General features: G+C 50.5%; 2 protein-coding genes across 3 annotated transcripts; one reads left to right on the forward strand and one right to left on the reverse strand.

The window, feature by feature from the left end:
* Positions 1–3364: 3364 nt before the first annotated feature.
* LOC138671421 (sodium-dependent proline transporter-like) lies at positions 3365–77924 on the reverse strand. The gene is made up of 15 exons (XM_069759588.1): positions 77734–77924; positions 58425–58638; positions 24954–25085; positions 24733–24881; positions 24604–24653; positions 19787–19925; positions 19578–19712; positions 11776–11879; positions 11406–11530; positions 11171–11283; positions 8831–8965; positions 8276–8375; positions 6520–6638; positions 5539–5712; positions 3365–4290 (listed from the first exon to the last, which is right to left on the reverse strand). The coding sequence occupies exons 1-15, from the start codon at positions 77839–77841 to the stop codon at positions 4132–4134; spliced, it is 1956 nt and encodes a 651-aa protein (XP_069615689.1). The 5' UTR covers positions 77842–77924; the 3' UTR covers positions 3365–4131.
* A 5456-nt stretch (positions 77925–83380) lies between these two features.
* On the forward strand, positions 83381–92659 carry LOC138672391 (protein ZAR1-like 1.S). 2 transcript variants are annotated; one of them, XM_069760328.1, is made up of 4 exons: positions 83381–83950; positions 88268–88360; positions 88806–88880; positions 92211–92659. In XM_069760328.1, exons 1-4 carry the CDS (start codon positions 83426–83428, stop codon positions 92349–92351), a joined length of 834 nt encoding a protein of 277 aa, XP_069616429.1. In that variant the 5' UTR covers positions 83381–83425; the 3' UTR covers positions 92352–92659. The 2 variants fall into 2 exon arrangements, with proteins under 2 accessions (XP_069616429.1, XP_069616430.1); XM_069760329.1 differs by having other exon boundaries at positions 88268–88338; positions 92211–92353.
* Positions 92660–107055: the final 14396 nt, after the last annotated feature.

Genomic DNA, 107055 nt, shown 5'->3' on the forward strand with positions numbered 1-107055 from the left:
CCACGAAAACCAAGGAGATCTCCAAACAGCACCATGAAGACCAAGGAGATCTCCAAACGGCACCATGAAGACCAAGGAGATTTCCAAACGGCACCACGAAAACCAAGGAGATCTCCAAATGCTCCATGAAGACCAAGGAGATCTCCAAACGGCACCATGAAGACCAAGGAGATCTCCAAACGGCACCATGAAGACCAAGGAGATTTCCAAACAGCACCACGAAGACCAAGGAGATCTGCAAACACCTCCATGAAGAACAAGGAGATCTCCAAATGCTCCATGAAGACCAAGGAGATCTCCAAACAGCACCACGAAGACCAAGGAGATCTCCAAACAGCACCACGAAGACCAAGGAGATCTCCAACCAGCACCACGAAGACCAAGGAGATCTCCAAATGCTCCATGAAGACCAAGGAGATTTCCAAACGGCACCACGAAAACCAAGGAGATCTCCAAACAGCACCATGAAGAACAAGGAGATCTTCAAATGCTCCACGAAGACCAAGGAGGTCTCCAACCACGTCAGGGACAAAAAGTTATTGAGAAGAACAAGTCCGGATTGGGTTGTAAAAAAATCTCCCAATCTCTGATGATCCCTGGAGTACCATCAAATGGAAAAAACATGATCCCACAACAAACCGGCCAAGAGAGGGTCACCCGCCAAAACGGTCATCCTGGGCAAGGAGGGCATTAATCAGAGAGGCAGCACAGAGACCACAGGTAACCCTGACGGAGCTGAAGAGGTCCCAAGTAGAGACTGGAGCATCTGTCCATACGGCCACAATAAGCCGTACGCTCCATAGAGGGGGCTTTTATGAAACAGTGGGCAGAAAAAGCCTTTACGTACACACAAATGTAAGGCTCGATTTTGAGTTTGCCAAAAGACGTGGGAGACTCCCAAAATGTATGGAGGGAAGGTGCTGTGGTCAGAGGAGACCAAAATTTAACTTTTGGTCACCAAGGTAAATGCTATGTCTGGCACAAAACAAATTCAGCTCAATACACCAAGAACAGCATCCCCAGTGTGAAACATGGTGACGGCATCATGCTTTGGGGATGCTTTTCGGCATCGGGGATAAGGAAATGGTCCGAGTCGAGGGGAATATGGATGGTGCGAAATACAGAATTATTCTGGAGCAAAACTTATTTCCATCTGTCAGTGATCTGAGACTGCGACGGAGGTTCACCTTCCAACAAGACAAAGACCCAAAGAATACTGCTAAAGCAACACTCGAGTGATGGAAGGGGAAATGTTCTGGAGCGGCCGAGTCACAGCCCAGACCTTCATCCACTGGAGATTGTGATTGCTGATCACCAGAGGAAACATCTAACCAGAAGGAGCTGGAGCAGATTTGCCTTGAGGAATGGCCAAAAATCCCAGTGACAAGATGTGAAAACTCAGAGACTCATCCAAAGCGACTGCAGCTGTGATTGCTGCAAAAAGGAGGCTCTACAAAGTACTGACTTTAGGGCGTGAAGAGTTACGCACACTGAAGTTTTCAGTTATTTTGTCTTATTTGTTGTTTGCTTCACAATAATAAGAAAAGCAAATGTTCACTTGTGTCCTTTACATGAACTGATGCAAACCCTCAGGTTGGGAGGAAGCAAAACCCAAAAAATGCTGGGGGAGGGGAATTTCCTTCACAAGCCACTGTATCTGTGCAGACAATGTCTTCCTCGCAGCTGATGCCTTGTTGCAATGGATCAGTATAGAGAAATATGACGATGGGGTTTGTGTCTATGATACAGGAATGACAGAAAGCAGAGATCTTAAACAACACTGGATTTCCAGTCTCCAACTTTAACCCCTTACTGACCTATGATGTACCGTTATGGTCTCTGTCGGCCCCCTGACTTTAGTGCGGCCTCAGACTCTACATCTTTCCCAGCAGATGATGGCTGCGATAGTCATCTGTCATTGGGTGCTGGTCTGGGGGACGTCATTCCATGCATCCACCATGTGATTGCAGGGTGCCGATGTGTTATGACTCCCCTGGGGGGCTGCCGACTGACCTTGTGCCTGTCATGGCGGGTCTCATGTGAGCGCCAGTTTCTGGCTGCTGTTCAGAGGAGACCATGAAATATAAGAAAAATGTAAAATATAACAGGTAAATTGCCCCCCTTATTACACCATTAAACATAAAGAACTATCGATAAATGTGCACATTTTTATCTCCGTAAAAGTCCGATCCATCAAAATATAAACTTAATTATCCTGATTTATCAAGAATTAGTTTATCAAAAGATGCAATAAAAAGCCTAAATGGTATAAAAAAAAAAAAAAACAATCCATGAGCTCAGGGCCAGAAACAGCAAAACATGAGCCCCGGCACACTCAAGTCCCAACACATACATGAGCCCCAATGCACACGAGCCCCCGACACACACACTAGTCCCGACGCACACGAGCCCCAGCACACACGAGTCTCAACACATGAGCCCCGACGCACACTAGCCCCAGCAGATACACTAGCCCCAATGCACACGAGCCCCAGCACACGCGAGCCTCAACACATGAGCCCCGACGCACGCGAGCCTCAACACATGAGCCCCGACGCACACGAGCCCCAGCACACGCGAGCCTCAACACATGAGCCCCGACGCACGCGAGCCTCAACACATGAGCGGCGATGCACATGAGCCCGCCACGCACGAGTCTGAACACACACACGAGCCCCAGCACACACAAGTCTCAACACATGAGCCCCGACGCACACGAGCCCCAGCACGCACGAGTCTGAACACATGAGCCCCGACACACACGAGTCTCAACACATGAGCCCCAGCACACACGAGCCCCAGCACACACGAGTCATCACATTAGCCCCGACACACACGAGCCCCAGCTCGTACGAGTCTGAACACATGAGCCCCAGCTCGTACGAGTCTGAACACATGAGCCCCAGCGCTCACAAGCCCCGACCCACACGAGCCCCAGCACGCACGAGTCTGAACACATGAGCTCCGACGCACACGAGCCCCAGCACATGAGCCCTGACACACACGAGCCCCAGCACGCACGAGTCTCAACACACATGAGCCCTGACACACACGAGTCTCCGGACATGTGCCCCGACACGCACATGGCCTCCTCCACCAAACATTGAAAAGGTAATAACATCTTGGGTCTCGGTGACTAGAATTTTTTTTCCTCTTTTCATATTAAAAAAACAATGTAGTTGAGAGGACGGACGATGGCGTTACCGGGAATTGTCTGTGTGGACAGCAGCACTGAATATTGGCAGCAAAAGTCATTGAAAACCCCCCCAGGGAGATGGTGTATGTGGTCTCATGATCACATTCCACAGCTGGCGGCCCGGGGGTGGCTGTACGGTATGTTGCCCCCTGCTGCTTCCAAAATCACTTATTTTAATACAAATCGTTTAATTCCTGTTTACAAATAATCAGAACAGTCAAAACCATCACAAATGTTGAGTGACTCCCAAATCTACGAGTCCTTGTGGTCCCTGCAGAGCCCCCCAGTCTGCAGTCCGACACCGCGCTGATTCTGACCTCAGGTCTATCTAGTGCAATTCCCAGGAAGATGCTGCGGTGCCGGATCATGGAGAAGTCCGATGTTCTCTGGTTCATAGGCCTCCCCTGCCGCTGCTGACTCCTCTCCCACAGCACGGTCACTAGATCCGAGTGGATGATCGATAAACACATGGCCACTGAGGGCAGCAAATATCGGGAGTATTCCTCAGGTGAGCACCCCCATCCTCCAGCTGCGCCTCATCAATACAATATCCGACCCTTCCTGCTAGGACTGATGGCTGATTTTGTGTGGGGCCCGGGGTTCCTGATTTATAACTATAGCCAATAATTGCTATATTCTTGCTCCAGGAGGACGCTGTAGAGTCCGGCCGCCATACTTAGCCCCCCAGATGGCTTTGGCCAGATGTGACCCTATAACCAGTGTCTTGAGTAGAGAAGTCCCTTGTATGACAAGGACTGCGGAGGATGGTTCCCGCTGAGGGATCGTTATCCAGAGCTGACAGGACCGGCCGACATACAGAGGATATAAACATAACACCTCCTGCTGCAGAATGGACGGCTCGTACCCAGCGAGCATCCATCCCAAGATGGCAGCATGATGATTGAGAAGCCAGATGTTTATAGTCCCTGGACACCTCAGTCCTCGCTGCTGCCCCCATCCTGCCACGCAAGGTCACTGAAGTCCTGGTTGGTCAAATTCACGGTGTAGGGAACATCAATGATTTCATGAGTCTGATCCCGCTGCTCGCTGGAGGTGCGCCAAGAGTTCAGCGGCCGAAGGGAATTCTTGAATCTCTGGAAAGAGAAAAATATCGAATGACTTAACTATGGAACGGTGACGGGATGAGCACATGGGAGGACAAGGACATGACCACGCGGGTCGAGAGGAGGCAGGACGAGGACATGACCACATGGGTCGAGAGGAGGCAGGACGAGGACATGACCACATGGGTCGAGAGGAGGCAGGATGAGAACACAACAACGCGGGTCGAGAGGAGGCAGGACGAGGACACGACCACACGGGTCGAGAGCAGGCAGGACAAGGACACGACCACACGGGTCGAGAGGAAACAGGACGAGGACACGACAACGCGGGTCGAGAGCAGGCATGACAAGGACACGACCACACGGGTCGAGAGGAAATAGGATGAGGACACGAACACACGGGTCGTGAGGAAATAGGATGAGGAAACGACCACGCAGGTCGAGAGGAGGAAGGATGAAGACACAACCTCGCGAGTCAAGAGGAGGCAGGACCAAGACACGACCACGTGGGTCGAGAGGAGGCAGGACGAGGACACAACCATGCGGGTTGAGAGAAGGCAGGACGAGGACACGGCCATGCGGGTCGAGAGGAGGCAGGACGAGGACACAACCATGCGGGTTGAGAGAAGGCAGGACGAGGACACGGCCACGCGGGTCGAGAGGAGGAAGGATGAGGACACGACCTCGCGAGTCAAGAAGAGGCAGGACCAAGACACGACCACGTGGGTTGAGAGGATGCAGGACAAGGACACGACCACGCTGGTCGAGAGGATGCAGGATGAGGACACGACCACACGGGTCGAAAGGAGGCCGGACGACATAACCACTCTGGTTGGGAGGATTCAGATGAGGACACGACCACGCTGGTCGGGAGGATGCAGGATGAGGACACGACCACGCTTGTTGGGAGGAGGCAGGATGAGGACATGACCACTGTGGTCAGGAGGAGGCAGGATAAAGACATGACCACGCTGGTCAGGAGGAGGCAGGATGAGGACACGACCACGTGGGTGGAGTGGAGGAAATACGAGGACACGACTACGAGAGTGGGCAGGACAAGACGACGAGTGGGAGAGTGAGCAGGACGAGGATACGGTGGAGTGGTCGTGAGATGAGGACGTGGCAACACGGGGAGGAGAAAAGGACAAGCAGGACAGCCTTGCACTTGAGAGGCAATGGGACATTGACATTTGTGGTCGGTGTAGGACCAGGACACACTGACAATCGGGGAGGGGTGCGGAATAGGACATTTTCTGCACATCACCATTAATTACTCACATCAACAAGCGTTCCCGACTGCTGGAACATGGCGACTCCGGCCCAGATTGGAATCTGGATACAGCACAAGGTCCCCATGCAGACCCCCAGAGCCTTGCCCCAGCGGGGGTACTCATAGTGGCCGTAGTGGAGGGGGGTGTTGTACATTTCCATGAAGATGTAGAAAAGAATAAACTGCAAAGAAGAAAAACAAGTAACAGAAAAGTGCAGGCAGTGTTCACTGTGACCACTAGAGGGCAGACATTGTGTCGCCTGTATTCCACATCACCAGCAGAGGGCAGCATAAGGCGCAGAGCCACGTGCAGAGGACACTGTATACAGGGCGCAGAGCCATGTGCAGAGGACACTGTATACAGGGCGCAGAGCCACGTGCAGAAGATGCCATATCCAGGGCACAGAGCCACGTGCAGAAGACGCCATATACAGGGTGCAGAGCCATGTGCAGAGGACACCGTATACAGGGCGCAGAGCCACGTGGAGAGGACACCGTATACAGGGCGCAGAGCCACGTAGAGAGGACACAGTATGCAGGGCGCAGAGCCACGTGCAGAAGACGCCATATACAGGGCGCAGAGCCACGTGCGGAGGACACCGTATACAGGGCGCAGAGCCATGTGGAGAGGACACCATATACAGGGCGCAGAGCCATGTGCAGAGGGCACCGTATACAGAGCACAGAGCCACATGCAGAAGACGCCATATACAGGGCGCAGAGTCACGTGCAGAGGACACCGTATACAGGGCGCAGAGCCACGTAGAGAGGACACAGTATGCAGGGCGCAGAGCCACGTGCAGAAGACGCCATATACAGGGCGCAGAGCCACGTGCAGAAGACGCCATATACAAGGCGCAGAGCCACGTGCAGAAGACACCATATACAGGGCGCAGAGCCACGGGCAGAGGACACTGTATATAGGGCGCAGAGCCACGGGCAGAGAACACTGTATACAGGGCGCAGAGCCACAAATAGAGACCACTCACCAGCAGCAGGACGGGGGTGCAGAAGACCCAGCATGCCTTGAAGTACAGGAGGAGCTTGGTGCACCATGGGGGGCATCTGCAGCTCATGTCTATAATATCCTGGCAGAACTGGTTCACACCTGAAAAAATGTAAAAGAACATTTCAGTAAATGTCCATCAGCGGCCGAGCGCAGAGTATTCACAGCCCTCCTCTCCTAAAACACTCAGTGCTGCGGGAGGCCCAGCTCCCTCCACTATGTAAAGAGCGACGCCGCAGGGATGGAGGCCGCAGGGGCGGAGGCCGCAGAGCACAGCCTTGGATTGTGGAGCATTTCCCAGAATGAGCTCAATGTTTCGGCTCAGACACGTCTGTACTTTATTTCGTAGACTCAGGTGGTGACATGAAACCCGAACTCTGATTCTGAATTCTGTCAACTGCACAGATGGCACAAGTAAAGTTTCAGGGAAAACAGGATCAGACATGTCCAATGTCAACATGTCCGATATTTTGTTTTGTTTTGAATAGCGATAAGTTGCTACCAGGAAGAGGAGAAGAAGGAGGAGGAGAAGTGAAGAGGGAGGAGGAGGAGGAAGAGAAGTGAAGAGGGAGGAGGAGGAGGAGAAGAAGAAGATGAAGTGAAGAGTGAGGAGAAGAAGAAGAAGTAGTAGTAAAGAGTCAGGAGGAGGAGTGAAAAGTGAGGAGGAGAAGAAGTGAAGAGTCAGGATGAGGAGGTGGAGAAGTGAAGGGTCAGGAGGTGGAAAAGTGAAGGGTCAGGAGGAGGAGAAGAGTCAAAAGGAGAAGGGGAAGAGGAGGAGGAGGAGGAGGAGGAGGAGGAGGAGAAGTGAAGATTCCGTAGGAGGAGGAGGAGAACAAAGAGAATAGTCAGGAGGAGAAGTGAAGAGTCAGAAGGAGGAGGAGAAGAGTCAGCAGGAGGAGAAGTGAAGGGTCAGGAGTAGGAGAAGTGAAGTGAGGAGTCAAGAGGAGTAGAAGTTAAGAGGTAAAGGAAAAGTGAGGAGTCAGGAAGAGGAAAAGTGGAAACATGAGGAGTCTGGAGGAGGAAAAGAAGGATATGTGATGAGGAGATGGCGAAGTGAGAAGTTGTTGTCGTCGTCAGGAGTGGTCACTATGGGGATTTGTTGTCGAGAGTAGTAGTCAGGAGGAGGAGTTGTCAGAAGTGGTAGGAGTTATCAGAGGAGGAGTAATTGGGAGTTGAGAACAGTCATCAGGAGGAGGAATTGTCATGGTGATCAGTTGTTCAGAGTCATCAGGAGTCGGAAGGAGCAGGACAACAAGCGGAGGATGACATACTGGACTAGAGGAGAAAGTAGACAGAGGACAGTCTGGATAGGGGGAGGAGGAGAAGGACACTGGCCAGGCTGGAGGACACTGCGAGCAGCGATTTCCCCATTATTACCACTTTCTCGGCTCTGTATTTGTGGACCAGCAATGTAACCCTCAGTCTGTGACCTTTCATAATACCTTGCCATGTCAGTCTCCATAAGGAGGATCCTGGTCAGACGCCTCTGCCCCAGCCCAACCAGATCTCACACTTTGCACTGATGAGAGGGAGAACCCCGAAACACCGTGTCTGGCTTTTATCCTAAGTCATGTGACCAGGCTCGTTAGAGGGTCGATATTGACTTGTAGGATCTCTACTTCCAGTAGGTGGACCTGGATTTGTAGTCTTCTTCCTCTCTGAAGAGACAGCTTGCTTCCATAATCGCAGCACGCTTACTCTTCAGCACTCTGTGCTTTGTGTGGCCCCGGGACACTTACCGTAGAAGAAGGCGATCCCGAGACACATGAAAAGGGTGATGATGATGAGGCCGAAGCTTGTGCTGTAGGAGTCTATGAGGGTGAACCAGTAAATGCCGCCCTGTGGAGAGATGACACCTCAGTATGGTGCGCTGCCCCCCGATTCTCTCCGCAGGAGACCACCACACTCATCCATATCTCATCCATGTAGGTTTTGAGGCGTCACCATTATACACCTTCCCACCACTTCTTCCAGATCTCACAGGTGTTACTATTGGGGGGTGTTGATTTTGGGGTCGTCTCCCCATCATGTCACTCATGTTTTGGGGTGTCACTATTGTAGGGGTCTTAGACGTGGATTAGGGTAATTTTGGAAAGCGGCTCTCTTGGGGGTGTTCCGTATTGGAAGGCGGTAATATTTGGGAGTACTTAGTATCGGGGGTGGAGAGTCTTAGTTTTGGAGGGGTCTCACTAGTTGGGATCTGATGTCAGACAGTCTCAGTAGGTCGATCATTAAATACTATTCATGTTTTGGGTTGCTGATATTGTGGGGGTGTCAGTCCTGAGGGGTCTTACATCAGTAACGAGCAGGAGCCCCATCAGATAGAAGAAGAAGCAGAGTCCGGCCAGGAACAGAATCTTGCGCTTCCACTCGCGCAGAGACGGGAACTCGTCCAGGACGGCGGTCGTGATCCCCTCCATGTTTCCAAACTGATGAGAAGAACAAAAGATAATGAGCTCCTGGATCCCCCCAAATGCATCGTCTCCCTGAGACACCGGGCTGGAGATGCCACTCATCTCGGGGGGGTCAGGAGTACATATCAGGGGTTGGGTGTACGTCTCAGGGAGTAGTGGGGAGTACATTTTTGGGGTCAGTGTACATCTCGGGGTGAGGGGTGGGGACTACATATCAGGGGTTGGGTGAACATCTCGAGGGTAGTGAGGTGTACATCTTGAGGGGGATCGGGTGTACATCTCTGAGTACATCTCGGGGGGTCCGATATACACTTGGAGGGGTTGGGTGTACATCTGAGTACATCTCGGGGGGGGGGGGTCGGGATTGCATCTCGGGGGTGTAGTGGGAAGTGTATCTCGGGGGGGGTCAGGATTACATCTCTGAGTACATCTCGGGGGGGTCGGGTGTACATCTCTGAGTACATCTCGGGGGGTCGGATATACACTTGGAGGGGTCGGGTGTACATCTGAGTACATCTCGGGGGGGGGGGTCGGGATTGGATCTCGGGGGTGTAGTGGGAAGTGTATCTCGGGGGGGGTCAGGATTACATCTCTGAGTACATCTCGGGGGGGTCGGGTGTACATCTCTGAGTACATCTCGGGGGGGTCGGGTGTACATCTCTGAGTACATCTCGGGGGGGGGGGGTCGGGTGTACATCTCGGGGGGTTCGGGATTGCATCTCGGGGGTGTAGTGGGAAGTGTATCTCGGGGGGGTCAGGATTACATCTCTGAGTACATCTCGGGGGGGTCGGGATTACATCTCTGAGTACATCTCGGGGGGGTCGGGTGTACATCTAGGGGGGGGGGTCGGGATTACATCTCTGAGTACATCTCGGGGGGGTCGGGATTACATCTCTGAGTACATCTCGGGGGGGGTCGGGTGTACATCTCTGAGTACATCTCGGGGGGGGGGTCGGGTGTACATCTCGGGGGGTTCAGGATTGCATCTCGGGGGTGTAGTGGGAAGTGTATCTCGGGGGGGTCAGGATTACATCTCTGAGTACATCTCGGGGGGGTCGGGATTACATCTCTGAGTACATCTCGGGGGGGTCGGGTGTACATCTAGGGGGGGGGTCGGGATTACATCTCTGAGTACATCTCGGGGGGGTCGGGATTACATCTCTGAGTACATCTCGGGGGGGGTCGGGATTACATCTCTGAGTACATCTCGGGGGGGTCGGGATTACATCTCGGGGGTGTAGTGGAAAGAACATCTCGGGAGGTCAGGATTACATCTCAGGGGGCGTAGTGGGGTGTACATCTCAGGGGTGGTCGGGTGAACATCTCGGGGGGGTCAGGATTACATCTCTGAGTACATCTCGGGGGGGTCGGGATTACATCTCTGAGTACATCTCGGGGGGGTCGGGTGTACATCTAGGGGGGGGGTCGGGATTACATCTCTGAGTACATCTCGGGGGGGTCGGGATTACATCTCTGAGTACATCTCGGGGGGGGTCGGGATTACATCTCTGAGTACATCTCGGGGGGGTCGGGATTACATCTCGGGGGTGTAGTGGAAAGAACATCTCGGGAGGTCAGGATTACATCTCAGGGGGCGTAGTGGGGTGTACATCTCAGGGGTGGTCGGGTGAACATCTCGGGGGGGTCAGGATTACATCTCTGAGTACATCTCGGGGGGGTCGGGATTACATCTCTGAGTACATCTCGGGGGGGTCGGGTGTACATCTAGGGGGGGGGTCGGGATTACATCTCTGAGTACATCTTGGGGGGGTCGGGATTACATCTCAGGGGGCGTAGTGGGGTGTACATCTCAGGGGTGGTCGGGTGAACATTTCGGGGGGGTCGGGATTACATCTCAGGGGGCGTAGTGGGGTGTACATCTCAGGGGTGGTCGGGTGAACATCTCAGGGGGGTCAGGATTACATCTCGGGGTGCAGTGGGGTGTACATCTCAGGGGTGGTCGGGATTACATCTCTGAGTACATCTGGGGGGGGGGTCGGGATTACATCTCGGGGGGTCAGGATTACATCTCAGGGGTGGTCGGGTGTACATCTCGGGGGGTCAGGATTACATCTCGGGGTGCAGTGGGGTGTACATCTCAGGTGTGGTCGGGATTACATCTCTGAGTACATCTGGGGGGGGGGGGGTGGGATTACATCTCGGGGGGTCAGGATTACATCTCAAGGGTGGTCGGGTGTACATCTCGGGGGGTCACTTACCAAAGTGTCCACTCCCAGAGTGAAGAGCATCAGGAAAAACAGGATGGACCAGAAGATGGAGCCCGGCAGCAGAGCGAGGGCTTCTGGGTAAGCGACAAATGCCAGGCCCGGACCTGGTGGAGAAAAATGGAGGATTATGTGGCCTGTTAGATGGAGGACTATGTGGTGGTTAAGTGGACCGTTATATGGATGAAGTCACCAGTTGCTAAATACCGAGGACCCACTGATTACTGACCCGAGTCCGCCACTTCCCCCACCGGAACCTTCTTCTTCCAGGCCATGTGACCCAGCACCGAAAAAATGGCGAATCCTGCAAAGAAGCTGGTGCAGCAGTTCCCGATGGCGATGACCAGCGTGTCCCTGCGCGACATAACAGCCCAATGTGAATGGAGCCGAGGACACACACAGGCAAACAGCGCTATATACCGTATACAGGGCCGATATACCGCACACAACACAGGTCCGGACCTATCTGTAATGTGGTCGGTCGCCATGTTTAACCCAACACCCATCATCAGCACTTTCTACATAAGCTGGGCAGAGTACTACAGAGGGTTGGAGTTCCACCATCGCCCCCCACGGCCGGGATAGGAGCGCAACCTCACCTGATCACATTGTTATCAAACTGGTTGTACGAGGCCATGGAGAGCAGCCCCCCGAAACCGATGCCCAGAGAGTAGAAGATCTGAGACGCCGCGTCATTCCACACCTGAGGCACAAACATGGCGTGAGCGAGAGTTTACTAAACATAAGAGCACGGGAACACACAAAATGTGGAGGTCTAAAGCGTGGTGGTGGTACCGAGCGCTCTATGTGGCCAAAAGTGTTCCGGAACATGAAGCATTTCTCCCAGAACATTACTACACGTCCCCACGTTTTGTTATACTCAGGTTTATTTCTTTTGTGTGTTTTGGAACAACACAAAAAAAACAGAGAAAAAAAAAGACAAATTGGACAAAGTTTCACACAAAACCCCCATAATGGGCTGAACACAACTGTTGGCACCCTCCACTTACTATTTGGTCACCCCCTGTGGAATAAATAACTGATCAGTCGCTTCCTATAACCATCACAAGCTGCTTCCTCCTCTCAGCCGGGATCTTGGACTCTTCTCACAATCTGCTCCCGTCTAAGATTTCACCTTCTCCCAACAGCGATTGTGAGATCTCTCCTCAGGGGATCAATGGGGTTTAGATCCGGACTCATTGCTGCCACGTCAGAACTCTCCAGCGCTTTGTTTCCATCCATTTCTGGGGGCTTCTTGAAGTATGTTTGGGGTCATTGTCCTGCTGGAAGACCCGTGACCTAGAACACAATCCCAGCTTTCTGACACTGGGCACTACATTGTGACCCAAAACCGTTTGGCAATCTTCAGGTTTCGTGATTCCTTGTACACAGTCAGGGCACAGAGTGTCAGAGGCAAAAAACAAACAAACCCAAAACATCTTGGACCCTCCACCATATCTGACTGTAGGTGCTGTGTTCTTTTCTTTGTAGAACTCATTCCATGTTCAGTAAACAGTGGAATGATGTGCTTTACCAAAAGCTCTATATTGTCCTGCCCATTTTTGGGATTTTGCGTGATATGATGTCCAACTTGCCTTTTTATCTCAGTTTTTTTTGTGTGTTCCAACAGAAACAAAGGAACTAAATATGTATTAAAATGTGTGTAATTACAATCATTTTCTGGGGGAAATACTTCATGTTCTTACACAATTTCAAGGGTGCCAACACTTTAAGCCACGACTAATGTAAAGTTGGTACCTGAGCTCTCTATGTGCTGTATATAATGTAGAGGTGGTACCTGAGCGCTCTATGTGCTGTATATAATGTAGAGGTGGTACCTGAGCGCTCTATGTGCAGTATAGAATGTAGAGGCGGTACCTGAGCGCTCTATGTGCTGTATATAATGTAGAGGTGGTACCTGAGCGCTCTATGTGCTGTATATAATGTAGATTCGATACCTGAGTGCTCTATGTGCTGTATATAACGTAGTGGTGGTACCTGAGCGCTCTATGTACTGTATATAATGTAATGGTGGTACCTGAGCGCTCTATGTGCTGTATATAATGTAGAGGTGGTACCTGAGCGCTCTATGTGCTATATATAATGTAGTGGTGGTACCTGAGTGCTCTATGTGCAGTATATAATGTAGATTCGATACCTGAGTGCTCTATGTGCTGTATATAATGTAGAGGTGGTACCTGAGCGCTCTATGTGCAGTATATAATGTAGTGGTGGTACCTGAGCGCTCTATGTACTGTATATAATGTTGTGGTGGTACCTGAGCGCTCTATGTACTGTATATAATGTAGAGGTGGTACCTGAGCGCTCTATGTGCTGTATATAATGTAGAGGTGGTACCTGAGCGCTCTATGTACTGTATATAATGTAGAGGTGGTACCTGAGTGCTCTATGTGCAGTATATAATGTAGAGGTGGTACCTGAGCGCTCTATGTGCTGTATATAATGTAGAGGTGGTACCTGAGTGCTCTATGTGCAGTATATAATGTAGAGGTGGTACCTGAGCGCTCTATGTGCTGTATATAATGTAGAGGTGGTACCTGAGCGCTCTATGTGCTGTATATAATGTAGAGGCGGTACCTGAGCGCTCTATGTGCTGTATATAATGTAGAGGTGGTACCTGAGCGCTCTATGTGCTGTATATAATGCAGATTCGATACCTGAGTGCTCTATGTGCTGTATATAATGTAGTGGTGGTACCTGAGCGCTCTATGTACTGTATATAATGTAGAGGTGGTACCTGAGCGCTCTATGTGCTGTATATAATGTAGAGGTGGTACCTGAGCGCTCTATGTACTGTATATAATGTAGTGGTGGTACCTGAGTGCTCTATGTACTGTATATAATGTAGAGGTGGTACCTGAGCGCTCTATGTGCTGTATATAATGTAGTGGTGGTACCTGAGCGCTCTATGTGCTGTATATAATGTAGAGGTGGTACCTGAGTGCTCTATGTACTGTATATAATGTAGAGGTGGTACCTGAGCGCTCTATGTGCTATATATAATGTAGTGGTGGTACCTGAGCGCTCTATGTACTGTATATAATGTAGTGGTGGTACCTGAGCGCTCTATGTACTGAATATAATGTAGTGGTGGTACCTGAGCGCTCTATGTGCTATATATAATGTAGTGGTGGTACCTGAGCGCTCTATGTACTGTATATAATGTAGTGGTGGTACCTGAGCGCTCTATGTACTGTATATAATGTAGTGGTGGTACCTGAGCGCTCTATGTGCTGTATATAATGTAGAGGTGGTACCTGAGCGCTCTATGTGCTGTATATAATGTAGATTCGATACCTGAGTGCTCTATGTGCTATATATAATGTAGTGGTGGTACTTGAGCGCTCTATGTACTGTATATAATGTAGATTCGATACCTGAGTGCTCTATGTGCTGTGTATAATGTAGATTCGATACCTGAGTGCTCTATGTGCTGTATATAATGTAGAGGTGGTACCTGAGCGCTCTATGTACTGTATATAATGTAGAGGTGGTACCTGAGCGCTCTATGTACTGTATATAATGTAGAGGTGGTACCTGAGCGCTCTATGTACTGTATATAATGTAGAGGTGGTACCTGAGCGCTCTATGTGCTGTATATAATGTAGAGGTGGTACCTGAGCGCTCTATGTGCTGTATATAATGTAGAGGTGGTACCTGAGCGCTCTATGTGCTGTATATAATGTAGAGGTGGTACCTGAGCGCTCTATGTGCTGTATATAATGTAGAGGTGGTACCTGAGCGCTCTATGTGCTGTATATAATGTAGAGGTGGTACCTGAGCGCTCTATGTGCTGTATATAATGTAGTGGTGGTACCTGAGCGCTCTATGTGCTGTATATAATGTAGATTCGATACCTGAGTGCTCTATGTGCTATATATAATGTAGTGGTGGTACCTGAGCGCTCTATGTACTGTATATAATGTAGTGGTGGTACCTGAGCGCTCTATGTACTGTATATAATGTAGTGGTGGTACCTGAGCGCTCTATGTGCTGTATATAATGTAGAGGTGGTACCTGAGCGCTCTATGTGCTGTATATAATGTAGATTCGATACCTGAGTGCTCTATGTGCTATATATAATGTAGTGGTGGTACCTGAGCGCTCTATGTACTGTATATAATGTAGATTCGATACCTGAGTGCTCTATGTGCTGTATATAATGTAGAGGTGGTACCTGAGCGCTCTATGTGCTGTATATAATGTAGTGGTGGTACCTGAGCGCTCTATGTACTGTATATAATGTAGTGGTGGTACCTGAGCGCTCTATGTGCTGTGTATAATGTAGAGGTGGTACCTGAGCGCTCTATGTACTGTGTATAATGTAGATTCGATACCTGAGTGCTCTATGTGCTGTGTATAATGTAGAGGTGGTACCTGAGCGCTCTATGTACTGTGTATAATGTAGATTCGATACCTGAGTGCTCTATGTGCTGTGTATAATGTAGAGGTGGTACCTGAGCGCTCTATGTGCTGTATATAATGTAGAGGTGGTACCTGAGCGCTCTATGTGCTGTATATAATGTAGAGGTGGTACCTGAGCGCTCTATGTGCTGTATGTAATGTAGAGGTGGTACCTGAGCGCTCTATGTGCTGTATATAATGTAGAGGTGGTACCTGAGCGCTCTATGTGCTGTATATAATGTAGTAGTCGTACCTGAGCGCTCTATGTGCTGTAAATAATGTAAAGTTGGTACCTGAGCGCTCTATGTGCTGTATATAATGTAAAGTTGGTACCTGGGTGCTCTATGTGCTGTATATAATGTAGAGGTGGTACATGATCGCTCTATGTACTGTATATAATGTAGAGTCAGTACCTGAGCGCTCTATGTGCTGTATATAATGTAGATTCGATACCTGAGTGCTCTATGTGCTGTATATAATGTAGAAGTGGTACCTGAGTGCTCTATGTGCTGTATACTATGTGCAGTATATAATGTAGAGGTGGTACCTGAGCGCTCTATGTGCTGTATATAATGTAGAAGTGGTACCTGAGTGCTCTATGTGCTGTATACTATGTGCAGTATATAATGTAGAGGTGGTACCTGAGCGCTCTATGTGCTGTATATAATGTAGAAGTGGTACCTGAGCGCTCTATGTGCTGTATATAATGTAGAAGTGGTACCTGAGCGTTCTATGTGCTGTATATAATGTTGAGGTGGTACATGATCGCTCTATGTACTGTATATAATGTAGAGTCAGTACCTGAGCGCTCTATGTGCTGTATATAATGTAGAGGTGGTACCTGAGCGCTCTATGTGCAGTATATAATGTAGAGGTGGTACCTGAGCGCTCTATGTGCAGTATATAATGTAATGGTTGTACCTGAGCGCTCTATGTGCTGTATATAATGTAGAAGTGGTACCTGAGCGCTCTATTTGCTGTATATAATGTAGATTCGATACCTGAGTGCTCTATGTGCTGTATATAATGTAGAGGTGGTACCTGAGCGCTCTATGTGCTGTATATAATGTAGAAGTGGTACCTGAGCGCTCTATGTGCTGTATATAATGTAGAAGTGGTACCTGAGCGTTCTATGTGCTGTATATAATGTTGAGGTGGTACATGATCGCTCTATGTACTGTATATATTGTAGAGTCAGTACCTGAGCGCTCTATGTGCTGTATATAATGTAGAGGTGGTACCTGAGCGCTCTATGTGCAGTATATAATGTAGAGGTGGTACCTGAGCGCTCTATGTGCAGTATATAATGTAGAGGTGGTACCTGAGCGCTCTATGTGCTGTATATAATGTAGAGATGGTACCTGAGCGCTCTATGTGCTGTATATAATGTAGAGGCGGTACCTGAGCGCTCTATGTGCTGTATACAATGTAGAGGCGGTACCTGAGCGCTCTATGTGCTGTATATAATGTAGAGGTGGTACCTGAGCGCTCTATGTGCTGTATATAATGTAGAGGTGGTACCTGAGCGCTCTATGTGCTGTATATAATGTAGAGGTGGTACCTGAGCGCTCTATGTGCTGTATATAATGTAGAGGTGGTACCTGAGCGCTCTATGTACAGTATATAATGTAGAGGTGGTACCTGAGTGCTCTATGTGCTGTATATAATGTAGAGGTGGTACATGATCGCTCTATGTACAGTATATAATGTAGAGGTGGTACCTGAGCGCTCTATGTACAGTATATAATGTAGAGGTGGTACCTGAGCGTTCTATGTGCTGTATATAATGTAGAGGTGGTACATGATCGCTCTATGTACAGTATATAATGTAGAGGTGGTACCTGAGTGCTCTATGTGCTGTATACTATGTGCAGTATATAATGTAGAAGTGGTACCTAAGCGCTCTATGTGCTGTATATAATGTAGAAGTGGTACCTGAGCGTTCTATGTGCTGTATATAATGTAGAGGTGGTACATGATCGCTCTATGTACTGTATATATTGTAGAGTCAGTACCTGAGCGCTCTATGTGCTGTATATAATGTAGAGGTGGTACCTGAGCGCTCTATGTGCAGTATATAATGTAGAGGTGGTACCTGAGCGCTCTATGTGCTGTGTATAATGTAGAGGTGGTACCTGAGCGCTCTATGTGCTGTATATAATGTAGAGGTGGTACCTGAGCGCTCTATGTGCTATATATAATGTAGTGGTGGTACCTGAGCGCTCTATGTGCTGTATATAATGTAGAGGTGGTACCTGAGCGCTCTATGTGCTGTATATAATGTAGAGGTGGTACCTGAGCGCTCTATGTGCTGTATATAATGTAGAGGTGGTACCTGAGCGCTCCATGTGCTGTATATAATGTAGAGGTGGTACCTGAGCGCTCTATGTACTGTATATAATGTAGAGGTGGTACCTGAGCGCTCTATGTGCTGTATATAATGTAGAGGTGGTACCTGAGCGCTCTATGTACAGTATATAATGTAGAGGTGGTACCTGAGTGCTCTATGTGCTGTATATAATGTAGAGGTGGTACCTGAGCGCTCTATGTGCTGTATATAATGTAGTGGTGGTACCTGAGCACTCTATGTACTGTATATAATGTAGTGGTGGTACCTGAGCGCTCTATGTGCTGTATATAATGTAGATTCGATACCCGAGTGCTCTATGTGCTGTATATAATGTAGTGGTGGTACCTGAGCTCTCTATGTGCTGTATATAATGTAGATTCGATACCCGAGTGCTCTATGTGCTGTATATAATGTAGTGGTGGTACCTGAGCGCTCTATGTGCTGTATATAATGTAGAGGTGGTACCTGAGCTCTCTATGTGCTGTATATAATGTAGATTCGATACCCGAGTGCTCTATGTGCTGTATATAATGTAGTGGTGGTACCTGAGCTCTCTATGTGCTGTATATAATGTAGTGGTGGTACCTGAGCGCTCTATGTGCTGTATATAATGTAGATTCGATACCTGAGTGCTCTATGTGCTGTATATAATGTAGAGGTGGTACCTGAGCGCTCTATGTGCTGTATATAATGTAGAGGTGGTACCTGAGTGCTCTATGTGCTGTATATAATGTAGAGGTGGTACCTGAGCGCTCTATGTGCAGTATATAATGTAGAGGTGGTACCTGACCATTCTATGTGCTGTATATAATGTAGATTCGATACCTGAGCGCTCTATGTACTGTATATAATGTAGAGGTGGTACCTGAGCGCTCTATGTGCTGTATATAATGTAGATTCGATACCTGAGCGCTCTATGTGCTGTATATAATATAGAGGTTGTACCTGAGCGCTCTATGTGCTGTATATAATGTAGAGGTGGTACCTGAGTGCTCTATGTGCTGTATATAATGTAGAGGTGGTACCTGAGCGCTCTATGTGCTGTATTTAATGTAGAGGTGGTACCTGAGCGCTCTATGTGCTGTATATAATGTAGAGGTGGTACCTGAGCGCTCTATGTACTGTATATAATGTAGAGGCGGTACCTGAGCGCTCTATGTGCTGTATATAATGTAGAGGTTGTACCTGAGCGCTCTATGTGCAGTATATAATGTAGAGGTCGTACCTGAGCGCTCTATTTGCTGTATATAATGTAGAGGTGGTACCTGAGCGCTCTATGTACTGTATATAATGTAGAGGTGGTACCTGAGCGCTCTATGTGCTGTATAGAATGTAGTAGTCGTACCTGAGTGCTCTATGTGCTGTATATAATGTAATGGTCGTACCTGAGTGCTCTATGTGCTGTATATAATGTAATGGTCGTACCTGAGTGCTCTATGTGCAGTATATAATGTAGAGGTGGTACCTGAGCGTTCTATGTGCTGTATATAATGTAATGGTTGTACCCGAGTGCTCTATGTGCTGTATATAATGTAATGGTTGTACCTGAGTGCTCTATGTGCAGTATATAATGTAATGGTCGTACCTGAGTGCTTTATCTGACTGTATACAATATAATGGTCGTACCTGAGCGCTCTGCAATCTCTTCCAGTCAGCGGACAGGTAGAATCGGACGCCGTCTATAGACCCCTCCAGTGTTGCTCCCCGGATGATGAGAACGACCATGACGAAGTACGGAAATGTGGCTGTAAAATACACAATCTGTACATAGCCGAGTGGTGAGAATGGCGCAGAAGCACGGGGGGTGAGGGACGGATAGCGGGGCGACTTCTCACCTTTCCAGAGCTGCGGATTCCCTTTATCATACAGAGGAAGATGATGATCCAGGCCGCCAGCAAGCACAGAGCGAGCTCCCAGCGCACAGGGCCAGGATTACTGAGGCCTGAACTGTGCACAACGCCCAGCACCTTCTCACTGCAACCACAGGGGGCGCAACGCGTTATTACACATTTACTGTTACATACAAAGCAAGCAGAGGGAGACGCAGTGCACAGCTCTCGACGGAGACAGGAGCCCTGAAGGGAAAGCAGCATACATGGCACTCTGCAGATGCAGACGACCGCTGCGCTCTAGAGGCGGCCATACATGGCACTCTGCAGATGCAGACGACCGCTGCGCTCTAGAGGCGGCCATACATGGCACTATGCAGATGACCGCTGCGCTCTAGAGGTGGCCATACATGGAACTCTGCAGATGCAGACGACCGCTGCGCTCTAGAGGCGGCCATACATGGCACTCTGCAGATGCAGACGACCGCTGCGCTCTAGAGGCACTCTACAGATGTGGACCACTACTGCGCTCTAGAGGCGGCCATACATGGTACTCTGCAGATGCAGACGACCGCTGCGCTCTAGAGGTGGCCATACATGGCACTATGCAGATGCAGACGACCGCTGCGCTCTAGAGGCGGCCATACGTGGCACTCTGCAGATGCAGACGACCGCTGCGCTCTAGAGGCACTCTACAGATGTGGACCACTACTGCGCTCTAGAGGCGGCCATACATGGTACTCTGCAGATGCAGACGACCGCTGCGCTCTAGAGGTGGCCATACATGGCACTCTGCAGATGACCTCTGCGCTCTAGAGGTGGCCATACATGGCACTCTACAGATGTGGACGACTGCTGCGCTCTAGAGGCGGCCATACATGGCACTCTGCAGATGCAGACGACTGCTGCGCTCTAGAGGCGGCCATACATGGCACTCTGCAGATGCAGACGACCGCTGCGCTCTAGAGGCGACCATACATGGCACTCTGCAGATGCAGACGACCGCTGCGCTCTAGAGGCGGCCATACATGGCACTCTGCAGACGACCGCTGCGCTCTAGAGGTGGCCATACGTGGCACTCTGTAGATGCAGACGACCGCTGCGCTCTAGAGGTGGCCATACATGGCACTCTGCAGATGCAGACGACCGCTGTGCTCTAGAGGCGGCCATACATGGCACTCTGCAGATGCAGACGACCGCTGCGCTCTAGAGGCACTCTACAGATGTGGACCACTACTGCGCTCTAGAGGCGGCCATACATGGTACTCTGCAGATGCAGACGACCGCTGCGCTCTAGAGGTGGCCATACATGGCACTATGCAGATGCAGACGACCGCTGCGCTCTAGAGGCGGCCATACATGGCACTCTGCAGATGACCGCTGCGCTCTAGAGGTGGCCATACATGGCACTCTACAGATGTGGACCACTGCTGCGCTCTAGAGGCGGCCATACATGGCACTCTGCAGATGCAGACGACTGCTGCGCTCTAGAGGCGGCCATACATGGCACTCTGCAGATGCAGACGACCGCTGCGCTCTAGAGGCGACCATACATGGCACTCTGCAGATGCAGACGACCGCTGCGCTCTAGAGGCGGCCATACATGGCACTCTGCAGATGCAGACGACCGCTGCGCTCTAGAGGCGGCCATACATGGCACTATGCAGATGCAGACGACCGCTGCGCTCTAGAGGCGGCCATACATGGCACTATGCAGATGCAGACGACCGCTGCGCTCTAGAGGCGGCCATACATGGCACTCTGCAGATGCAGACGACCGCTGCGCTCTAGAGGCGGCCATACATGGCACTCTGCAGATGCAGACGACCGCTGCGCTCTAGAGGCGGCCATACGTGGCACTCTGCAGATGCAGACGACCGCTGCGCTCTAGAGGCGGCCATACATGGCACTCTGCAGATGCAGACGACCGCTGCGCTCTAGAGGCGGCCATACATGGCACTCTGCAGATGACCGCTGCGCTCTAGAGGTGGCCATACATGGCACTCTACAGATGTGGACCACTGCTGCGCTCTAGAGGCGGCCATTCATGGCACTATGCAGATGCAGACGACCGCTGCGCTCTAGAGGCGGCCATACATGGCACTCTGCAGATGCAGACGACCGCTGCGCTCTAGAGGCGGCCATACATGGCACTCTGCAGATGCAGACGACCGCTGCGCTCTAGAGGCGGCCATACGTGGCACTCTGCAGATGCAGACGACCGCTGCGCTCTAGAGGCGGCCATACGTGGCACTCTGCAGATGCAGACGACCGCTGCGCTCTAGAGGCGGCCATACGTGGCACTCTGAAGATGCAGACGACCGCTGCGCTCTAGAGGCGGCCATACATGGCACTCTGCAGATGACCGCTGCGCTCTAGAGGCGGCCATACATGGCACTCTGCAGATGCAGACGACCGCTGCGCTCTAGAGGCGGCCATACATGGCACTATGCAGATGTGGACGACCGCTGCGCTCTAGAGGCGGCCATACATGGCACTCTGCAGATGCAGACGACCGCTGCGCTCTAGAGGCGGCCATACATGGCACTCTGCAGATGACCGCTGCGCTCTAGAGGCGGCCATACATGGCACTCTGCAGATGCAGACGACTGCTGCGCTCTAGAGGCGGCCATACATGGCACTATGCAGATGCAGACGACCGCTGCGCTCTAGAGGCGGCCATACATGGCACTCTGCAGATGCAGACGACCGCTGCGCTCTAGAGGCGGCCATACGTGGCACTCTGCAGATGCAGACGACCGCTGCGCTCTAGAGGCGGCCATACATGGCACTCTGCAGATGCAGACGACCGCTGCGCTCTAGAGGCGGCCATACATGGCACTCTGCAGATGCAGACGACCGCTGCACTCTAGAGGCGGCCATACATGGCACTCTGCAGATGTGGACGACCGCTGCGCTCTAGAGGCGGCCATACATGGCACTCTGCAGATGTGGACGACCGCTGCACTCTAGAGGCGGCCATACATGGCACTATGCAGATGACCGCTGCGCTCTAGAGGCGGCCATACATGGCACTCTGCAGATGCAGACGACCGCTGCGCTCTAGAGGCGGCCATACATGGCACTATGCAGATGTGGACGACCGCTGCGCTCTAGAGGCGGCCATACATGGCACTCTGCAGATGCAGACGACCGCTGCGCTCTAGAGGCGGCCATACATGGCACTCTGCAGATGCAGACGACCGCTGTGCTCTAGAGGCGGCCATACATGGCACTCTGCAGATGCAGACGACCGCTGCGCTCTAGAGGCGGCCATACATGGCACTATGCAGATGTGGACGACCGCTGCGCTCTAGAGGCGGCCATACATGGCACTCTGCAGATGCAGACGACCGCTGCGCTCTAGAGGCGGCCATACATGGCACTCTGCAGATGCAGACGACCGCTGCGCTCTAGAGGCGGCCATACATGGCACTCTGCAGATGCAGACGACCGCTGCACTCTAGAGGCGGCCATACATGGCACTCTGCAGATGTGGACGACCGCTGCGCTCTAGAGGCGGCCATACATGGCACTCTGCAGATGTGGACGACCGCTGCACTCTAGAGGCGGCCATACATGGCACTATGCAGATGACCGCTGCGCTCTAGAGGCGGCCATACATGGCACTCTGCAGATGCAGACGACCGCTGCGCTCTAGAGGCGGCCATACATGGCACTATGCAGATGTGGACGACCGCTGCGCTCTAGAGGCGGCCATACATGGCACTCTGCAGATGCAGACGACCGCTGCGCTCTAGAGGCGGCCATACATGGCACTCTGCAGATGCAGACGACCGCTGTGCTCTAGAGGCGGCCATACATGGCACTCTGCAGATGCAGACGACCGCTGCGCTCTAGAGGCGGCCATACATGGCACTCTACAGATGTGGACCACTACTTCGCTCTAGAGGCGGCCATACATGGTACTCTGCAGATGCAGACGACCGCTGCGCTCTAGAGGTGGCCATACATGGCACTCTGCAGATGCAGACGACCGCTGCGCTCTAGAGGCGGCCATACATGGCACTCTGCAGATGACCGCTGCGCTCTAGAGGTGGCCATACATGGCACTCTACAGATGTGGACCACTGCTGCGCTCTAGAGGCGGCCATACATGGCACTCTGCAGATGCAGACGACCGGTGCGCTCTAGAGGTGGCCATACATGGCACTCTGCAGATGCAGACGACCGCTGCGCTCTAGAGGGGGCCATACATGGCACTCTGCAGACGACCGCTGCGCTCTAGAGGTGGCCATACGTGGCACTCTGCAGATGCAGACTACCGCTGCGCTCTAGAGGTGGCCATACATGGCACTCTGCAGATGCAGACGACCGCTGCGCTCTAGAGGGGGCCATACATGGCACTCTGCAGATGCAGACGACCGCTGCGCTCTAGAGGTGGCCATACGTGGCACTCTGCAGATGACCGCTGCGCTCTAGAGGCGGCCATACATGGCACTCTGCAGATGACCGCTGCGCTCTAGAGGCGGCCATACACGGCACTCTGCAGACATGGACGACCACTTCGCTCTACAGAGGCGGCCATACATGGCACTCTGCAGACATGGACAACCACTTCGCTCTACATAGGCGGCCATGCATGGCACTTTGCAGATGCAGATGACCGCTGCGCTCTACAGAGGCGGCCATACATGGCACTCTGCAGACATGGACAACCACTTCGCTCTACAGAGGCGGCCATGCATGGCACTTTGCAGATGCAGATGACCGCTGCGCTCTACAGAGACGGCCATACACGGCATTCTATAGAGACAGCCACGTGGCCCTCTACACGTAACAGTTTGGGATTTCTCACTTACTTCCAGAAAGCTTCACTGGCGCTGAATTTGGATCCATTTCCAGAGACGTTCTGTGGGGGGAAACATATGACATGTGTGATACATCGGACCCTCGCAGGTAATTACCCCTCCCCCAGGACCCCTTCTTACCTGGCACAATGGGGCATAGTCGGGGGCATCGCAGGACCAGGGCAGGGGGCTCTGGAAGGATTTACCCAGGTAATAGAAGGTCCAGGCGATTATAACATTATAATATAAGGACACCAGGGCAGAGACCAGGAGCATGCCAATGCCGATACCTATGGAGGGGGAGACACGTCAAATCGGGGAGCTGCCGTCCACCCAGGGGGCCACTCACAACCTCCACTCACCTTTAAGGATGGGGCAGCACTTCCACACAGTGATGGGTCCGGCCGCACCATACTGACCCAAGCTCAGCTCCATGAGGAAGAGCGGCAGGCCAGTGAAGAAGAGCATGATGGAGTACGGGATGAGGAAGGCTCCTAGGGGGAGGAGAACAAAGGGGATGAGGGAGGGGCCAATACTAAACCAATCAGATGCCAGCTATCATGTAGAGAAAAGGAAAGCCGGGATCTGATTGGTTGTTATGGGCAACTCCTTCAGTATGCCAGAACTGCCCATAACAACCAATCAGCTTCTAATTGTGATGTAGAGAAAAGGAAAGATGGGCTCCAATTAATGCAAAGAACTACCCGTGGCAACCAATCAGATCCCGGTTTTCAAATATTTATACGTGAAAGCTAGAAGCTGATTGATCTGGCAGTAACGGCACAGTGGAGTTACCCATAGAAACCAACCAATCACATGCTGGCTTTCCATTTCTCTACAAGAGCTAGAATGTGATTGGTTGGTATGTGCAGTAACGGAACAGTGGCGTTACCCAAAGACACCAATCAGATCCTGGCTTTCATTTTCTTTACATGAGAGCTAGAAGGTGATTGCCATAGCAACCATTAGCAATTTAACCCCTTAACGACTGTCGATGAGCATAAAAACATCAGCGGCCCTGTGGCCAAAATTCCCAAGGGTGATAGCTGTACATGACAGCTGGCACCCTGCGGTATCAATCCCAGATGGCTTTGCAGCCGGTCGGGGCATATTAACCACTTAAATACTTAAGTGGTTGAAAGGGGGTTAAAAGACCCCCCATGGCAGGATCGACCCCCTGGAATCATAATTGCGGTTTGAGATGGTTACCATGGTACCCTGAAGTCATCTGATGGCCCAAAGGTACGGTGGCCTGTGAGATCCAGCTATAAGCCGTGACTGGCAGGTTTCGGGCTGCTGTACACGAGTATCACTCTGCATGAGACCAACGATCAGAGCAAAAAGTATACATGTCCCATAGTGGGACTCAGTGAAAAAAAAGACTAAAATAAAATGTGAAAAAACAGCACAAAAAGCCATTTCGCTACAAAAAACAAACAACATTTTTGCATATTTATTAAAAAAGAAAAACTGAAATATCACATGGTCCTAAGTCTTCAGACCCTTTGCTTAGACACTCCTATATAAGTCCCATGCTGTCCATTTCCTTGTGATCCTCCTTGAGGTGGTTCTTCTCCTTCATTGGAGGCCAGCTGTGTGTAATTACACTGATAGGACGTGATTTGGAGCGGCGCACACCGGTCTATATAAGACCTCACAGCTCACAGTGCATGTCAGACCAAATGAGAATCATGAGGCCAAAGGAACTGGCCAAGGAGCTCAGAGACAGAATTGTGGCAAGGCGCAGATCTGGCCAAGGTTACAACAGAATTTCTGCAGTACTCAAGGTTCCTAAGAGCACAGTGGCCTCCATAATCCTTAAATGGAAGAAGTTTGGGACCACCAGAAGTCTTCCTAGACCTGGCCGTCCAGCCAAACTGAGCAATCATGGGAGGAGAGCATTGGTGAGAGGTAAAGAAGAACCCCAAGATCACTGTGGCTGAGCTCCAGAGATGCAGTAGGGAGATGGGAGAAAGTTCCACAAAGTCAACTATCACTGCAGCCCTCCACCAGTCGGGCCTTTATGGCAGAGTGGCCCGACGGAAGCCTCTCCTCAGTGCAAGACATGTGAAAGTCCACATAGAGTTTGCTAAAAACTACATGAAGGACTCCCAGACTATGAGAAATAAGATTCTCCGGTCTGATGAGACGAAGATAGAACTTTTTGGTGATAATTCTAAGCGGTATGTGTGGGGAAAACCAGGCACTGCTCATCACCTGCCCAATACAATCCCTACAGTGAAGCATGGTGGAGGCAGCATCATGCTATGGGGGTGTTTTTCAGCTGCAGGGACAGGACGAGTGGTTGTCATTGATGGAAACATGAATGCGGCCAAGTACAGAGATATCCTGGATGAAAACCTCTTCCAGAAGTGCTCTGGACCTCAGACTTGGCCGAAGATTCACCTTCCAACAAGACAATAACCCTAAGCACACAGCTAAAATAACAAAGGAGCGGCTTCAGAACAACTCTGTGACCATTCCTGACCGGCCCAGCCAGAGCCCTGACCTAAACCCAATGGAGCATCTCTGGAGAGACCTGAAAATGGCGTCCACCAACGGTTTTCTTTTTTATTAAATTTGCAAAAATTTCTACATTTCTGTTTTTTCAGTGAAGAGGGGGCAGAGTGAACATTAATGAGGAAAAATGAACTTTACTTAATTTACCAAATGGCCGCAATGAAACGGAGTGAAAAATGTAAGGGGTCTGAATACTTTCTGTACCCTCTATATATCAGCCAAATTTGTGTTCTACAATTCTCCTGGTGCTCCGTCCCCTCCGAGCCCGGCCGTGCGTCCAAACCTCGCTTTCTGGCCACATGTGGGCTCTCAGCGCGCTCAAAAGAAAGTGGGTAACACATTGTGGGGTCCATTTTCTTGTGATTTTCCTTGTAAAAGTGAAAAAATCTGGGGCTATAGCAACATTATAGAGGAAAGATTTAAAATTTTTTTTTTTATTTGACTTTGCATGAATTCCTCTGAAGCACCTCAAGGGTTAAAAAGTTTATCGACTGCAGTTCTGAAGTATTTGAGGGGTGCGATTTCTAAAATGGGGTCACATTTGGGGCGTTTCCTATATATCGGCCCCTCAAAGTCCATATAAATCTGAACAGGTCCCTAAAGAAACAGGTTTTGTAAATGTCTTGGGAAAAAAAATGAGAAATTTCTACTAAACTTTTTACCCTTCTAAAATCCTAACAAAATAACGTAATAAGAAAAATGATGCAGAAGTGAAGTGAAATGTGGGAAATGTGAGATATTAGTGATTCTGTACAGCAACACTGACCGCTCCAAGGATAGAAAGACAAACCTTGAAAAGTGATAATTTTTCTAAATTTGAGTAAAACTTCAGATATTTTCACAAATAAATGCAAAAAAGATCAACAAACATTTTCTAATAACATAAAATACAATGTGTCACGAGAAAAACAGTCTCAGAATCTCCGGGACACACGGTAGCTCCAGAGTTATTACCACACGAAGGGACGCTGGTCAGGAAGGTGAAAATGGGCTCCGTCACTAAGGGGTTAACAAAGCAAGTACCCCAGAAATGGTGCAAATACCCCAGAAATGGAGCAAATACCCCAGAAATGGTACAAATACCCCAGAAATGGTGCAAATACCCCAGAAATGGAGCAAATACCCCAGAAATGGTGCAAATACCCCAGAAATGGAGCAAATACCCCAAAAATGGTGCAAATACCCCAGAAATGGAGCAAATACCCCAAAAATGGTACAAATACCCCAAAAATGGTACAAATACCCCAGAAATGGAGCAAATACCCCAAAAATGGTACAAATACCCCAGAAATGGTACAAATACCCCAGAAATGGTACAAATACCCCAGAAATGGTGCAAATACCCCAGAAATGGTGCAAATACCCCAGAAATGGTGCAAACATCCCAGAAATGGAGCAAATACCCCAGAAATGGTGCAAATACCCCAGAAATGGTACAAATACCCCATAAATGGTACAAATACCCCATAAATGGTACAAATACCCCAGAAATGGTACAAATACCCCAGAAATGGTACAAATACCCCAGAAATGGTACAAATACCCCAGAAATGGTACAAATACCCCATAATTGGTGCAAATACCCCATAAATGGTACAAATACACCAGAAATGGTACAAATACCCCAGAAATGGTACAAATACCCCAGAAATGGTGCAAATACCCCAGAAATGGAGCAAATACCCCAGAAATGGTGCAAATACCCCAGAAATGGAGCAAATACCCCAAAAATGGTGCAAATACCCCAGAAATGGAGCAAATACCCCAAAAATGGTACAAATACCCCAAAAATGGTGCAAATACCCCAGAAATGGAGCAAATACCCCAAAAATGGTACAAATACCCCAGAAATGGTACAAATACACCAGAAATGGTACAAATACCCCAGAAATGGAGCAAATACCCCAAAAATGGTGCAAATACCCCAGAAATGGTACAAATACCCCAGAAATGGTACAAATACCCCAGAAATGGTACAAATACCCCAGAAATGGTGCAAATATCCCATAAATGGTACAAATACACCAGAAATGGTGCAAATACCCCATAAATGGTACAAATACCCCATAAATGGTGCAAATACCCCATAAATGGTGCAAATACACCAGAAATGGAGCAAATACCCCATAAATGGTACAAATACACCAGAAATGGTGCAAATACCCCAGAAATGGTACAAATACCCCTGAGTCACCGGCCCTGATATCACAACTAGTAGGACCACCGCCCCTAAACCAATCAGGAATCCGCTCTCATTGTTGAGAGCAGTGTACGAAATGAGAGCTGGGCTGTGATTGGTTGCTAGAAGTGACAGAGGATTCGGCCATTCATTTTTCCATTGCTGAAGTTTGTAGAAAGTTTTGTAGACGGCGCTGAGGTAAAGGCCGTGTGAAACTGCCGTCACCCCGCACCAAGATGGCATCTGTTGCAGCACATTACGCCACGTTCTTATCTACCTCACGTCAAGATTCAATAGCCGCCAATAATAGGCAGAAAATTATGGCCACGGGCCATAATAGCAGCGGTGACTGTCAGCCATTATTGTGTGGCTCCGGTGACGACATGACGCCGGCCTCCGGTTACTGCTCCCCTCAGTGATGGCCGCACGGTGCACTATTCCCTATGGTGAGCCCTCAGTGACAGACAGTAAATAACGGCCACGAGCCATAATAGCAGCGGTGACTGTCAGCCATTATTGTGTGGCTCCGGTGACGACATGACGCCGGCCTCCTGTTACTGCTCCCCTCAGTGATGGCCGCACGGTGCACTATTCCCTATGGTGAGCCCTCAGTGACAGACAGTAAATAATGACCACGGGCCATAATAGCAGCGGTGACTGTCAGCCATTACTGTGTGGCTCCGGTGACGACATGACGCCGGCCTCCGGTTACTGCTCCCCTCAGTGATGGCCGCACGGTGCACTATTCCCTATGGTGAGCCCTCAGTGACAGACAGTAAATAATGACCACGAGCCATAATAGCAGCGGTGACTGTCAGCCATTACTGTGTGGCTCCGGTGACCACTGACGACATGACGCCGGCCTCCGGTTACTGCTCCCCTCAGTGATGGCCGCACGGTGCACTATTCCCTATGGTGAGCCCTCAGTGACAGACAGTAAATAATGACCACGGGCCATAATAGCAGCGGTGACTGTCAGCCATTACTGTGTGGCTCCGGTGACGACATGACGCCGGCCTCCGGTTACTGCTCCCCTCAGTGATGGCCGCACGGTGCACTATTCCCTATGGTGAGCCCTCAGTGACAGGCAGTAAATAACGGCCACGAGCCATAATAGCAGCGGTGACTGTCAGCCATTACTGTGTGGCTCCGGTGATGACTGACGACATGACGCCGGCCTCCGGTTACTGCTCCCCTCAGTGATGGCCGCACGGTGCACTATTCCCTATGGTGAGCCCTCAGTGACAGATAGTAAATAACGGCCACGGGCCATAATAGCAGCGGTGACTGTCAGCCATTACTGTGTGGCTCCGGTGACGACATGACGCCGGCCTCCTGTTACTGCTCCCCTCAGTGATGGCCGCACAGTGCACTATTCCCTACGGTGAGCCCTCAGTGACAGGCAGTAAATAATGACCATGAGCCATAATAGCAGCGGTGACTGTCAGCCATTACTGTGTGGCTCCGGTGACGACATGACGCCGGCCTCCGGTTACTGCTCCCCTCAGTGATGGCCGCACGGTGCACTATTCCTATGGTGAGCCCTCAGTGACAGACAGTAAATAACGGCCACGAGCCATAATAGCAGCGGTGACTGTCAGCCATTATTGTGTGGCTCCGGTGACGACATGACGCCGGCCTCCTGTTACTGCTCCCCTCATTGATGGCCGCACGGTGCACTATTCCTATGGTGAGCCCTCAGTGACAGGCAGTAAATAACGGCCACGGGCCATAATAGCAGTGGTGACTGTCAGCCATTACTGTGTGGCTCCGGTGACCACTGACGACATGACGCCGGCCTCCGGTTACTGCTCCCCTCAGTGATGGCCGCACGGTGCACTATTCCCTATGGTGAGCCCTCAGTGACAGACAGTAAATAATGACCACGGGCCATAATAGCAGCGGTGACTGTCAGCCATTACTGTGTGGCTCCGGTGACGACATGACGCCGGCCTCCGGTTACTGCTCCCCTCAGTGATGGCCGCACGGTGCACTATTCCCTATGGTGAGCCCTCAGTGACAGGCAGTAAATAACGGCCACGAGCCATAATAGCAGCGGTGACTGTCAGCCATTACTGTGTGGCTCCGGTGATGACTGACGACATGACGCCGGCCTCCGGGTTACTGCTCCCCTCAGTGATGGCCGCACGGTGCACTATTCCCTATGGTGAGCCCTCAGTGACAGACAGTAAATAACGGCCACGGGCCATAATAGCAGCGGTGACTGTCAGCCATTACTGTGTGGCTCCGGTGACGACATGACGCCGGCCTCCGGTTACTGCTCCCCTCAGTGATGGCCGCACGGTGCACTATTCCCTATGGTGAGCCCTCAGTGACAGACAGTAAATAACGGCCACGGGCCATAATAGCAGCGGTGACTGTCAGCCATTACTGTGTGGCTCCGGTGACCGCTGACGACATGACGCCGGCCTCCTGTTACTGCTCCCCTCAGTGATGGCCGCACGGTGCACTATTCCCTACGGTGAGCCCTCAGTGACAGGCAGTAAATAACGGCCACGGGCCATAATAGCAGCGGTGACTGTCAGCCATTACTGTGTGGCTCCGGTGACGACATGACGCCGGCCTCCTGTTACTGCTCCCCTCAGTGATGGCCGCACGGTGCACTATTCCCTATGGTGAGCCCTCAGTGACAGGCAGTAAATAACGGCCACGAGCCATAATAGCAGCGGTGACTGTCAGCCATTACTGTGTGGCTCCGGTGATGACTGACGACATGACGCCGGCCTCCGGTTACTGCTCCCCTCAGTGATGGCCGCACGGTGCACTATTCCCTATGGTGAGCCCTCAGTGACAGACAGTAAATAATGACCACGGGCCATAATAGCAGCGGTGACTGTCAGCCATTACTGTGTGGCTCCGGTGACGACATGACGCCGGCCTCCTGTTACTGCTCCCCTCAGTGATGGCCGCACGGTGCACTATTCCCTATGGTGAGCCCTCAGTGACAGACAGTAAATAACGGCCACGGGCCATAATAGCAGCGGTGACTGTCAGCCATTACTGTGTGGCTCCGGTGACGACATGACGCCGGCCTCCGGTTACTGCTCCCCTCAGTGATGGCCGCACGGTGCACTATTCCCTATGGTGAGCCCTCAGTGACAGACAGTAAATAATGACCACGGGCCATAATAGCAGCGGTGACTGTCAGCCATTATTGTGTGGCTCCGGTGACGACATGACGCCGGCCTCCTGTTACTGCTCCCCTCAGTGATGGCCGCACGGTGCACTATTCCTATGGTGAGCCCTCAGTGACAGGCAGTAAATAACGGCCACGGGCCATAATAGCAGCGGTGACTGTCAGCCATTACTGTGTGGCTCCGGTGACCACTGAGGACATGACGCCGGCCTCCTGTTACTGCTCCCCTCAGTGATGGCCGCACGGTGCACTATTCCCTATGGTGAGCCCTCAGTGACAGGCAGTAAATAACGGCCATGGGCCATAATAGCAGCGGTGACTGTCAGCCATTACTGTGTGGCTCCGGTGACGACATGACGCCGGCCTCCTGTTACTGCTCCCCTCAGTGATGGCCGCACGGTGCACTATTCCCTACGGTGAGCCCTCAGTGACAGACAGTAAATAACGGCCACGAGCCATAATAGCAGCGGTGACTGTCAGCCATTACTGTGTGGCTCCGGTGACCGCTGACGACATGACGCCGGCCTCCTGTTACTGCTCCCCTCAGTGATGGCCGCACGGTGCACTATTCCTATGGTGAGCCCTCAGTGACAGGCAGGAAATAACGGCCACGGGCCATAATAGCAGCGGTGACTGTCAGCCATTACTGTGTGGCTCCGGTGACGACATGACGCCGGCCTCCGGTTACTGCTCCCCTCAGTGATGGCCGCACGGTGCACTATTCCCTACGGTGAGCCCTCAGTGACAGACAGTAAATAACGGCCACGGGCCATAATAGCAGCGGTGACTGTCAGCCATTACTGTGTGGCTCCGGTGATGACTGACGACATGACGCCGGCCTCCGGTTACTGCTCCCCTCAGTGATGGCCGCACGGTGCACTATTCCCTATGGTGAGCCCTCAGTGACAGGCAGTAAATAACGGCCACGGGCCATAATAGCAGCGGTGACTGTCAGCCATTACTGTGTGGCTCCGGTGACGACATGACGCCGGCCTCCTGTTTCTGCTCCCCTCAGTGATGGCCGCACGGTGCACTATTCCCTATGGTGAGCCCTCAGTGACAGGCAGTAAATAACGGCCACGGGCCATAATAGCAGCGGTGACTGTCAGCCATTACTGTGTGGTTCCGGTGACGACATGACGACATGACGCCGGCCTCCGGTTACTGCTCCCCTCAGTGATGGCCGCACAGTGCACTATTCCCTATGGTGAGCTCTCAGTGACAGACAGTAACATAGTTAGTAAGGCCGAAAAAAGACATTTGTCCATCCAGTTCAGCCTATATTCCATCATAATAAATACCCAGATCTACGTCCTTCTACAGAACCTAATAATTGTATGATACAATATTGTTCTGCTCCAGGAAGACATCCAGGCCTCTCTTGAACCCCTCGACTGAGTTCGCCATCACCACCTCCTCAGGCAAGCAATTCCAGATTCTCACTGCCCTAACAGTAAAGAATCCTCTTCTATGTTGGTGGAAAAACCTTCTCTCCTCCAGACGCAAAGAATGCCCTCTTGTGCCCGTCACCTTCCTTGGTATAAACAGATCCTCAGCGAGATATTTGTATTGTCCCCTTATATACTTATACATGGTTATTAGATCGCCCCTCAGTCGTCTTTTTTCTAGACTAAATAATCCTAATTTCGCTAATCTATCTGGGTATTGTAGTTCTCCCATCCCCTTTATTAATTTTGTTGCCCTCCTTTGTACTCTCTCTAGTTCCATTATATCCTTCCTGAGCACCGGTGCCCAAAACTGGACACAGTACTCCATGTGCGGTCTAACTAGGGATTTGTACAGAGGCAGTATAATGCTCTCATCATGTGTATCCAGACCTCTTTTAATGCACCACATGATCCTGTTTGCCTTGGCAGCTGCTGCCTGGCACTGGCTGCTCCAGGTAAGTTTATCATTAACTAGGATCCCCAAGTCCTTCTCCCTGTCAGATTTACCCAGTGGTTTCCCGTTCAGTGTGTAATGGTGATATTGATTCCCTCTTCCCATGTGTATAACCTTACATTTATCATTGTTAAACCTCATCTGTCACCTTTCAGCCCAAGTTTCCAACTTATCCAGATCCATCTGGATAAAAGTTAACCTGGAAATTATAGGCCAGTAAGTCTAACCTCTATTGTTGGTAAAATATTTGAAGGGTTTCTGAGGGATGTTATTCTGGATTATCTCAATGAGAATAACTGTTTAACTCCATATCAGCATGGGTTTATGAGAAATCGCTCCTGTCAAACCAATCTAATCAGTTTTTATGAAAAGGTAAGCTATAGACTGGACCACGGTGAGTCATTGGACGTGGTATATCTCGATTTTTCCAAAGCGTTTGATACCGTGCCGCACAAGAGGTTGGTACACAAAATGAGAATGCTTGGTCTGGGGGAAATTGTGTGTAAATGGGTTAGTAACTGGCTTAGTGATAGAAAGCAGAGGGTGGTTATAAATGGTATAGTCTCTAACTGGGTCGCTGTGACCAGTGGGGTACCGCAGGGGTCAGTATTGGGACCTGTTCTCTTCAACATATTCATTAATGATCTGGTAGAAGGTTTACACAGTAAAATATCGATATTTGCAGATGATACAAAACTATGTAAAGCAGTTAATACAAGAGAAGATAGTATTCTGCTACAGATGGATCTGGATAAGTTGGAAACTTGGGCTGGAAGGTGGCAGATGAGGTTTAACAATGATAAATGTAAGGTTATACACATGGGAAGAGGGAATCAATATCACCATTACACACTGAACGGGAAACCACTGGGTAAATCTGACAGGGAGAAGGACTTGGGGATCCTAGTTAATGATAAACTTACCTGGAGCAGCCAGTGCCAGGCAGCAGCTGCCAAGGCAAACAGGATCATGGGGTGCATTAAAAGAGGTCTGGATACACATGATGAGAGCATTATACTGCCTCTGTACAAATCCCTAGTTAGACCGCACATGGAGTACTGTGTCCAGTTTTGGGCACCGGTGCTCAGGAAGGATATAATGGAACTAGAGAGAGTACAAAGGAGGGCAACAAAATTAATAAAGGGGATGGGAGAACTACAATACCCAGATAGATTAGCGAAATTAGGATTATTTAGTCTAGAAAAAAGACGACTGAGGGGCGATCTAATAACCATGTATAAGTATATAAGGGGACAATACAAATATCTCGCTGAGGATCTGTTTATACCAAGGAAGGTGACGGGCACAAGGGGGCATTCTTTGCGTCTGGAGGAGAGAAGGTTTTTCCACCAACATAGAAGAGGATTCTTTACTGTTAGGGCAGTGAGAATCTGGAATTGCTTGCCTGAGGAGGTGGTGATGGCGAACTCAGTCGAGGGGTTCAAGAGAGGCCTGGATGTCTTCCTGGAGCAGAACAATATTGTATCATACAATTATTAGGTTCTGTAAAAGGACGTAGATCTGGGGATTTATTATGACGGAATATAGGCTGAACTGGATGGACAAATGTCTTTTTTCGGCCTTACTAACTATGTTACTATGTTACTATGTTACTATCTGTAGCAGAATACTATCTTCTCTTGTATTAACTGCTTTACATAGTTTTGTATCATCTGCAAATATCGATATTTTACTGTGTAAACCTTCTACCAGATCATTAATGAATATGTTGAAGAGAATAGGTCCCAATACCGACCCCTGCGGTACCCCACTGGTCACAGCGACCCAGTTAGAGACTATACCATTTATAACCACCCTCTGCTTTCTATCACTAAGCCAGTTACTAACCCATTTACACACATTTTCCCCCAGACCAAGCATTCTCATTTTGTGTACCAACCTCTTGTGTGGCACGGTATCAAACGCTTTGGAAAAATCGAGATATACCACGTCCAATGACTCACCGTGGTCCAGTCTATAGCTTACCTCTTCATAAAAACTGATTAGATTGGTTTGACAGGAGCGATTTCTCATAAACCCATGCTGATATGGAGTTAAACAGTTATTCTCATTGAGATAATCCAGAATAACATCCCTCAGAAACCCTTCAAATATTTTACCAACAATAGAGGTTAGACTTACTGGCCTATAATTTCCAGGTTCACTTTTAGAGCCCTTTTTGAATATTGGCACCACATTTGCTATGCGCCAGTCCTGCGGAACAGACCCTGTCGCTATAGAGTCACTAAAAATAAGAAATAATGGTTTATCTATTACATTACTTAGTTCTCTTAGTACTCGTGGGTGTATGCCATCCGGACCCGGAGATTTATCTATTTTAATCTTATTTAGCCGGTTTCGCACCTCTTCTTGGGTTAGATTGGTGACTCTTAATATAGGGTTTTCATTGTTTCTTGGGATTTCACCTAGCATTTCATTTTCCACCGTGAATACCGTGGAGAAGAAGGTGTTTAATATGTTAGCTTTTTCCTCGTCATCTACAACCATTCTTTCCTCACTATTTTTTAAGGGGCCTACATTTTCAGTTTTTATTCTTTTACTATTGATATAGTAAATAACGGCCACGGGCCATAATAGCAGCGGTGACTGTCAGCCATTACTGTGTGGCTCCGGTGACGACATGACGCCGGCCTCCGGTTACTGCTCCCCTCAGTGATGGCCGCACGGTGCACTATTCCTATGGTGAGCCCTCAGTGACAGGCAGTAAATAACGGTCACAGGCCATAATAGCAGCGGTGACTGTCAGCCATTACTGTGTGGCTCCGGTGACGACATGACGCCGGCCTCCTGTTACTGCTCACCTCAGTGATGGCCGCACGGTGCACTATTCCCTACGGTGAGCTCTCAGTGACAGGCAGTAAATAACGGCCACGGGCCATAATAGCAGCGGTGACTGTCAGCCATTACTGTGTGGCTCCGGTGACCACTGAGGACATGACGCCGGCCTCCGGTTACTGCTCCCCTCAGTGATGGCCGCACAGTGCACTATTCCCTATGGTGAGCCCTCAGTGACAGGCAGTAAATAACGGCCACGGGCCATAATAGCAGCGGTGACTGTCAGCCATTACTGTGTGGCTCCGGTGACGACATGACGCCGGCCTCCTGTTACTGCTCCCCTCAGTGATGGCCGCACGGTGCACTATTCCCTATGGTGAGCCCTCAGTGACAGGCAGTAAATAACGGCCACGGGCCATAATAGCAGCGGTGACTGTCAGCCATTACTGTGTGGCTCCGGTGACCACTGACGACATGACGCCGGCCTCCTGTTACTGCTCCCCTCAGTGATGGCCGCACGATGCACTATTCCCTACGGTGAGCCCTCAGTGACAGGCAGCGCGGGACGTGGCGGTGACCTCACACATTCCTGGTGTCATGGCCGTGTCCGGACCTGTCCGCTCTCCACCTGTCACATTCCTCATTACATTACACAGCAAGCGCCATATTGTTAATCATATAAATCAGGAGCCGGATCGGGAGGAACTACTACTCTCATCAAGGAGGGAACCTGACGGAGCAGAGTCATCACCTGTGCACAGAAACCAGTGCGACCGGCCCGACAGGAGCCACCAGAAAACCATTTACTAAAAATAAGGACACCTCAACTGGTAATTACCAGAACCGCGCCCGCCCGTATATAATGTACACCCCGGGGGCCAAAACACAAGCAGCCAAAGCCACATCTTATTACAGTACAGGGTGATATAAGAGGATCGGTGATATCACATCTTATTACAGTACAGGGTGATATAAGAGGATCGGTGATATCACATCTTATTACAGTACAGGGGATATAAGAGGAGCGGTGATATCACATTGTTACAGTACGGGGGGATATAAGAGGAGCGGTGATATCACATCTTATTACAGTACAGGGAGATATAAGAGGATCGGTGATATCACATCTTATTACAGTACAGGGGGATATAAGAGGAGCGGTGATATCACATCTTATTACAGTACAGGGGGATATAAGAGGAGCGGTGATATCACATCTTATTACAGTACAGGAGGATATAAGAGGAGCGGTGATATCACATCTTATTACAGTACAGGGGATATAAGAGGAGCGGTGATATCACACCTTATTACAGTACAGGGGGATATAAGAGGAGCGGTGATATCACATCTTATTACAGTACAGGGGATATAAGAGGAGCGGTGATATCACATCTTATTACAGTACAGGGGATATAAGAGGAGCGGTGATATCACATCTTATTACAGTACAGGGGATATAAGAGGAGCGGTGATATCACATCTTATTACAGTACAGGATGATATAAGAGGAGCGGTGATATCACATCTTATTACAGTACAGGGGGATATAAGAGGAGCGGTGATAGCACATCTTATTACAGTACAGGGGGATATAAGAGGAGCGGTGATATCACATCTTATTACAGTACAGGGGGATATAAGAGGAGCGGTGATAGCACATCTTATTACAGTACAGGGGGATATAAGAGGAGCGGTGATATCACATCTTATTACAGTACAGGGTGATATAAGAGGAGCTGTGATATCACATCTTATTACAGTACGGGGGAATATAAGAGGAGCGGTGATATCACATCTTATTACAGTACAGGAGGATATAAGAGGAGCGGTGATATCACATCTTATTACAGTACAGGGTGATATAAGAGGAGCGGTGATATCTCATCTTATTACAGTACGGGGGGATATAAGAGGAGCGGTGATATCACATCTTATTACAGTACGGGCGGATATAAGAGGGGCGGTGATATCACATCTTATTACAGTACAGGGTGATATAAGAGGAGTGGTGATATCACATCTTATTACAGTACGGGGGGATATAAGAGGAGCGGTGATATCACATCTTATTACAACACAGGGGGATATAAGAGGAGCGGTGATATCACATCTTATTACAGTACAGGGTGATATAATAGGAGCGGTGATATCACATCTTATTACAGTACAGGAGGATATAAGAGGAGCGGTGATATCACATCTTATTACAGTACGGGGGGATATAAAAGGAGCGGTGATATCACATCTTATTACAGTACAGCGGGATATAAGAGGAGCGGTGATATCACATCTTATTACAGTACAGGGGGATATAAGAGGAGCGGTGATATCACATCTTATTACAGTACAGCGGGATATAAGAGGAGCGGTGATATCACACCTTATTACAGTACAGGGGGATATAAGAGGAGCGGTGATATCACATCTTATTACAGTACAGGGTGATATAAGAGGAGCGGTGATATCACATCTTATTACAGTACAGGGGATATAAGAGGAGCGGTGATATCACATCTTATTACAGTACAGGAGGATATAAGAGGAGCGGTGATATCACATCTTATTACAGTACAGGAGGATATAAGAGGAGCGGTGATATCACATCTTATTACAGTACAGGGAGATATAAGAGGAGCGGTGATATCACATCTTATTACAGTACAGCGGGATATAAGAGGAGCGGTGATATCACATCTTATTACAGTACAGGGGGATATAAGAGGAGCGGTGATATCACATCTTATTACAGTACAGCGGGATATAAGAGGAGCGGTGATATCACACCTTATTACAGTACAGGGGGATATAAGAGGAGCGGTGATATCACATCTTATTACAGTACAGGGGGATATAAGAGGAGCGGTGATATCACATCTTATTACAGTACAGGGGGATATCTCTTATAGTGGAATATATATTTCCTGGCAGCTCCTCAGTACTGAACATAGTATATGTAATAAGATTTGTGTGAGAAATGTTTTGGCTGATAACAGAGAGCCGTTTTGTACTGTACAATCGGTGGAGCAGATAAAGGAATGAGGACGTGATGAGAGGTCGGCGGTGCAGAGCTCCCGGCAGAGACGTCATCACTCGGGTCCGGAGGTTACACTGGATGTATGAGATCTGCCCGCACCCCGGGCCGTCACCGATGTCCTGTGCATTATACCGCGGCTGTGGTCATACAGTCAAGGCTGAAAGTGTTGGCGCCCCTGAGATTGTTCCACAACATGGAATATTTCTCCAAGACCATTATTACAATTACACACGTTTTGTTATACTCGGGTTTAGAGTTGAGCGACTTTTACTTTTTTAGGGTCGAGCCGGGTTTCGCGAAAAGCGACTTTCTCAAATGTCGGGTTGGGTGAAATCGGCCGATTATCGCGAAAAGTCGGGGATCGACCGAAACACGAAACCCAATGCAAGTCAATGGGGGAGCATAGTCGGCAGTGAGTGGAGGCCAGGAAAACACCTACACTGCCCATTTTAATGTCAAAACCATCTATTCTTGTTACAGAAGCTTGTCAATCTTAATTTACCTTATAATTGGAAGGCATTGGAAATTGGGGGTCATTTGGCTAAAGTTGTGGGGGGTAGGGCTGGTTCAAGTAATTAGTGGGCCCAGGAAATCTGGACCACGTCACGGCAGTGGAGCAGGGAGAGGTAAGTATTTCAACTTTGCAAGTGCTGTGATCCTGAGCAAGCAGGGGGGGCCCACTCGTTGGCATTGGCACTGGCACAGGGCCCCTCATAGTACAGCGGTGTGTTTGATGGCGGGCGGCGCCTCCCACCGGCAGCAACACTTTTGCGTACCACGAGAGGCCCTGTGCCAGTGACGTCACCAACTAGTATTCCTCCCCCCACCTGATGAAGGAACCTGCACCTTCATCTGCACCTTCCTCTTTGTCCCCGTGTAAGGTGGTATGGTATGCGGGAAGAGGAACCTGACTTTCAGCAGGGTCACAATGTTGCAGTGTAGCGTGCACGGGGAATGTTGCGTTATGGGTCAATGTACCAGCAGACTCATCTATCACTGGCTGGGCAATGGGCAGGATGAGGAGGAAACACAGATATAGGCCCAAAGAATAAAGTGGGCTAAATGCAGTTCAAAATTGGTAACACAGGACTAACCAGGGGGAATTGCAGTGGAGGACAACTGGAATGAGAGGCTGACACAGAGAGTAGGCCCAAATAAGAAAGTGTGCTAACTGTCTGCCAAAAAATTGTTCATAAATAAACAGGTGGCATAGCGAGGTATTGGGGTGGGCTCCTATGCTGAGTAGCAGACAGTGGTAGTTGGCGCAAAGTATTAACTGGTCTAAATTGAGGCCAGGGCCCCTGTATATTTTAACTATCATCTATCATTTCAACAAATTTGCATTGGCAGTGCCATTGAAGGATTTAACAGCACAGACTACACAGTGGTGGAGCAGGGAGAGGTAAGTATTGCCAGTGGTAGAGCACTGTTCGAGCTGGGGGGGAACACTCTCTCATAGTTAGTAAGGCCGAAAAAAGACATTTGTCCATCCAGTTCAGCCTATATTCCATCATAATAAATACCCAGATCTACGTCCTTCTACAGAACCTAATAATTGTATGATACAATATTGTTCTGCTCCAGGAAGACATCCAGGCCTCTCTTGAACCCCTCGACTGAGTTCGCCATCACCACCTCCTCAGGCAAGCAATTCCAGATTCTCACTGCCCTAACAGTAAAGAATCCTCTTCTATGTTGGTGGAAAAACCTTCTCTCCTCCAGACGCAAAGAATGCCCCCTTGTGCCCGTCACCTTCCTTGGTATAAACAGATCCTCAGCGAGATATTTGTATTGTCCCCTTATATACTTATACATGGTTATTAGATCGCCCCTCAGTCGTCTTTTTTCTAGACTAAATAATCCTAATTTCGCTAATCTATCTGGGTATTGTAGTTCTCCCATCCCCTTTATTAATTTTGTTGCCCTCCTTTGTACTCTCTCTAGTTCCATTATATCCTTCCTGAGCACCGGTGCCCAAAACTGGACACAGTACTCCATGTGCGGTCTAACTAGGGATTTGTACAGAGGCAGTATAATGCTCTCATCATGTGTATCCAGACCTCTTTTAATGCACCCCATGATCCTGTTTGCCTTGGCAGCTGCTGCCTGGCACTGGCTGCTCCAGGTAAGTTTATCATTAACTAGGATCCCCAAGTCCTTCTCCCTGTCAGATTTACCCAGTGGTTTCCCATTCAGTGTGTAATGGTGATATTGATTCCCTCTTCCCATGTGTATAACCTTACATTTATCATTGTTAAACCTCATCTGCCACCTTTCAGCCCAAGTTTCCAACTTATCCAGATCCATCTGTAGCAGAATACTATCTTCTCTTGTATTAACTGCTTTACATAGTTTTGTATCATCTGCAAATATCGATATTTTACTGTGTAGACCTTCTACCAGATCATTAATGAATATGTTGAAGAGAACAGGTCCCAATACTGACCCCTGCGGTACCCCACTGGTCACAGCGACCCAGTTAGAGACTTTACCATTTATAACCACCCTCTGCTTTCTATCACTAAGCCAGTTACTAACCCATTTACACACATTTTCCCCCAGACCAAGCATTCTCATTTTGTGTACCAACCTCTTGTGCGGCACGGTATCAAACGCTTTGGAAAAATCGAGATATACCACGTCCAATGACTCACCGTGGTCCAGTCTATAGCTTACCTCTTCATAAAAACTGATTAGATTGGTTTGACAGGAGCGATTTCTCATAAACCCATGCTGATATGGAGTTAAACAGTTATTCTCATTGAGATAATCCAGAATAACATCCCTCAGAAACCCTTCAAATATTTTACCAACAATAGAGGTTAGACTTACTGGCCTATAATTTCCAGGGTCACTTTTAGAGCCCTTTTTGAATATTGGCACCACATTTGCTATGCGCCAGTCCTGCGGAACAGACCCTGTCGCTATAGAGTCCCTAAAAATAAGAAATAATGGTTTATCTATTACATTACTTAGTTCTCTTAGTACTCGTGGGTGTATGCCATCCGGACCCGGAGATTTATCTATTTTAATCTTATTTAGCCGGTTTCGCACCTCTTCTTGGGTTAGATTGGTGACCCTTAATATGCCAGTACCGCTCTCGTGGGCGGCGGTACTGGCACAGGGCCCCTCATATTACGACGGTGTGTCTGACGTTGGTTGTGCACCACCACCGTCAGAGACACTTCATTGTACTATGAGGGACCCTGTGCCAGTGCCGTCGCCCAAGAGTGGGCACACCCACCTGTCCAGGCAAACGGCACTCACACGGGTGCTTGCGCCAGGTGGTGACCACGGCCCTGTCGGGGGGAGTCAGCCCATTTAGGGAGGTATAAAAATGGCCTATGGTGGACATTCGGCAGCTGCAAATGGAGGAATTGGAGAAGTCAGTAAGAGGAGGCCAAAAGCAAGACATTTTTCAGGCAAGCTACGTGTCAGCAGGGGAAGGTGGGGCAAAATAATTTGAAATCCATGCTTGGTTCATTTTAATGAAGTTTAGATCATCCACATTTTGGGTAGCCAGACGTGTCCTTTTTTCGGTCAATATCGAACCAGCAGCACTGAAGACTCTTTCTGATAGCACACTAGCTGATGGGCAAGCGAGCTCCTGTAATGCAACACAATGTAAGTGGCAGAAAGTGGCTGGCTGATATACACTAAACTAGCAGGACTGAAATATATCCACTTTGTGAGAATTTGTCTCACTTTTTTGGGGGGAGACTGAACCAAAACTCAGGCCCAGTGTATTACACTACACAATGTCAGTGGCAGAACATGGCTGGAAGATATATGAAAAAATACAAGGGCTGTAGTACAATTTCAATCTCCCTACAATGATCTCAGGACAAGTATGGCAGCAATAAAAAGGACTGCTGCACACAAAAGTGTGGACAGATAAACAAGAGAACTGTGCAGAAAGGAGCAACAGGTTTTTTGCTTTTAAAAAAGCAGTTGGTTTGCACAGCGGCGTACAAACAGCAATGCAGCTATCAGGGAGCATTATAAAGCAGCCTAATAAGCTACAGAGCTGAGGAAAAAAAATATAAACTCCACTGTCCCTGCAAAGAAAAGGTGGTGTTGGACAGTGGAAATCGCTACAGCACAAGCAGTTTCGGGGTTAATCTTCCCTCCCTAACTATATCCCTTCTTCTGATGAAGCTGCAGCAACCTCTCCCTATGCTCAGATCAGCAGAAGTAAGATGGCGGTCGGCGATTGTCATGATATGTACTTTTGCCCTGTCCTGTGTTTGAATAATATGCCATGTGATGTATGTAACTGTTCTCTGGTTTCTATTAGCTGTAATTTATGTATTTTCTTGGCTGGGAGTTCACCTGTAACAATATAGCCAACATAGAAGAGGATTCTTTACTGTTAGGGCAGTGAGAATCTGGAATTGCTTGCCTGAGGAGGTGGTGATGGCGAACTCAGTCGAGGGGTTCAAGAGAGGCCTGGATGTCTTCCTGGAGCAGAACAATATTGTATCATACAATTATTAGGTTCTGTAGAAGGACGTAGATCTGGGTATTTATTATAATGGAATATAGGCTGAACTGGATGGACAAATGTCTTTTTTCGACCTTACTAACTATGTTACTATGTTACTGTGTAATATGTCTCCTTCACCCAATACTTGGAGCCCTAAGCTATAATGTAATTAAGCTTTGTCAACACCACTAGTGGAGGAATAGCCATTCTTCCTCACAGCAGGTGGCTAGTCAAATGTACATATTACATAGAATACCTGGAGCCCACCAGTCTAGAATCTTCTGGTGGACCCAACCATTGAATAGAAGGTGTAACCCCTACCCCCCTTCATAGGCGGATCCCAGGAGCTCAGACAATCCATTCTTATTTTGAGATCAGATGTGAGTTGATCCTGGAAGGAGAAGGAGTGGGGATTCTTAGCTGAGGCAAGACCCCATGTCCATCTGTAACTGCAGAAGCGAATGGGGCGAGACTTGAGCTGAGGACATATCTCGTTCGTGAGATTGTTTTGGGATCCATTGGACTAATTGTGGACTATTGCTTTGTTACCTGGCACAAGGATTATCGGGAGGTGCCCCGAACCTGTTCCGTTGGACTAATTGTGGACTCTGTAGATCTACCTGCATGTGTTGTTCCAGCGTTCTTGATAATAAACCTGTTGAATCAACCCTCGGCCTGTTGTCCCTTCTTGCTCTGCCGTACACCCCGTCACAAACTGGTGGCAGCAGAGGGATGAGAGCAGAAGGAATGGAGGACAAAGGCCCATCAACATCGGGAACCAACACCGCAGAGTACAAGAACTGGACTTTGGGGAGCCTACAATCAAAGGCCCGGGAAGTAGGAGTCCGTTTTAAGGGACTCTCCAAGGAGCAGCTTATTGAGGCTTTGGAAGGAGTTCGCCTGCAAGATGACGCTGAGGAAGGATCCTCACAGCAAATGGAGGAAAGACTGCAGCCAGAGGTAAATACCCAAAAAAGTCAGTGGGTTGTGTGGTACGAGGAGGAGTTGGCATTGCTGGGAGAAGAGGCCACCATAGACTATAAGAAAGAGGCCATTCACCGAGCTCAAGAGAGGGAGAGGGAGGCCATTCACAGAGCCGAGGAGAGAGAGAGGGAGGCCATTCACAGAGCCGAGGAGAGGGAGGCCATTCACAGAGCCGAGAACAGAGCTCAGGAGATGGCATTGCTGGAGAGGCAGATCGCTTTGGAAGCAGCTAGAAGCTCCAGACAGACTCTAACCCCAGCACCCACCATGAGGGAACTCCCCAGAGTGTCCCGCAAAGACTTGAAGCCCTTTAATGAGGCTGCAGGCGACATTGAGGGCTTCTTCCAGGACTTTGAGAATCAGTGTCGATTAATGGAAGTCCCGGAAAGGGACCGAGTCCGACATCTGGTGGGGCTCTTAGAGGGTGGAGCTGCCGCAGCCTATAGAGCTATGGACCCTCAGGGGAACTGTGAGTATGCGGAGATTAAACTGACTATTCTAGAACATTATGCTGTTACCCCAGACACTTACAGGACTCAGTTCCGTACTTTAGCCTGTGATGAGGAAGTGTCTTTCAAGATGTATGCCCACAGACTAAAACAAATATGTCATCGCTGGCTGGAGGCAGAGGAGGCCTTAACCTGGGAGACCTTCCTCCAGGTTATCCTAAAAGAGCAGTTTTACTTCAAGTGCCCTGCTGAGATCCGGGAATGGGTGCGTGAGAGGAGTCCAGCCACTGTGGAGGAAGCTGCAGCTCTACCTGATGAGGCTCTCACCATCAAGCCTCAGTGGAGGGTTCTGTTGGAGGATGGAGAGAGGCCTACCAGCTCCACAACACCGGTGGCCCCCTGTTCTTCTGTCCCCATTGTTCCCCGTTCCTCTAAGCCACCACCTCATGCTGATACCCGTGTAAATGTGCCTCCAGTTGCTTCTACTGCGTTTTCTGGAATACGACGAGGAGAGGAAGTAGCAGAGCGCAGGTGTTATGGTTGTGGGCATCCGGGGCATCTGCAGGCCTCATGCCCAGCCAGCCCATGGAGGAGTCGTCCTCAAAACCCTACAGCACCTTCAGGTGGGGGCCAGCCTCCAGGTTCCCTTACCCCTCGCCCAAGAGGACGCCTTGGATGGAGTGAGACCCAGCACAGATGCTATCGATATGGACAGCCGGGGCATCTGCAAGCCTCCTGCCCAGCTGTTCAAATGAGGATTAATCCTGTACCCAGTCGTATTATTATGTACAGCCAAGTGCCATGGAGGACGACGTGTCACCACTACGTGAGGACTGGCCTTGTGCCTCACCCACCCATGTTGCACCACTAGGAGTTTATGGTGTGCGACCCGCAGCTATGACGACTTCTGCTCATCGAGGTAAGCACTTGCAGGAGGTCGTGCTGGATGGACAGAGACTTATTGGATTTTGTGACTCAGGGGCTTTCCTCACACTGGCTGATTCCCAAGTGGCTCGGCCTGAGGCAATCCATCGAGGACCTGGGATTGTCATTGAACTGGCTGGTGGACAAAGGAGGACTATTCCCACAGCCACTGTGGATCTGAACTTTGGTTTTGGGGTCAGGCGATGTGTGGTCGGGGTGATGGGTGGTCTGCCTGCAGATGTTCTCCTGGGCAATGATGTGGGAGAGCTACGATGCCAATTTGTGGCTGCATGAAGCCACATGTAAGTTACGCTCTGCCTGTGTGTTCTTAACCAGCGACCTGTTGAGGTCCCTGGTACGTACACAAATTGGGAGGGGAAGGGATTGTCATGATATGTACTTTTGCCCTGTCCTGTATTTGAATAATATGCCATTTGATGTATGTAACTGTTCTTTGGTTTCTATTAGCTGTAATTTATGTATTTTCTTGTGCTGGGAGTTCACCTGTAACAATGTCTCCTTCCCCCAATACTTGCAGCCCTAAGCTCTAATGTAATTAAGCTTTGTCAACACCACTAGTGGAGGAATAGCCATTCTTCCTCACAGCAGGTGGCTAGTCAAATGTACATACTACATAGATTAAGCGGAGCCCACCAGTCTAGAATCTTCTGGTGGACCCAACCATTAAATAGAAGGTGTGACCCCTACCCCCCTTCATGGGCGGATCCCAGGAGCTCAGACAATCCATTCTTATTTTGAGATCAGATGTGAGTTGATCCTGGAAGGAGAAGGAGTGGGGATTCTTAGCTGAGGCAAGACCCCACGTCCAGCTGTGACTGCGGAAGCGAACGGGGCGAGACTTGAGCTGAGGACATATCTCGTTGTTCGTGAGGTTGTTTTGGGATCCATTGGACTAATTGTGGACTATCGGGAGGTGCCCCGAACCTGTTCCGTTGGACTAATTGTGGACTCTGTAGATCTACCTGCATGTGTTGTTCCAGCGTTCTTGATAATAAATCTGTGGAATCATCCCTTGACCTGTTGTCCCTTCTTGCTCTGCCGTACACCCCGTCACAGCGTGCATGCCCCTTTATAGCCCCTGTGACGCCGCAAAAAGCAAGCCAATCACTGTCATGCCCTTCTCTAAGATGGTGGGGACCGAGACCTATGTCATCACGCTGTCCACACTCTGTGTCCATCTTCATTGGCTGAGAAATGGCGCTGAAAGAGTCATACAAAACACGACTTTGGTGCGAAGATCGCCGACCTCATGGCCGATCCCGCACTAGGATCGGGTCGGGTTTCATGAAACCCGACTTTGCCGAAAGTCGGCGATTTTTTAATTTGTCCGATCCGTTTCGCTCAACCCTACTCGGGTTTATTTCCTTTCTGAGTTTTGGAACAATACAAAAATAACAAGCAAATTGGACAGAAGTTCACACAAAATCCCCAAGATGGTCCGGACACAATTGTTGGCACCCTCAGGTTAATAATTGGTCACCCCCTGTGGAATAAATAACTGATCAGTCGCTTCCTATAACCATCACAAGCTGCTTCCTTCTCTCAGCCGGGATCTTGGACTCTTCTTACAATCTGCTCCGGATCTCTCCAATTTCGCCTTCTCCCAACATCGATTGTAAGATCTCTCCACAGGGAATCAATGGGGTTTAGATCCGGACTCATTGCTGACACTTCAGCTTTTGTTTGGGGTCATTGTGCTGCTGGAAGACCCGTGACGCAAACTCAGCTTTCTGACACTGGACACTACATTGTGACCCAAAATAATAGTAATATTCGGATTTCATGATGCCTTGCACAGTCACGGCACTCAGTCACATAGGTAGAAAAACAACCCCAAGACATCTTGAATCTCCACCATATTTGACTGTAGGTACTGTGTTCTTTTCTTTATGGGCCTCATTCTTTTTCAGTAAACAGTAGAATGATGTGCTTTACCAAAAAGATTTATCTTGATCTCATCTGTCCACAACATGTTTTCCCAGAAAGATTTTTGGCTTAGTCACGTACATTGCGGAAATCTGCAGTCTAGCTTTTTTATGTCTCTGTGTCAGTAGTGGGGTCCTCCTGGGTCTCCTGCCATAGCGTTTCATTTCATTCACATGTGGACAGATAGCCTCATGGTGCATCAGTGTTAGCATGAACTATGTGCGCACGTTGGGTATTTGCTTGCAGAAATTTCTGCAAGGTTTCTGCATTTCTTGACAGGAATAACGCACATTTTTGGTGCATTTTTGTACAGCAATGAAGGCTTTTTTGAGCTAACTAAAGATATTTAAAAAAAATGTTTTGATGTAATTTCTTGGTTCAACACCACCATTTTCATGCTGATGCAGTAGTAGGGCTTGGTGTCAGCCGCTGTCATTGACACCTAGCTCGAGGCTTAGTAATGAAAAGGTCTCAGCCCGACACCCTCATTACTAAACCAATAACACACACGCTGTCACCAGCCTATGTAGGAGCGTTAACAGAACAAACATACATAGGCTGTAACCAGACAGCAACTGTTAATTTTAAAAGGAAAAAAAATTTGCCCGGGCTCCCACGTAATTTTAATAACCAGCAGAGGGAAAGCTGACGGCTGATGTTAATATTCTGGCCAATAGCTAAGAAGGTTTCCAGGTTATTAATATCAGCTCACAGCTCTTTGCTTAGACTTTACTGGCTAGTTTACAGGGGATCCCCAGAAAAAGAATGGACATAGGGTACCCCTATAAAGCAGCAAAGGCTATGCAGACAGGTGCAGGCTGATATTAATGCCTAGGAAGGGGCCATGGATATTGGCCCCTCCCAAACTAAAAACATCAGCTCTCAGCCACCCCAGAAAAGGCACCTCTATAAGATGAGCCAAATCTGGTGCTTAGCCTCGCTCTTCCCACTTGCCCTGTAGTGGTGGCAAGTGGGGTGATGGTTGGGGGGATTGATGTCACCTTTGTATTGTCAGGTGACATCAAGCCCACAGCTTAGTAATGGAGAGGAGTCTATAAGACACCTATCCATTATTAACCCCATAGTGATATTGTATAAAAGCACAGACTCCGGTGACCTCTCACAGTAGCTCAGTGACACACTGCGGGAGCGATCACCACCTGACACTGTATCGCCGGCGGCCGGGTAGAGTGGTCACATATCCCGAAGTGACTGTTCTACATGCGAGATCATTGTGGGATGATCTTGATTACCTGGATGATATGTTGGTTTATTATTTTACATTATTTCTAGGAGATGAGGGCGTTGGGTATTGGGCGTTAAGGTGAGCATGATGTGTTTTTTTTTTATTTGAATATTTGTGTTTTTTAACTGTGAGCACAGACGCCGGCAGATGAGACTACGTCTCTCAATAGTCGCAGCTGCCATCACTGTTATCAGTGACAGCAGACGTAGGCTGATGGGAGCAGTAGTCTCATCAGCCCACGCCTGCGGGTCACAGTCACGTTGACATATGCCAGCATGATCCCACAGCGCTCTGACCAACTTTAAAAAACAATAAACCTTTATTAACTCATCTACCAATGTCCTTATTTTGGGACGCCTAATCTTTAGCTTCTAGCAACTAAGATTTTATCATTTTTATAATTAGGTCCAATTTTTTGTGTTGTGTTTGTAAAATGAATGTTTTCAAAATAGGAGATCATGTCATTGTCATTTTTAAATGAATATTGGGACGCCCTTTTCGGAAAAATCCGTACTTGTAAAAATTTTAATTTGGCAAGTAATGGGTTATTAACAGTTCATCTTATGACAGTGTGTATATAGATAATAAAAATTAAAAATTGTTGCCAAAAAAACGCGCTCCCAGTTTTTCGTATAAATAATTGAAAGATAGAAATAAAGAAATGCTACCAAAAAAGATTAGAAATTATACAAATAATTATACATCCATGTTTTAATAATCTTTAACCCCTCTGTGACCTTAGACGTACTATCCCGTCGAGGTGCCCTGGGCTTATCTGACCCTGGACGGGATAGTACGTCATAGCCGATCGGCCGCGCTCACGGGGGGAGCGCGGCCGATCGCGGCCGGGTGTCAGCTGCTTATCGCAGCTGACATCCGGCACTATGTGCCAGGAGCGGTCACGGACCGCCCCCGGCACATTAACCCCTGGCACACCGCGATCAAAGATGATCGCGATGTGCCGGCGGTACAGGGAAGCACCGCGCAGGGAGGGGGCTCCCTGCGGGCTTCCCTGAGCCCCCCGCAGCAACGCGATGTGATCGCGTTGCTGCGAGGGTCTCCTCACCTCCCTCCCTGCTCGAGCCCCGGATCCAAGATGGCCGCGGATCCGGGTCCTGCAGGGAGGGAGGTGGCTTCACAGAGCCTGCTCAGAGCAGGCACTGTGAAGCAGCCTGCACTCCTATCAGATCAGTGATCTGACAGAGTGCTGTGCACACTGTCAGATCACTGATCTGTGATGTCCCCCCCTGGGACAAAGTAAAAAAGTAAAAAAAAAAATTTCCAAATGTGTAAAAAAAATAAAAAAAAATATTCCAAAATAATGAAAAAAAAAAAAAATATTATTCCCATAAATACATTTCTTCATCTAAATAAAAAAAAAAAACCAATAAAAGTACACATATTTAGTATCGCCGCGTCCGTAACGGCCCGACCTATAAAACTGGCCCACTAGTTAACCCCTTCAGTAAACACCGTAAGAAAAAAAAAAAAAAAACGAGGCAAAAAACAACGCTTTATTATCATACCGCCGAACAAAAAGTGGAATAACACGCGATCAAAAGGACAGATATAAATAACCATGGTACCGCTGAAAGCGTCATATTGTCCCGCAAAAAAAGAGCCGCCATACAGCATCATCAGCAAAAAAATAAAAAAGTTATAGTCCTGAGAATAAAGCGATGCAAAAATAATTATTTTTTCTGTAAAATAGTTTTTATCGTATAAAAGCACCAAACCATAAAAAAATGATATAAATGAGGTATCGCTGTAATCGTACTGACCCGAAGAATAAAACTGATTTATCAATTTTACCAAACGCGGAACGGTATAAACGCCTCCCCCAATAGAAATTCATGAATAGCTGGCTTTTGGTCATTCTTCCTCACAAAAATCGGAATAAAAAGCGATAAAAAAATGTCACGTGCCCAAAAATGTTTTCAATAAAAACGTCAACTCGTCCCGCAAAAAACAAGACCTCACATGACTCTGTGGACCAAAATATGGAAAAATTATAGCTCTCAAAATGTGGTATTGCAAAAAATATTTTTTGCAATAAAAAGGGTCTTTCAGTGTGTGACGGCTGCCAATCATAAAAATCCGCTAAAAAACTCGCTATAAAAGTAAATCAAACCCCCCTTCATCACCCCCTTAGTTAGGGAAAAATAAAAAAAAATGTATTTATTTCCATTTTCCCATTAGGGTTAGGGCTAGGGTTAGGGCTAGGGCTAGGGTTAGGGCTAGGGTTAGGGCTAGGGTTAGGGTTAGGGTTAGGGCTAGGGTTAGGGCTAGGGTTAGGGCTAGGGTTAGGGCTAGGGTTAGGGCTAGGGTTAGGGCTAGGGTTAGGGCTAGGGTTAGGGCTAGGGTTAGGGCTAGGGTTAGGGTTGGGGCTACAGTTAGGGTTGGGGCTAAAGTTAGGGTTAGGGTTTAGATTACATTTACAGTTGGGAATAGGGTTGGGATTAGGGTTAGGGGTGTGTCAGGGTTAGAGGTGTGGTTAGGGTTACCGTTGGAATTAGGGTTAGGGGTGTGTTTAGATTAGGGTTTCAGTTATAATTGGGGGGTTTCCACTGTTTCGGCACATCAGGGGCTCTCCAAACACGACATGGCGTCCGATCTCAATTCCAGCCAATTCTGCGTTGAAAAAGTAAAACAGTGCTCCTTCCCTTCCGAGCTCTCCTGTGTGCCCAAACAGGGGTTTACCCCAACATATGGGGTATCAGCGTACTCAGGACAAATTGGACAACAACTTTTGTGGACCAATTTCTCCTGTTACCCTTGGGAAAATACAAAACTGGGGGCTAAAAAATAATTTTTGTGGGAAAACAAAAAGATTTTTTATTTTCACGGCTCTGCGTTATAAACTGTAGTGAAACACTTGGGGGTTCAAAGTTCTCACAACACATCTAGATAAGTTCATTGAGGGGTCTAGTTTCCAATATGGGGTCACTTGTGGGGGGTTTCTACTGTTTAGGTACATTAGGGGCTCTGCAAACGCAATGTGACGCCTGCAGACCAATCCATCTAAGTCTGCATTCCAAATGATGCTCCTTCCCTTCCGAGCCCTCCCATGCGCCCAAACGGTGGTTCCCCCCCACATATCGGGTATCAGCGTACTCAGGACAAATTGGACAACAACTTTTGTGGACCAATTTCTCCTGTTACCCTTGGGAAAATACAAAACTGGGGGCTAAAAAATAATTTTTGTGGGAAAACAAAAAGATTTTTTATTTTCACGGCTCTGCGTTATAAACTGTAGTGAAACACTTGGGGGTTCAAAGTTCTCACAACACATCTAGATAAGTTCATTGAGGGGTCTAGTTTCCAATATGGGGTCACTTGTGGGGGGTTTCTACTGTTTAGGTACATTAGGGGCTCTGCAAACGCAATGTGACGCCTGCAGACCAATCCATCTAAGTCTGCATTCCAAATGATGCTCCTTCCCTTCCGAGCCCTCCCATGCGCCCAAACGGTGGTTCCCCCCCACATATCGGGTATCAGCGTACTCAGGACAAATTGGACAACAACATTTAGGGTCCAATTTCTCCTGCTAACCTTGGAAAAATACAAAACTGGGGGCTAAAATATAATTTTTGTGGAAAAAAAAATATTTTTTATTTGCATGGCTCTGCGTTATAAACTGTAGTGAAATACTTGGGGGTTCAAAGCTCTCACAACACATCAAGATGAGTTCCTTAGGGGGTCTACTTTCCAAAATGGTGTCACTTGTGGGGGGTTTCTACTGTTTAGGTACATTAGGGGCTCTGCAAACGCAATGTGACGCCTGCAGACCATTCCATCTAAGTCTGCATTCCAAATGGCGCTCCTTCCCTTCCGAACCCTCCCATGCGCCCAAACGGTGGTTCCCCCCCACATATGGGGTATCAGCGTACTCAGGACAAATTGGACAACAACTTTTGTGGTCCAATTTCTCCTCTTACCCTAGGGAAAATACAAAACTGGGGGCTAAAAAATAATTTTTGTGGGAAAAAAATTTTGTTTTATTTTTATGGCTCTGCATTATAAACTTCTGTGAAGCCCTTGGTGGGTCAAAGTGCTCACCACACATCCAGATAAGTTCCTTAGGGGGTCTACTTTCCAAAATGGTGTCACTTGTGGGGGGTTTCAATGTTTAGGCACATCAGTGGCTCTCCAAACGCAACATGGCGTCCCATCTCAATTCCTGTCAATTTTGCATTGAAAAGTCAAACGGCGCTCCTTCCCTTCCGAGCTCTCCCATGCGCCCAAACAGTGGTTTACTGCCACATATGGGGTATCAGCGTACTCGGGACAAATTGGACAACAACTTTTGAGGTCCAATTTCTTCTCTTACCCTTGGAAAAATAAAAAATTGGGGGCAAAAATATAATTTTTGTGAAAAAATATGATTTTTTATTTTTACGGTTCTGCATTATAAACTTCTGTGAAGCACTTGGTGGGTCAAAGTGCTCACCACACCTCTAGATAAGTTCCTTAGGGGGTCTACTTTCCAAAATGGTGTCACTTGTGGGGGGTTTCAATGTTTAGGCACATCAGTGGCTCTCCAAACGCAACATGGCGTCCCATCTCAATTCCTGTCAATTTTGCATTGAAAAGTCAAACGGCGCTCCTTCCCTTCCGAGCTCTCCCATGCGCCCAAACAGTGGTTTACTGCCACATATGGGGTATCAGCGTACTCGGGACAAATTGGACAACAACTTTTGAGGTCCAATTTCTTCTCTTACCCTTGGAAAAATAAAAAATTGGGGGCAAAAATATAATTTTTGTGAAAAAATATGATTTTTTATTTTTACGGTTCTGCATTATAAACTTCTGTGAAGCACTTGGTGGGTCAAAGTGCTCACCACACCTCTAGATAAGTTCCTTAGGGGGTCTACTTTCCAAAATGGTGTCACTTGTGGGGGGTTTCAATGTTTAGGCACATCAGTGGCTCTCCAAACGCAACATGGCGTCCCATCTCAATTCCTGTCAATTTTGCATTGAAAAGTCAAACGGCGCTCCTTCCCTTCCGAGCTCTCCCATGCGCCCAAACAGTGGTTTACTGCCACATATGGGGTATCAGCGTACTCGGGACAAATTGGACAACAACTTTTGAGGTCCAATTTCTTCTCTTACCCTTGGAAAAATAAAAAATTGGGGGCAAAAATATAATTTTTGTGAAAAAATATGATTTTTTATTTTTACGGTTCTGCATTATAAACTTCTGTGAAGCACTTGGTGGGTCAAAGTGCTCACCACACCTCTAGATAAGTTCCTTAGGGGGTCTACTTTCCAAAATGGTGTCACTTGTGGGGGGTTTCAATGTTTAGGCACATCAGTGGCTCTCCAAACGCAACATGGCGTCCCATCTCAATTTCTGTCAATTTTGCATTGAAAAGTCAAACTGCGCTCCTTCCCTTCCGAGCTCTCCCATGCGCCCAAACAGTGGTTTACTGCCACATATGGGGTATCAGCGTACTCAGGACAAATTGGACAACAACTTTTGAGGTCCAATTTCTTCTCTTACCCTTGGAAAAATAAAAAATTGGGGGCAAAAATATAATTTTTGTGAAAAAATATGATTTTTTATTTTTACGGTTCTGCATTATAAACTTCTGTGAAGCACTTGGTGGGTCAAAGTGCTCACCACACATCCAGATAAGTTCCTTAGGGGGTCTACTTTCCAAAATGGTGTCACTTGTGGGGGGTTTCAATGTTTAGGCACATCAGTGGCTCTCCAAACGCAACATGGCGTCCCATCTCAATTCCTGTCAAGTTTGCATTGAAAAGTCAAATAGCGCTCCTTCCCTTCCGAGCTCTCCCATGCGCCCAAACAGTGGTTTACTGCCACATATGGGGTATCAGCGTACTCAGGACAAATTGGACAACAACTTTTTGGGTCCAATTTCTCCTGTTACCCTTGGTAAAATAAAACAAATTGGAGCTGAAGTAAATTTTTTGTGTAAAAAAGTTAAATGTTCATTTTTATTTAAACATTCCAAAAATTCCTATTAAACACCTGAAGGGTTAATAAACTTCTTGAATGTGGTTTTGAGCACCTTGAGGGGTGCAGTTTTTAGAATGGTGTCACACTTGGGCATTTTCTATCATATAGACCCCTCAAAATGACTTCAAATGAGACGTGGTCCCTAAAAAAAAATGGTGTTGTAAAAATGAGAAATTGCTGGTCAACTTTTAACCCTTATAACTCCCTAACAAAAAAAAAAATTGGTTCCAAAATTATGCTGATGTAAAGGAGACATGTGGGAAATGTTACTTATTAAGTATTTTGTGTGACATATCTCTGTGATTTAATTGCATAAAAATTCAAAGTTTGAAAATTGCGAAATTTTCAAAATTTTCGCCAAATTTCCGTTTTTTTCACAAATAAACGCAGGTACTATCAAAGAAATTTTACCACTATCATGAAGTACAATATGTCACGAGAAAACAATGTCAGAATCACCAGGATCCGTTGAAGCGTTTCGGAGTTATAACCTCATAAAGGGACAGTGGTCAGAATTGTAAAAATTGGCCTGGTCATTAACGTGCAAACCACCCTTGGGGGTAAAGGGGTTAAAAGATACATTCTAATCTTTTTTGGTAACATTTCTTTTTTTCTATCTTTCAATTATTTATATGAAAAACTGGGAGCGCATTTTTTTGGCAACAATTTTTTATAATTTTTATTATCTATATACACTTTCATAAGATGAACTATTAATAAAAGGTTTATTGTTTTTGTTTCGTGGTATTTCAACAAAATAATTTATTTCTCCGGATTTATTCGTTCTAGATTCCTTTACGAGTTTCACTGACTGTTCCGGAGGCTCGGCTGCAGCGTGGCCAAATGTGGGGTGCAGATGTCTCTACTTGCGGGTTCTCCCCGGATTCTCATCCTTTTCGTTTGGGAACCTCCTCGGGGGAGCGCTTGTAGTTTATACGATCGATAGTAATACGTTTTCTATTTATTAATTTTCTGTTTGATTTCCTGTAGCAGATATGAATTCATCAGTAAGAAGTTGAAACTTCCTTTATTTTGCGCTGACAAACACAGATTTGTGTCTGTTAATATTGGACTTTGACGTCACATGTCATGAGCGTTTGGCGCCGTTTTTTGAATCTTGCGTGTTCTTGAGGTGTGTCGGTGTATTGCTTCTTTGTGCTTTGTGTGGCATTTCCTGAAGAAGGGGTCATTGAGACCTTGAAACGCGTTGATAAACCACCATTACTACTTCATTAACTCTGGAACTGTATTATTGCGGCAGCGCAGAAGTAATCCACACTCTTTGTGTACAATGTTCTATTTGGTCGGTAGCCGTCCAGTGGATCTGCAGCAGCCGACATTTTGAGCCTTTACTTAGCACCACCAGGTGACCAGTTTTCTTGGGACATTATTGCATCAAATCTGTGGGATAAGACCCTATTTGCGCTTTTTCCATCCCTCGCTCTCAAAAACCCATGCTTAGTGTGGCACACACAGACACACAATGCAAAGACTGAATCAACGTTTCCCCTTTTTATCTGGTTTCAGGAGTGATTTTCATATTGCCTACACGTGTTACTCGCCACGGGTGAGTGTGAACGAGCATCGCATGCTTAGAATCATAAAATCATAGAATGTTAGAGTTGGGAGGGACCTCCAGGGTCCTCGTGCCCAACATCTTGCTCAATGCAGGAGTCACTTAACCATCCCAGACAGATGTCTGTATAGCCTCTGAAGACTTCCATTGAAGGAGAACTCACCACCTCTCATGGCCGCCTGTTCCACGCATTCCACTGTCAGCCTTCTAATATCTAATCTGTATCTTCTACCTTTAAGTTTCACTCCATTGCTTCTAGTCTTTCCTCGTGCAAATGAGAATAAAGATGATCCTTCTACACTGTGACAGCCCTTCAGATATTCGTAGGCAGACGTTAAGTCTCCTTAATAGCCATCTTGAAACAAAGTTGTTTACCCACGATTTTGGAAAGGTGTCAACAATTTTGTCCGGCTCATTTTTTGGATTGGGTGTGAAATTATGTCCAATTTGACTTTTTTCAGTTTTTTTTTTTTTTGTGTCGTTCCAATACACACAAAGGGAATAAACATTTTTTGGAACAATTTCAAGGTTGCCGTTGCCAACACTTTTGGCCATGACTGAATGTCAACAGAGGGGAAAGGGGCAGCCCAACGGCACATACTAGGAACTATTGACCACCAGACAGGACTTCCCCTCCGTTCACTCACCTCCTCCATTTCGGTAACACAGATATGGAAACCTCCAGACATTGCCCAGGCCGACAGAGTAGCCAATACACGAGAGCAGGAACTCATACTTTCCCCCCCAGGTCTCGCGGGGCGACTGGGATGGCAGGGTGGGGGCCACAGACTGGTTACGTGGTGGCGACTCTCTGGCATTGTCGCTTTCTGATCCTGGGATTTCCTGAACGGATGACGGCTCCTGAAAGAAAAGGGAGAAAAACGACATTATTATAGGGATAAAGCTCAATGCCAGTCTGCAGCTGATTCAGAGAAAGCTCCTGGCACCGTGCTGTGGGGAGGCCACTTTCACATCAGCGTATTACAGCCACATTTGTAGGCCGGTATTACGCCTGAGGATCTATGGTGTGGCACATTTCATAGATGCAAATCTGATTTTCTCCACATCTAGTTGTATTTTTTGTAACCGATCCTGCAGATTATGGACCTCGGGAATTAAACAATGTTACAGCAGGTGTGAGCAGATGGATAAGCTAGCCACCTTCTCTATGATGACCAAGGAATAGGAGAGGGGAATTTCCTATTGCCCAGTTCAGGTGCCCAGCCAGCCCCCTTGTACATTATGACCAATGAATCGAGAGATAAGGGGGATGGCTGATGCCCATATAAGTATCTAAGCCAGCCCCCTTGTACATTATGACCAATGAATCGAGAGATAAGGGGGGTGGCTGATGCCCATATAAGTATCTAAGCCAGCCCCCTCGCACACAACAGCAAATGTATAGACCGTAGGGGGAAGGTTTGTTTATTGAGTTGAGCAGCCAGACAGCCCCCGATCTTTAACCCCATCACGGATGAGGCTGGCTACGTGGAACAAAGGGTAGAAGTGGGTCTGCTGTGACCGACACCAATATCTGAAGATCGGGCAACTATTCTCTCTCCTATGTACAGTACTTTAAAAAAGGACACGCAAGTAAAATTCTGAGTGACAAATCACCAGCAGAAGTCACATAATTAGTACATTGTGGAGCGCCCCGTCAGGGCAAGGGGGTACTCGGTACCGGGTCCGTTCGACTCAAAGGGGGTGATGTCACGGTGGCAGACCTGGTCCGTGGCCCTGGGACGTCCGTATAAAAGGGAAAGGTCTTTAAAGGGATAGAGTTTATGTTTGTGACGCCACCTGTGGTATTCGGTCAGGGTGACCGACGCTGCTTTAAGGTTTGCTGGGGTGATGTTATGGCAGCTAGATGGTATACCTTCCCACAGGTGAAGTATGTCCCCAGGGCTTCAAAGTGTGTAGATGGTAGAATGGTGAGAGGCGCAGAGAAGAACGAGGACACAAGGTTGCAGTCTCTTTACTGAAGACTTCAGCATCCACAGTCCAGGGTACTAGATCACAGGGCAGGTAGGGTCCGGCCAGTTTGGAGACAAGTCCAGAGTCCCCTTGTCCAGGTGGAAATCAATAGCCTTCCCTTGCGCTGTAGTGGTGTAGTCCCTTACTGCATAAGCTTCAAATAAGGGCCTCACAGATGTGGTGTTTCTCTCTCTGTCCCCGGTAGTCGGATAGGACAAAACCCGTATGACTGGTGGCTTGAGGCTGTTTATAGGGACTCTAGCATGCCCCGGCCTCTGAGGGGTGCAAACGTGCCTCCTGGGTGTAGGTGCGGACAGGTAACCTGCAATTAGCTGTCCTGCCGGTATCTGAAGTAAGGCATAGAGGTCCTTACTACCTCGGTGTTCTGGCTACCGGTGTTCTGCGCCTCAGAAGGAGGCAGCCTGTTCGGGGCTGGTCCCCTTCTGGTATTCTCTCCTGTGCTTTGCTTTCCTTCCTGCAATACAATTCTGCCTTCAAAATGTCTCTTTCTGGGAGCTGCAGCTCTTAGGGCATGCACAGCTCCGTGGATCCTCCCCTCAGTCCTCTGACAGGAATTCGCTCCTGCCAGGAACAGTTTCTCTGAAGGTCTGACTAACTTTCCCTACAGACTACCAGATATAATATGTATTAGTAACCTAGTAAATAGGATCAAAAGCTCCCCCTGGTGGCCTGGAGTATGAATGTGTTGCATGTTTGTGATACCTGGATGCAGTTATCCTTCCTTGCCTCCGAACTTAGTATCACTCTCCCCTGGAGGAAAGCAATACCACTGTGATGACCAGGACCCTTGGGTGCCACAATTGCGTTATTTATTCTCAGTATAAGTAAGCTGTTCTGTGAATGTCTCAGGAGGTTTGTGTGAGAACATTAGGGATCAAACAGCATCATGAAAACCAAGGAGCTCACCACACAGGTCAGGGATAAAGTTGTGGAGAAGAGTAAAGCAGGGTTAGGTTATAAAAATAGCCCAAGTTCTGAACATCCACGGAGCACTGTGCAATCCATCATCCAAAAACGGAAGGAGTATGGCCCAACTGCAAACTTATCAAGATATGGCCGTCCACCTAACCAGACATCCCAAGAAAAGAGAGCATTAATGAGAGTAGCAGCCAAGAGGCCCATGGTCACTGTGGAGGAGCTGCTGAGATCTAAAGCTCAGGTGGGAGAATCTGTCCACAGGACGACTATTAGTCAAATTCGCCACAATTCTGGCCTTTATGGAAGAGTGGAAGAAGGAAGCTATTTTGAAAATAAGCCACAAGAAGTCCCATGAGCAGTTTGCTATAAGCCATGTATGGGACGCAGCAAGCATGTGGAGGAAGGGGCACGGTCAGATGAGACCAAAGGAGAACTTTTTGGGCTAGCTGCATAACTCTGTGTGTGGCAAAAAACTAACACTGCACAGTACCCTGAAAAAACCATCCCCACCATCACATATGGTGGTGGCAGAATCATGCTGTGGGGAGACTTTTCTTCAGCAGTGGCAGGGAATCTAGTCAGAGGTGATAAGAAGAATGCAGTGCAATTCCGAAAGAAAAAATGATAGACGCTGCAGAAGACTTGAGACTGGGGTGTTGGTTCACCTCCCAGCAGGACAATGACCCTGAACATCCTGTCATAGCTACAATGGATGGTTTAGGTCAGAGCATACTCATCTGTGTGAACGGTCCAGACCTAAATCCCAGAGAATCTGTGACAAGACAGGAAAATTGCTGATTGCTCCATCCAATCTCACTGAGCAAAAGCGAGGGTGCAAAGAAGAAGGGGCAAAAATTTCACTTCTAGATGTGCAAACCTGGTAGAGTCAGACCCCAAAAGACGGGAGCAGGAATTGCAACGGAAGGTGGTTCTATGAAATATTGATTCAGGTAGGGGTAAGCCGAAATGGCGAGGAACAACAAGGCCAATGAGACAAGAAGTGATGGAGACAATAGACTGTGAAATGATGGACAGGTCAGGAATAATATGATAAATCGCCTTATTTGTCAGGGATTGTAGCCAAGGAGGTCGTACCTCAACCTACTTGCTGCTGTTTTTGTATCAAACAGCTCCCTTCTGCCCCCTAACATCCAGACAATTATACGATTGACCGATGATCAACGGAGGAAGCCGCAAATGTTTCCACTAATAGGCTGGTTATCGGGGAACTAGCAGTGAGCGTATGGTGTATATACACCTCCGATTCCAACACATGGAATATATATATACAGTATAATATATATATATATATATATATATTCCATGTGTTGGAATCGGAGGTGTATATACACCATACGCTCACTGCTAGTTCCCCGATACTCCTGATACAGTCACTGCGAAGTCCACCATAACCCCAAACTACTCGCTGCTACCGCCAGTCGTTTATACAGGCTGATTGGAGGCCTGATTCTGGTAATGAATGGCTTCAGTATCAGAACAAAATGAACAGAACTATTACATTTTATATTTTATCCAAAACGATAGGCAGCATTATAAAAAAAAGATACAAAAGATTTTACAAAAGGAGACAAAACAGTACAGTATATACAATTGCAAAAAATTAATAAAGCAAAAAGAAACTTACTACACCGATCACAGATATATGATTCGGCCTAGCGAAAGAGAGCGCTTCATTTGAAGAACGTACAGCGAACGGGAATCATGCATATACCGATGTGTATCTCTCTACAGGAACACAGATCATAATTTGTCTTGAGCTTTTATCAGCACCTGAGTTACACCTACACCTCCCCCTCCACGGTGATGACCTCTTCTGGGCCGGGTTGTGGGATGTCCTCAGCCCTTCAGGATTTTATGAAATTCCCAACTTATGCGATAACTTCACTCCTGAAGATTGCAGAAGTTCAAGATTACTGACATTTTTTATCGGGATTTTATTTTTACCCAGAGACCAAGCAGGACATGGATGTTGTCAGTTATCTGGCCACTATGGATTTGGGGCTTATAGGCAGGTATTACTGTTATGAGAAAAAAAACATGCATCTTCTTCTCCGATTAGCCATGAAGCTGAAAATGTATGTCCCATCACTATTGGATCTAAACAAACTCCAATATTCATAACTTTCTTTCGAAGACAGACGTCTATTGTAAATGTATAAAATTTCCTGCGAGGGATAAAAAAAAAGGCTCGGATGACCGTGTAAATACGGGTACCTTTGCTCCAATCCTCTAAAGACCCTTTCCTGTCTTAACCATTTGGCCAATCTGTATACCTCCGTTTTACGTGCACAATACATTCTCCTCAACACCGCAGGGGTCCTTTATTTCCAAAAGGGTCTGGTTCACTTTACACTATACCCAACTCCTTTATCTCCATTGTACAGTCTACTCAAGACCCAGTCTGTCACCTGTTTTCCTGCCAGCTCTTCTACTGCAAAAGAGAGTGAAGAGGAGGATGAAAGCACCGAGATTTTAACATTTTCTATGACAAAGGGAATTGGTCACCATATTTGACCTACCTAACCTATTAATATGGTCATACAGATTATAGAATGCTGAAAACAGTCCTGTGTGTCTCATATCAGAGCTTTAGCTGCGGAGAAACCATCGTTTATGACTGAGGCAGATGACGCCTGGACGATAACTCTGCCTCCAGAGCTTGTTTTAAATATAAGGAGGAGTTACCAGTGTGACATGTAATGGCTAGAGATGAGCGAGCACTAAAATGCTCGGGTAGTCGTTGCCGGAACAGAGCAATTCCTAATACTCAACTGCTTGTTTCGAGTAACAAATATAATGGGAGTCAATGGGGGAAGCCAAGATTATTTACTGCAGACCCTACAAAGAGGTCTGGGGGGCAGCAAAAATGTTCAAATGGATGGAAAAAGTGCTAAATGGAAGGAGAACAGCATGAGGAAGACCCCTAGAAGCATCGCTGACTCTCAGATCGCTGCTGAGAACAATGGGGTTACACTTTTACTCCACTTAAGAAGTGACAATAAAATATTCCAAACCCCCGCAGTCCGCGCACCAGTTCCTGAGTCCTGGCTCTCCCTTCTGCAGTCCGCAAGAACCCCAGCTGTCTGGGTTGGGGACTTGGTGGGTTTTAGATATCAGCTGGATCAGGACCACAGGCTCCTGCCACCTCTGCTGTTGCACCGGGATACTGGAGTGATAACCGAGCATGTTCTCTCATCCCTAGTAATGGCCGCTCTGCTCTCACTGCAGAGCTGTGTGTGATTATACCTCATTATACACATCTGCGGCCGTTATAATACAGCAGAACTCAGAGAGAAGCAAATTATGTGTTTGCAAGAATAAAAAGTTCCTTTCTCCTGTCCTGTGTTGGTTACTTGTCTCACACTGGTAACTCTCCTTTATGTATAATAATCTCTGGAGACAGAGTCATCTCCAGGCCCCATCCACCCGGGGTCTGGAATAAGTCATTTATATGAAGTGATTGTCATGATAATGCCAAAAATGCCATATTATGCAAAGCCTAGAGCAGGGACACTGGGTAACTTGAAGCTAGTGTGTGGGCTTTAAACTGCAGACCACCAGTCAGGTAAAGCCACTCATTGTCCCTCCCTTCTCACTCAGGAATTTCTTTGTCTCCAGACTCTAGAAAGGTAAATACCGCTCAGATCAGTGCATATCATTAACCAGCCCTTTAGTGATGTCACAAGCTGAGAAGTATACAGTTATATGAAAAAGTTTGGGCACCCCTATTAATCTTAAGCTTAATGTTTTATAAAAATTTTTTGCAACAGCTATTTCAGGTTCATAGATCTAATAACTGTTGGACACAGTAATGTTTCTGCCTTGAAATGAAGTTTATTGTACTAACAGAAAATGTGCAATCTGCATTCAAACAAAATTTGACAGGTGCATAAGTATGGGCACCCCACCAGAAAAGTGACATTAATATTTAGTAGATCCTCCTTTTGCAAAAATAACAGCCTCTAGTCGCTTCCTGTAGCTTTTAATTAGTTCCTGGATCCTGGATGAAGGTATTTTTGACCATTCCTCTTTACAAAACAATTCCAGTTCAGTTAAGTTTGATGGTCGCCGAGCATGGACAGCCCTCTTCAAATGATCCCACAGATGTTCAATGATATTGAGGTCTGGGGACTGGCATGGCCATTCCAGAACAGTGTAATTGTTCCTCTGCATGAATGCCTGAGTAGATTTGGAGCGGTGTTTTGGATCATTGTCTTGCTGAAAGATCCATCCCCTGCGTAACTTCAACTTTGTCACCGATTCATGAACATTATTGTCAAGAATCTGCTGATATCCAGTCGTCCCTCAACTTTAACAAGATTCCCGGTGCCGGCATTGGCCACACAGCCCCAAAGCATGATGGAACCTCCACCAAATTTTACTGTGGGTAACAAGTGTTTTTCTTGGAATGCTGTGTTTTTTTGGCCGCCATGCATAACGCCTTTTTGTATGACCAAACAACTCAATCTTGGTTTCATCAGTCCACAGGACCTTCTTCCAAAAAGAAATTGGCTTCTCCAAATGTGCTTTTGCATACCTCTGCCGGCTCTGTTTGTGGCGTGCTTGCATACACCTGGCTGTGAAGTTCAAAGCTCAGTGAGGTTAGAAAACCAAAAAAGTGCCTTAGTAAGTCAGTAAAAAGTAGGTAGGAGTATTTAAAACAAGAAAATGTGAAGGGTGCCCATACTTATGCACCTGTCAAATTTTGTTTGAATGCAGATTGCACATTTTCTGTTAGTACAATAAACCTCATTTCAAGGCAGAGACATTACTGTGTCCAACAGTTATTAAATATATGAAACTGAAACAGCTGTTGGAAAAAAAACAATTTTTATAAAACATTAACCTTAAGATTAATAGGGGTGCCCAAACTTTTTCATATAACTGTAAGTGACTATACTCTTAAGGTACCTTCACACATAACGATATTGTTAACGATATCGTTGCTATTTGTGACGTAGCAACGATATCGTTAATGAAATCGTTATGCGTGACAGCGACCAACGATCAGGCCCCTGCTGGGAGATCGTTGGTCGCTGAATAAAGTCCAGAACTTTATTTCGTCGCTGGATCTCCCTGGAGACATCGCTGAATCGGCGTGTGTGACACCGATCCAGCGATGTCTTCACTGGTAACCAGGGTAAACATCGGGTAACTAAGCGCAGGGCCGCGCTTAGTAACCCGATGTTTACCCTGGTTACCATGCTAAAAGTAAAAAAAAACAAACACTACATACTTACCTACAGCTGTCTGTCCTCCAGCGCTGTGCTCTGCACTCCTCCTGTACTGGCTGTGAGCCGGAAAGCAGAGCGGTGACGTCACCGCTCTGCTTTCCGGCTCACAGCCAGTACAGGAGGAGAGCAGAGAAGCAGAGCGCAGCGCTGGAGGACAGACAGCTGTAGGTAAGTATGTAGTGTTTGTTTTTTTTTTACTTTTAGCATGGTAACCAGGGTAAACATTGGGTTACTAAGTGCGGCCCTGCGCTTAGTTACCCGATGTTTACCCTGGTTACCGGCATCGTTGGTCGCTGGAGAGCGGTCTGTGTGACAGCTCTCCAGCGACCAAACAGCGACGCTGCAGCGATCCGGATCGTTGTCGGTATCGCTGCAGCGTCGCTAAATGTGAAGGGGCCTTTAGCCCAGTCTTCAGTCTTGGTCCAGGAAGCCAGCTAGCAACAGCTTTTCAAGCTGTTTCCATGCATCTGGATGTATTTATCCTCCTAAGCCACAGGCCAGCCAAGATATAACCTGTGTGTTTTCTTCCGTTAATCCTATTTTATTTTGTAATCTGTAACGTATATACGAATCGTCTCCTTTCTAATATCTTTTTATACTTTGTAAACACTGCCTAATTTTTAATGGAGTAAAATATTTAATTGCTAGCTTGTCTCTTCTGCTCTATACAACTGTGCACCCTCTGAAGTGAATTACGCTACTGATTTGGGTTGGCTCCGGACCCGTTAACCTTTGGTTGAATCAGAGCTGGTAGCAGCATACTTTGTTTGGTGCGTTTGGGAAACTGCATAGCGACGGCAGCGTTGTTAATTATTGTTCCCACCTGAGTGGGAGTAGTTAATCACCCTCGCTGCAGTGAGCCCAATAGCCAGTACATAGCAGGCAGCCTTTCTGGCGACTAATTATCCTAGGTGCAGTACCTAGTCTGACCTGAGGGTAAGGGGGCGCCAGAGAGCTGCAAGTTCCAAACCGGAACTGGAAAGTGGAATATAGATAAATCCCCTTTGGAAAGAACCAGGGGCAACCAAACAACCCCGGTTTGCGACATATTGGTGCGAGTAGTGGGGGCGATAAAGAAATCCTCTCCGGTATCCTTGACATACTGCTGGGATCCGTGACATAGTGTTGGCAGCACGGTGTGACAGTGATAAAAGAAGATTTCTTAGCAACAACACAGCTGATATGAGACACACAGGGACGACATCAGACGTCTATGACATGGCTGCCCATATGAATAGTTTGGATAGGTCAAATGTGGAGACAGATTCCATTTGAAGGGATTGTCCACTACTAGGACAACCCCTTCTTAAACTAAATGTTCGGCTCCGTTCCCGCGGTTTCGGTGCTTGCTCTCCGCGGGGCTGTGCTGCGATGTTGTGACATGTGACGCCCGGCGACCAATTAGCGCTGGCTTCACTGTCTCCGCCTTCGACAAACTGAGCATGAAGAGGCAGTCCGGGCTGCAGCGGATCTCTGGCTTCCTCTTCATGTGATGCCAGCGGTGATTGGGCGCCGGGCATCACGTCACAACACCGCATTACAGCCCCGGGGAGAGCGAGTGCCGGCACCGCGGTATTTTATCGGGGCCGGCCGTCCTAGTAGTAGTGTACAATCTCCTTAGTGATGATAGACAAGTCAGCTTTCAGTTTCTTCAGGTTAGGGGGGCTCTGCCTCATGTCGGGGGTGCTCAGACTGAAGCTGTTATAAGAGGATGAATTCCTGGAAGATGCGAGTTCATTGTACAGAGTCATGGAAACACTGCAGCAAGGAAGGGGTTAAGTGTTCACCATGCCCCAACAAGAGATGGAAAAGTTAATATTTCCTTATTGACCAATGGTAGACGGTGCGGAGAGATCTCCTCAGGATCAGCATGTGACACAGTGACGAGGCACAGCGTCCCACCAAGCAGAAGCTCCCAACCGGAATACTGGAACAGAGGGCGGCAGAGAGGAAAGAACTGCTGCTACAGTCAGGAGACCCCGAGGCACGAGAGGCAAAGAGCCCCCAATGCCAGAGGGCACAAGAGGCAGAGAGCCCCCAATGCCAGAGGGCACAAGAGGCAGAGAGCCCCCAATGCCAGAGGGCACAAGAGGCAGAGAGCCCCCAATGCCAGAGGGCACGAGAGGCAAAGAGCCCCCAATACTAGAGGGCACGAGAGGCAAAGAGCCCCCAATGCCAGAGGGCACAAGAGGCAAAGAGCCCCCAATGCCAGAGGGAACAAGAGGCAAAGAGCCCCCAATGCCAGAGGGCACAAGAGGCAAAGAGCCCCCAATGCCAGAGGGCACGAGAGGCAAAGAGCCCCCAATACTAGAGGGCACGAGAGGCAAAGAGCCCCCAATACTAGAGGGCACGAGAATCAAAGAGCCCCCAATGCCAGAGGGCACGAGAGGCAAAGAGCCCCCAATGCCAGAGGGCACGAGAGGCAAAGAGCCCCCAATACTAGAGGGCACGAGAATCAAAGAGCCCCCAATGCCAGAGGGCACTAGAGGCAAAGAGCCCCCAATGCCAGAGGGCACAAGAGGCAAAGAGCCTCCAATGCCAGAGGGCACAAGAGGCAAAGAGCCCCCAATGCCAGAGGGCACAAGAGGCAAAGAGCCCCCAATGCCAGAGGACACAAGAATCAAAGAGCCCCCAATGCCAGAGGGAACAAGAGGCAAAGAGCCTCCAATGCCAGAGGGCACAAGAGGCAAAGAGCCCCCAATGCCAGAGGGCACAAGAGGCAAAGAGCCCCCAATGCCAGAGGACACAAGAATCAAAGAGCCCCCAATGCCAGAGGGAACAAGAGGTAAAGAGCCCCCAATGCCAGAGGGCACAAGAGGCAAAGAGCCCCCAATGCCAGAGGGCACAAGAGGCAAAGAGCCCCCAATGCCAGAGGGCACAAGAGGCAAAGAGCCCCCAATGCCAGAGGACACAAGAATCAAAGAGCCCCCAATGCCAGAGGGCACAAGAGGCAAAGAGCCCCCAATGCCAGAGGGCACAAGAGGCAAAGAGCCCCAATATCAGAGGGCACAAGAGGCAAAGAGCCCCCAATGCCAGAGGGAACAAGAGGTAAAGAGCCCCCAATGCCAGAGGGAACAAGAGGCAAAGAGCCCCCAATGCCAGAGGGCACAAGAGGCAAAGAGCCTCCAATGCCAGAGGGCACAAGAGGCAAAGAGCCTCCAATGCCAGAGGGCACAAGAGGTAAAGAGCCCCAATGCCAGAGGGCACAAGAGGCAAAGAGCCCCAATATCAGAGGGAACAAGAGGTAAAGAGCCCCCAATGCCAGAGGGAACAAGAGGTAAAGAGCCCCAATGCCAGAGGGCACAAGAGGCAAAGAGCCCCCAATGCCAGAGGGCACAAGAGGCAAAGAGCCCCCAATGCCAGAGGGCACAAGAGGCAAAGAGCCCCCAATGCCAAAGAGCCCCCAATGCCAGAGGACACAAGAATCAAAGGGCCCCAATATCAGAGGGCACAAGAGGCAAAGAGCCCCCAATGCCAGAGGGCACAAGAGGCAAAGAGCCCCCAATGCCAGAGGGAACAAGAGGTAAAGAGCCCCCAATGCCAGAGGGCACAAGAGGCAAAGAGCCCCCAATGCCAGAGGGCACAAGAGGCAAAGAGCCCCCAATGCCAGAGGGCACAAGAGGCAAAGAGCCCCCAATGCCAGAGGACACAAGAATCAAAGAGCCCCCAATGCCAGAGGGCACAAGAGGCAAAGAGCCCCCAATGCCAGAGGGCACAAGAGGCAAAGAGCCCCCAATGCCAGAGGACACAAGAATCAAAGAGCCCCCAATGCCAGAGGGCACAAGAGGCAAAGAGCCCCCAATGCCAGAGGACACAAGAATCAAAGAGCCCCCAATGCCAGAGGGAACAAGAGGCAAAGAGCCCCCAATGCCAGAGGGCACAAGAGGCAAAGAGCCCCCAATGCCAGAGGGCACAAGAGGCAAAGAGCCCCCAATGCCAGAGGGCACAAGAGGCAAAGAGCCCCCAATGCCAGAGGACACAAGAATCAAAGAGCCCCCAATGCCAGAGGGCACAAGAGGCAAAGAGCCCCCAATGCCAGAGGGCACAAGAGGCAAAGAGCCCCAATATCAGAGGGCACAAGAGGCAAAGAGCCCCCAATGCCAGAGGGAACAAGAGGTAAAGAGCCCCAATGCCAGAGGGCACAAGAGGCAAAGAGCCTCCAATGCCAGAGGGCACAAGAGGCAAAGAGCCCCAATATCAGAGGGAACAAGAGGTAAAGAGCCCCAATGCCAGAGGGCACAAGAGGCAAAGAGCCCCCAATGCCAGAGGGCACAAGAGGCAAAGAGCCCCCAATGCCAGAGGGCACAAGAGGCAAAGAGCCCCCAATGCCAAAGAGCCCCCAATGCCAGAGGACACAAGAATCAAAGGGCCCCAATATCAGAGGGCACAAGAGGTAAAGAGCCCCAATGCCAGAGGGCACAAGAGGCAAAGAGCCTCCAATGCCAGAGGGCACAAGAGGCAAAGAGCCCCAATGCCAGAGGGCACAAGAGGTAAAGAGCCCCAATATCAGAGGGCACAAGAGGCAAAGAGCCCCCAATGCCAGAGGGCACAAGAGGTAAAGAGCCCCAATATCAGAGGGCACAAGAGGCAAAGAGCCCCCAATGCCAGAGGGAACAAGAGAACAGCCGTGAATCCACAGCTCCGGCTAAGTTCTCCCTTCAAAAGAACCGTCAGCTGAATGATGAGGATGATGATGATGATGAGGGCCGTGTGATGGACTCCAGTTACCCGGTCACTATACAACCAATAATGTAACCTGTTCTCCTGAATCACGCTGCAATGACAGTTATATATCTAATCCTGGGTGTGTCACCACTGTGGCCCAGTTACATTACTGGGAACATTATCAGATGGATGACTCCGAATTCCATAATGCTTTACTACATCATCATCATCATCCTGGTCTTAAAGGGACCAATCCACATCCATAGCCCCAACGGTCCCGGAATCAGTGGGACTGTCTCAGATTGAGGGCTCAGCCCGTGTCCCGGCTTCTATACGACAGTGCTCCGCAGCTTCTCCTGCCGGCCCCATGTTCACAGGCAGCCGCCCCTACGGATGAGCCTCAGCGCACTGGACAGTTGAAAATTCGGCAATCTTCACCTGTATTGGAGCCGCACATGTACATGGGACACAGCAGGGAATTTCTTTGTATTGAGGTGAATGGAAAAGTCAGATTTTTTTGTTCCTATAAAACTACTAAAGATAATAAAAGGCAATAACAAAAATGTATTTTTTTTTTTTCTTGAGAGTCTCCCCGGCAATAGACCCCACAACCTTCAACATTGCAGGCAGCTGCTGAGCCACAAGCTCTGGTGTCACGGGGAGACTTCTGTACACTTGATCTGTATTGCAGGCTCCGACTCCTCAGGCAGATTACACAGAGATACATGAGGGGAAAACAGGAAAAAATGCTGCAAAAATACAATCATCACAGAAGATTGTTATCATATAGTTCGGTGTGGATCCAGCAGAAAACAAAAAACACAGGATTTCTGCACCGTGTGAACACGTCACATAAAGAGAACGTTCTGGCGGCTCCGACTGTGAATGAAGGAACCAAAAATAATCCCCAGGTCCAAACTAGAGATGAGCCGGAACACAGATGACGTCGCTCCGGCCCGGGGGGATCAAAAGCCACCGAGGACCCAGGAAGGTTAAAGATTCACGGCCTCCCATACAGCCACCGAGGACCCCGGAATGGTAGAGATTCACGGCCTCCCATACAGCCACCGAAGACCCCGGAATGGTAGAGATTCACGGCCTCCCATACAGCCACCGAGGACCCCGGAAGGTTAGAGATTCACGGCCTCCCATTCAGCCACCGAGGACCCCGGAATGGTAGAGATTCACGGCCTCCCATACAGCCACCGAGGACCCCGGAAGGTTAGAGATTCACGGCCTCCCATACAGCCACCGAGGACCCCGGAATGGTAGAGATTCACGGCCTCCCATACAGCCACCGAGGACCCCGGAATGGTAGAGATTCACAGCCTCCCATACAGCCACCGAAGACCCCGGAATGGTAGAGATTCACAGCCTCCCATACAGCCACCGAAGACCCCGGAATGGTAGAGATTCACAGCCTCCCATACAGCCACCGAAGACCCCGGAATGTTAGAGATTCACGTCCTCCCATACAGCCGCCGAGGACCCCGGAAGGTTAGAGATTCACGGCCTCCCATACAGCCGCCGAGGACCCCGGAAGGTTAGAGATTCACGGCCTCCCATACAGCCGCCGGGGACCTCGGAAGGTTAGAGATTCACGGCCTCCCATACAGCCGCCAAGGACCCCGGAAGGTTAGAGATTCACGGCCTCCCATACAGCCACCGGGGACCCCGGAAGGTTAGAGATTCACGGCCTCCCATACAGCCGCCGAGGACCCCGGAAGGTTAGAGATTCACGGCCTCCCATACAGCCGCCGAGGACCCCGGAAGGTTAGAGATTCACGGCCTCCCATACAGCCGCCGAGGACCCCGGAAGGTTAGAGATTCACGGCCTCCCATACAGCCGCCGAGGACCCCGGAAGGTTAGAGATTCACGGCCTCCCATACAGCCACCGGGGACCCCGGAAGGTTAGAGATTCACGGCCTCCCATACAGCCGCCGAGGACCCCGGAAGGTTAGAGATTCACTGCCTCCCATACAGCCGCGAGGGACCCCGGAAGGTTAGAGATTCACGGCCTCCCATACAGCCGCCGAGGACCCCGGAAGGTTAGAGATTCACGGCCTCCCATACAGCCGCCGAGGACCCCGGTAGGTTAAAGATTCACAGCCTCCCATACAGCCACCGAGGACCCCGGAATGGTAGAGATTCACGGCCTCCCATACAGCCACCGAGGACCCCGGAATGGTAGAGATTCACAGCCTCCCATACAGCCGCCGAGGACCCCGGAAGGTTAGAGATTCACGGCCTCCCATACAGCCACCGAGGACCCCGGAATGGTAGAGATTCACAGCCTCCCATACAGCCGCCGAGGACCCCGGAATGGTAGAGATTCACGGCCTCCCATACAGCCAACGAGGACCCCGGAATGGTAGAGATTCACAGCCTCCCATACAGCCGCCGAGGACCCCGGAAGGTTAGAGATTCACGGCCTCCCATACAGCCACCGAGGACCCCGGAATGGTAGAGATTCACGGCCTCCCATACAGCCGCCGAGGACCCCGGAATGGTAGAGATTCACAGCCTCCCATACAGCCGCCGAGGACCCCGGAATGGTAGAGATTCACGGCCTCCCATACAGCCACCGAGGACCCCGGAATGGTAGAGATTCACAGCCTCCCATACAGCCGCCGAGGACCCCGGAAGGTTAGAGATTCACGGCCTCCCATACAGCCACCGAGGACCCCGGAATGGTAGAGATTCACAGCCTCCCATACAGCCACCGATGACCCCGGAATGGTAGAGATTCACGGCCTCCCATACAGCCACCGAGGACCCCGGAATGGTAGAGATTCACGGCCTCCCATACAGCCACCGAGGACCCCGGAATGGTAGAGATTCACGTCCTCCCATACAGCCGCCGAGGACCCCAGAAGGTTAAAGATTCACGGCCTCCCATACAGCCGCCGAGGACCCCGGAAGGTTAGAGATTCACGGCCTCCCATACAGCCGCCGAGGACCCCGGAAGGTTAGAGATTCACGGCCTCCCATACAGCCACCGGGGACCCCGGAAGGTTAGAGATTCACGGCCTCCCATACAGCCGCCGAGGACCCCGGAAGGTTAGAGATTCACGGCCTCCCATACAGCCGCCGAGGACCCCGGAAGGTTAGAGATTCACGGCCTCCCATACAGCCGCCGGGGACCCCGGAAGGTTAGAGATTCACGGCCTCCCATACAGCCGCCGAGGACCCCGGAAGGTTAGAGATTCACGGCCTCCCATACAGCCACCGGGGACCCCGGAAGGTTAGAGATTCACGGCCTCCCATACAGCCGCCGAGGACCCCGGAAGGTTAGAGATTCACGGCCTCCCATACAGCCGCCGAGGACCCCGGAAGGTTAGAGATTCACGGCCTCCCATACAGCCGCCGAGGACCCCGGAAGGTTAGAGATTCACGGCCTCCCATACAGCCGCCGAGGACCCCGAAAGGTTAGAGATTCACGGCCTCCCATACAGCCGCAGAGGACCCCGGAAGGTTAGAGATTCACGTCCCCCCATACAGCCGCAGAGGACCCCGGAAGGTTAGAGATTCACGTCCCCCCATACAGCCGCCGAGGACCCCGGAAGGCTCCCATACAGCCGCAGAGGACCCCGGAATGGTAGAGATTCACAGCCTCCCATACAGCCGCCGAGGACCCCGGAATGGTAGAGATTCACAGCCTCCCATACAGCCGCCGAGGACCCCGGAATGGTAGAGATTCACGTCCTCCCATACAGCTGCCGAGGACCCCAGAAGGTTAGAGGTTCACGGCCTCCCATACAGCCGCTGAGGACCCCAGAAGGTTTGAGGTTCACGGCCTCCCATACAGCCGCCGAGGACCCCCGTCTCTATGACACCTCAGTGCCCCCGTCTCTCTCTCTCTGACACCTCAGTGCCCCCCGTCTCTCTCTCTCTGACACCTCAGTGCCCCCCGTCTCTCTCTCTCTGACACCTCAGTGCCCCCCGTCTCTCTGACACCTCAGTGCCCCCCGTCTCTCTCTCTGACACCTCAGTGCCCCCCGTCTCTCTCTCTGACACCTCAGTGCCCCCCGTCTCTCTCTCTGACACCTCAGTGCCCCCCGTCTCTCTCTCTGACACCTCAGTGCCCCCCGTCTCTCTCTCTGACACCTCAGTGCCCCCCGTCTCTCTCTCTGACACCTCAGTGCCCCCCGTCTCTCTCTCTCTGACACCTCAGTGCCCCCGTCTCTCTCTGACACCTCAGTGCCCCCCATCTCTCTCTCTGACACCTCAGTGCCCCCGTCTCTCTCTCTGACACCTCAGTGCCCCCGTCTCTCTCTGACACCTCAGTGCCCCCCGTCTCTCTCTCTGACACCTCAGTGCCCCCCGTCTCTCTCTCTCTGATACCTCAGTGCCCCCGTCTCACTCTCTCTGATACCTCAGTGCCCCCGTCTCTCTCTCTGACACCTCAGTGCCCCCCGTCTCTCTCTCTTTGACATGGCAGCGGTCCTGTCTCTCTCTCTCTGACACCTCAGTGCCCCCGTCTCTCTCTCTGATACCTCAGTGCCCCCGTGTCTCATTCTCTGACACCTCAGTGCTCCCCGTCTCTCTCTCTGACACCTCAGTGCCCCCCGTCTCTCTCTCTGACACCTCAGTGCCCCCGTGTCTCTCTCTCTGACACCTCAGTGCCCCCGTCTCTCTCTCTGACACCTCAGTGCCCCCCGTCTCTCTCTGACACCTCAGTGCCCCCCGTCTCTCTCTCTGACACCTCAGTGCCCCCCGTCTCTCTGACACCTCAGTGCCCCCCGTCTCTCTCTCTGACACCTCAGTGCCCCCCATCTCTCTCTGACACCTCAGTGCCCCCCGTCTCTCTCTCTGACACCTCAGTGCCCCCGTCTCTCTCTCTGACACCTCAGTGCCCCCCGTCTCTCTCTCTGACACCTCAGTGCCCCCCGTCTCTCTCTCTCTGATACCTCAGTGCCCCGTCTCTCTCTCTGATACCTCAGTGCCCCCGTCTCTCTCTGACACCTCAGTGCCCCCGTCTCTCTCTCTGATACCTCAGTGCCCCCGTCTCTCTGACACCTCAGTGCCCCCGTGTCTCTCTCTCTGACACCTCAGTGCCCCCGTCTCTCTCTCTGACACCTCAGTGCCCCCGTCTCTCTCTCTGACACCTCAGTGCCCCCCGTCTCTCTCTGACACCTCAGTGCCCCCCGTCTCTCTCTCTGACACCTCAGTGCCCCCCGTCTCTCTCTCTGACACCTCAGTGCCCCCCCTCATCTCTCTCTCTGACACCTCAGTGCCCCCGTCTCTCTCTGACACCTCAGTGCCCCCCGTCTCTCTCTCTGACACCTCAGTGCCCCCGTCTCTCTCTCTGATACCTCAGTGCCCCCGTCTCTCTCTCTGACACCTCAGTGCCCCCGTCTCTCTCTCTGACACCTCAGTGCCCCCGTGTCTCTCTCTCTGACACCTCAGTGCCCCCCGTCTCTCTCTGACACCTCAGTGCCCCCCGTCTCTCTCTCTGACACCTCAGTGCCCCCCCTCATCTCTCTCTCTGACACCTCAGTGCCCCCGTCTCTCTCTGACACCTCAGTGCCCCCGTCTCTCTCTCTGACACCTCAGTGCCCCCGTCTCTCTCTCTGATACCTCAGTGCCCCCGTCTCTCTCTCTGACACCTCAGTGCCCCCGTCTCTCTCTCTGACACCTCAGTGCCCCCGTGTCTCTCTCTCTGACACCTCAGTGCCCCCCGTCTCTCTCTCTGACACCTCAGTGCCCCCCGTCTCTCTCTATCTGACACCTCAGTGCCCCCCGTCTCTCTCTATCTGACACCTCAGTGCCCCCCGTCTCTCTCTCTGACACCTCAGTGCCCCCGTCTCTCTCTCTGACACCTCAGTGCCCCCCGTCTCTCTCTCTGACACCTCAGCGCCCCCCGTCTCTCTCTCTCTCTGACACCGCAGCGGTCCTGTCTCTCTCTCTCTGACACCTCAGTGCCCCCCGTCTCTCTCTCTGACACCTCAGTGCCCCCCCATCTCTCTCTGACACCTCAGTGCCCCCCGTCTCTCTCTCTGACACCTCAGTGCCCCCCGTGTCTCTCTCTCTGACACCTCAGTGCCCCCCCATCTCTCTCTCTGACACCTCAGTGCCCCCGTCTCTCTCTCTGACACCTCAGTGTCCCCGTGTCTCTCTCTCTGACACCTCAGTGCCCCCCGTCTCTCTCTCTGACACCTCAGTGTCCCCGTGTCTCTCTCTCTGACACCTCAGTGTCCCCGTGTCTCTCTGACACCTCAGTGCCCCCCGTCTCTCTCTCTGACACCTCAGTGCCCCGTCTCTCTCTCTGATACCTCAGTGCCCCCGTCTCTCTCTCTGACACCTCAGTGCCCCCGTCTCTCTCTCTGACACCTCAGTGCCCCGTCTCTCTCTGATACCTCAGTGCCCCCGTCTCTCTCTCTGACACCTCAGTGCCCCCGTCTCTCTCTCTGACACCTCAGTGCCCCCCGTCTCTCTCTCTGACACCTCAGTGCCCCGACTCTCTCTCTGATACCTCAGTGCCCCGTCTCTCTCTGATACCTCAGTGCCCCGTCTCTCTCTGATACCTCAGTGCCCCCGTCTCTCTCTCTGACACCTCAGTGCCCCGTCTCTCTCTCTGATACCTCAGTGCCCCGTCTCTCTCTGATACCTCAGTGCCCCGTCTCTCTCTGATACCTCAGTGCCCCCGTCTCTCTCTCTGACACCTCAGTGCCCTGTCTCTCTCTCTGATACCTCAGTGCCCTGTCTCTCTCTCTGATACCTCAGTGCCCCGTCTCTCTCTCTGACACCTCAGTGCCCCCGTCTCTCTCTCTGACACCTCAGTGCCCCCGTCTCTCTCTCTCTGACACCTCAGTGCCCCCGTCTCTCTCTCTGATACCTCAGTGCCCCGTCTCTCTCTCTGATACCTCAGTGCCCTGTCTCTCTCTCTGATACCTCAGTGCCCTGTCTCTCTCTCTGACACCTCAGTGCCCCCGTCTCTCTCTCTGACACCTCAGTGCCCCCGTCTCTCTCTCTCTGACACCTCAGTGCCCCCGTCTCTCTCTCTGATACCTCAGTGCCCCGTCTCTCTCTCTGATACCTCAGTGCCCCCGTCTCTCTCTCTGACACCTCAGTGCCCCCGTCTCTCTCTCTGTCACCTCAGCGGCCCTGTCTCTCTCTCACCTGTGCTGGGTACGTGTTAGCCGCGGTCTCTGCCCCTCGGGGGGTCTCGCTGGGCGGCATGTCTCCTTTCTGCAGCCCCTGGCTCCAGTGCTCGGGGGGCAGCTTCATGTGTCCGGGGTGGATGGAATCAGACAGCAGCACTGACTGCACAGACAGCTTACCTGCACCAGGTGTGCTGACCCCGCCCCCTCCATGTCATCACTCCATCACCACGGCAACAGGACCTGACCCAACCTGTATTGTCATTCACAATAATGACTCCAACTTCCTCCTCCCCCGCTGCCTCCAGCACAGCCCCCCGCCCTGGGCACGGCCTGACCCTAAAGACAGAGACCGCAACAATGTACAGAAACCGCAACAATGTACAGAAACCACAACAATGTACAGAAATCGCAACAATGTACAGAAATCGCAACAATGTACAGAAACCGCAACAATGTACAGAAATCGCAACCATGTACAAAGACTCAAACCGCAACAATGTACAGAAACCGCAGCAATGTACAGAAACTGCAGCAATGTAGGAAAACTGCAACATTGTACAAAAACAGCAACAATGTACACAAACCGCAACAATGTACAGAAACCGCAACAATGTACAGAAACCGCAACAATGTACAAAGACACAGACAGCAACAATGTACAGAAATCGCAACAATATACAAAGACACAGACTGCAACAATGTACAGAAACCGCAACAATTTACTGAAACCGCAACAATGTACAGAAACAGCAAGTACAGAAACCGCAAAAATGTAAAAAAAACGCAACAATGTAAAAACCGCAACAATGTACAAAGACACAGACTGCAACAATGTACAGAAACCGCAACAATGTACAGAAACTGCAACAATATACAGAAACTGCAACAATGTACAGAAACTGCAACAATGTACAGAAACTGCAACAATGTACAGAAACTGCAACAATGTAATATATGGTAACACTGGAATAGCTTGCATGTAATGTGTTGCAGTAATCTAATAATTATCCTGTAATAATATAATATTCTGCATGTCGTGTCACGGCCCCATCAGGCGCCTCATGCAGAGATGAAGCTTTGCCACCAGGGGAGGACGTCCCGGACTACGGAGTGTAAGGGGCTACACACTATATATACAGTATATAGATCTGCAGTCGCTGCTCCGGTCTGGCAGTGAAGGGGTCGCCCTGTCGCTGCTCCGCTCCGGCAGTGAAGGGGTCGCCCTGTCTCTGCTCCGGCAGTGAAGGGGTCGCCCTGTCGCTGCTCCGCTCCGGCAGTGAAGGAGTCGCCCTGTCGCTGCTCCGCTCCGGCAGTGAAGGGGTCGCCCTGTCGCTGCTCCGCTCCGGCAGTGAAGGGGTCGCCCTGTTGCTGCTCCGCTCCAGCAGTGAAGGGGTCGCCCTGTCGCTGCTCCGCTCCGGCAGTGAAGGGGTCGCCCTGTCGCTGCTCCGCTCCGGCAGTGAAGGGGTCGCCCCGTCGCTGCTCTGCTCCGGCAGTGAAGGGGTTGCCCTGTCGCTGCTCCGCTCCGGCAGTGAAGGGGTCGCCCTGTCGCTGCTCCGCTCCAGCAGTGACGGGGTCGCCCTGTTGCTGCTCCGCTCCGGCAGTGAAGGAGGCGCCCTGTCGCTGCTCCGCTCCGGCAGTGAAGGAGTCGCCCTGTCGCCGCTCCGTCCGGCAGTGAAGGAGTCGCCCTGTCGCCGCTCCGCTCCGGCAGTAAAGGGGTCACCCTGTCGCTGCTCCGCTCCAGCAGTGACGGGGTCGCCCTGTTGCTGCTCCGCTCCGGCAGTGAAGGAGTCGCCCTGTCGCTGCTGCGCTCTGGCAGTGAAGGAGTCGCCCTGTCGCTGCTCCGCTTCGGCAGTGAAGGAGTCGCCCTGTCGCCGCTCCGCTCCGGCAGTGAAGGGGTCGCCCTGTTGCTGCTCCGCTCCAGCAGTGAAGGGGTCGCCCTGTTGCTGCTCCGCTCCGGCAGTGAAAAAGTCGCCCTGTCGCTGCTGCGCTCTAGCAGTGAAGGAGTCGCCCTGTCGCAACTCCGCTCCGGCAGTGAAGGGGTCGCCCTGTCGCCGCTCCGTTCCGGCAGTGAAGGGGTCGCCCTGTCGCTGCTCCGCTCCGGCAGTGAAGGGGTCGCCCTGTTGCTGCTCCGCTCCGGCAGTGAAGGAGTCGCCCTGTCGCTGCTGCGCTCCGGCAGTGAAGGGGTCGCCCTGTCGCCGCTCCGCTCCGGCAGTGAAGGGGTCGCCCTGTCGCTGCTCTGCTCCGGCAGTGAAGGGGTCGCCCTGTCGCTGCTCCGCTCCAGCAGTGAAGGGGTCGGTCCTGACTCCGCTCCGGCAGTGAAGGGGTCGGTCCTGACTCCGCTCCGGCAGTGAAGGGGTCGGTCCTGACTCCGCTCCGGCAGTGAAGGGGTCGGTCCTGACTCCGCTCCAGCAGTGAAGGGGTCGGTCCTGACTCCGCTCCGGCAGTGAAGGGGTCGGTCCTGTCGCTACTCCGCTCCGGCAGTCAAGGGGTCGGTCCTGACACCGCTCCAGCAGTGAAGGGGTTGGTCCTGTCGCTACTCCGCTCTGGCAGTGAAGGGGTCGGTCCTGACTCCGCTCCGGCAGTGAAGGGGTCGGTCCTGACTCCGCTTCGGCAGTGAAGAGGTCGGTTCTGACTCCGCTCCGGCAGTGAAGGATTCGGTCCTGACTCCGCTCCGCTCCAGCAGTGAAGGGGTCGCCCTGTCGCTGCTCCGCTCCGGCAGTGAAGGAGTCGCCCTATCACCGCTCCGCTCCAGCAGTGAAGGAGTCGCCCTGCCGCTGCTCGGCTCCAGCAGTGAAGGAGTCGCCCTGTCGCCGCTCCGCTCCGGCAGTGAAGGGGTCGCCCTGTCGCTGCTCCGCTCCAGCAGTGAAGGGGTCGCCCTGTCGCTGCTCCGCTCCGGCAGTGAAGGGGTCGCCCTGTCGCTGTTCCGCTCCGGCAGTGAAGGAGTCGACCTGTCGCTGCTCCGCTCCAGCAGTGAAGGAGTCGCCCTGTCCCCGCTCCGCTCCAGCAGTGAAGGAGTTGCCCTGTTGCTGCTCCGCTCCGGCAGTGAAGGGGTCGCCCTGTCGCTGCTCCGCTCCAGCAGTGAAGGGGTCGCCCTGTCGCCGCTCCGCTCCGGCAGTGAAGGAGTCGTCCTGTCGCCGCTCCGGCAGTGAAGAGGTCGGTCCTGACTCCGCTCCGGCAGTGAAGGAGTCGCCCTGTCGCTGCTCCGCTCCGGCAGTCAAGGAGTCGCCCTGTCGCTGCTCCGCTCCGGCAGTGAAGGGGTCGCCCTGTCGCTGCTCCGCTCTGGCAGTGAAGGGGTCGCCCTGTCGCTGCTCCGCTCCGGCAGTGAAGGGGTCGCCCTGTCGCTGCTCCGCTCCGGCAGTGAAGGGGTCACCCTGTCGCTGCTCCGCTCCGGCAGTGAAGGAGTCGCCCTGTCGCTGCTCCGCTCCAGCAGTGAAGGGGTCGCCCTGTCGCTGCTCCGCTCCGGCAGTGAAGGGGTCGCCCTGTCGCTGCTCCGCTCTGGCAGTGAAGGAGTCGCCCTGTCGCTGCTCCGCTCCGGCAGTGAAGGAGTCGCCCTGTCGCCGCTCCGCTCTGGCAGTGAAGGGGTCGCCCTGTCACCGCTCCGCTCCGGCAGTGAAGGGGTCGGTCCTGTCGCTGCTCCGCTCCGGCAGTGAATGGGTCGCCCTGTCGCTGCTCCGCTCCGGCAGTGAAGGAAGTCGCCCTGTCACTGCTCCGCTCCGGCAGTGAAGGAGTCGCCCTTTCCCCGCTCCGCTTCAGCTGTGAAGGAGTCGCCCTGTCGCCGCTCCGCTCCGGCAGTGAAGGAAGTCGCCCTGTTGCTGCTCCGCTCCGGCAGTGAAGGAGTCGCCCTGTCCCCGCTCCGCTCCGGCAGTGAAGGAGTCGCCCTGTCCCCGCTCCGCTCCAGCAGTGAAGGGGTCGCCCTGTCCCCGATCCGCTCCGGCAGTGAAGGAGTCGCCCTGTCCCCGCTCCGCTCCAGGAGTGAAGGAGTCGCCCTGTCACCGCTCCGCTCCAGCAGTGAAGGGGTCGCCCTGTCACCGCTCCGCTCCGGCAGTGAAGGAGTCGCCCTGTCACTGCTCCGCTCCGGCAGTGAAGGAGTCGCCCTGTCACCGCTCCGCTCCAGCAGTGAAGGAGTCACCCTGTCACCGCTCCGCTCCAGCAGTGAAGGGGTCGCCCTGTCACCGCTCCGCTCCGGCAGTGAAGGAGTCGCCCTGTCACCGCTCCGCTCCAGCAGTGAAGGAGTCGCCCTGTCGCCGCTCCAGCAGTGAAGGAGTCGCCCTGTCCCCGCTCCGCTCCGGCAGTGAAGGAGTCACCCTGTCCCCGCTCCGCTCCGGCAGTGAAGGAGTCGCCCTGTCGCTGCTCCAGCAGTGAAGGAGTCGCCCTGTCGCCGCTCCAGCAGTGAAGGAGTCGCCCTGTCCCCGCTCCGCTCCGGCAGTGAAGTAGTCGCCCTGTCCCCGCTCCGCTAGTGAAGGAGTCGCCCTGTCGCTTCTCCGCTCCGGCAGTGAAGGAGTCGCCCTGTCGCTTCTCCGCTCCGGCAGTGAAGGAGTCGCCCTGTCACCGCTCCGGCAGTGAAGGAGTCGCCCTGTCACTGCTCCGCTCCAGCAGTGAAGGGGTCGCCCTGTCGACGCTCCAGCAGTGAAGGGGTCGCCCTGTCACCGCTCCGGCAGTGAAGGAGTCGCCCTGTCCCAGCTCCAGCAGTGAAGGAGTCGCCCTGTCACCGCTCCGCTCCAGCAGTGAAGGGGTCGCCCTGTCCCTGCTCCGCTCCGGCAGTGAAGGAGTCACCCTGTCCCCGCTCCGGCAGTGAAGGAGTCGCCCTGTCGCCGCTCCGCTCCAGGAGTGAAGGAGTCGCCCTGTCACCGCTCCGCTCCAGCAGTGAAGGAGTCGCCCTGTCCCCGCTCCGCTCCGGCAGTGAAGGAGTCACCCTGTCCCCGCTCCGCTCCGGCAGTGAAGGAGTCGCCCTGTCGCCGCTCCAGCAGTGAAGGAGTCGCCCTGTCCCCGCTCCGGCAGGGAAGGAGTCGCCCTGTCGCTTCTCCGCTCCGGCAGTGAAGGAGTCGCCCTGTCGCTTCTCCGCTCCGGCAGTGAAGGGGTCGCCCTGTTGCTGCTCTGCTCCGGCAGTGAAGGGGTCGGTCCTGACTCCGCTCCGGCAGTGAAGGAGTCGCCCTGTCGCTGCTCCGCTCCAGCAGTGAAGGGGTCGCCCTGTCGCTGCTCCGCTCCGGCATTGAAGGAGTCGGTCCTGACTCCGCTCCGGCAGTGAAGGAGTCGCCCTGTCGCTGCTCCGCTCCGGCAGTGAAGGGGTCGCCCTGTCTCTGCTCCGCTCCGGCAGTGAAGGAGTCGCCCTGTCCCCGCTCCGCTCCAGCAGTGAAGGGGTCGCCCTGTCCCCGCTCCGGCAGTGAAGGGGTCGCCCTGTCACCGCTCCGGCAGTGAAGGAGTCGCCCTGTCCCCGCTCCGCTCCAGCAGTGAAGGGGTCGCCCTGTCCCCGCTCCGGCAGTGAAGGGGTCGCCCTGTCCCCGCTCCGGCAGTGAAGGAGTCGCCCTGTCCCCGCTCCGCTCCGGCAGTGAAGGAGTCGCCCTGTCCCCGCTCCGGCAGTGAAGGAGTCGCCCTGTCGCCGCTCCAGCAGTGAAGGGGTCGGTCATTACACTAACGAGCCTCCTCCATGGGGTGATATAAGGAGCGGCCGCTCAGGTCACCTGTTCACTGCAGGAATCCCATCATTGACTATGGCCGGAGTCATGTACCCCCAATATCCGCCCTTCCTGCACTATGGCGCCCCTTACCGCCAGCCGCCCCCCTACTACAAGCCCAAGGTGCCCTACTGGAAGCCCCCCTACAAGGGGCCCATGAAGCCCACCCTGCCGTTTGACTGTCTGGATAACTACCGGTGGTCGCAGCTGAAGGCCTTGCTCAGCCAGCTGGGCCCGGAGCTCGGGTTCACCCGCTTCACCACCAGAGAAGTTGGGGTCCAGGTGAACCCGAGAGTGGACGCGTCTGTGCAGTGTTCACTGGGGCCCCGGACGCTGAGGAACCGCAGGGGCGGGAACTTCCTGTGCCGCGCCAGCCCCGGACAGCACGCCGGCCTCAGCATCGTCACCCCGGTGCGCTTCCCCCGCACCATCGCCGTGTACTCCAGACTGTCCGACCGGAGACTGTTCACCCTGCCGGGCGCCGGGGCCAGAGACGTGGGGGTGCAGCCGGAGGAGGAGGAGGAGGACGGCAACGCCGGGGGGAAAAGACCCACATTCCAGGTGAGGGAGGGACGTAATATTACCGGGGAAACCACAGAATGGGGAGAGATGGAGCCCCCCAACTGCTGAAGTATGGAGTGTTCATTATCACTGATACTCCAGAGCTGCACTCACTATTCTGCTGCTGTAGTCACTGTGTACATACATTACTGATCCTGAGTTACATCCTGTATTATACCCCAGAGCTGCACTCACTATTCTGCTGGCGCAGTCACTGTGTACATACATTACATTACTGATCCTGAGTTACCTCCTGTATTATACCCCAGAGCTGCACTCACTATTCTGCTGGTGCAGTCACTGTGTACATACATTACATTACTGATCCTGAGTTACCTCCTGTATTATACCCCAGAGCTGCACTCACTATTCTGCTGGTGCAGTCACTGTGTACATACATTACATTACTGATCCTGAGTTACATCCTGTATTATACCCCAGAGCTGCACTCACTATTCTGCTGGCGCAGTCACTGTGTACATACATTACATTACTGATCCTGAGTTACCTCCTGTATTATACCCCAGAGCTGCACTCACTATTCTGCTGCTGTAGTCACTGTGTACATACATTACATTACTGATCCTGAGTTACCTCCTGTATTATACTCCAGAGCTGCACTCACTATTCTGCTGGCGCAGTCACTGTGTACACACATTACATTACTGATCCTGAGTTATATCCTGCATTATACCCCAGAGCTGCACTCACTATTCTGCTGGTGCAGTCACTGTGTACATACATTACTGTTCCTGAGTTACATCCTGTATTATACTCCAGAGCTGCACTCACTATTCTGCTGGTGCAGTCACTGTGTACATACATTACATTACTGATCCTGAGTTACATCCTGTATTATACTCCAGAGCTGCACTCACTATTCTGCTGGTGCAGTCACTGTGTACATACATTACATTACTCATCCTGAGTTACATCCTGTATTATACCCCAGAGCTGCACTCACTATTCTGCTGGAGCAGTCACTGTGTACATACATTACATTACTGATCCGGAGTTACATCCTGTATTATACTCCAGAGCTGCACTCACTATTCTGCTGGTGCAGTCACTGTGTACATACATTACATTACTGATCCTGAGTTACATCCTGTATTATACTCCAGAGCTGCACTCACTATTCTGCTGGTGCAGTCACTGTTTACATACATTACTGATCCTGAGTTACATCCTGTATTATACCCCAGAGCTGCACTCACTATTCTGCTGGTGCAGTCACTATGTACATACATTACATTACTGATCCTGAGTTACATCCTGTATTATACTCCAGAGCTGCACTCACTATTCTGCTGGTGCAGTCACTGTGTACATACATTACTGATCCTGAGTTACATCCTGTATTATACTCCAGAGCTGCACTCACTATTCTGCTGGTGCAGTCACTGTGTACATACATTACATTACTGATCCTGAGTTACATCCTGTATTATACCCCAGAGCTGCACTCACTATTCTGCTGGTGCAGTCACTGTGTACATACATTACATTACTGATCCTGAGTTACATCCTGTATTATGCTCCAGAGCTGCACTCACTATTCTGCTGGTGCAGTCACTGTGTACATACATTACATTACTGATCCTGAGTTACATCCTGTATTATACTCCAGAGCTGCACTCACTATTCTGCTGGTGCAGTCACTGTGTACATACATCACATTACTGATCCTGAGTTACCTCCTGTATTATACTCCAGAGCTGCACTCACTATTCTGCTGGTGCAGTCACTGTGTACATACATTACTGATCCTGAGTTACATCCTGTATTATGCTCCAGAGCTGCACTCACTATTCTGCTGGTGCAGTCACTGTAACATAGTAACATAGTTAGTAAGGCCGAAAAAAGACATTTGTCCATCCAGTTCAGCCTATATTCCATCATAATAAATCCCCAGATCTACGTCCTTCTACAGAACCTAATAATTGTATGATACAATATTGTTCTGCTCCAGGAAGACATCCAGGCCTCTCTTGAACCCCTCGACTGAGTTCGCCATAACCACCTCCTCAGGCAAGCAATTCCAGATTCTCACTGCCCTAACAGTAAAGAATCCTCTTCTATGTTGGTGGAAAAACCTTCTCTCCTCCAGACGCAAAGAATGCCCTCTTGTGCCCGTCACCTTCCTTGGTATAAACAGATCCTCAGCGAGATATTTGTATTGCCCCCTTATACTTATACATGGTTATTAGATCGCCCCTCAGTCGTCTTTTTTCTAGACTAAATAATCCTAATTTCGCTAATCTATCTGGGTATTGTAGTTCTCCCATCCCCTTTCATCCCATCTCCTGTGTACATACATTACTGATCCGGAGTTACATCCTGTATTATACTCCAGAGCTGCACTCACTATTCTGCTGGAGCAGTCACTGTGTACATACATTACATTACTGATCCTGAGTTACATCCTGTATTATACCCCAGAGCTGCACTCACTATTCTTCTGGTGCAGTCACTGTGTACATACATTACATTACTGATCCTGAGTTACATCCTGTATTATACCCCAGAGCTGCACTCACTATTCTGCTGGTGCAGTCACTGTGTACATACGTTATATTACTGATCCTGAGTTACATCCTGTATTATACTCCAGAGCTGCACTCACTATTCTGCTGGTGCAGTCACTGTGTACATACATTACATTACTGATACTGAGTTACCTCCTGTATTATACCCCAGAGCTGCACTCACTATTCTGCTGGTGCAGTCACTGTGTACATACATTACATTACTGATCCTGAGTTACATCCTGTATTATACCCCAGAGCTGCACTCACTATTCTGCTGGTGCAGTCACTGTGTACATACATTACATAACTGATCCTGAGTTACATCCTGTATTATACCCCAGAGCTGCACTCACTATTCTGCTGGAGCAGTCACTGTGTACATACATTATATTACTGATCCTGAGTTACATCCTGTATTATACCCCAGAGCTGCACTCACTATTCTTCTGGTGCAGTCACTGTGTACATACATTACTGATCCTGAGTTACATCCTGTATTATACCCCAGAGCTGCACTCACTATTCTGCTGGTGCAGTCACTGTGTACATACATTACATAACTGATCCTGAGTTACATCCTGTATTATACCCCAGAGCTGCACTCACTATTCTGCTGGTGCAGTCACTGTGTACATACATTACATTACTGATCCTGAGTTACATCCTGTATTATACCCCAGAGCTGCACTCACTATTCTGCTGGTGCAGTCACTGTGTACATACATTACATTACTGATCCTGAATTACATCCTGTATTATACCCCAGAGCTGCACTCACTATTCTGCTGGTGCAGTCACTGTGTACATACATTACATTACTGATCCTGAATTACATCCTGTATTATACCCCAGAGCTGCACTCACTATTCTGCTGGTGCAGTCACTGTGTACATACATTACATTACTGATCCTGAATTACATCCTGTATTATACCCCAGAGCTGCACTCACTATTCTGCTGGTGCAGTCACTGTGTACATACATTACATTACTGATCCTGAGTTACATCCTGTATTATACTCCAGAGCTGCACTCACTATTCTGCTGGTGCAGTCACTGTGTACATACATTACATTACTGATCCTGAATTACATCCTGTATTATACCCCAGAGCTGCACTCACTATTCTGCTGGTGCAGTCGCTGTGTACATACATTACATTACTGATCCTGAGTTACCTCCTGTATTATACTCCAGAGCTGCACTCACTATTCTGCTGGTGCAGTCACTGTGTACATACATTACATTACTGATCCTGAATTACATCCTGTATTATACTCCAGAGCTGCACTCACTATTCTGCTGGTGCAGTCACTGTGTACATACATTACATTACTGATCCTGAGTTACATCCTGTATTATACTCCAGAGCTGCACTCACTATTCTGCTGGTGCAGTCACTGTGTACATACATTACATTACTGATCCTGAGTTACATCCTGTATTATACCCCAGAGCTGCACTCACTATTCTGCTGGTGCAGTCACTGTGTACATACATTACATTACTGATCCTGAATTACATCCTGTATTATACCCCAGAGCTGCACTCACTATTCTGCTGGTGCAGTCACTGTGTACATACATTACATTACTGATCCTGAATTACATCCTGTATTATACCCCAGAGCTGCACTCACTATTCTGCTGGTGCAGTCACTGTGTACATACATTACATTACTGATCCTGAGTTACCTCCTGTATTATACCCCAGAGCTGCACTCACTATTCTGCTGGTGCAGTCGCTGTGTACATACATTACTTATCTTGGTGTTTTTTTTCTCCCAGTTCCTGGAGCAGAAATACGGCTTCTTCCACTGCCGCGGCTGCCAGGTGCGGTGGGAGAGCGCCTACGTGTGGTGTGTATCTGGAACTAACAAGGTTGGTCGCTGGTTTCCCCGGGTGTTGTGCCCCGTTCACACTCGTGCTCTGCGTCCTGCAGTGAATCCTCTACAGCAGGGCCCCATCTCCGCTCCTCGGGAGCCACCACAGGTCGTGTCTTCAGGATTTCCTTAGTATTTCTCAGGTGATGGAATTATTGCCTGTGAAGATGATGCAACGCTAAGGAAAGCTTGAGAACTTGACGTGTTGGTGGCTCTTGATGACTGGAGTTGGGGAGGCGACAGAGACCCCTGTGGTGGTTGCATGCGTTATATTGGGGGCTGGGGTTCTGCAGGGCCTCTCGGTAGCTGGTGGGATGTTCTCAGCACTGCATGTTTATGGATCCCTCCCAGATCTGGATACCTCATTGGGGCGCACTGTGGCGGGTGGTGGACGATTCTGTGCCCTGTACTGCGCGTCTCATGTTCTGCTTCCTTTTGTCCAGGTTTATTTTAAGCAGTATTGCCACAAGTGCCAGAACGGCTACAACCCCTACTATGTGGAGTCCATCGAGTGCCAGGTACAGACCCTCCAAGGGACAGATTAAAAAAAAAAATAGTCGAGTGACTTCAAGGGCGATTGGTATCCTAATTGAGTTGGGTTGGGCACTGCGCCTTCTTCATGCTGTGGCTGCTCCGGGTTGGGTCGGGCGCTGCGCCTTCCTCTGTACTGTGTGGCTGCTCTGGGTTGGGTCGGGCACTGCGCCTTCATGCTGTGTGGCTGTTCCGGGTTGGGTCGGGCACTACGCCTTCCTTCATGCTGTGTGGCTGCTCTGGGTTGGGTCGGGCACTGCGCCTTCCTTCGTGGTGGCTGCTCTGGGTTGGTTCAGGCACTGCGCCTTCATGCTGTGTGGCTCCTCTGGGTTGGGTCGGGCACTGCGCCTTCCTTCGTGGTGCCTGCTCTGGGTTGGGTCGGGCACTGCGCCTTCCTTCGTGGTGCCTGCTCTGGGTTGGGTCAGGCACTGCGCCTTCCTTCGTGGTGGCTGCTCTGGGTTGGGTCATGCACTGCGCCTTCCTTCATGCTGTGTGGCTGCTCTGGGTTGGGTTGGGCACTGCGCCTTCCTTCGTGGTGGCTGCTCTGGGTTGTCTCGGGCACTGCGCCTTCTTCATGCTGTGTGACTGCTCCGGGTCGGGAACTGCGCCTGCCTTCATGCTGTGTGGTGGCTGCTCTGGGTTGGGTCGGGCACTGCACCTTCCTTCATACTGTGTGGCTGCTCCGGGTCAGGTACTGCGCCTTCATGCTGTGTGGCTGCTCTGTGTTGGGTCGGGTACTGCGCCGTGTTCATGCTGTGGCTGCTCTGGGTTGGGTTGGGCACTGCGCCTTCCTCTGTACTGTGTGGCTGCTCCAGGTTGGGTCGGGCACTGCGCCTTCCTCTGTACTGTGTGGCTGCTCTGGGTTGGGTCGGGCACTGCGCCTTCTTCATGCTGTGGCTGCTCTGGGTTGGGTCGGGCACTGCGCCTTCTTCATGCTGTGTGGCTGCTCTGGGTTGGGTCGGGCACTGCGCCTTCTTCATGCTGTGTGGCTGCTCTGGGTTGGGTCGGGCACTGCGCCTTCTTCATGCTGTGTGGCTGCTCTGGGTCGGGCGCTGCGCCTTCCTCTGTACTGTGTGGCTGCTCTGGGTTGGGTCGGGCACTGCGCCTTCTTCATGCTGTGTGGCTGCTCAGGGTTGGGTCGGGCACTGCGCCTTCCTTCATGCTGTGTGGCTGCTCAGGGTTGGGTCGGGCACTGCGCCTTCCTTCATGCTGTGTGGCTGCTCTGGGTTGGGTCGGGCACTGCGCCTTCTTCATGCTGTGTGGCTGCTCTGGGTTGGGTCGGGCACTGCGCCTTTGCTGTGTGGCTGCTCTGGGTTGGGTCGGGCACTGCGCCTTCTTCATGCTGTGTGGCTGCTCTGGGTTGGGTCGGGCACTGCGCCTTCCTTCATGCTGTGGCTGCTCTGGGTTGGGTCGGGCACTGCGCCTTCTTCATGCTGTGTGGCTGCTCTGGGTTGGGTCGGGCACTGCGCCTTCTTCATGCTGTGTGGCTGCTCTGGGTTGGGTCGGGCACTGCGCCTTCTTCATGCTGTGGCTGCTCTGGGTTGGGTCGGGCACTGCGCCTTCTTCATGCTGTGTGGTTGCTCTGGGTTGGGTCGGGCACTGCGCCTTTGCTGTGTGGCTGCTCTGGGTTGGGTCGGGCACTGCGCCTTCTTCATGCTGTGTGGCTGCTCTGGGTTGGGTCAGGCACTGCGCCTTCCTTCATGCTGTGGCTGCTCTGGGTTGGGTCGGGCACTGCGCCTTCTTCATGCTGTGTGGCTGCTCTGGGTTGGGTCGGGCACTGCGCCTTCTTCATGCTGTGTGGCTGCTCTGGGTTGGGTCGGGCACTGCGCCTTCATGCTGTGGCTGCTCTGGGTTGGGTCTGGCACTGCGCCTTCCTTCATGCTGTGTGGCTGCTCTGGGTTGGGTCGGGCACTGCGCCTTCTTCATGCTGTGTGGCTGCTCTGGGTTGGGTCGGGCACTGCGCCTTCTTCATGCTGTGTGGCTGCTCTGGGTTGGGTCAGGCACTGCGCCTTCCTTCATGCTGTGGCTGCTCTGGGTTGGGTCGGGCACTGCGCCTTCTTCATGCTGTGTGGCTGCTCTGGGTTGGGTCGGGCACTGCGCCTTCTTCATGCTGTGGCTGCTCTGGGTTGGGTCAGGCACTGCGCCTTCCTTCATGCTGTGTGGCTGCTCTGGGTTGGGTCGGGCACTGTGCCTTCTTCATGCTGTGTGGCTGCTCTGGGTTGGGTCGGGCACTGCGCCTTCTTCATGCTGTGTGGTTGCTCTGGGTTGGGTCAGGCACTGCGCCTTCCTTCATGCTGTGGCTGCTCTGGGTTGGGTCGGGCACTGCGCCTTCTTCATGCTGTGTGGCTGCTCTGGGTTGGGTCGGGCACTGCGCCTTCTTCATGCTGTGTGGCTGCTCTGGGTTGGGTCGGGCACTGCGCCTTCTTCATGCTGTGGCTGCTCTGGGTTGGGTCGGGCACTGCGCCTTCTTCATGCTGTGTGGCTGCTCTGGGTTGGGTCGGGCACTGCGCCTTCTTCATGCTGTGGCTGCTCTGGGTTGGGTCAGGCACTGCGCCTTCCTTCATGCTGTGTGGCTGCTCTGGGTTGGGTCGGGCACTGCGCCTTCTTCATGCTGTGTGGCTGCTCTGGGTTGGGTCGGGCACTGCGCCTTCTTCATGCTGTGTGGCTGCTCTGGGTTGGGTCGGGCACTGCGCCTTCTTCATGCTGTGTGGCTGCTCTGGGTTGGGTCGGGCACTGCGCCTTCATGCTGTGGCTGCTCTGGGTTGGGTCAGGCACTGCGCCTTCCTTCATGCTGTGTGGCTGCTCTGGGTTGGGTCGGGCACTGCGCCTTCTTCATGCTGTGTGGCTGCTCTGGGTTAGGTCGGGCACTGCGCCTTCTTCATGCTGTGTGGCTGCTCTGGGTTGGGTCGGGCACTGCGCCTTCTTCATGCTGTGTGGCTGCTCTGGGTTGGGTCGGGCACTGCGCCTTCATGCTGTGGCTGCTCTGGGTTGGGTCGGGCACTGCGCCTTCCTTCATGCTGTGTGGCTGCTCAGGGTTGGGTCGGGCACTGCGCCTTCCTTCATGCTGTGTGGCTGCTCTGGGTTGGGTCGGGCACTGCGCCTTCATGCTGTGGCTGCTCTGGGTTGGGTCGGGCACTGCGCCTTCCTTCATGCTGTGGCTGCTCTGGGTTGGGTCGGGCACTGCGCCTTCTTCATGCTGTGTGGCTGCTCAGGGTTGGGTCGGGCACTGCGCCTTCCTTCATGCTGTGTGGCTGCTCTGGGTTGGGTCGGGCACTGCGCCTTTGCGTTTCCCATGTGTGTTGATCTCTTCCCTTCAGACCTGCATGAAGGCCTGGTGCTCGTGTCCGGAGAGGCGACACATTGACTTGAAGCGCCCTCACTGCCAGGAGCTGTGCGGCCGCTGTAAGGGCCAGAGGCTGTCCTGTGACAAGACCTACAGCTTTAAGTACATAGTGTGAGGAGCTGCGGTGTGGAGGACTGTGCCGGAGCTGCGGTGTGGAGGACTGTGCCGGAGCTATGGAGGACTGAGCCACCGCCGGAGATGACTGATTAATTTTTCTGATGTGCAGATCTGTAATTTGTTTAATATGTAAATAAAATGCTTTTTGTTAATGGCGGCTGTGCGGAGCTGCGCTGTTTGATGCGCTCTGCTGACAGCAGCGGCGGCTGCTTCATGGCGTCTTTGGCGCGGTCTGAGCTGCTCTTGTACGTCGCCATCGTGTTTTTCTTTTTCTTTTTTTTCTTTTTTTTTTCATTGAATGAATTCATTGCAATCTTAAAATAAAGAAAAAAAAATAATAAATTACTAGATGTTGTTTATGTACGAAATGGGTCAGTAGGTTACTGTTATGTATTCTGAGAGCAGCATGATGCAAGGACAGAGGTCCTGACTCCAGCAATGTGTCACTTACTGGGCTGCTTCCTGCAGTTATGATAAAATCCCTGTTTCATCTCCTCCAGAACCACACCACAGGAGGTCGCACCCTACCCATCCTAGCACCACGGACAACAGGGGTTCGACTGGAAAGAGGTTTATATAGCTCCCCCACCTCAGTCCAGCCTCAGTGTTTTTCCTGTCCTCAGGGGCATGATGATGAGGTGGCCGGCAGACAGTCACTACACGTTTATGACCTAGTACTGCGGTCGATAGTGGTGCCTGCTGGTACTGGACCACATTGTTCTCCTGCGGCTATGGTGGCACGCTGGGGTCCTCCCATAGCTCCTCAGCCCTCATTCTCCTTCCTGACTGTCTCGGGCGTGCAAGAAATGATGGAAACCGCTGGAGTTCAAGCACATGACGTCACTTCCAGTTGTGTCCCAGGGTGGTGGGCATGTCAGCAGTGACTTTGGGAGTGCTCAATCATGGCAGAACATGTAGTGATGGCGTCTCATCCTCCTGGACGATCTCAGGACTGTAACTGACCCTGACTGAAGACACTAGGGTAGGACTAAACGCAGTCCTCGCATAATGTACTAATAAGCCAGCGGTGCGTGGAAAAGATTAGAGGAGCAGCCCTCCCATATGGAAGGAGGAATGGAGCGTCAGAAGATGGCACCGTCCTTCCATCTTTCACTGGGGCGCCATTGGGGACAAGAAAGAAAGTGGATTCCAAAAGTTCAGATTCTGAAGAGCAACGGGTCACTGAAGAAAGGCTGGAAGGAGAACTTACCCTGGAACACAGTACAAGCCGGGATGATGGAAAATGTCTCCTCAGAAGATATTGAAGAGCTCTTGGCGGCTGTAAGGGATATCACGGGAGAGGAGAAAAGTACTCCAACAATCCAGGATGAAATGTTAAGAAGATGAAAAAGGAAGATGTTTCCTGTTCATGATAATGTACAGAATATAATTCTGGATGAGGAGATCCCAGAAACATCTAAACGTCTCAGGAGAAGGGAAGGAAATATTCCCGGAGAGACGTCTGAACATCTCGGGAGAAAGGAAGGAAATATTCCCGGAGAGACGACTGAACATTCCAGGAGAACGGAAGGAAATATTCCCGGAGAGACGTCTGAACATCTCGGGAGAACGGAAGGAAATATTCCCGGAGAGACGTCTGAACATCTCGGGAGAACGGAAGGAAATATTCCCAGAGAGAAGACTGAACGTCCCAGGAGAACGGAAGGAGAGATTCCCGTTAGAGGAGTACATGGCCAAATGCTGGATGGAAATCCCTGAAGCGGAAACGATGTTGCAGTAGTGAAGACTCCTTTTCTCAGCTCAAGGACTCTCTGGATTGGAAAATGGACAGTCTGAGGAAGTCTTGGGAGACATCTGTGACCTCGCTGGAAACGAATGTTCTTTCCACCTGTATAACATGGGCCTTGTTCTGATGGTTACAACTAGGTCATCCCGCTGGGGCTCCTAGAGAAGATCTGCTGCCCTCCTCACCGCTCCTTCAGAAGACTGGATTCTTACCTGATTTGTCGGCAGAAAAAGTCAGGATGGCGGCAAGAGCCTCGGTCGCATCAAATGCTACAAGGAGAGTCCTCTGGTGAAAGAGGTGCAGGGGACATGGTGTCAATCCAAACATTGCTCCATCCCATCCAAGGACGAGTATGGATGTGGTCCGGCCATGTGTAAGATGCCCAAGCGAGGTGGTCGTGGGTGAGCTCTGCTCCCTACTCACTGTGGCATCTGACAGACAAGGGGTGTCTCAGTCCTGGTGTGCTGCTGTGTATGTGGTGCTTCCCTCTTACCTCGGGCCAGCAGAACTCTTCTGAGTCCAGGAATCCCTCTTCTGGAACCAGGGCAGCAAACATTCCAGGAGACACCTCTGGCCCAGGGGGAAAAGAAAGACCTATTTTTGTCTATTCCAACTTCAACAGTCCATAATAGTCCCTTGCTTCAGGACATAGGGGCATTTCCCCCAACCAACAGAGATAAGCAGCTCTTCCTCCAACTCAACTTTAACAGCAACCTGTCATCCAATGAACCGGTCAAGGTTTGGTACGGGTCTTCTTCCTCTCCTCCATGAAGGCAGCTCAGGTGGTGGTGGGGAGGATGGTGGTCTTTTCTATTTCTAAGACTGGTCTGGGAACTTTCCTGGACCAGGCCAACCTCTGCTGCGGCTGAATTCCCAAAGCCCACTTGGGTGGGCCCATAGCTCAACACGTTGAACTCTTGGTTCAGTTGCACTGTAGCAGCTCCAGTTCCGACCTCGGACTTTGGAGCTGATGAGGTGAGCTCATGTAACACCCCCAGGTTCCTGTTGTCACAGTGGCATTGCTTTTCTCACGGGGAGAGTGATGTCACGCTTTGAAGCGATGAAAGATCTCTCATCAGGTATTCGCAAGCATGCAACATGTTCACACTCCAGGCCAGAAAGGGGAGCTCTGATCCAGTTTGTGGGTGGCTCCCCTATACTGTATATATATTCTGGTCTGGAGGGAAAGAGAGGTCCTGTCAGAGGGATAGAAGAGAAGGAAGTTGAGGTGCCGTGCAGCTACGAGAAGTGCAGCTGGCCAATGGTCACCCCCGAACCGTGACATATTGGTGGCAGCGGTGGGATCATAGAGCATTAGTGATCTGGTTTGAGCAATCATAACTCTCACTACAACTTGCACGGTTCTTCCAAGGACCCTGCAGCAATAGTTTGGAGAACGAACTCCGTGTTTATTAGTCCTGAGACAATTGTGTGTATGTGTGATTATCCCCTACCCTTCTTTGTTTTTATATCCTATCTTTTATTTGGCAACCATGGCTGCGATGGGAGAAGAGTGGTATAAGAAGGACGTTCTTATTGCCCTTTGTGGGTTGTGGCGGATCGACGCCACGAACAAAAACAAAACCCAACTGGGCGCGGCACTGGTGCAACGGGAAAATGGCCAGAGCCCAGCGGGAGCAGAACCCGGCCCAAGCAGAGATGCAGAGTTCCAACCACTGAATGCCGGCCCTACTTGACACCAGGGCGAATTGGACCCCCACCTGTTGGTGGCCTTAGAACAATTCCCCGCTGATGACTGTTATGGATGTATGCAGCTGACCCAGCAGTACAGGCAGGAGGCCCAAGCTGAGCGAGAGGCCCAGCGAGAGGCTGAGAGAGCCGAGCGGCAAGCAGACAGGCAACACCAGCTGGGGTTAGCCCGACTCCAAATGCAGAGGTCGCCCCAGTCCAGCAGCGAGCCCAACAGCGCTCAGACCCCTGAACCCCGGCCAGAGCACTTTCCTGTGATGGAAAAGGACGGGGACTTGGACACTTTTCTGCGGGCCTTTGAGAAAGCCTGCAGACAGTATGGGCTGCCTGAGGACCAATGGGCCCGATACCTGACACCAGGGATAAGAGGCAAAGCTCTGGAGGCGTTTGCGGCTCTCCCTCTAGAGCAAGATGGTGACTATGAGGCAATCAAGTAGGCCCTCATAGCTAAGTTCCAGCTCACAACTGAGGTTTACCGTAGAAAGTTCCGGAACCTCCAACATGGCCCATGCAGCGCCCCAGAGTCCTGGTCGTTGCAGTAATGTTGTTCGGAACACGGAGGGAGTAATAGACTCTATGCTTTACTTCAGAGACCGGCAGGACAGTCAATTCCAAGTTGGCTGTCCGACCTAAACACCTAAGCAGACACTGTGGCAATTGTGGGGGTCGGGGCGTCTCTAGGGTCCCTATAAACAAGCCTCAGGCCATCAGTCATACGGGTTTGTCCTATCCACACCATCTGGGGGACAGAGAGGAAGAAATAACATCTAGAACATCTACAACAGTTGGGAGGACCTTACCGAGTTGCTCAGCAGGGAGGTACTACAACACCCAGGCGCTAGTAGGAAGGCTACTGCATTCGGCCGGACTCTGCCTACCCTGTGGTCTGGTGCCCTGGACTGTGGATGTTGAAGCCTTCAGTAAAGGTAAAGAGACTGCAACCTTGTGTCTTCGTTATTCCCTGCTCCTCACAACATTCACCATCTACCAACTACACTCTGCGAAGCCCTGGGGACATACTTCACCTGTGGGAAGGTATACCATCTAGCTGCCATAACATCACCCCAGCGGACCCCTAAGCAGCGTCGGTCACCCTGACCGAATACCACAGGTGGCGTCACGAACACTAGCCCTTTAAAGACCTTTCCCCCATTTCATCAACGGACCTCCCGAGGGCCAAGGACCGGGTCAGCCGCTGTGACATCCCCACTGAGAACCGAAGGACCCGGGGCCGAGTACCCCATTGCCCTACCACGGGGGCGCTCCACCCACACGACAGCTACGGTGATGTGGTGCATGGACTCAGGACCCACTTTTACCAGTGGATCCAAGGACTGTAAGTGACCACCTTTTAGCAGCTGCGAGACCTGATGATCAAAGACCAATTTCTACATCTCTGCCCAGCTGAGGTGCGACAGTTCGTGATGGACAGTGAGTCCAAAGACGTGACTAAAGCAGCGCAGATTGCTGATGCCTATCAGGCTAACCGTAAATCGGAGGTGCAGAAGCCAGTCACCACCAGCTGGAGAAGGGGTAAGCCTGCAACCAACTCTAGTACCCTGCCAGCCAACACAACATAGGCCCTGTCCTCGTTGCCAACAGCACCAGACCTACCACCGACCTTTGCCATTGTTCTTCCTGCAAACAGACTGGTCATATCAGCGCCAACTATCCAGAGAATCAGAAGAACCCCCCCAGCCAAGGCCCCAGGGTCTAATGCAGCAGTTCTTTTGGTGGGTGGTGTGGTTGGGAGGGTGTGTGACAACGTACAGCCCATCACTGTGGGAGGCCATGTCGCTACAGGCCTCAAGAACACCGGGGCTGAACGAACCCTAATCCGACCCGAACTGGCGGTCCCTGAAGAGATCATTCCAGGGAAAACCATGACTGTCACCGGGATTGGGGGCATCAGCTGTCCCTTGCCAACGGCCCGGGTGCATATAGATTGGAATGCCGGGAGCGGGGTGAAGGAAGTGGGGCTGTCTGATAACTTGCCCACTGATGTTTTATTGGGGACTGATTTGGGGAGGATGGTTGCATACTATGTCCTTAACTCCTCTCTCCGATCGAATGCTGATGATAACAAGGGGAAATTGCATGTGTTACCTTACCATGCTTTACCGGTTAATGATGAAAATGTGCATGTTTTACCTGATAGCCATTTGTTTCCTAGTAATGATGTGCTCACAGGTGCAGGAGTGCCCGGCCACGTCACTCCGCGGGGTGGGATGCCTGAGGAACCTCTAACAGTAGCAAGCGATGGTGCTCAGGGAAATGGGGAGATGCAAGGGAACCGTGAGGAAGGTGATGCCGTGCAACTGACCAGTGCCACAGAGGAAGGTGACTGGCCCATAAGTAGCACTGCTCCTGGGATGTTGGGGTTGGACGGGGAGGTAGTACCCATAGCAACGCCGGCTGATGGGTCTGTGGAAATCCCCGGGGAGACAGCCTACGTAGCTGCTGTCACCCGCAGTCAGAGTGCCCGGAAAGCAGATAACGTTCTGCCTTCTGGACCCTCCTCAGTCACAGGTGTGACTGAATCAGAAATGGACCCAGAGCAGGACCCAGAGGGTTCCCGTGGGGAAGGGACCCTGACGTCGCTTCTGGCTTCCCCTAGCCAGGAGTTCCAGGTTGCTCTGCACTCAGATGCGAGCCTGTAGAGTTTGAGACACCTCGCCGAGACACCCACCTCTGTGACTGATAAGGAGAGGGTGTTCTGGGAACGAGGAAGGTTGTACCGGGAGACAATACCAGGAAAATCCCAAAAGGAGTGGTTGAGGGAAAGACATCTGGTCATCCCGCAGCAATTCCGGGGTGAGTTGTTGCGGATTGCCCATGAGATCCCGCTCGCTGAACACTAGGGGATCAGCAAAACAAAGGCTTGGTTGTCTCAACACTTCTTTTGGCCCAAGATGGGGACAGATGTGTCAAACTGCTGCCGCTCCTGTATCACTTGTCAAAGAGTGGGGAAGGCGGGGGCTGCTGTTAAGGCTCCCCTGATCCCGTTGCCAGTGATAGAGGAGCCTTTCCAGAGGATCGCGGTGGACATTGTGGGCCCGCTGGCCGTCCCCAGCAGCTCTGGAAAGCAATACATCCTTACTGTGGTAGACTATGCTACCCGGTACCCAGAGGCAGTAGCTCTGTCGTCAACTAGGGCAGATAAGGTGGCGGATGCCCTGTTGGCTATCTTTTCATGGGTAGGATTTCCCAGGGAAATGCTTACTGATCAAGGGACCCAATTTATGTCTCGCCTAATGGAGGCTCTCTGTAAGAGAATGCAGGAGAAGCGTCTGGTATTGAGTGTGTATCACCCACAGACCAATGGCTGTGTGAGCGCTTCAATGGTACAAAATCTCTTTAATAAATTAATGAAAGTGGGCTCCTATTAAATATAAAATCATGTAGACCCTAGAACTAGGGAAGCCTGAAGCCTCAACGCGTTTCGCCCCACTGGCTCATCAGGAGGCTCGATTCATGAGGAGGATCGAGACACATGAGCATGAATCGAGCCTCCTGATGAGCCAGTGGGGCGAAACGCGTTGAGGCTACTTAGGAACAGTGGGCGGACGGCGCATCACTAAACGAGTATCGATCTATGTACATGCCTATATATGTTAATAACATCCCGGTGGGATTGGACACGGCTGTATGAGGTACAGATCGATTACATTTATTGTATGTGGTAGGGTGGACATCTGCGGGTGTGCGCCTCCCACAGCGCTGATAGAAGCAATTGCAGCATTATCTGCCTAAGTGAGGTTTTACCCTAAGGGTCACGGATCATATGTGATAATGGTAAAATTTGGCCGCAAAAAAGCCCTCTGCATGTTCTCATATTGATTTTAATTCACAGGTGTGGGGTTTGAGGCTTCCCTAGGTCTAGTTGCTGTATGTATAGCTTATAGGGGCACCTTTAGTACACCATTGTGTGGGCAGAGGGACCCTTTGGGATTATTAGGGCCTTATTAGGGACCCCAGGGTTAGCCGACGTGGAGCGGGGGCACCATCACGTTCCCACTAGGGCGCCAACCCCCGCTGTCAGGCAGGTGCCACCTAGGTATCATATAGGGATTTTCCTTATCCCCACCCTAGTTTTTTCACTGTGTTTTTTGTGTTTGTTTTTTTACTTTTTTCTTGGTGCAGCCACAGGTTGGTGGCATTTTAATCGAGATTAATAAAATTTATTCTGGGTTTACATGATTTTATATATGCTTCAATGGTACCTTCAAACAGATGCTACGCATGCTGGTTGAAACCCAAGGACGCGACTGGGAGCAGTACCGCCCACACCTGCTATTCGCTTACCGAGAGGTTCCTTAGGCCTTGACGGGGTTCTCCCCCTTCGAGCTCCTGTACGGCAGGCGAGTCCGGGGACCCCTTGGGTTGGTAAGAGAATCCTGGGAAGAGGAGCCGAACCCTTCTGAAGTGTCCATAGTGGAGTATGTCATGTACTTCCGTGACAAGATGCAGACCTTGACGCAGTTGGTACATGACAACATTATGCCTACATTGGCCTACCGCCTCAATGTATTAACCTAACGATCCCTGTGTGGCCTATTTAGGAAAAAAAACCTTTTTTTTTTAGATAGGCAATCAGGTTCCTCGTATCATGTTCTCATTCACTTTATGCAGTTAATAGCCCTCTGTGTCTGTACTGCTACATACTTAGGCTGATAACTGGTTCATGCAGCTTTACATGAACACCTGAGCCTTACACTATAGCTGGTCCGAACAACTAAAGCAATTGTTACCATCCACCTCTCGTGTCTCCCCTTTTCCTCATAGTTTGTAAGCTTGCGAGCAGCAGGGTCCTCATTCCTCCTGGTATCTGTTTTGAACTGTATTTCTGTTATGCTGTAATGTCTATTGTCTGTACAAGTCCCCTCTATAATTTGTAAAGCGCTGCGGAATATGTTGGCGCTATATAAATAAAACATATTATTATTATGCAGGCCCAGGCTGATCAGATGCATTGGTACGACCAAAACGCCCGGGAGCGGACCTACCACGTGGTTCTAAAGGTGTGGGTGCTGGTCCCCGTACCAAAGAATAAGCTTCAGGCAGCCTGGGAAGGCTCGTACGTTGTCCACCAGCAGCTCAACCCAGTCACCTACGTGGTCACACTTGACCAAGCTCGGGGTAGGCGCAAGGTCTTTCACGTCAACATGATCAAGGCTCATAACAAACGTGAACCTTTCGTCCTACCGGTCTGCTGCCTGCCCGAAGATGGAAAGGAAGACCCCCTCCTGGACATGCTGGCCCAAGCCAAAGCCGGTGGGTCCATTGAGGATGTGGAGGTAAGCGCCTCGCTAACCGAACCCCAGCGGTTGCAGTTGCGGAACAAGCTGGAACCCTTCCGTGCCGTGTTCTCCAAACAACCTGGAAGGACTGAGTTAGTGGTCCACGAGGTGGACACCGGGAATCATGCCCCACTACGGCAAACAACCTATCGAATATCCGATGAGGTGCAGCAGGTTATATGCCAGGAGATTGATGAGAGGTTACAGCTGGGAGTGATTCAGCGGTCAAAGAGCGCGTGGGCCTCACCTGCAGTTCTTGCGCCAAAAAAGGATCGGACCACCCGGTTCTGCCGTGGACTACAGGGGGGCTCAACGCCATCACAGCCTTCAATGTGCACCCAATGCCGCGCATCAAGGAGCTGCTTGAGAGGTTAGCTGGCTCAAAATATCTGACCATAATGGATCTGAGTCGAGGATACTGGCAGATTCCCCTGAGCACCGAGGTGCAGGAGAAGTCCGCCTTTATCACACCATTCGGACTGTACTAGTCCACGGTCATGCCCTTTGGCATGAAGAATGCCCCTGCTACTTTCCAGCGGATGGTGAACCACCTGCTTCAGGGACTGGAGAGGTACGCGATGGCGTACCTGGATTACATTGTCATCTTCAGTTCCTCCTGGGGTGAACACCTGCAGCATCTTGAGGAGGTGCTCAGGCGACTTCACTGAGCCGGTCTGGCCATCAAGCTGTGAAAGTGCCAGATGGGCATGAAAGAGGTCCACTACCTGGGGTACCGGCTAGGTGGGAAGTCCATAAAACCAGAACCTGGGAAAGTGGACACGATTGTGTCCTGGCCCAACTCCAGGACCAAGAAACAGGTGATGTCTTTCCTGGGCACTGCCGGGTACTAAAGGCGCTTCGTACAGCACTATAGTACCCTGCCCACCATGTGTGGAACCAATGGAAGGTTGCTACGCTGGAGCCTTGCCCTCCAGCAGTATGACTTTACCATTGAACAGGCAGGGAGCATGGCAATGCAGATGGGTTGTCCCACCATGGTGAACCTGCTGAGGTGCGCATGGAGGAGTACCGAGAGGTTCTGCCTCCGTAGCACAGTCCAAAAGGGGGAGGTGTCACGTTAATGTATAAAATGGTGTATGATTTTTCTTTTTCCTTGTTATTGCACCACCTGGAACCTTTCCTGGCTTGCCTGTAACCCTACACCCTCTCCTCGCTCCTTCCTTTTCCCCTCCCATAGGAATGTTAAGCAAGAAGTGTGTACAAGTCTCTTTGTCTGAAACACATGTGCTTGCTGTATGTGGGGGAGATATTAGAGAAGCCATAAAGCGACACCAGTGTGTATGATAGAAATATGACAGGTACATATTTGAAATGTGCTTCGATAGAGCTTCGCTACAGCATCTCTTGCTAAATTCTAGCTCCCAAGGAATCCGATAAATGGATTTCTCCTGAACTGAGTGGAATAGCTAGTCCGAGTTCGGAATCATTAGAAAGCTAATTTCAACATAAGATGAGTGATGTGGTGCCGTGACTCTGCTAGGTTCTCCAGGCAAGTTATGATAATGGTAAGTTTTGCAAGCAAATCTGTAACTCTGAGGAAAGGGGAGGGCAAGGGTAACTCAACCCCGTTTAGTGATGTCATAGCCTTCAAGTATAAGTTACTGCTAGTCAGCCCAGCCTTCAGTCATACCTGGGCAGCTGCTGCAACAGGACCCTCATGCATTGTGACGTCTGGCTCCTCCCACCAGCATGGTTAGCCTGGAATAATCTAAGCAACATGTGAGTGCTCATTTCTGTTTTAATCCCTGTTTTCTTTGTAATTGCTTTGTACATACCTTGTCTCATATTGTAAAATCTTTTTATACCTCTTGTAAACACTGCCTAACTTTTTTGGAGTAAACTATAAAATTTATTAGTCTCGTCATCTTCATGTTCTATAGTGAATTTTCACATGCCTGAAGTTAATTATGCTACTAATTTGGGTTGGCTCGAACCCCTCTGTTGAGGAATCTAAGTTGGTGGCAGTGAAGTGTGTTCTGAGCTAGGTGGGTAAAGCTGGCAGCGATGGAACGGGGTTTTATAAGCTAGTGTCTGGCTGTGGCCTTAGCATTTATAATTCCCTCGCTGCATCGTGCCTGCTAGCCAGTCCACAGTGAAGAGGCCCATCCAGCGACTAATTATCCTAGGTGTACTTCCCTGACTGACCTGAGGGTAAGGGGGATGCCGGAGAGCTACAAGCTCAGAAGCAGAACTGGAAAGCGGGATATACATAAATCCCTGCAGTTCGTGTTATACTGTAGCAGCAGTGGGATAACTAAAATGAGCCCCTGCGGTAAATTGATAGGTCAATAGCCTTGTTTGTATTTTCATCACATTGTTAGCAGCGGAGGGATAATTAAGATAAGCCCCCCTGCACAGGTGATAGCCGTGTGTCGGCCAAAGGTCACCCCCTTTTTCGTGACAGTTGTGTATGTACGTAATTCAAAATCCTCACTAGAATCACTGAAAAAGTTTTATGGTTCTACCCTGCATATATTAGACTCTGTGAAAACTACTCATTCCCTCCTCCTGCATAATACCAGTCAAAACTGGTAAAGCCACTCTCAAACTGCATGAGCTTCTATTGTTCTATTAAAGTGATATATAGGGGCACCGATCCGAGCTGGAGATATAAGAATCATATATTCTGGATGCCCATCGATAGATCTATCACTCACTGAAACCGCTAACAGCTAAACACAATGAGTGCAAATAGTGGTGCACCTTGGGAACCTAGTGTATTTTATATACGAGACTCATACAGAGAGCTAGGCATAAAAATGGTTTTCATAATGCTAAGTAAAGGGGAGGTTTCAGCCTCTCAGTGAGGTCACCACAGGGGGAGGGCTTTGGTTTTAGGCTAGGGAATATCTGTGTGAAGCAGGAATCTTCAGTGTATTTTGTCCAGGGTCCTGCTGCTGTACAGAGGGGTGCTATGCATCTGCATATATGCTCACCCTTCCCCCCAGCTCATGGCCAGACAAGTGTTCTTTTCAATTTTAATCCAATTTTATTTGTAATTTGTATTGTACATATGATTTGCCTCCTTTATAATATCTTTTTATACTTTGTAAACACTGCCTACCTTTTTTTTGGAGTAAAATATAAAATTACTAGCTTGTCTCTCCCTCCTCTATAATGAACTGTCGTATCCTCTGAAGTGAATTACGCTACTGATTTGGGTTGGCTCCGGACCCGTTAATAATAAGAAAATCGGAGCTGGTGGCAGCGGATTTGTCCTGTACGTTTGGGAAGCTTTGTAGCAACTGGCGGCGTTGATAATTATTGTTCCCGCCTGAGTAATTATATCACCCTCGCTGCAGCATGTCCAATAGCCAGTACATAGCAGGCAGCCTTTCTGGTGACGAATTACCCTAGGTGCAGTACCCTGACTGACCTGAGGGTAAGGGGGGCGCCAGAGAGCTGCAAGTTCCAAAGCGGAACTGGGAAGTAGGATATAGAAAAATCCCCTTCAGAAGGAACCAGGGGGCAACCAAACAACCCCGGTTCGTGACAAATTGGTGGGGATAATAAAGGTTATCTTTCCTGTGAACCGTGACAGATTGGTGGGATCCTGGTGGAATCCATGACATATTGGCAGCACGGTGGGATTCCTGACAGAGGCCTACAGGATTATATGTGGGATGATATGCGGGATTATATATAGGATTATATTGAGGATTTTATAAAGGATTATATGTAGAATTATAGGCGAGAATATATGCGGGATTATCCTAAATCTACAGAACCGAAATCCTCATATTACATACGAAAGGTTGACAATGGGATCTATAAGATCCTCGGTCCCGCTAGTGGGCAGAGACATGGTGATGGCAGCTGCGGACCTCCAGGTGCTCATTACCGCGGTCCAGAAGTCCAGCACATCGCAGCCCGTGGTCACGTGAGGACACGACGTTCTTCATTTTCACTTCTTCCTTTCAGTGTTTCCTCGACTCCTCGAATATTCACAGATGATGGCAGAGATAGAAGCGTTCGTCAGGACGTACGACACCCGTTATCCCAAAGTGGGCGATTCCCTAATTACGGCTCCTTCTACCCCACATCTCAGATCATCTCCAGTAAGAAATCAGACTGGCGCGGCGTCCACCGAGAGTCTCAGGAGCTTACGAGACCCACGACCAGAGCTAGAAGATCGAAGATGTAAGGAATCAGAGGACGGAGGCTATAAGAGATGCAATGTCAGGCCTGGGGGCCATGATGTAACCGCAGAATAGTGAGTGCAGCTCTGGAGGTGACTGGAGGAGAAGACACGATGTAACAGCAGAATAGTGAGTGCAGCTCTGGAGGTGACTGAAGGATAAGACACAATGTAACAGCAGAATAGTGAGTGCAGCTCTGGAGGTGACTGAAGGATAAGACACGATGTAACAGCAGAATAGTGACTTCAGCTCTGGAGGTGACTGGAGGAGAAAACACGATGAAACAGCAGAATAGTGACCGCAGCTCTGGAGGTGACTGGAGGATAAGACACGATGTAACAGCAGAATAGTGAGTGCAGCTCTGGAGGTGACTGGAGGATGAGACATGATGAAACAGCAGAATAGTGAGTGCAGCTCTGGAGGTGACTGGAGGATAAGACACGATGTAACAGCAGAATAGTGACTGCAGCTCTAGAGGTGACTGGAGGATAAGACACGATGTAACAGCAGAATAGTGAGTGCAGCTCTGGAGGTGACTGGAGGATAAGACACGATGTAACAGCAGAATAGTGACTGCAGCTCTGGAGGTGACTGGAGGATGAGACACGATGAAACAGCAGAATAGTGAGTGCAGCTCTGGAGGTGACTGGAGGATAAGACACGATGTAACAGCAGAATAGTGACTGCAGCTCTGGAGGGGACTGGAGGATGAGACTAGTTGCTGTCACAGTATTGGACCCTCCGCTCGCCCCGGGGTCACCGCCTTCTCCTTTTATATGAGGCTGCGCTGATCTTGTGGCTTCTCTTGCTCTCGTAGGCGGGAAATTGAAAAATGAGTGCTGATGATGGCAGCGTTGTGGCGGGTGAGTCGCCCTCCGGGGGCTTCTGTGCTGGTTAACCCTTTCCTTCCATGTGTCCTGTGTGTATGGTCTACAGCCGCCTCCATCACCGGCGCACAGTGCAGATGACACGGGCTGGAATAACGGACGCACACTGTGCACCGCCCGGTCTGTTATGCTGTAATGTCTATTGTATAAGTCCCCTCTATAATTTGTAAAGCGCTGCGGAATATGTTAGCGCTATATAAATAAAAATTATTATTATTAATTATTATTATTACTGGAGTATTATCAGAGTATTACAGGTCTATTACATCATTACTGGAGTATTATCAGAGTATTACAGATCTATTAAATCATTACTGGAGTATTATCAGAGTATTACAGGTCTATTACATCATTAATGGAGTATTATCAGAGTATTACAGGTCTATTACATCATTACTGGAGTATTATCAGAGTATTACAGGTCTATTACATCATTACTGGAGTATTATCAGAGTATTACAGGTCTATTACATCATTACTGGAGTATTATCCGAGTATTACAGGTCTATTACATCATTACTGGAGTATTATCAGAGTATTACAGGTCTATTACATCATTACTGGAGTATTATCAGAGTATTACAGGTCTATTACATCATTACTGGAGTATTATCAGAGTATTACAGGTCTATTAGATTATTACTGGAGTATTATCAGAGTATTACAGGTCTATTACATCATTACTGGAGTATTATCCGAGTATTACAGGTCTATTAGATCATTATTGGAGTAATATCAGAGTATTACAGGTCTATTACATCATTACTGGAGTATTATCAGAGTATTGCAGGTCTATTACATCATTACTGGAGTATTATCAGAGTATTACAGGTCTATTACATTATTACTGGAGTATTATCAGAGTATTACAGGTCTATTACATCATTACTGGAGTATT

Source organism: Ranitomeya imitator, chromosome 3 (assembly GCF_032444005.1).
Source record: "Ranitomeya imitator isolate aRanImi1 chromosome 3, aRanImi1.pri, whole genome shotgun sequence".
NCBI classification, from domain to species: Eukaryota; Metazoa; Chordata; class Amphibia; order Anura; family Dendrobatidae; genus Ranitomeya; species Ranitomeya imitator.

Bases quoted from the DNA above. Each gene is read 5' to 3' on its own strand.
- LOC138671421 (XM_069759588.1), bottom strand. From the start codon at position 77,841: ATGAAGCTGCCCCCCGAGCACTGGAGCCAGGGGCTGCAGAAAGGAGAC. The intron at 8,376-8,830 runs GTAAGACCCCTC...ATCTCTCCACAG, and splicing joins GGCTCCTGCTCGTTACTGAT to GGCGGCATTTACTGGTTCAC. The intron at 5,713-6,519 runs GTGAGTGGTCTC...TCTTCTTTGCAG, and splicing joins GCACCCCCGTCCTGCTGCTG to TTTATTCTTTTCTACATCTT.
- LOC138672391 (XM_069760328.1), top strand. From the start codon at position 83,426: ATGGCCGGAGTCATGTACCCCCAATATCCGCCCTTCCTGCACTATGGC. The intron at 83,951-88,267 runs GTGAGGGAGGGA...TTTTTCTCCCAG, and splicing joins GGAAAAGACCCACATTCCAG to TTCCTGGAGCAGAAATACGG. The intron at 88,881-92,210 runs GTACAGACCCTC...TCTTCCCTTCAG, and splicing joins TGGAGTCCATCGAGTGCCAG to ACCTGCATGAAGGCCTGGTG.